Raw genomic sequence first — 144,179 nt, forward strand, 5'->3', positions numbered from 1 at the left:
ATCGTCCCTAAATTGGTAGAGGGGGAAAATCTGAAGTTTGGTGTTTTTTGTTGGCGCAAGTATCTATGTGTTGGCTAAAAGCTATTTTTCTGTTTTGGGGAATTTTTATCTGGGATCTGTGCAGGGCCATTCGTTTACGCAAACCATTTTTGTTTGGCCTATGTACTGCTCTTGACACCCGGAGCAGGTTAGTGAGTATATTAGGTCTCTGAAGCACATGTGAAGTTGCTTTTCACTGTAAACCGTTGTCCCTGTTTGAAGGAGAACTCAGAACCCTCGATTAGATAGTCGCATATCCCGCAATTGGGTCTTCCACATTTTTTTACTGTCGGCTTCTGTGTTGAAGAGTGAATTCGGGCTTGTGTAAGGAGACTTTTCATGGATCTAGGCTGTCTTTTGCTTTTTATGATCGTGTGTGTTTGGAGGATTGTGTTCATTCTGTGGTCTTTTTTTAGGAGGGGTATGTTGTGGAGGATGGTGTCGAAGGCTTCGTTATTGAGAGGGTTGTGTGTGGAGATGTATGGTAAGGCTTTTGGTTGTAAGTTTTTCTTTGATTGGGATGTCTCAGTTCCTTGATGTAAGTTGAAGGCACGTTGAATGCACTTGTCAATAAGTGAAGGTGGATAGTTCCTGGTGATTAGGGTATCTTTTAGTTCTTGTAGTCGTGTGTCTCTGGTGTTTGCGTTAGAGACTATAGTGCATATCCTTTTTGCTAGATTGAAGGGGATATTCATCCTGGTGTGTCTGGGGTGGCATGAATTGAATGGAAGATATTGCTTAGAGTCTGTAGGCTTATAGTATATGTCTGTTTCTATTATATTATTAGCTTTCTTGAAACAGACATATACTATAAGCCTACAGACTCTAAGCAATATCTTCCATTCAATTCATGCCACCCCAGACACACCAGGATGAATATCCCCTTCAATCTAGCAAAAAGGATATGCACTATAGTCTCTAACGCAAACACCAGAGACACACGACTACAAGAACTAAAAGATACCCTAATCACCAGGAACTATCCACCTTCACTTATTGACAAGTGCATTCAACGTGCCCTTCAACTTAACATCAAGGAACTGAGACATCCCAAATCAAAGAAAAACTTACAACCAAAAGCCTTACCATACATCTCCACACACAACCCTCTCAATAACGAAGCCTTCGACACCATCCTCCACAACATACCCCTCCTAAAAAAAGACCACAGAATGAACACAATCCTCCAAACACACACGATCATAAAAAGCAAAAGACAGCCTAGATCCATGAAAAGTCTCCTTACACAAGCCCGAATTCACTCTTCAACACAGAAGCCGACAGTAAAAAAATGTGGAAGACCCAATTGCGGGATATGCGACTATCTAATCGAGGGTTCTGAGTTCTCCTTCAAACAGGGACAACGGTTTACAGTGAAAAGCAACTTCACATGTGCTTCAGAGAACCTAATATACTCACTAACCTGCTCCGGGTGTCAAGAGCAGTACATAGGCCAAACAAAAAATGGTTTGCGTAAACGAATGGCCCTGCACAGATCCCAGATAAAAATTCCCCAAAACAGAAAAATAGCTTTTAGCCAACACATAGATACTTGCGCCAACAAAAAAAACACCAAACTTCAGAATTTTCCCCCTCTACCAATTTAGGGACGATACAACCTCGAGACAAAGAATAAGTAAGGAAAATCTCTTTATTACAAAATACAAGCCACTTCTTAACGGGTCTACGACAAACAATTAATATACCTCAACTTTAGAATAAAAGAAAAAATATATACACACACAAATACTACACTCCATAGAATCCATTACTAATCAGCCCCTTCATAGCTATATTTACACCCATTCATATTCTCCCTTCTCTGTTTTTTTCTTCTTCTTCTTCTTCATCATCATCGTTATCATCATCATCGGCGTCATCATCATCGCCACCATCATCACCACCATCTTCTCCTTCTCCTCCTTCTTCTTCTTCATCATCATCGTTATCATCATCATCGTCGTCATAATCATCACCACCATCACCATCATCTTCTCCTTCTTCTTCTTCTTCTTCTTCTTCTTCTTCTTCTTCTTCTTCTTCTTCTTCTTCTCCACCCCCTACCCCTTAAGTTTGTCACTAATGTTTTTTAGTATAACACCTACGCTAATTCTATAAACAAGCCTGTCAATATAAATATTCCCCTGAATTGAACTGAGACTGCCAGCCGCCACTGACCATTCAAAATGCGACCATCAGGGCACTCCCAGATTCTCCCACCCCCCTTTCCTCACCAGCCTTCCCTCTACTACCCTACCAAGAACTCACAACTACCTCCAACACACAAGTGCAAACAAGGGAGTCAGAGAAAGGCAGAATGCCACTTAAATCTGAACACTACTATAGAAATATTCTTTTAAGAAAACTTTTCTTCTAATTTTTCTAAATTTAATTATTTAATCGTTACAGTTGAAAAGGTCTCAAAATGACCGAAACCGGTACTGAAATGTTCACTATAAAATTATTTTAGCATTTTCTATTTTTTACTTGTTTTTTCATATATATATATATATATATAATTATTATTATTTGTGGGAATAATAATAATAATAATAATAATAATAATAATAATAATAATAATAATAATAATAATAAGACATGACAGAGTTGGCCAATATCTACACTGGCTAATAAGTCGGCATTACAATATCAAAACTGCCGACAAGTGGTATAATCACCACCCTGAAGCTGTAACTGAAGGAGAAAATGTAACAATTCTGTGGGACTTTCCAGTACATACAGATCGAACCATCAAAGCCAATAAACCAGATATTGTTGTGAAAGATCAAAACAATAAAGTTTGCTTATTGATCGACATTAGCATCCCCTGTGATCATAATATCTCGGCGAAAGAGTTTGACAAGCTCAGAAAGTATAAAGACCTGCTCATTGAAATTGAGAAAATGTGGCATCTCAAGGCGGTTACAATACCAGTGATCGTAGGAGCACTAGGAATGATCAAGAAGGGAACCGAAAATTATATGAGAATGATCCCTGGCTTACCATCCCTGCAAGAAGTGCAAAAGATTGTCTTAACTGGTACATCACACATATTGAGAAGAGCATTGTCGATGTGAGAACTATTACTACCCATGTATTTTAATTTAACTTTAAAAAAAAAAATTAACGAACTAGTGAGTTTAGTTTAATGGCCTACCAATGTATACTATGAGTTTCTTTGCCCTAGGAGTTGGGAAGACACTCGGCAAGAAATGGAAGCAAATTTGAAAGAAGAAGAAAAAAAAAGATAATAATAATAATAATAATAATTTGTTATTCTACAAATTATATACTGTTGTTAGTTTACAAATTTATATATATATATATATATATATGACAGGCTTCTTTCAGTTTCCATCTACCAAATTCACTTACAAGGCTTTGGTTGGCCCAAGGCTATAGTAGAAGACACTTGTCCAAAGTGTCACACAGTGGAACTGAACCCAGAACCATGTTGTTGGGAAGCAAACTTCTTACCATACAGCCATGCCGTAGTTCAAATTTACAGAAAACAAGACAAAAGCAGGTGAAGAACGAAAAGCAGGTGAAGAACGACAAGCAGGTGTGTTAGTTTAATGCTGAGGAAGAATGGAAAAGTTTTTGACGTTTCAAGCCCATGCTCTTCAAGAGAGAGAACCGGGAGCGGGGAAATGGAGAGAGAAAAAATGTGTAGGGATTAACAATATATATGTATATATAACAAGAAGCTTTACGAAAATTAACAAAAGACGAAGGCAGGTGGAGTACAAACAAACAATTGTATTAGTATGGCGCTCAGGAATAGAAATAAAACAAGTCTTTTACGTTTCGAGCCTACGCTCTTCAACAGAAAGATATACACAAAAGAAACACGGAGAGAAACAAGGAGAGAAAAAATGCATGCAGGAGCTAACGATTCAACATGTATATATATATGTGTGTGTGTGTGTGTGCATGTATAACAATAGACAGGTGATAAGCATGTAGACAGAGATAAAGAAAGAAGTTTTGTTTTTTAATTATTTTCCTTTTTTTTGCTTTTTTTTTAAACTTTACTACGTTTATTGTGACTCCCCCCCCCCCGGTGATAACACTTGATGATGCTTTTAATCTAACAAATAATACTTGTTATGTACAACAGATGATATGAAAATAATAGTGACAACAGCAATATTAATACCAAAAAAGTAACCTTGATCTCCAACTTAACTACCGTGTTATTTACCTGGAAAATATCTCTCGTGAACTGACTCAATGACTTCAGATAAAGGTAACAGCTTGCAGCTGCAGTATTTCATTTCCATTGTCACCGGTTGAAAGTAATAACTCTGTAGATACAAACAATTAATCATGACAACCATTGACCGTAATAATAAACAATAAACACGTCACAATGAGAAAAAACAATTGATAAGAATTGTGTAAATTACAGGTGCTAAAGAAACATATGAAGAGAACAATAAAAAATGGAAAATGGACATTGACACATGCACGCACACATTCATGCATGCACACACACACACACACACACACACTACACACCAACATTTACTCATTGCAAGAAAATAAAAGTCCATGTAGTATTTAGATTCAACATGGATGATACCAGTGTTGCAAAGATCTGAAGCAGGAGTCCCAAAACCTTTCAGACCATTGACCCCTTCATGGAATCCTTGACCCCTCATCGACCCCACAGGCATGTACAAGAAAATAAATAAATAATAATAATAATTAATTAGATGTACATTTATAGACCCCTTGAATAGTCCCATCAACCCTCAGGGGTTGATATCAACCACTTTGGAGACCCCTGATTTAAAGGATGGTGGGGGCTTTATATGATTGTTAGCCCAGTTAGAAACAACAGTCAAATACCCTTCAAATTACATCCTTCAAAAAGGAAGGACATACTGGAAGTAGCAGCAAATAGGTTGTTAATGTACAGAAGGAAGAGTCTGAGAGACATTACAAAACCTTCATGTACACCCAAATTGCAAGAGGGTCTGATTATCACAGAAAACTTCCAGTTCAAGAGATGAGAGAGTGATTAAGAACATAGGTGAACAATTTAGGCAGGAGGTCTCTTGCTAAATAAGGCCAAAGGCATTTCTGATAGCAAGTGCTGTGATATTGCTTCCACTGAGTCCTTAAACCTGAGTAACAATTGGTAAGTAACATAAGAGAGCAAGTCTCTTGTAGATTTTGATCTACGGAAGCCAACCCTGAGAAAGGCTATAAATATTTCTCGCCCTTACCTTTTAACCCTTTTGTTATCATATTTCAGTTGAAATTAGCTTCAAAAATAATGAAGAATTTAGTAAAATAATTCTGTTGTTATTAATCTGGTGTTTGGAACATAAACTAGCAAGAAATTTTGATAGATGATTTTATTTTTGATCACTTTTAAAGGAAGTATATATCGTAGAACCAGAGACAGTCTCAGGCAGATTGGTATCAAAAGGGTTAGAAGATAACATTGTAATTAAGTTAATTAGAAAGAAGAAGAAAAAAAAAAGGAAAGAAATTAGTAAAAATTCAAAGTAAGCATAAAAATTGATTTGTAGTTGTGTAGTGGGTTTTGAAACCAGGTATAATCAAATGTTTGTCATGAGAAAAACCAAAATTGAAAGAGAAGAATTTTTGAAATTGTAAAGCCAGAGTAAATTTCTGCTAATCTGAGTTATTTGAAATAATTTTGGTAAAGGAATGCATGGAATCAAATGATTCTACTTCGTTATGGTTGGGAGAGCTCATTACTATATCTATTGTGGAATATTACTCTAACATTGCAGAAATAAAATTTTCCTTTCAACCAAGATTAGAATACACAGAAAAGAAAAGGGAAAAATTGGTAGGAATATTCCTGTCTTACCCTAAAACAACGTATCATAAAACAGGAAACATTAACATCTCGACATTCCATTTCCATAAAGACTCAATGAAATTTTATGAAAGAAAATAAAAGAAATTATAAAAATATTTCATGGGAACATCTTAGAGTAGAAATTGTGCTGGTGAGAACTTATTGACAGTTTCAATTTTCTTGTGGAGCCCTTTACACCTTTGTTGTTTTCACCATTGTCTTGAGAGGAGCAAAAACATCACAGCTTGCACATTCTGTTACATGAAAGCCTTAGCCTTTCAGACTATATATGAAGGTATGATGGGCACTCAAGGTTTTCCTGGTGTTTGCTGTTGCTTTTGATGCATAGTACTAGACAGTCCCGAGGAATGTGAACAGTCAGTCAAATAGCTTGGTTTGATTTTTAGATCCAGTGCACCATATATACCATGCCTTTACTTTGTTTAGAGGTACACTGTACAAATAGAGTACAATTGACAGTCTAAGACATGTTGCATTTGAATAAGGCCTCAATATGCAAAGAATCTCTTACTACTTATATCTTTACTTGGATAAACTCTTTACTGTGGGACAACATTATTGAACTTAAAACAAGCACCTTAATGGATTATTATAGTCAGGATTAGAATGTCTTTGATCATAAGTCTGCTTCGTCATGGCTAAATAACAATAACAACAACTGTATTGCATTACATCCACCCTGGTATAAGCAACATCTGCTAAAACTCTCTAAATCATTACAAGTTCTTGCATTCACAAACTCTGACTAACTCTGAGGTCAGCTTCACACGCATATCACTACCCAAACTGAATTCCAAACTGCAGTTTTCCTATCTAGCAAAAGAAAATACTTCAGTCTAATCCATAATTAATGCTTAAGTAAGCTGAGGTGTGACTGATATTGGAGTATTTCCCATGTAACTGCATCAGAGTTGTTATTTGACAAAAACACCTGACACAGCAAATAAAAAGGGTAAGATTTTCTCACCAACAGCTTAGACTTAAACTTGATTACTTGAAGTAGATCCTTTAAAATTTATCTGAATTACAAGCAAAATGGACTAGGAAAATAGTTATCTCCTCAACAGCTTATGATATCTCCTCAACAGCTTATGATATCTCCTCAACAGCTTATGATATCTCCTCAACAGCTTATGATATCTCCTCAACAGCTTATGATATCTCCTCAACAGCTTATGATATCTCCTCAACAGCTTATGATATCTCCTCAACAGCTTATGATATCTCCTCAACAGCTTATGATATCTCCTCAGCAGCTTATCATGCTGAAGTTACATAATAATAACATAATGGATGCAGTTATTAGTCTGTACTGAGTTTATCCAAGTAAAGTTGTAAATAATAAGAAATTGTTTGTATATTGAAGCCATAGTCAAATCTGTATTGAATAAGTTTAACCTATGATGTATGAGTGTGTGTGTCCCCAAAACCATAAAAGAGGATTTTAAGATTAACAGTCAGAACTCCTGCAAGATGATAACCGAGATTTAAAAGTTGAATCTGCTGAAAATTTAGAGAAGTTCTGGAAGTGGAGACAGCCAATTATTGAGACTTCTCAAAGTAAATCAAACAGAAAAAGGTTTTAGCAAGCATGAAGATCAAAGTTTATTGCCATCTGGAATGCAACCATGAGCAATATGTGGAAAAGGAGTTGGTAGAAATTCAATGTAGACTATGAGCACATAAAAGGTGTAATAAAATTACCAGTTGGTCAGATTGACAATGAAGTAATACTTTGTTTGTGGCAGAAGTAGTAAACAATAAGAGCATTAAGATATTTCAAATGATTGGAAGGTTCTACAAAGGTAGTAAGTTCTCTTATTTGGACAACTGAATTAGCATTGGAAGTGGATGTTCCAAATGCGTATGTTATCAGAGTAAGAATGCAATTGAAAAAAGTGTTTATGGGATTATGATTTTTGCTGGAGACAAAGAAATTTTCTCTTTCAGTGAAGAGTAGCCTCTTGACATTTTGCATACTTGTGTATGAGATCTTATGTTGAACAGTAGTGAAACATGCATTATATGTTCAAGAAATGAGGCAAGCATGCTCAGTTGATTATGTTTATGTGAGTGCACATAAGCAACAGAACTCAACTGAGCTGAAACAAAACTGAGTATAAGACAAGTCAGATGATATATTAAGAAAGGAAAGTGTGTTGGAACAAACATGTAAATTCTATAGAAGATGATACTTGGGTAAAGAGATGGAGGGATGGGCACATACTATCAATTCCAAGTAGATGTGTGCATCTTACCTATTGTACCTTGTTCAATTTTTTAGTGCCTACTTTAATGGCCAGTTTCAGTTTTTCTGAAAATTTAAATTTATTTATTCAGCTTCCTTGGGCTTCCTGCCAAAGAGGAAGATCAAGTCGCCAAAAGGGTATGCTCCTACTTTCAGTGTTTACAAATTCGAATTAAGGAATTTTGGGCTGACGAAAGAAATGTCGAATTGTATTTGGCTGATCTAGAAACGTACGTTCTCAAATAACCTTTGCACTTGTGATTTTTTTAATGTTTTTACCCCCATACCTTCGTGGGCTATTTTGAGTAAGCACTATCTGAGACAAATTTTCTTTAAGTATTAGAATTTGGCTAAAAAAATTTTTTTTGGCTGCTATTTCTAATGAGTTCAGTATGTGGCAAAGTAATTTATTTTACTAAGCCCTTTATAAAATGTAATATTTTGAATTATATATATATATATATATATATATATATGTAAAAGTAAAAAAATATACAAACTGGGACAAGAACGTGAAACATTTAGAAGACGACACAAAAAACAAGGACGGGACATTCAAAGCCCTCACATATATATATATATATATATATATAAATGTGACCGCGTGTGTACCGTTGGCGATTTTTTTTCCTCTGTCTTCCCTTCTCTGGATCTTTCCTTCTCCTATGTTTCCGACGAAGAGCTCCGCTCGAAATGTTAAACCCTCCTTCTTTCCTTCTTTCCTGAGCATCCAATAATACTATATTTGTTCCACGTCCTCGCGTTGTTGTGTTTTTTTGTGCTTTTTGTGCTTTTTAAATGTTTGCTGATTATAACAATCAACAAAACGTCTTTAAAATCTTTAAGCAAATAACTTTCTTAATTATCGCAAATATTTACTTTGCTTTATTTTATATATATCTACCAGGGTAAGTACATAAATTCAAAAAATAGTACTCGAATACCAGAGATAGGGTAATATGCTTTATTAAAAAGCAGCAAAAATATCACAAAAACTGTTGCTCAGAGTTTCATGTTCCCATTTGGACAGTTTTGTTAAGGATGGAGCAAGATAAAGTTATGTACAGAAATACAATTACTTTGAAAGATATACACTTGAAAATGGTTTTGTTTCATTGGTCCTTTCAACTAACAGTCTTTTCAATAACTGGTTGCATAAAATAACAAATAGCTGTTTAAAAAACATTTCTGACAAAGGTCTTACTAAGTAATGCTGAGATGTCTTCAGCCTCCTTGATAATCTTAGAGATGTGGTTTGTCCAATGCAGATTGTTGTTGACAATAATACCCAAGTCACATTTACTAACAGACTTCTCAAGATTGATGTTGTAGATGATGATGATGATACACACACACACACACACACATTGGGCACAAGCACATTAAAGCACTAACATTTGGCAACTGATTTGGTAGTCACTCACAAGATTACCCACCATCTTTCCAACAACAACCTTAAGCACCTTTTTGAATTCCATACACCTAACACTCATGAACATGCTTACAAAATTGAAAAACGACACAGCGCTCATGACCTTCGAAAAAATCTTTTCATGCTCAGAATTGCCGAAGCATGGAATAAACTGTCTGCATCAGCTGTTAGCCGTCAAAATATTTTTAGGAGTGATCAAAAATAGTTGTTGACCTTTGTGAATCTTTTGATTTAAGGTCATTTTATTCATTTTTCACAGTTGGTATGGTGTGCCCTTATGTGACTAAATAACACGAGACACGTTCTCAATATTTTTTTTTCTCCCTCTCCACACCAAATTCCTTTTTCCTTTTTTTCAAATGTTTTTCCTTAGTAATCCGTGAAGAAAAACTAGAGAATACAAATCTTTAAGAATTTTACTTATCACTTCACCACTTTTAAAAAACTATACAGTCCCAATGTTTCACTTTTAGCTTTTTAGAAAGCAGAGTAGTTTCTTCAGAAATAATGTTGTTTACCAGTTGTTTCTAGCATGTCAGGTTTTCTGGTGGTGTTCTGGTATTAACACTCATGAACATGCTTACAAAATCGAAAAACGACACAGCACTCATGTCCTTCGGAAAAATCTTTTCATGCTCAGAATTGCTGAAGCATGGAATAAACTGTCTACATCAGTAGAATTCTACGCATGCATGAAACATCAGACAAAAGTGACAGATTGGGAGATTTTAGCTTTTTGAAAGCAGATAAGTGATGGGTGGGTGAAGTGGAGGAGGGGCATTGAGTGTAATCAGTGAATAGACTTCACTGAATATAGATATATACAATTACGAAGTCGAGACAAATATCACCAGCTGACCGGTGTCTGCTACTCTAGGCCGATGAAGGACAACGATCCTGAAACACGTGTCCCTAGATGCAGCTTCGGCAGCCGGGGGTGTTTGTCTCCCCTTCGTAAATGTATATAAGGACACAGGGAAAAATGTGTCAAAGCCATCAGGAGGCGTTCGATGCTTCCTAGGGCTATACAGCGGTGGTGTACCCCCTACTGTCACGTTCTTGTTAGATTGACAGTATACAACCATTCTATCGCCCCACCACCGTACATGTCTCTACGAGAGATTTAGAAATTCAATATTTCTTATATAAAGAAAAAATTAAACTATAAAAAAAGTATATATATGTCCCAGATTCGTAATCTCTGTAGTTTTCTAATTGAGTAAGTACCTGATTTTCGAAGAAGAAGAATTATTGGAGTCGCTTTCTTCAATTAAACCCTCCAAGAGGGTGGCTCAGCATAGCTGGTTAAACAAGTAAAACATATATCATCATTTAATGTCCGTGGTCCATGCTGGCATGGATTGGATGGTTTGATCAGGACTGGCAAGTGGAGGAGCTACACCAGACTCCAGTCTGATTTAACTTGATTTCTATGGCTAGATGCTTTATTGTATTATATATATATATATATGTTCAGCAACATTTAGATTCAGATGAATATGGTACTTAAGTTAAAGGCACCAGAATTTGATATGGTATTATCCATATAAATCAAATGGGGTGATTATAATCAAAATAAGCACAAGAATATCCAAGGTAGTGTAGTACAATCGTTTCAAGCTACTTCATTTTATTAAACACTGTAAGTATTACATCAGTTTTAAAATGTAGACCAATCTTCAGCCACATACAGAATTTTTTAATTAAATAGACAATGTACATTTTTATACTTATTTCATTTGCCAACATTACAAAGAGGGTAGATATATAGACAGAGAGGTTAATTTCATCATTAAAGAACATGGTAGTAGAAGGTCCTTTTCTCCATCTGTAAAATGAAGTAGCATGAAACGATTGTACTACACTACCTTGGATATCCTTGTTGCCTATTTTGATTATATATATATATATATATATATATATATATATATATATATATATATATATATAACCAAAAACCTGAACAAGAATGTAATGAAGGACGATACAAAGACGGACAGGAAAACAAAGATTGAACATTTGTGGCTTTCTATTCTTCAGTCAAGCTTTCAATCATCATTACATTTTCGGCCTTTTACACTTGAGACTGTTCAAAATTGGTAGACCCCAAAAATCTAAGCTAAGGGCATTAAATTCTTGGAAGAAAGCGAGCGAATATGTGCAACAACACAGACAAATAAAATGAGAAAACGGAGAAAATGTTTCACGATTACGAACAGCAAGAATAACAAAAGGTGTCTTTCGACTAAAAGTACAAGTTAAGATAAGCTGGCGTGTGAAGTGGAGGCCTTACGGCAACAAACATAAATGAAAATCAGGAGACAGGAAAATAAGGCGTTGCGCGAGCGGCGGTCAGGCCAAGAAAGAAAGATCACGCTTGACTGAGCACTTTTCTTGAAATAATCCACACTTTGTATCAACTTTCCTCCTTTTTGACAAAGATATTTTGGATGAGGTAAAACAGAGTGAAATGTTGACCTAAAAAAAAAGAAAACACGTTGTTAGTCATTGTATTGATTTAAAAAATATATATTTATTGCAATACAATATTTTAAACAAATCAACAAATAACTTTAATGAGTTTTTCTATTAGGAATTGAATCCTTGACACTATCATTAATCATGTTCAAACAATCAACATTCATCAGTGATAGAATTTCAATCACCAGACTGGCTTCAAGATGTAACATATGTCGTAGATATTACAGAGCACTTGAATAATCTGAACAAAATGCTGCAAGGCCGTAAATAAACTGTCACACAGTATTTTGAAAGCTTACGCGCATTCAAGTTGAAGCTAACTTTGTGTGAGACATAGTTATCAGGTGGTGACCCTGCTCATTTTCTTTGTCTAAAAGATGTTGTTGCAACCGCAGATGTGGAAGCACTCCGTTGGTTACGACGATGAGGGTTCCGGTTGATCCGACAAACGGAACAGCCTGCTCGTGAAATTAACGTGTAAGTGGCTGAGCACTCCACAGACACGTGCACCCTTAACGTAGTTCTCGGGGATATTCAGCGTGACACAGAGTGACAAGGCCGGCCCTTTGAAATACAGGTACAACAGAAACAGGAAGAAAGAGTGAGAGAAAGTTGTGGTGATAGAGTACAGCAGGGATCACCACCATCCCTGCCGGAGCCTCGTGGAGCTTTAGGTGTTTTCGCTCAATAAACACTCACAACGCCCGGTCTGGGAATCGAAACCGCGATCCTACGACCGCGAGTCCGCTGCCCTAACCACTGGGCCATCGCGCAGATAATGTTGACATGAATCGGTACAAAGACAATATCACAGGACTGCTGTGAGAGTTTGAGTAACGGTTTCAGATTTTTTTATGAACTTGAGACAGATTTCACAGTTTTTCACTCACCATTTACAGTCAACACCTCTGATCCACTCATCAACATCCAACTTGAAATAATTTAGATTTGAAGAATAAATTTACCTCGGTGGGCTTGGACGCATATTATCAGTATCTCTTGACAAAGTACCCCAAATTAACTGTCCTTGCTGTAAAACTTTTGCGCCTATTCGGGAAATAAAACTGCGCTCAAGGCTCACACACAAGCACCTAAATGACATCCTGAAATTGGCTGCTACTCAGGATTTGACAGCTAATATTGATGCGCTTGTGTTAGAGAAAAGGTGCCAAGTTTCAGGAGCATATCTTTATATATAAAAGTGAAGTTGTGTGTCTGTCTCCTACGATTTAGATTCCTAACTACTCCCACATTTTGCGGTGCAGTGTAACCAAAAGTGGGTATCTTATAGTCGTGATTCATATCGAGCCCTTCTGGGTACTAGCACGCATCTACGATGAGTCTACGATTAAAAATAAAAAATTTACCATCAATTTTTCCTATTTTTAATGCATTTTTTTGCTATTATATAAGGGAAGTAACTCTCTAAAAATGTATTATTAAATCTCAGAACGTAAAAAGCTACAGTAACACCCTCCCTCTTTTGTGGTTAGCCATATTGAGATGGCTATTATACTTTACATCTCTAAAAATGCTCATATATCGCCGGGCGATACTGCTAGTTAAAAATAAATGATAAAAAGTAATTAAAAAATGTTTTTTAATGTTTTCAAAGTGTTTTCTTAATATTTATAAATTGTATATATTTACAAGGCAGTGTGATAACTTCGTCTTCTTTAACGGTTCCCACAGTCACTTGTTCAATGTTTTGCAAAATAAAATTGCTCTTTAAACACGAACATCTTCAGAATGTACTTTTTTTTACGCTAAAACAATGGGAAAATTTTGAAATTGCTATTCACAGGTTCTAATACCATGATCTCACTTCAGATCAAATTGGGTTGATATGTGGCCAGTGAACTAAAATGAGTTTGACATCCCTGTGTTAGACGGTTCGACTGGAGAGCTGCACCAGGTTCCAGTCTGATTTGGCATGGTTTCTACAGCTGGATGCCCTTCCTAACACCAACCACAACACCAGGAGTGTAATAGGTGCTTTTATGTGCCACTGACATACACTGTATGTATGTATTATATATATACATATAATACGTCAAGAAATAACTATTATTTCTTTCAAAAGAGACAAAGAGTTAATAGGACTGTAAAAAAGAAGTGCTCAAATAAATGAGGCAAGGATAATTAAACATTGGTCATAGAACAAACATTAAAATGAGTTAACGACTTTATATACGGTATCAAACCTCCAAAATACATCATATATAAATAAATACCATGGCTTTCATAATATATAAATCAAAATATAAAATATATAAGAATACAAATACAGAAAAACCACTAAAGGTAAAAAAAAATATACATATATGTGAAAAAAAACACGTATAGGAACGTCCCATCAAAAAATGACTAAAAATTATAATTAATGCTAAAAATATGTCATGCTGAAAAAGTTGAGAAAGCGGTTAAACAAATAAAGAATTAAAAAGGTATTATAACCTCACTCACACCAAAAGGTAATAATCCATGAGTAAAACCCATGTAAGGCCAAACATCATTTTTTACCACATCTATTTTTATTTCTATATACGAGGGGCGTTCAATAAGTAATGCCCCTGACCCACTTCCCATAGCAGTAGAGCAACGAAACTTGGAACAGTTATTAGTCTTTTTCTACATAGGAACCACCCAGAGTTACGCATTTCTCCCATTGTTTGATGCAGCTCTGAAGACCGTTTTTGTAGAAGACCCCAGCTTGGTCCTCCAACCACGACGTGACTTCAGAAATCAAGGCTGCATCATCTGGGAAACGCTTCCCTTTCAAAAACAACTTCATGGCTGGGAAGAGGTGAAAATCAGAGGGTGCAAGGTCAGGAGAGTAGGGGGGATGGGGGATGAGTTCATAGCCATACGCCTGTGCTTCTGATCTGGCGACACGCGAGTTGTGGATCGGAGCGTTGTCCTGCAGGAGGAGGATGCCTTTGCTGATCTTGCCCCGTCTCTTGATTTTGATAGCTTCTCTTAATTTCCTCAAAAGTGAAGCATAATAGACTCCTGTAATTGTGGCACTCTTTGCCAGGAAATCTGTCTTCACTACTCTGTCCTGGTCCCAGAAGACTGTAAGCATGACCTTGCCAGCGGAGGGCTGCACCCTTGCCTTCTTTGGAGGAGGTGAGTCACGGTGCTTCCACTGCATTGACTGGGCTTTGGTCTCTGGATCATAGTGATGGACCCAGGTTTTATCCTATGCAATCAGTCTTTTGAAAAATTTTGACTCATCTTTTTGGCACATCTCCAAATTCATCCTCGAGCAATCGACGCGTTCTTGCTTCTGGAAAGGTGTGAGCAACCTGGGAATCCATCTGGCAGACACCTTTTGCATATGCAAATGGTAATGAATGATAGTTTCCACAGACCCGGTACTAATCTTGACCTCATGGGCTATTTGGCGAATAGTTATGCGTCGATCTTCCAAAATGGCAGCCTCAACCTGACGGACAGACAGATGCCTTATCAATGGCAGAAGGGGGCGACCAGATCTGGGAGCTGTTTCCACAGAGTTCCGACCATGTTTGAATTCATGATGCCAGCGTTTTACAAGGTCATATGATGGGGCATCATCACCATAAGTTACTTTCATTTCATCAAAAGTCTCCCGTGGTGTGCGTCCTTTCAAATACAAAAACCGGATCACTGCTCGACACTCAACATGCTCCATTTCACACTTGACTCAGTTCAAACACCTGTAAATCGGACACCACAATTAGTTCGGAGCTGTAATTTGCCACTTAATCTATAGAGATATAAATAATTGCACATGCAAAATTTCAGCTAGATCAAACAACTGCAAGTGGGTCAGGGGCATTACTTATTGAACGCCCCACGTACCCTCAAAAAAGTGGAAGAGAAATTGTGATTGCAAAAGGGGATCTCTTCAGCAAATTTATTTAATGTTTTGGGCCTGAAAGACCTAAGGATAGCAAAGGATTCCCTCACACATAGCTTACATTTATTAATATTAACTCTAAAGATTGGGGCCCTCGAAATAATGGACCATTCCAAGGAGTGTCTTTTATTATTCCTCTTTAGAAGGTGTATGCACCAACTGCAAATGAAGTCTCTGTTATTTTACCCAATACAAAGCAAGATGCATCCCTCTTGTATATCGTCTTAAAGGAAAGAGGAGTCGAACTAACCATAAATTCGGAAACTCATCGTTCGTATGACCCATTGCAGTACGTTCTCTTTTTTCCTGAAGGTAACAATGGGTGGAACATCCACTTGAATATGACAAACAATAAGCGATTGACAATCAAGAAATATTATGCCAACGATATTTGGTCGATCAAGCTGCAAAAATCGAATCTAATAACCTCTTTTTTTTTATATATAGCATCAAGTTTATTTAAGAAGTACAACATACAAGGAACTAACGGATGCCATGAATGACAATGATGATTTTAATGACGTTGAAAAAAAGATCTTACTTCCCTCAAAATTTACTGGGGGTCAAAGATACATAGCTGAATAGCAGGGGGTTGCCATGGAAATTTTGAGGAGACACGGAATACCATCGTTGTTCAATACACTCACTTGTAATTCCGAGTGGCCAGAAATTACTCAAAATCTTTTTCCTGGATAGGTGGCATCTGACAGGCCAGATTTGATTGCAAGAGTTTTCCATCTGAAGAAACACGTGTTTATGGACTTGATTGTCAAAAGAAAACTCTGGGGTAAAGTCAAAGCACATACTCATACCGCTGAATATAAAAAAAACCTGGGTTGCTACACTTGCATGCCCTTTTTTGGTTGCTAAACAATATAAGGTCAAATGAGATTGATGACTATGTACGAGCAGAAATCCCAGATCCAGCAACAGATAAGGAACTACATTATTTAGACGTTATTGATATGATTCACGGTCCATATTGCAATGCAGATTTTCCATGCTGGAAGAATGGATCATGCTCCAAGAGATTTCTCCAAAAATACTTGCAAAGTACTGTCCGCGGAGAAGATTTTTTATCCTCTTAATTGTTTTTTCTTAAAAGGAAAATTACTATACTTTCTCTTTTCCTCCCTTAATCTGCATTTGCATTGCGGAAATTTTGGACTGTGTTTCTTCCCTGTACTGTCGAATGGCTTCTATAGGTATAACATGGAGTTTGAAATTTACGGAAGGGAATTTCTGTCTATTTTTCTACCCTTTCATTGAAATGATAAAGATTACAGTTTCAAACAAAATAGTGTTTTTTTTCCCTTTGCCGCCGCGCATTCACATAGTCAACTTGGAGTGGTACATCTAGTGACCGCGTGTGTACCTTTGGCGATTTTTCCCCCTCCGTCTTCCCTTCTTTGGATGTTTCCTTTTCCTGTGTTTCTGACAAAGAGCTCCGCTCGAAACGTTAAACCCTCCTTCTTTCCTGAGCGTCCAATAATACTATACTTGTTCCACGTCCTCGCGTTGTGTTTTCTCTTTGTGTTTTCATGTTTGGATTAACTTTATATATATATATATATATATATATATATATATATATATATATATATATATATATATTGATGCAAATGGTTTTGTTATACGGCGCCATGATTTATATAAGCTTAAAGCTGATGGTAATCACCATGCACTGACTAAGGAAAATAGTTTAATAAAGGGGCATATAAACCCTCGACAGAAAAAAGAAGGCTTTCCTATCCGCGTGGGACTCGAACCCACATTCCTTATATATATATATATATATATATATATATATATATATATATATATGTGTGTGTGGTGTGTGTGTGTGTGTGTGCATAAGAAATGTATTACCTTGATGCTCAGTGAAAGAGAGTTTGACGTTTCAAGCATAGCTCTTTGTCGGAAAAAAGTAAGGGAAAAGTTTGAAGATGGAGAAGAAATCACCAACGGTATACGTGTAGTTATCTACTACATATGTCGGTGTGTGTTTGTTTGTGGTGTTGTTAGCTAACTCCTCCTACGTTGTTTTATTGATTTTGAGGAAACTTGACAGGTGAGTAAAACTCATGTCTAGAAACCCTGTGACATAGTTAGATAGTTGGAAAAAATCGATAATACAGCCCCTGGAAGGGACCTTTATATCTATCTCATATAACTATTTTTAAACACCCAAGGGAAATAACCCATAGCATCTGCACAATATTTTTTCTAAACAAACAAAGAAAATAATCCATTTCATTGTTTATGTTCGATTACTTTGAATATTGATTTTTTGTGTCCTATTTCTAATTTTTGCAGAAAAATATCATTTTATTTGACACGTGGGTAGAACTCATGTCTGGAAACCTTGTGACGTACTTAGATTGTTGAAAACTTGATAATAGGATCCTTCCATCTACTACACATTACTACATATTACTAATATTTTATTTAAACAACCCAAGGGAACTAACCCACACCACCTGCAGTTTTTAGCGAAGTGTTCAATATTTGATTCTCACGATCAGCCGACCTAATTCTTCATTTCAATACTCACAGTTTTGAACTGCTAAACATTATTATTGCAATTCCTTAATTTGAATCTTAAACTTTAAAGACTTCATTCATACATTTCTATGCATACATACTTTTTTGAATGCCCATTACTCCGATAATTCTGCATTTTTACAGTTGCACTTTTTCCATGACAGTAGATAATTTTTTTTATTTCACAACGTATTTGTAGTGGTTTTATGCAGGCATAGCGTGGATTCGTTCCTCGATTGCCAAATTTCACTTAACACTTCAACAGCTCTTTTCTCACGGTAAAACAATAGTTTTTCTGTGAATGACAGCAGTTATACATTTCCCTTTGCTAAGCAAAATAATGTCTTTGCCGCTTGACCCTTCTAACCTCTTCTAGGCCACCACTGGCTGGAATGGAGATAACAGACCTCGAACGAAATCATGTGTTCTCAACAATATGTCTGTCCTGGTTGCTTTTCGTTAGTTATAAAAACAAGAACTCCGTAAGCTAAAGGCAGTTACTGAGAGCGACCATCAGTGAGTGTGAATGTTATTATTGCACTTTCTTCAAACACTTCATTCATATATTTATATAACCTCTCTCACCAACCTCCGACAATCTTTCTCGCTAACCTCCGAAAACCTCTCTCTCCAACCTCAACAATCTCTCCCTCCTCCAGCTGACAGTTTTTTGTACTTTTTCGCAACGGAAAATACACCTTTTGTGGCAGTTTTTATAAGAAAACGAAATTGCTTTCTTATATCAGAGTAATAAGGCGTTTCAATAGAACATCTTTACCCCCGTGAATTACTGGGTACACCAGCTCTCTCTCTCTCCCCGTCTGTCTTGATATACAATGGGTCGCGCCAAGGGTGGGGCCTACTTTGATGATGAGCAGCGTCTGCTGTGACTGAACAGTCCAATTCTAGAGTGGCAGTCCCTGGTGCAGTTGCTGCACACGAACATCGATGGGTACGTGTGGGGTGTTGCTGCAGTTGTCCTCCTCCTGTCCCGCCTGTCCGACCACAACTGTGCTCTCCTTTCCTCAGCCATGGAAACGCCAGCTAGTATACACACACACACACACACACACACACACACACACACACACACACACACACACACACACACACACACACATATATATATATATTATATATATATATATATATATATATATATTAGATGGTGTACCCGCTGATTCCCGGGGGTAAATATGTTCTATTGAAACGCTTTATTACTCTGATATAAGAAAACAATTTGGCCCTTGAGTGTGGTCTTGGTACACGCACCCACCTCATGTGTAACAATCTTTTTAACCTGATCATTATTTTCAGGAGTCCGTATAGCTCTGGTCCACCCATTCCATCTCTCTTTGGCGGGTCTTCATGGCTATAGAAGTTATAATGGTGGGGTGTCTGCCTCTTATCGATCCAGTGGGGCCGAAACAACTAAGGTCATGTTTATCTAAATACTCATTGTCGCATGTCAGTCTCAGGAGGAGGCCTAGTTCTTCAGTGTCAGCACCACGGAACTCCACATTACTCTCGCTGATCACCTCCACACATTTCTCCACAGCAAAATCAAAATCAATACTGCCTATCAGGTCGTGGGCATGGTTGCACTCATTGATTCTACTGAAGAGGTCCTCTGTGCTGTCACACACATCTGGGGACATTTTTTATCAGGGGGCGTATGATCACTGAAAGTATGTTGCTCCACCTCCAAAACACAGCCTCTATCTCTGATTCCCAGCACGGCTTCGTGCCGAAGAGATCATGCTTTACCAACTTACTGGTAATGGAAGAATTGGTGACGCGTATCCTGGATGATGGTGATGCTGTTGACATCGTTTTATTGGACTTTGCCAAAGCTTTTGACTCGGTTAACCACCGCCTATTACTTGTCAAGCTTCAAGCATATAGTTTCCATCCGGATATTGTACGATGGGTTGGTGCCTTCCTCTCAGATCGTTCCTTCCAAGTCCAAGTTAATGTCCAACGTCTCCAGTGCGAGCAGTGGCGTGCCTCAAGGTTCAGTGCTTGGGCCCTCATTGTTCTTAGTCTTCATAAATGACTTGCCCGACGACCTCACGCATCACACCCCTCTATTTGCCGATGATGTCAAACTGGTCGCTCCTCGCAGTGATTTAGATGATCTTCGTCGATGCCTCCACCAAGTTTGGAGATGGTCTAACGAATGGGACCTGTGTCTGAACGTGTCAAAGTGCTGTCATCTGCCCGTTGGCTCTTCTCCTGCAACTCAACTTGATTTCGAGCAGGGTCGTCTGCTGCTGGAGAGGACCGACCAGGTAAAGGACCTGGGTATCTTGGTAGATTCTTCCTTTTCGCCTTCGGCCCAATGCGTCCATGCTGCCAACAAAGCACGCGGAGTTCTGTTTTTGATTCGACGGTCATTCGGAATGCTCACAGCAGCCATATTCCCACCGCTCTATGACACGCTGTTGAGACCCATATTGGAGTACGGGATTCAAGCCTCTTCTCCTTATCTCCTCAAAGACATACATCATCTCGAAAGAGTCCAGAAGCTGGCTACCCGCATGGTTCTTGGTCTCAAGCATTTGTCTTATGAAGAAAGGCTGAAGACGCTCGACCTTTATTCTCTAGAAAAACGACGACGCCGTGGTGATTTCATTCTTGCTCACAACATCATAAGCGGAAAGTGTAACCTCTCGAAAGAACTGTTCTCCACTCTTGCTCCAGAACGTCTCAATTGAAGGGGCTTTCTCTGCCCAGGTTGCAGATCCGTGGAATAAGTTGCCGGACGAGATGGGAAGATGCCGACGACCGCTCGGTTCAAAGTCTCTCTTGACCAGAAATGGCCTGAACTCTTTACATGAACACCACCCTGTACATAACTCCATGTCCCCTTACATGGCCTTGCTTTTTGGTTTTTTGCTTTTTTTAACTAACTTAACTAAGTAGGAGATCCGGTAGTTGTATATATATATATATATATATATATATATATATATAATATATATATATATATATATTTGTGTGTGTGTGTGTGTGTGTGTGTGTGTGTGTGTTGTGTGTGTGTGTGTGTGTGTGTGTGCGCGCGTGTGCGTGTGTGTGTGTGTGTGTGTGTGTGTATTCAATTTATCACTTTCATTATTTAAATTTTAAATAATTATGTTCTCTAACCGGCAACATTAACTGCAGTGAATTATTCTGGGATTTAGCGCACCGAAATTGTGACATTTGAAAGTAACCCCAATGTAACCGCAGAACTGTACATACGTCTAATTTAATGAGGACAATTCGTATATAATTCTACAATTTATATTGAATTAGAACGATCGTACTGAAGAGTCCACGGACGATGTTACGTAAGTAAAGTCGTTAATGACGAAATCAGTCTACGATTAATTCTTTATATCGTATATTTTCATCTGTCTTACTCGCTTATGTTCTGGTGTTTGCTGAATTTCTCTAGAGAAATTATTTTCTTTGTGGTTAGATCGTAGGTGATCTTCTTCTAGCATATTGGGTGTCCACTTAGTGGTCATCCATATTATACGCATGTAATACAATTTTTCTGAGGTTTCAGATTTTTCTATACGCTAGGCTACTGGTTTTAAATTGATGTTAATTAAATTAATATTCAATTTATCACCCTCATTACTTAAATTATGTATATATGTAACGGTAGAAGTTAATTAGTGTAACGGTTGAGTCACCAATTTGTAACGGTTGAAATTAATTTTTAAAAACAATAGTATGGAACGTCGGAGTCGTATTCAGTTTGTAAGAATTGTTCTTCGTTGATTGCCATTATGTAAAGATAAAAGAACAGCGATTGAAGTTGTGAAGAAAATATTTATTTACCGTTACAATGTAAAATATCTTGCCTCGACGGGCAGATGATAAAATCGGAAAGCATGCGAAGTAAAGATAGATGTCGTAGATTTTCCTTGAATAGTTTGTGTTTGTGTTCTCGTCATTGTGCAGTAGCAATTACAGATAGAGATAGAGTGATGTTGTAAGAGAAAAATAAAGCGAGCTAGTGAGAGAGTGTGGGACGAAACAACTGCTTCGCTGGTGAGTTACCATAGTTGTCCTTTTGTGCCCTTTTCTTTTGTGACGGCGTTTGTTCAGCCGGTCAGCCAGACTCCGTTCTCACTAACTCGCTGATTTTGCTTGGGGGTTCTTGTTTTTATAACTATCCAGAAGGAAAGACATATTGTTGAGAACAATAGATTTCGTTGGTGGTACTTGTTATCTTAATTCTAGCTTTTGGTGCCCTGTAAGAGGTCAGAAGGATCAAGTGGCGAAGACATTATTTTGCTTAGCTAAGGCATCTGGCAAATGTAAACTGCTGTCAAAGAAAAACTATTGTTTTACCGTGAGAAAAGTGATGTTGAAGTGTTAATTTAAATTTGGTTATCTAGGATCGAATCTACATCATGCCTGCAAAATACACTACATATATAATCTTAACGAATTCCGTTTTATGAACTTGATGCTAATTTAGAATCTTCACTCTCTCACCAATCTGTAGTTCTTACTTGTATTCACCTGATGAAAACGGTCTTTTTTGCATGATGTAACATTATTAATATAGTTCTATATTTAAGAGATGAGGAATTATGTACATTATTTACATTTGACGGATATTTGTCCTCATCTTGTTTGTTGTTGACACAACATTTCGGCTGATGGGGAAATTTGGAACCTGGGTTCTCATTCCTAAGGTATTTTTTCGATGTTACTGGTGTTGTTCATGTCACTGCCTAGAATCGAACTCAGAATCTTAGTGTTAGTAGCCGCGCTCTTAACGCACTACGGCATATGCTCGTGGGCAATTATGGAGTTAATTTTAGGGCTTATACATCTAACATTCTCCTATCCTTCCTTAATACCAGTTCCCATATGCTACTCATATCTAGAACTAAGTTAAAGAATGTGTGATCTTTCAGCTATGTATAGCTTGCATCTCTTTGATCCATTTACATAAAGTGTAGATTTCTCCATGATGATCCACTTGGTTGTTTGTGGTGTCCAGTTGGTCTTCAGATTTCATGTATATAGAGCCAACTATGTGTCAGAAAGAAGACATCCTGTAGATTGTGGTAAAACAGTCTCTTAGCTTCTAGCTCATACATGGCTTGTATAGATAAATCGGGTGGGGGTGTAATAAATACATCTGAATGAGATCTGTCACCAAGGTAAGATGCCTTGGTGATATTAAAACTGTTCAAAGAATCCCTCCTGTCCAGAGCTTCCAACTGAACTTAACAATACTGCGTCAAACTGTGAAAATAATATCTATCTCCTTTCTTGTTAGATCAAAGTTTCCCATTGGATTTATTTCACAAGATAGAAGAAACACTAGATTAATAATTATCTATAACTACTTGAATGAATTATCCTTATGTCTTAAAACTCTAAACCAATTAACATCAGTGGACCATAGTGGACCACAGGTCAAGTGTAAGATTAACACTAAGGTTAAGTTAAATACGGTCTAAAACTAATTCACTAATCTATCCACTATAGCTACCATCCTACATACAACATCATAGAGGGGATGAGGAACAAATCTGGTTTTGATTGAATTCTAATCAATTTGTATCATCCGATAGATTCCGATGTCGTTACTTGGAGACAGTCCTCAGTCATCTGGACTTTGTCCTATTTTCAGAGGCTACATGGCTTCAAAGACTAGCAACGTCTTTTCAGTTGTAAGACTAAACGGCAACCTATTGAAATTGTTTTGAATTAGATGATTGGTTCGTCATGGGTATTGCATTTTATACATACCGACTTCTAGTCACTATATATAAGTAGAGGTGTTGGGAGGCATTCTGTTTGAAGTGAGATGCAGGAGTATTATATCAATATATGCGGGGGATGTCTCCATTATAGTGCTATACACAAAAGTCAAGGTGGAAGGCACTGTTCTACAGGAATATGAGGCAGTGACAGGAGCAAATAATTAATCAAATAAATACTTATAGTGTGGTACTTGGAGAAACAAGTCCGTGGTACCTGTCAGTGACATAAAGCGCTGAACTAATGAATCAAGTTGCTTGAGTTCTGGTTTGAATTGGGTCACTAATCTCACAAAGAAACGGGCTGAAAAGAAGCTGTTTTTGAAAAGTCGGTCAGAGGTAGTGAACACGTACCGTATTTTGTCAAAAATTAGGTTAAAAAATATGGGAGTTTCTTATACATGGCTAGTATTATAATCCCTTACAAAACCTGTTTTTCCAAATTTAAGCATCCAAAATTAGGGGTTTCTTTATACACGTTAAAATGCGGTACATCCCCTCTCTTATATACTTCTGCCCGATTGTCATGCTTTGCTCCAATGTTCATCTGACTAGATTGGAGCATCTGTTCTGTTGGATTTTGTGGAAGAGACTGATTTCATTGGACAAGCAGTTCATCTGCTACTGAAATATTGTCAGGTGGGTGATCACATTCTCCTACCAGTTGGGTAATATACTGGTGAAACTCACACGTTTGTAATCTATAGAAGACTAGTGGTGGGAAAGGGAGATGGCCTCCTCAACAACTCTGGATGTCAACAAAAATCTAGGTGATTTGGGTTCAGAGATTATGAATATCATCTAGAAATCCTCGATCTACCAGTTCTACTGAGGGAGAGGAGGCATTGGTTTGAAATAAATTTATAACACTTATAAGTTGTTATATATTGACATGTCACGCTCCAGCTGAGGCATAGAAGTATTGAAGATCAATCGTCAGGTGTTACCAAGTGTGTAATGGATTTGTTGAGAAGTCCATGACAGAAGAAAATAATAGTTGAAATGGCCTTTATTTTACTGTTACATTATAAAATACAACTGCTTCAAGTTGATGTTGTATTAAAAAAATTGAATTTCTGTAATCCATTTCAGAGGTAGATGTGTTCATTTATGTAACTGCTAGAAGATGAGTGGAAGAAGGAGAGAAAAAAGGTAATAGAATTTACCTTTCTGGGTTCAAGAGTTGAGAGGTTGAAAGTTGTATAGAATTTCATTGACATGTAAGAAGTGCTTCTGTCAGACGCTAGGCAAAAGCGTGATATGTTCTGTAGGCAAAGCACTGAGTGAAAAGAAAGAACTGAATTTGGGTTCTGTATTTATATTTCCCTACTTAAATTAGATCATGCGAAACAAAAAATTTTTTTGTCTGTTATCTGCTCTGAAGTGTATTTAATCTACAATAGGAAACAATAGAACCTTTCTAAATATAAATGTTGACTCTCATAAATATCTTAGTGTAAATGTCGGGAACAATAGAAAGGGACTCATAGAAAATCTAGACTGGATTTCGAATTTTGGCTCAGAATGCAGGAAGTGATTTGCTTCCAAATCTACAAGTGTGGAAATACCTTATTTCTTTACTACCCACAAGGGGCTAAACACAGAGAGGATAAACAAGGACAGACAAACGGATTAAGTCGATTATATCGACCCCTGTGCGTAACTGGTACTTATTTAATCGACCCCGAAAGGATGAAAGGCAAAGTCGACCTCGGCGGAATTTGAACTCAGAACGTAGCGGCAGACGAAATACCTATTTCTTTACTACCCACAAGGGGCTAAACACAGAAGGGACAAACAAGGACAGACAAACGGATTAAGTCGATTATATCGACCCCTGTGCGTAACTGGTACTTATTTAATCGACGCCGAAAGGATGAAAGGCAAAGTCGACCTCGGCGGAATTTGAACTCAGAACGTAGCGGCAGACGAAATACTGCAAAGCATTTCGCCCGGCGTGCTAACGTTTCTGCCAGCTCGCCGCCTTCAAGTGTGGAAATACCATCAGCTGGGTCTTGTCAAAGATGCGTGTAGAACAATGTATCCTTTCTGCATGCAGTCGTTCAGTGTCAGCATTGCTGACATGTAGAGTTTTGTTGCTTATAGGAGGAATCTCACTATTAGAGTACTTCGTTGTAAAGTTTGTCCTGTCATCTTCCCTTGACTAATAAGACAGATTGTTTCGCACTGGTGGAAGCAAATGAAAAGAATGACAAACGCTTTCCTCTTCAGCTAAACCCTGGTAGGAACAGAGTTCAAGTGGGAATTGAACCTGTACCAATTTCAGTGAAAGAGAAGATTTTTCTGATTGTCTAAGAGAGCACCTACACCATTCTGTACCATAACCAATCAATAACGTTTCATCGTGTGATTTATTTTTTTTAGCACTTCTGGCCAGGGTGTGGTTAGTCATGATTCTTCCCATCATTTGTTTTATGCTTTACTGGTGTAAGAAATATGAACGCACGTGGTCGCATTGTGTAGGGAATACGATCGCACGTGGTCATATTCTTAACGAATTATTATAAGCCATAAATACAATGCAGTACCCAAAAGAACATAGGTGAATTGACGACAAAGCCGTTCCACTGTTTGAGAGATAGATAAGATTTTATTTACAATATTGCTTCACTGGCAAAGATGTCGTTTATGTGTGTTTCCCGCCTTTCTCCAGAGAATTCGAAAAAAAATATTGTCAATTGGATCTTTTGACAGCTAACTTCGTAAATTCTTTCTCCCATCCAAGCCAAATGTCATTGCTCACCATATACCACATGCTTACACATACTTGTCGAACTTTGTATTTGGAAATGTTTTATGAACAAGACAGGTGTCTTCGTGCACAATACATTACGTTTTTACATAATTGATGAACATTGTATTTCAACAGTGTCAATACGAAGCCAGGTGTTTTCGCATACCATACGTCGTATGCTTTCACATTGTTATTGAACAGTAAAGAAGAAAAAGGCGAGGGAAAGAAAAATTGAATCACTACTTTTTCAGTAAAAGAAATAAACGTTGTCACGATGATTCTCGTGTCTTCCACACTATTCCTTCTTTATCTTTTTCTATGGGAATATTTTCAAAAGAAAAAAAATAACAGTCCGTTATTCATCTTTCTTGTTTAACAATTTTGATTAAAAAAACTAAAGTAAAAAAAAAGGCGGGGGTTCAGTCTATAGCTGACAGAGATAATAGCTAACTATGTAACTTCTGTCACTGGACTGTTTGGATTACATGCATCGTAATATTATTGAGCAGAGATCTTTGTGGTTTTCGTCACTGTTTACAATTTTGTTCCAATTGTTTTCAAATTTGGTATATGGATTAAGTTTTGTATACTAATTATCAAAATGAAATTCAATTTTACTATAAAAGTTATTAGCCTATAAAATTTGCAAAATTTGGGTATTTTAGCCAATAAGAAGCGAGTATTTTAGACATCACCGTGGCGAAGAAGTCTGTTTCTATAATAACCAAAGCAAAGAAGCACCATATGTTCCATAGCTGATTGCAAAGAAGTTTGTTTCCATAGTAACCAAAGACGCTGCACATGCGTACAAGGGGTGTAACCACCACTTGTTCTATACTTGTTTGTTTTCATAACAGGTGGAATTCACACTCAACAAATTGAAAGTACCTGGGCATGGTTGACTCATACTTGTGAATCTATGTGGAGAAGGAGATACGAGAAAGATAATTTACTTTATAAAATCCTTTATTGCAAGCTTTCGTTCTTGAAAGCGCAGGAGTAGCTGTGTGGTAAGTAGCTGGCTTACCAACCACAAGATTCTGGGTTCAGTCCCACTGCGTGGCACCTTGCTCAAGTGTCTTCTACTATAGCCTCGGGTCAACCAAAGCCTTGTGAGTAGATTTGGTAGGCGGAAACGAAAGAAGCCCGTCGTATACATATGTATGTATGTGCGTGTGTGTGTGTGTGTTTGTGTGTGTGTGTGTGTGTGTGTGTATGTATGTATGTATGTATGTATGTATGTATGTGTATATGTTTGTGTGTCTGTGTTTGTCTTCCCCAGCATCGCTTGACAACCGATACTGGTGTGTTTACGTGACCGTAACTTAATGGTTCGGCAAAAGAGACCGATAGAATAAGTACTAGGCTTATGCAGCAAGACACCTTTCAGACAAGTTTTTCGCGAATCTATGAACACCCTCCAGTGTCTGGGTTCATATTCGCGGCTAAGTGCTTCCATCAGACCATTAATATTATTGCAGGTCACTAAATCGCCTTCCATTACGAAGAAATTGTTGAACTGCTGCTGTCGGGTACGAAATTTTGAAATTTTCACATCAGCTGCTAGGAGATTCCACTGTTGAAGACGAGTGCCTAGGAGCTCTGCCCTATTCTCAAGTAGTTGTAGATCCTTAACAAGGTCATGGAGTTCTCCTTGTGTTGTGAGATGTGGTCTGGAGGAGTGTGTTTCATCAAAATTTGGGTTACTCTGTGTTACACATTCATATGTATGTGTTTGCGTATGCCAAACTACATCTCCACTCTTGGCACTATTTGTTAGTGAACAGTACAAACTGTGTGTAAAGTATATAATGTATTACTACGCTGAATGTCGTCGTCCGTGTAACATGTAAAGCAATAAACACGTAAACATAACAATGGTTTTCAATTGGTTGTCTTTCCCATTAGAACCCAAACTACACATAACACTCTGTAATCCAGCACTGCCATCCTTCTCAGCTTCCTCTTCACTACTTTCTACATCTAACTCGAAGGATACTGAAGTTGGTGCGTCAGGAACAGGAAGAACATCTCCATGTAGAACTGGGCGAATAGCTGATGGAATGCTTGGATATTCAATGGGCTCTTTGTTTCCTTCTTTGACAAGCCCTTTTGTACTGGGGTTACCATGCAGAAATATCAATTGTTGGTATAGTCTGTTGGCTCCGGCCACGTTATTGGCACAGCAAAAGGCATTCCTTTCCTCTTCCTGTTCAACCATTTGCAAAGGTTAGTAGCACAAGTGTTGCAGCATATGTGAAGAGCCCAGTTCTTATCCTGGTCACCAATCTTGCATCCAAAATATAGGTGATATGCCTTTCTAACCATAGCAGTTATACGGCGCTTCTGTGATGCAAAGGTTACCTTACCACAAATGAGCAGAAGTTTTCTGCCTTATTCACACAAGTATGAGGCAACTGAAAAAAAACCAAAAAACAACAACACACAATTAGAAGATAAACAGGAAATTTATTCTAAAAATGTATCATTATCATACAGAGCATGACTGAAGGGCATTGAGACTGTAATTGTGATAAGAAACACACAGCCAGTAGCATGTTGGAACCTGTTATGATACGTAGGTGTATCTTGAAAAGCGGAGCAAACAAACAAATTTAACCATGATATTCATTATCAGCGACCTAAAATTAGTTGGAAATTTCTACTTTAGTCTCGGAAGTATTTTTGTTGTTGATTAGTGTTATCTATAGATCTACATATATTTTCATATTTTATATATTGACACATTAATAATCTGATTTAATTTTTACTTTATCTTTTATGTTTATTTTCGATTTAAATTCATCTGAACGATCTGCATCGGTTCAATTTGGTAGCTCACCTGTAGTGGAATCTTCCATCAAATATGGTTTGTTTTAGCATAGTCTCTCGTCCGGTCCTCTATTTAAACGTCTTGGCTTCATAGCATAAGCAGCGCCTGATGAGCGTGAAGCGGGCTGGATGTGATGTGCCATATCAATTCGATATGATGTAGTCTACCACTGAATGTAGCGTATAGACGTAACGCTTCAAGGTTCTCGCATCGGAGTACCAGTAAATATCGAAGAATCAACACCAAGAAGGAAGAAATATTATTTACATATGTTTATTCGTTTGCCCGACAGGTAGCAAAAGAGTCAGTAGCAATTCTAGTGACAGTGGCAACAAGGATGGCTCGCTGGTTGGTAGAAAAAAAGTGGTCTGTCAGTAGATAGTGAAAGAGTAAAGAATGCACGGTGGTGACTAGAAGGAAGAAAGGATAAAGGTAGCATTGTCTTTCTTGCGGCTGAAAGCTTCTGTTCGTACGTCGAGTTAAGGGCGAAAAGAAGTGTTGCTCTTGGTCATGGCTGATGCAGAAGAGCGTGTTGCTCTTGGTCTCACTGACACAAAAGAGGAAGAAATAAGAAATTCTGTTGTATAGACTATGGTCAGTAATGTAGGTCAAAGCATAAACAAAGGACTGACCTTTCCTTGATCAGCACAAGTCCTAGGGGGTCGAATGTTTCCTCATCGTTCATCTGGTGTGAGAGGAATTCCCGCACGTTTTGAGAAGCAACAAGCCGGTGGATTTGGTTTCAAATCTCAGACAGGGTCAAGATAGATCCCTACAAACGTACTGGTCATGTATGTGAAACTTTTAGCAGCACGTGTAATACATGCGGAGGGAAATGCATACATTAATGTGTGTGTGTGTGTGTGTGTGTGTGTGTGTGTGTGTGTAGTGAGCTTCTTGCAGGCATAGCGTGGATTCGATCCGCGATAGCCAAATTTCACTTTACAGTTCAACAGCACTTTTCTCACGGTGAAACAATAGTTTTTCTGTGAGTGACAGCAGTTACATTTGCCAGATGCCTTCGCTACGCAGAATTGTTTTAGCCACTTGACCCTTCTAACCTCTTCTATTTCACCAAAAGCTAGAATAGAGATAACAGACCGCCAACGAAATTCATTGTTCCAACTATATGTCTATCCTTCTGGCTGGTTTTGGATAGTTATAAAAACAAGAACTCCGAAAGCCAAAGTCAGTTAGTGAGAATCAAGTCTGGCTGAGTGACTGAACAAAACACCGTCTCGAAAGGAAAAGGCACAAAGGGACAACTTTGGTAACTTACCAACGAAGCAGTTGTTTCGTCCCACCACTCACACTTTCACCAATTCACTTTCTTTTCTCTGTAACATTACCATATCTCTCTATATATACTACTATGAGATCGTGTATACACATACCGGCCGAAATTAACTCTTTTTACTTCGCATGCTTTTCCATTTACTAGTTATACATACCAACCCGCCAAGGTTTTAGATATATACGAAGTAACGGTAAATAAATATCTCTTTGCAACTTCAATCACTGTTCTTCCATCTTGCATCGAGTGTCCGGAAGAGGTAGTGCTGCCCTGAGTCAAAAGGGTGGCTGCTGGAAGACCCTATTCCTGGCAACAGGACTCCGACCATGCCACACAAGCAGGAGAACTCAGTCATGGCCGTCAGACAATTTCTGCGACCACATCCCCCCCTTAAGATCTGGTCACTTAACTCCTCGGACTGCACCCCACTTGATTATTATGTGTGGGGCGCAGTTGAGCGAGAGATTAACAAAACTCCTAGTAATACCAAAAATGAACTGAAGGCAAGGATTATGGGAGGAGACGGTCTGGAAGAGTTGCAGGAGATTCCAAAGTCGTCTGGAGGCCGTGGTGGAAGCCAATGGCGATTTTATTGAATAAATTTACTCTCTTTACTCTTTTACTCTTTTACTTGTTTCAGGCATTTGACTACGGCCATGCTGGAGCACCGCCTTTAGTCGAGCAAATCGACACCGGGACTTATTCTTTGTAAGCCCAGTACTTATTCTATCGGCCTCTTTTGCCGAACCGCTAAGTGACGGGGACGTAAACACACCAGCATCGGTTGTCAAGCAATGCTAGGGGGAGAAACACACACACACACACATATATACATATATATACATATATATACATATATACAACAGGCTTCTTTCAGTTTCCGTCTACCAAATCCACTCACAAGGCATTGGTCGGCCCGGGGCTCTAGCAGAAGACACTTGCCCAAGATGCCACACAGTGGGACTGAACCCGGAACCATGTGGTTGGTAAGCAAGCTACTTACCACACAGCCACTCCTGCGCCTTAGTATTTCAGCCACTCCTACTCTTTAGTATTTCAAGATATTTTTATGTAATTTTGGTAAATATATCCGTTAAAATGAGAAGTCAATATGTATGTATGTGTACGTGTGCGTGTGTGTGTGTGTGTGTAGGTCATAACACCCGTTGCCCGGGTATTATGACTTACAGCCACATTGTATTATTTGTTCTTTTCTTATGGACATATCGGCACGGTGGAGTATAAAGCAAACAACTCTTCTGTACAAACGTGTTTTTCGGTCATTTTCTGATGAACAGCGCTGCAGTTTCCGTCTACCAAATTCGGTTACAAGCGCTATAGTAGAAAATACTTGCCCAAGGTACCATGCAGCGGGACTGAACGTGGAACCATGTGGTTGGGAAGCAAACTTCTCAACAACACAGTCATTGTTGCACCTAATATGTGTGTGTGTGTGTGTGTGTGTGTGTGTTTACATTTGTTGTTAAATCGAGTATTGATAAAGATTGTTCAGGCGGAGTTGCCTCCCTTAGCTAAAGACCTCAAAATTGTGTGACTCGACCTTGTTTTCAAAGTTATTTTTGTAGTAATTGTTGGGATTGCCATTTGGCTGTTTTTCCTTCGCCCAAATTTAATGAAGAGCCAAAAGTTTCAGCAGCCGGTTACCTAACCCAGTAACATTTGTATTTGAACCTAGTGCGAAGCTACAAAGTAGTAATGTAATATATATTTACTATTTACTATAGGCGTAGGAGTGGCTGTGTGGTAAGTAGCTTGCTTACCAACCACATGATTCCGGCAAGTGTCTTCTACTATAGCCTCGGGCCGACCAAAACCTTGTAAGTGGATTTGGTAGACGGAACGTGAAAGTAGCCTGTCGTATATATGTATACATATATATATATATATATATTTATTTATTATATAGAAGGAGCTTCTACAGGACTAGAACTGTTTCATTCAAGAGAAATCTTCAGGAAGCTAGTTAACAAGAATTGTATTGGCATTAACATTTAGGCAGGTTTAAAGGGGTGTTGGTGGGGGACTTTTTGGGGGGTAGGCTAGCGCAAAAAAATCAACTTGGGGGAGTGGTCAAGGAGTCAGTGTTAAATTAGATAGGAGAATAAAAAAATAAAAAATTAAAAATAAAAAATAAAAAATAAAAATAAAAAATAAAAATAAAAATAAAAAATAAAAAATAAAAAATAAAAAATTAAAAAAAATATAAAAAAAAAAAAATAATAAAACATATATATATATGTATATATATATAAAAAAAGGGGGGAATAGAGTTTTAGGTAAATAAGGAGATTCTCACTTATACCTTACACATACATATATACACTCACACATACATATACATATCTACACATACCACATATATATGTATACATACACACACTCACTGCATACACGTATACACACATGTATATATTACACCACACGACCACACATACATAACACACAGAAAAGAAAAATAGATATATACACATACACACAATATACTCACATACACGCATACAACCAAATCCATACACACACATGCACACACAGCACACTAGTCCCTAATATATAATATATATATATATATCTATATATATATTATATATATATATATATAATATATATATATATATATATATATATATATATATGTATATATATATATATGTAGTGTGTGTTGTATATATGTTTGTGTGTCTGTGTTTGTCCCCCAACATCGCTTGACAACCGATGCTGGTGTGTTTACGTCCCCGTAACTTAGCGGTTCGGCAGAAGAGACCGATAGAATAAGTACTAGGCTTACAAAGAATAAGTCCTGGGGTCGATTTGGTCGACAAAAGGCGGTGCTCCAGCATGGCCTCAGTCAAATGACTGAAACAAGTAAAAGAGTATGAAATCTTTTGTATAATCTGGCAGCCATCCAGTCTTTTCACCTTGCACTTAAAACTTTTAAAACTGATTAGTTCTATTTTCACCTTCAATAAGATCTACAATCCTAAAAGTCAGCAATTCTTAATTAATGACGATTACTAATTATACGTTTTTAGGTAAAGTATATTGTAATTTAGCAAAAGAAAACTATTTTTACCTGTAAAGAAAAAAATAACAAACAGCGATCAAACTTCGTCGTTTAGGCGCTTAAATGTTGAGTGTCTCCAATTTGTGACTGGAGTTTTGAATTCGAACGTAAGAGAAAACAGTTTGGTGACATTCATATTTGTGTCTAGTTAACCATTATTAAAAACTAGTATACCTGAGTCGTTAAGAATGCCGACAGTTTTATTAAGGTTAGAAGATGGCCCATCAAAACAATAGGAAAAATCATTAATAAATGTCAGCAATCGAGTAAATAAATGTACATAAATAGAACTGAAGCACTTGAATGATCAGACACAACAGGAACGTTTCGGTTGACAATATCGCCCACATAATGTATGTATGTGCATGTACACACAAACGCACACACACGTACTTATAAATACATACATACATACATACATACATACACATACATACATACATACATACATACATACATACATACATACATACATACATACATACGGCAGTCTTCTTTCAGTCTATTCAAGACTTTGCTCAGGCAGACGATATAGTAGATTGTTCGTGTGCGTGTGTGACTGTGTACATACATATATACATACATACATACACACACATGTATATATATATACACATACATACTTATATACATACATACATCATACATACAATATATATATATATATATATATATATATATATATAATATATATATATATTATATATATATATATATATATATATTATATATATATATATATATGTATGTATGTATATTTGTGGTGTGTATGAGCACAGGCGTGGCTGTGTGGTAAGACGCTTGCTTCTCAATCACATGGTTCCGAGTTCAGTCCTACTGCGTGGCATATTGGGCAGGTGTCTTCTACTAAAATATCAGGCCGACCAAAGCCTTGTGAGTGGATTTGGTAGATGGAAACTGAAAGAAGCCCATTGTACATATATAATGATTGCTTCATCATGACATATGATAGCCGTCCCATCAACATACACATCCCATCCCATCACACAGTACAATCCATCTGTTGATGAACCTTAAAGATGACTTTTAAGACCAGCTGCTGACTGACAGGTAACAGATATTATTCAAATTTCTCCTACATCTTTGCCCTTTGGAATCTGATGCTGAAGGAATGTTTTTGTGGACTAGCATATGTCTTTTAAGTCCAGATATTGTCTTACAAGTTTTGTGACATATGACACAAATTGTAAGAGGCGGTTGGGATTCAAGATTATTACCCACCTGGGCATTTCGATTTCCAAGTGACTTCATATGCTTCACGCATCCTGCTTTTGACGACTGAATAGGATCACACACAATGTATATCCGATATTCCCTGTTGATTTCTGTTCCAATTGTTTCTTTCCGACAGACCCTTTTTAGCTCAGAGCTCTGAATCATCTTTTCTTCCCAGGCGTTGCAACCAGTCCTAGCAGCATCTCTCGACTTGTTCCGATCCAGAGCATTAGTTTCCCAATCACTTTTGTTCATATCTAGTTTCTTCAAGTTTTCCTTCACACAGTCTTTGTACATTTTCCTCGGTTTATGTTGTGGTCACTTACCAGAGGTGAGCTCACCTATAAAAGACGCTTTAGCAATCGCTCATCTTTCATTCTAATAACATGTCCAGCCGTCTCATTTGAGCCAAGATGACATTTTGTTCAATTGAGTTACAACGTGCCATTCGCAAAACTTCTGTATCTGGTATGAAACATTCCAACTTGACTCCCAAGATACGTCTGAAGCACTTTTGATGAAATTTCTCCGGCATTTCCATATGGCACCTATAAGTGGTCTATGTTTCACTTGAATAAAAAAAAAGTGCAGTCAATACACACGTTTTATACATACTGACTTTTGTCTGCAAGAAAAAGACCTCTATCCACCCATACTCGCTTTTCAAGTTTTCTACATGCAACAATTCCCTTCCTTATTCGATAGTATATCTCTACATCAAGACCACCATCTCTTGACAGTGTACTTTCAAGGTAAACAAAAGTATCAATGACTTCTAACCTTGTTCCATTCATAAAAATGTTTGGTTCAGAATATGTTTGTCCTGGCGCGGAAGTAAACATTACTTTGGTTTTCCTAAGAATAACTGTGAGTCCAAAATGATTCCGATTCCTCTGTTGCAATCCTTAAAAACGTAGCAAAGCAATGCAGCAATGTAAATAGAAAAAAGTGTAGGGACAGGATATCTCCCTGTTTGACACCGTTGTCCACCGAAAATTCGTGAGACAGCTCACTATTAAAAACTACCCGAGCTTTCATGTTTGAGTATAGTTCCTTAAAGATGCTCACAAAGTGTATTGGGCAACCAAGTTTACACAAAACAATCCACAGCGCCTCCCTGTTTACCGTGTCAAATGCCTTAGTTAAATCTATGAAGACCTGGTATAAGTAGCATTTGTTCCTCCTCTAAGCATTTCTCCTGAACCTGCCTCACAGAAAATATCATGCCTATTGTTCCTCGCCCGGGTCTCAAAGCACACTGTTTTTCAGGAATCACATATGGACACACATTTTCAACGAGACTATCTAACCCGTTCCTTAAAAGTATCTTACCGGTATGTGCCAGGAGAGTTATCCGTCTAGAATTACCACGCACTGATTTTGGATTCTTACCCTTATATACTTATCTATTCCTGTGGCACTGAAGATTTGTTCCAAATACGAGTTATCCGGCTATGAATTTCAAATGAAATATGATCTCCACCTGTTTTCAGAATTTCGACAAGAATACTGTCCAATCCAGGGGCTTTACTCGATTGCAGTTGATATAATGCCAGATTTACTTCTTCAATGGAAAGTGTATCGATCATGTGTTGCACTATCTCCTCCTAAGATGAAAAAGTTGAAAAGACTGAAACCGGTACTAAAATGTTCATGATAAAATTATTTTAGCATTTTCTACTTTGTCTTATTTTCCGGCTTTATATGCGCGAGAGTGGCTGTGTGGTAAGTAGTTTGCTTACCAGCCACATGGTTCCGGGTTCAGTCCCAGTGCGTGGCACCTGGGGCAAGTGTCTTTTACAATAGCTTCGGGCCGACCAAAGCCCTGTGAGTGGATTTGGTAGACGAAAACTGAAAGATGCCTGTCGTGTATATATATATATATATATATATATATATATATATATGTGTGTGTGTGTGTGTGTGTGTGTGTGTGTGTGTGTGTGTGTGTGTGTATTTTTGTGTGTCTGTGTTTGTCTTCCCCAACATTGCTTGACAACCGATGCTGGTGTGTTTACGTCCCCGTAAACTAGCGGTTCGGTAAAAGAGACCGATAAAATAAATACTAGGGTCGGTCTGTTCGACTAAAGGCGGTGCTCCAGCATGGCTGCAGTCAAATAACTGAACCAAATAAAAGTATATATATATATATATATATATATATATATATACATGCGTATAATAGGGATGACCACTAAGTGGACATCCAATATGCTAGAAGAAGATCACCTACGATCTAACCACAAAGAAAAGAATGTTCTCTAAAGAAATTCAGCGAACACCAGAACATAAGCGATTAAGACAGATGAAAATATACAAAATAAAGAATTAATCGTAGACCGATTTCACCATCAACGCATTTATTTATGTAATCTTCGTCCGTGGACTCTTCAGTACGATCGTTCCAATTCAATATAATTTGTAGAACTATACACTAGTTGTCCTTATAAAATTAGATGTGTGTATAGTTCTACCGATTACATTGGGGTTACTTTCAAATGTCTAAATTCTGACGCGCTAAATCCCGGAAGTTTTGTTACCTTCGCTTCACATAAAACTGGGTTTGGTAAAAACGTTTCTGAAGGCCTTAGATCATGGTGGTGAACCCTTCCAAGAAATTCGTTTAGTCTTTCCAAAGCTAATTGCAGCAAAGGTTAAGGGTTAAATTTAGTAGACCGCAAATAAGGACAATGTCAGAGAAATTTGAAAATGCAATGAGTGATGTCGATACAAGGCATTATGTGCATATCGTGGCATAGTTCATGGTTTCCTTGATAATAACAAAGATCCCAACTACAAGCATTGGTGGCAAAGCTTATTGAGAGTTTTAAGAATCTAGGAAGTCGAATGTCCTTAAAGATGTACTTTCTGCATTCACATTTAGACGTCTTTACTGAAAACTTAGGTCATGTCAGTAAGGAGCATGGTGAGCGATCCCATCAGGACAATACTGCAATGGGGAAGAGATACCAAGAAAGATGGGACACTGCCATGATGGGAGATATTGTATAGTCGCTTACCCGTAAAGATAAAAGAGCTCACAGTAGGAAAACATGATCTTTACTGTATATCTGGTGTAATCTTATCATACGCCTTCTTATATTTTCTGTTTTGCTTAAAGTGAAATGCAATAAAAGATTACAAAAATACTACTTGATTGATATTGTCGCACAATATAAAGCACTACCGCAACAAAGTATTTTTTTCTGCAATATGAAACCATGATTATTTCTTAAATTACACTGGTCAACACGATTTTAGGTGCCAAGAAACAAAACGTTTTTTTAGCTAATTTGATGGTGCTGATTCCGAAAATGGCCTTAGTTTTTCATGGTTAGCTACCGTTTTTGCTGTATTGAAATTGCACATTTTTGGTAAAAAGGACCAATTTATGATCTTGGCTGATCGCAAAATTTAGTTTAAAAAGGTAGTAGAAACCCATGACTTTTCAGGTAGGCCGAGCAATTTGTATCAGCCACTGTGAAGAAAGCTATTTTTATAAGAAAAAAAGTGTTTTTGAGTCAAAACTTTTAAAATAGAAGTACCGAATTTTACCAATTTATTGCCAAAATTCAGATTAACTGATAAACTTTATCAGTAACACACTTTAGTAAACCTGATAATTAAGGTGACATCAAAAAAATGAAACCCTAAAATCTTCTGTTTAATATGCATAAATTTATCCCATCATTTTTATCCCTTCAATACGAAAGGAAACCAAGCACATTAAGAGCTTTTATTTTCACAGTTGGAAAAAAACTCCAACTAAAGACATCCCAATTAAATGCACCTATTCCATTGTACATGATGAACATTATGAAAATGGTTTCACCATAACATCTGCCCTCTACCCGGGATTACGAAGATACGAAGTAGAACCAGCGTAACGACTCTTTTCGTCTTTTGTTATTGACATTTTTACAAGACTTTCCGTAGGACATTAGGAAAGATCAAATTACCTAAAGGTGAACACGCAAAGTGTAATGTAAATACTCAACCAACTTAGGTTCTTTTTTAATCCCAGAGATAGATATCGAATGACATGGCTTCAACGGGTGGATGCAAAAATGATCCCAACTTATTTTGCTATACATGCGGCGAGTTCACACTGAAAGCCAACAGGAAACCGGAATCTGACTTTTACAAGAAAGCTTATCGTACTTACTCTCACGTCGAGCTTGGTGATCAGGACAAATCATGGGACCCTCACATTGTTTGCAAGACGTTTGGAACACATGAGACGATGGACTTCAGATACCCGAAAATCGCTGAGATTCGCTATTCCTATGATCTGGCGTGAGCCAAAGAACCACTCTGACGAATGTGACTTCTGCTCAGACAGTGTTGCGAGAATAAACCAAAAGAAACGCAGATCTATCGACTATCCCAGTCTTCATTCCGCTATTCGACCAGTGCCGTATCCAGATGATTTGCCAATCCTAGTTTTGCAAGAAAATTTGTTGAAACTTGTTGAAAGTGATGAGTCTGATATTGATGTAAATGAGAGACACAGTGAAAACGATCCTGACTATGTTCCCAAAACCGTACCAAAGCCGTTTAACCAAAATGAGCTGAATGATTTGGTTCGAGATTTAAATCTAAGCAAAGAATCAGCAGATCTTTCGGCCTCTAGACTCAACGAAAAACACCTGTTAGCAAAAGGTACAATGGTAACATTCTATCGAAATAGGGATGCCGAATTTGTACCATTCTTTAACGAGAACACGGATCTTTTTCACTGCAATGACGTTGAGGGCGTTCTTCTTCGACTAGACGTCTACAAATACGACCCTGATGGATGGAGATTGTTCAAAACGTAGTTTCAAATGTGTTTTGCTCCATAATACCAACATGTATGTGCCAATACCATTAGGTCATTCAACAACAGTGTAAGAAAAACATGATGCCCTCAAACAGGTTATGGAACAGATTGACTACACCAAACATAAATAGGTGTTATGGGTCGAATTGAAAATGGTAAATTTCCTGCTTGGTCAACAAAGTGGCTACACGAAATTCTCATATTTTTTGTGTGTGGGACAGTAAAACATAAGAGGAGCATTGGAAAAAGAAAGATTGGCCACTCTGAGAGTTGAAGGTCAGTGAAAAGAACGTTATTAGTGCAGTGCTAGTTCCGAAAAAAAAAAAATCATCTTCCCTTCCTTGCATATCAAATTGGTATTAGTGAAACAGTATGTAAAATCACTCGACAAAGAAAGTAAATGTTTTGAGTATATATATATATAAATCGATGCGGAGTTTAAAAGTGTTTAGTTACAAAAAATTATTTTTTAAATCTGCCGGTCAAAGTGAAAAGATCTGTTAATTTAATGAATGACTAAGAATTATGCGCTTGGACCATAGTTTGTTGACGTGGTGAAAAACTTCTTAGGCAATTGCCGGGCCGAAAATTACAAAGAGTTAGTGGAAAAGGTGTTGAAAAGTCTACAGGATATAAGCGCTAATATGAGTATTAACTCTTTTACTTGTTTCAGTCATTTGACTGCGGCCATGCTGGAGCACCGCCTTTAGTCGAGCATATCGACCCCGGGACTTATTCTTTGTAAGCCCAGTACTTATTCTATCGGTCTCTTTTGCCAAACCGCTAAGTGACGGGGACATAAACACACCAGCATCGGTTGTCAAGCAATGCTAGGGGGACAAACACAGACACACAAACACATACATACATATATATATATATATATATATATATATATATATATATATATATATATATATATATATATATATATATATATATATATACATATATACGACAGGCTTCTTTCAGTTTCCGTCTACCAAATCCACTCACAAGGCATTGGTCGGCCCGGGGCTATAGCAGAAGACACTTGCCCAAGATGCCACGCAGTGGGACTGAACTCGGAAACATGTGGCTGGTTAGCAAGCTACTTACCACACTGCATAACCATCTAGATAAATTTCCGGATAATTGTGGCGATGTGAGTGATGAGCAAGGAGAACGATTCCATCAGGATAAAAAAACAACAACAACAGAGGAGCGCTACCAGGGACGGTGGGACAAACGAATGATGGCTAAGAAAGAAAATGTTTTTTACCATAGTTTTTATGTTCACGAAGGTTTTATTTCTGCTGTTAGTTTATTTAATGATTTGATGAAAATACTTGTTGGTCTTGGCATATACAATCGTGTTATTTTTAAAGACTTAGGGTCTGATTGTTATTGCAAAAATAGTATTTCTCAATAACCAGACCAATATTTGGGTAATCTTTCAGAATAACACCCGCACGATTTTCACTAAGAAAAAAAAAAAAATCGGATTTTTTTTTGCGTGGAATCAAGTATCCTGACCTCCTAATATGCTGCAAATCCCTTATTTTGGTTCGGAAAGTGTGTGTGCGTGCGGGGGGGGGGGGCGAAGGGCGAATCCCCATCCAGTCCCGGATTCATTGGAATTTTTTTTTTCGTTGAATGAATTCCTATGACATCCTAATATGCTACAAAATCCTTTTGGGGGTCTGAAAAACGGAGTGCGGTGAGGTGTAAGCCTCGGAAATTTCATTCACCCATACTCCACTGATCTTTTCACCAGCACGATTTTTACCCAGGAAAAAAAAAATTCCAATGAATCCGGAACGGATTTCCCTAACCCTAACCCTGAAAAGATCAATGGGGTGGGGTAGGTGAAATTCCCGAGGCTTCACCTCACTCCACTCCGTTTTTCGGACCCCAAAAAGGGTTTTGTAGCATATTAGGATGTCACAGGAATTCATTCAACGAAAAAAAAAAAAAAATTCCAATGAATCCGCAACCTTGAAGTGTTTGACCCGAGCAAAAAAAAATTCGGCAATCTTTCGTCTCTAGTAGACCTTTCCGTCGATTTCCGTAAAAAATTTTTTTTTTTACATATGGGCTTGCGGGAACTTTTGAAGTAATGAGAGCGAAAGAGACTAAGAGAAAGCGATTTTATGACGAGGGAAGTTCTTTTGAAGTTACCGTGCTTGGGAGCATTGATGGACATGTGTGTGTGTGCGTGTGTGTTTGATGGGGGGTGTGGGAGACAGACAGGGGGTTGTGTAAGTGAAGTGCTTCTGTTAGTGTGTGTGAAGAGACAGAGTAATGTGTGAAAGAAAGAGATAACTGAAATTTTTTTACTCGGTGTATGTGTATATGTATGTATATTACTTCAAAAGTTCCCGCAAGCCCATATGTAAAAAAAAATATTTTTTTACGGAAATCGACGGAAAGGTCTACTAGAGACGAAAGATCGCCAAAAATTCTTTTAAATTGTGTAATAGGTGTTCAACATATAGTAAACGAATACAAAAAATATAAAAACGAATATAAAAAAACCAAAATGTACTAAACGAATATGAAAATAAAAAAATTTCGCCGACGAACGGGGAAGTGGTGAGAAGTCTCAGAACATTCCCGATGTGAATTTTCCGAGTCCTCTCCTCCGTTCGCCAGCGCGCAATTTTTTTTTCATATTCGTTTACTACATGTTGTTGTACACCTATTGCACTATGTCTTTTTTTGCTCGGGTCAAACACTTTGGTTTGACCGAATCGAGTGTAGATTTCTCATAAGTGTTGAAATCATTTCGTAGGAGTGGCTGTGTGGTAAGTAGCTTGCTTACCAACCACATGGTTCCGGGTTCAGTCCCACTGCGTGGTACATAGGGCAAGTGTCTTCTACTATAGCCTCGGGCCGACCAAAGCCTAGTGAGTGGATTTGGTAGACGGAAACTGAAAGAAGCCCGTCGTATATATATAAATATATATATATAAATATATATATGTTCGTCCCTTCGTGTATTTCACGTTATTTATTTATGTAAAGGTTTATTATATATATGTAGGTATGTGTATGTTTGTGAGTCTGTGTTTGTCCCTCCAACATCGCTTGACAACTGATGCTGGTGTGTTTGCGTCCCCGTAACTTAGCGGTTCGGCAAAAGAGATCGATAGAATAAGTACTAGGCTTACAAAGAATAAGTCCTGGGGTCGATTTGCTCGACTAAAGGCGGTGCTCCAGCATGGCCACAGTCAAATGACTGAAACAAGTAAAAGAGTTCTCTTACCAAAGACTTGTGAAGTAGACATTTGACGGATCTTTGACTCAAAAATAATATGCACCATAGTCAGATGATCTCTAGATTTAAAAACCCTAGGCTTTTGCCTGCCAAGCCTATAGGTAAATCCGGTACCGGTTGTGATTATGTAAAAAATATATTGATACTAACATCATCTGATTAAAGAAAATGAAAATGCGAAAGAGAAAACCCGCGGGAAGGATATATATATAACTCATCACCTTTTGTTTTATTTCAATCGGTTGTTTACGGGGTGTATTTATTTTGTCGAATACAGCTCATGACTTTAACTTGTACATATTTTTGAGCTCTTTTTAACCATTTTTTCCTCGTATATGACGGTAAATCCCGTGCTGCAGTATCCTGCGTCACATCTTGTGTGGACGTTTCCGAGTTATCTACTGAGCCTTCGTCGCACGATATTTCATCGTCGTCGTCGGAACTGTTACTTCGTTCACAAGAACAATCGGACTGTTTCTCTGATACATGATCAACATAATCAGGATCAATGTCTAATGCACTATGAGATGAATCAGATGAGGTACTCTTCTCTGCGCTAATGTCGGAGGTGTCGTCTCGGAACTGAGTCTTCTTGCGAAGTTCGCCATTTTCTTTTAAGTTGTTGCCCATCTGAGTTAACGTTTCACACGTCTGTGTTTCTGAGTATTCGTCGCAAGAATAATAATTTTCGGCTGTATTGACGGCCTGGACGTGTTTATCGTTCGAATTATTATTCATAAATGAAGAAATACCTTGCGAAGTTCGATGATGTGAAGTCCTTTTCGAACCAGAGTGCTCAGTACGAGTGTTTCTATTCCTATTTTTACGTGAATTAAAATCTTTACTAAAAGCCGAATAATTTTGTGAATCGCGCGGAACTAAGTTAACATCGTAGCTTTTCTCGAAATCTCTGTTTTTCAGGGTAATTTTGATGCGAGAAGAAATGTTTTCCGGTGTCATCAAGAAAGTCGTCTTCAAATTATACATGTTAGACATTTTTGGACGAGACAGATTAAATGCCTTCGTGCTCCTAGCTTTATTCAAATAGGTTGGTTTGTTCCTATGGCTATAGTTTCCTTTACTTGATAAGGGGTGTTCGGCCTGTGATAAACAACGTCTAAGAACTTTCATACAGTCAGAATGTTTGTAATCTTTAGCCAAATCCATTGGGGTATTTCCATCATCGTCTCGATTCGCTACGTTAGCTCCGTTTTCTAGTAACAATTTAACAATGTTTAATTGACCCCAGGAAGCCGCTATATGTAAAGGCGTAAGCCCATCAATAGTTTTTGTGTTCGGGTCTGCTCCATGATCGAGCAACAAACGAGTAATGGATTCATGTAGTCCTGCACTGTAATGAATAGGTGGGAACTTTTCTCCAGGCATGTTTGCGTTTGGATCAACTCCATTTGCTAATATATTCATTATAGCAACTTCATCCTTTTCTTCAATTGCAATTCTAAAATTTTTCTTCATGTTCGACATTAAATACAAAATTTTAATGTTGATCAAGGCATTAGATTTGTTTTTTTTTTAATAAAAATTTGGAAAATATATCACTCTTCAGTGGTATTCCTCTGCTCAGTCATTGCGCTGTGGGAGACACAAAAACCGTAAAGCTATGCTTCTAATTCCTTTAAACAACCATCATTTATAAAAAGAATGTCATGTAAGAAAATAAACGAGCAAAATTCTCTGATAAGTTAGCGTTTCTTTGAATAACGTTTAATGAGATTTCGACGCTGTATATAATTAAAACATTAGCGCATAAGTATATCACGTCTATTTCCACCGACGTAGACAGCTAAATAAGACATAAAATTTCATTTGTTCAGCAAAGAAAGCATCAATCGTTATATATAAGATATAAAAATTTCAGATATAGTGAACTGAAAAACAAACAAGCTAACAGCGGGCTTGTGGCGCAATGGATAACGCGTCTGACTACGGATCAGAAGATTCCAGGTTCGAATCCTGGCAAGCTCGAGATTTTTTTTTTATAGGCGCAGGAGTAGCTTTGTGGTAAGTAGCTTGCTTACCAACTACATACGTGGCACCTTGGGCAAGTTGTCTTCTACTATAGCCTCAGGCCGACCAAAACCTTGTAAGTAGATTTGGTAGATTGAAACTGAAAGAAGCCTGTCGTATATGTATATATATGTATGTGTGTGTGTGTATATGTTTGTGTTTGTCCCCCCAAAATCGCTTGACAACGATGCTGGTGTGTTTATGTCCCCGTAACTTAGCAGTTCAGCAAAAGAGACCGATAGAATAAGTACTAGGCTTACAAAGAATAAGTCCTGGGGTTGATTTGCTCGACTAAAGGCGGTGCTACAGCATGGGCCACAGTCAAATGACTGAAACAAGTAAAAGAGTAAACTAACAAAAAACTGGTTCCTAGTATTTGAACATGGCCAGGTCATACTGAAAGGATACAATGTCATCGTTTAAATCGACTGTACGACTTCTATTTTATTATATATCGAAGGGGTGAACAGTAGAACTGATCACGGCAGAATTTGAATTCCAAATCGAAAGGGTCTTATCTCGATACTGCAAGTCTTCTAAAATTAACTCAGCAAATTGAAACATTGGTGGAGTTTCGGATCAGGACAATCACATAAGTTGGACTTCTTCGTTTTGATGGGGATTTTTCCAATTTTTTTCACAAGAGCTTTGGAAATGATGGAGACGAGGGAGGGGGGCTTTTTAGCTTGAAAATTTATGATTTTATTTAAATAGCATACCCTTTTGTTAATAATATGTTTTTGGGGTTAATTTAAATTACAATTTTTTTTTGTTGTGTTAATCATCATTGGGAATTTTAATGGAGACTTTCGGCAACACCATGATAGTTTCTCTAGAATACTAACTATATAGCGGCTATCAAAATGATGCATGGATTAAGGATAGATCAAAGCTCATATGATACAATGCATATGCCCTGACCAGTATAGGTAACAATATCTTTAAGAAACTGGTCAACCATCTGATTGCCTACCAAATATTGCATGATCAATACAAACAATAGATACACAAGGTGTCATGGAATCAAAAACAGGGCTCGCATGTAGCAGATACACCAGAACAACCATGAATTGTTGTTGTTGATGGTGATGATGATTCACTTTAGAATATATGCAAAGAAAAATTCCCTGTCCCAGTTGAAACAATTTCACATGACACTAATGCCTATGGGATATCTAAGGTTGGCTTAGTTAAATTGTGTATTACTAAGAAGTTGGAGATATAGCAAATAGTTATTCATACTCTTTTATGACTATTGCTAAAGGATATGAAATACATTGAATTATTCACATGCCAGGACAGATACTCCATATGATTTTATAATTTACTAGCCATATCACCCGGTGTTGCTCAGGTTTGTTTCGACTCTTTAGAATTGGAATTTTTGAAAAGTAAAAATTTTGCATTATGTAGCTTGTTATTCTCTTTAAGCGAACATTTATCTGGCTGAAATACACCGAAAAATGGTGACACAGCAGTAAAAAAATCGTAAAAAATAGGGATTTTCATAGAAAAAAAGCACCTTTTTTATGTTAATAATTTTTGGTGTTAACATGGTCTGATTTGAATTTTTTCTTCTACGGAAGGAAGAGCAAGCCTTCTTCTATAATACTCTCAATTTTGTTGGTCAACTTGCGGTGCAGGGTCTCGGAGGAGATAGTGTTAGTTGAAGGCTTACCAAACCTGCCATACACAGACAACTTCAGCTCTATATATATAGAGATGTGTCTATATGCCTTAGCAGAAACGCCTCAACTTAAAGCTCAATCAAGAATATTTGGGAGCTTTCCACACATTTGTAAATAAATAAATTCATATTAAATACAGTAACATTAATGTCAGTAAGAACTTTTAAGTCACATGCTGTTTCAGCTATCATCTACAAGCAAAATTTATACTGGTTTAAACAGTGATAGGTTTCTTAGGTTAGAAAATATTACACAGATTTGCAAAGGCATAGACATAGTTTTAACTTAATCTTTCATTTCAATCACTTGACTGTGGCCATGCCTTGAAGTGTTTACTTGCAAGATCGATCTGAGTACTTATTTCTATGGTACTTAATCTACTAATTTCTTGTACCAAACTACCAAGTTATGGGGATTTAAACACACCAACACTGGTTGTCAAGAAATAAGGGAGGCAAACACACACACAAGCTTATACAGGGCTTCTGACTACTAAGTTCTCTCTCAAGACATTGACCTGTCCCAGGACTTTTGTAGAAGACACTTACTCAAAGCATGTTGTTATAAAACAGGTTTCTTAACCACACATGTATGCCTCTCAAACAAACTGTCATGATGTCCCAGTTAATCAATGCACATTGACAATTTTGTGTTGTAATGTAAACAAGTCATATCCCAGCTTGATTTGGTTTACATTTTTCATAGTATCACAACATTCTGTAAACAACTAGAAGGAAGCAAGTAGTTTTTGATAAGGCCTAAACAAAAGCTAAAAATTTAAGTGAACTGACTCCTTCCTTCCGAATTGTTCAGAGCTGAATAATTTAAACATGGTATTTATTTTAAGTGAAGCTAAAAATAAAGTTATATGCTTTAAAACTCTGTTTACACACAGTCGTGTTTGTGTGTGTGTGCATGTATACACTATATTTATTCAAGTGCTGTACTCTTTATTTATTTTTTCATAAAAATCTATAATCATATGATTTCCACAATACTGAGTTTACAGTAAATGTTTTTTTATGATCAACACCGGTAAAGTTTGAAAGCAGTGCCCCAATATAGCCTCAGTTTAATGGCTGAAACAAGTAAAAGGTTTATTCTAAACAAAACAAAAAGCAATTTTCCCTTCAATTTTCAGTTGTCAAGGTGCACAAAAATCTAATATTGTGTAATTGTTTTTTTAATTTTTTTTACCTGTGATAAAAGAATGAGCACAACAAATGTATAATAGTTATTCACATATACACAGCTTTAAGAGAATTATGCTCAAGAGATTTCATTTTTCTGATATTACCACCATTTTTGACAACAAATATTCTGATCTAGATTTAATGACTAACAAGGGTGTGTGTGTTATTTCCAGGTCTACTTTGACTCAGAGAAGTAGCACTTGTTAGGGTCCCAGCTATGTGAACCAACGTGAGTGAAAGACCTCTATTTCTCATTAAAACTTATTTCTAGAAGATAAACTCATATAAAAAAAGACTGAAGCGTCATTGGTTTCTAGTCATCTCTTCCACTGTTGTTGCAGCTGATTGCACTGAAAAGTGGGTTCAGTGGTGTGTAACTCTTTATCCATTCAAAACAAATCTATGCACAAAAACGTTTTGAACTCTTGGAACATTTGCACGGACTTACTGAGTTTAGGAAGTGATCTTACTTCATCACAAATTGACTTCCACAATGTGTGTGTGGCGTGCATAGTTAAGTTGGTAGATGTGAAAGCACGTGGCTTTGTGGTTAGGGTACTCAGCTCATGATCGTATGGTTGTTTTATTCCTGGCAGCCCACTGTGTCTTTGAACAAGACACTTTATTTCATATTGTTCCACTTCTCTCAGCTGTAATTCAAATGGCCAGCCTTGTTACATTATGTATCTCCCTGAGAATTACGTTAATGGCGCACATGTTTGTGGGGTGCTCAGTCACTTGCACATTAATTTCACAAGTAGGCTGTTCCATTGATTGGATCAACTGAAACACTCATAACCAACAGTGTCAATTAAGTAGGTATTTATCACTTCAGCCACTTCACTCCACTCCTATCAGGCAACGACATTTACAATAAATCAAAATATACTAAGATAAGCACCAAATTTCTGTTTTCTTGTCTAATTGTACCACATTCATTCCCTGCTTTACATTCTAATGTGTTAAAACTGCCTTTTTTTAACTCCTCTTTAATATGTTCTTGTTCTCTTTTTTGATGAAAGTTTGGAGCTCTTTTTGTCATGATGCACCCACCCAATTCTGCCTTTACCAATTATACTTTCCTCTCCAGATAAGTAAAAAGCCTAAACCCTGCTCCTCATCCTCTGTGACAGTGTGTCCATATATGAAATACTGCCACCCTATCTTCCTTCTCCTATATCAGTACCCTGTTGTCAACAGTAATAAGTCATAGCAAAATCCCATAAAACTGGTGATGTTAATGAAATTAGGAATACTTATTATTTTTTTTATAATAAACATACCACCTTTTTGTGGCAGAAGTTACAAAGGCAACTGAAGTGCCTTAGAGAGAAGAAATTATGGAGGAATCAAGCTAATTGTATGAGGTTATAAAGGTCACAAAGAATTACAACACAATTGTTCCATGAGTAGACCAAGATGAGATGCAGTTTAGTAACTGCAGGAGAAGTACTTGGTTAAAAGTAAACCACTATTCCTGGCATTCATTGACTTGGAAAAGGCATTTGGCAGAGTACCACATTCAGTAATTTGACGGTCACTAAGAAAACTAAGTGGAGATGAATGACTTGTAAGTGTTGAGCAAGCTATGTGCAAAGACACATTAAGTAAAGTGAGTCAACAATAATTTCAGTGATGAACTTAGTGTGAGGGTAGGAGTCCAAGGTGTAGTCCTCAATTCTCTCTTAGTCATCATAGTCCTAGAGGCCATCACAGAGAAGTTTAAGACTGGCTGCTCTTATATGCTAATGACTTCAGTTCTCAACTGAATCTATTGGGGTATTAGAGTGGAAATTCCAGGCATGGAAGGTAAACCTAGAATCAAGTGGTGGTAAAGTCAGCAAAACACCTACCCAATCATACATCCTCTCACTCTCTCAACATTCTACTGTACCAGTAATACTATACTGTTGCTCATCACTCCTATACATCATTGGTCATCTTTTATGTCTTATTCACTACATCTACTCTTTAACACCTGTTCTTCATTCATTATATTCACCCACTCAACCATTTCCTGTCTCATTCTCTCATACACTCTTGCAACATCTACCCAACCACACTCCCAGTTCTGCAGTCTTCACTCACTTCTACTTACCTTATATATTGTGGTTCCACCCTAAGACCTCATTGTCACAATTTTTATCTCTTCACGGCTCCAACCCGATCATCCACCTCTCTCTTCTAAAATGGGAATAGTCATGTCACACCTCTACAGTAAGAAACCTCTTTTCCCCTGGCTCCTTCTCTCATCTTTTTTACCCCTCATCTCCAAGCATAATGCCTCCACTTTTGGGTGTCTTAGTCTTGCAAGATGCATGGAAGCCTCTCTAGTGCTGGTGGCATTAAAATTGCACCCAGTACACTGCAAAGTGGTCGGTATAATGAAGGGCATCCAGCTATATAGACCATGTCAAAGTAGACAATGGAGTGTGATGCAGTTGTTGGACCTACAAGATCTTGTTAAACCATCTAATCCATGCTAGCATAGAAAATGGACATCAACTTATGATGAGAATGATGTATATACGTATGTATTATGCATTTGTATGTTAATATTAGGTTGTCCAGGAAGTTTGTGCCGATTTATAAAGGAAAGAAAAAGGTCAATAAATACTTGCCATTACATTTTTAATCAACCAAATATGAACCATTTTGTTGCACAATGCATCTCCATCTTTCCTTTAACTTGAAAATACCCTCTTCCCTGAATTGAGGTGGTTTCATGGCAAAGAATTCATCAAGGTAACTTTTTATGTCATCCAAGGAAATAAAATTTTTATCATTAAGACTATTCTGTAGAGACCTGAATAAGTGGAAATCCGAAGGAGTAACATCTGGTGAATATAGAGGGTGGAGTAACACATCCCAGCCAAGCTGCAGCAATTTTTGTCTGGTTCCCAAAGCATCAATTGCCGAAAATGAACTTTCTTATCTTCCATTTTAAAGTGTTACAGAATTAACACAGGTTATAGGGACATAAACCTTCTTCCACGAAAAGATTGCTTAAACTGTGCTCTGAATGGAGGTGTAGTCAAATCCTATTTTATGGACTCAAACATGTTCTAAAATAAGTTGAAAGGTAAGCTACTATAAATCGGCGGGAACTTTCCAGACAACCCAATACAATTTGAAGGTGAAATTGCAGCAGCTTCCCTAGGCTATTGAACCAATACCTGTCACCTAGGAAAGCAGGTCAACCATTAAGACATGTCTTTACTTATTAAAAGCTTAGTTCATTGTAGATAATATAACTTCATTTTATATTGTTTAGGCTCAAGTTAAAGTATGACTGAAGGCGTTCTAGCTACAACCATCTGTCTTTTTCAGGGCATCTAGGTCTACACTATACACAGTGATCTTCATTGTGTCAGGTAGGTTTGGTTACTATTTTTAGCAAAAATATATTTAGTAATAGATTTCTGGACATTAGATCTTATTTACTGCAAAGTAAAATATCTCATTCTAATTCAGCACATCAATGATAATGCATTTGAATCTTGAATTAATATATTCACTTGTCGTAAATATGAATTAAATAATATATCTTAATAAAGTTGAAATGTTGCTTTAAGTAAATCAAATTAATATTGATTCGTAATGTTTGGTTATATTTACTGATACCCCAATTCATAGAACGTCAACTCCAACTTCAGCTAAGTGTGCAGAGAAATCAGGGGACACAACTACGAATTCCAAAACATTGCTTGGTGCTTTATCGATTCTGGTTATCTCTGATCTCAAATCAGATGAATATTGATACATGAAATGATAGAGCTAGAAGACTTTACACATTCACTGTCTTAATTTTCTTTTATCATCTCTTCCTGTATTTTCTTTGGTTTTAATTTGATTTCAATTACTTTAATCTAAATTTGGTGACAACATTTAGTAGGGGGAACAACTGGGTAGATGTTTTTTTTCATTAGCCTGCCTTAACATTTTAGTAATAAAACCGCAAAATCAAACCTTTCACGTTTTTCCTTTTTTGAGAGAGAGAGAGAGAGGAGGAAGGAGGGAGGGAAATGGAAAGAGCTCAAGGAAATAAGACAATAAAATAAAGGAAAGCAAGAAGAAAATATGAATAAAACAAAAGGTGATAAGAGAGGAATGGAAGACAAGAAGGAATGGAAAAAATAGAAAAAGAACAGAAATTAAAGTTAAAGAGAACAGTTGTTTTTGGAAAGAAAACTGGATTGGAATTCCATCACTGTCTTGCATTTCCTCAAGGTTAATAAAACAACAAAACAAAACAAAAAAAGCAACAAGTTCCAATGAATTCAGGTGTTTTTGTAGCAAACTTTTTTTTGGGTTGAAAATTCACTTCATTTTTGAAAATTTTGAACATCACAACTTTTCATTTGTTCGGCAAAGGATCTGAAATGAAACTCCTTGCATAGAAAACGAAACATTTAGGGACACATCGAATATATATTACCATCTAAATTATAAATACACTGCTATATTCACTTTTATTTATATCACTTCTTCACGAGTTTCAGTTATTACGCCAAGGTCATGCTTGTGCACAACCTTGATTGCATCAAATCCTGGTACTTATTTTATTGATCTCTACATATACATATTGACAAGTTTCAGCACAATTTCCATCTATCACAGTGTTGGTCAACCCAAGACAATTGTAGAAGTGTTGGTCAACCCAAGACAATTGTGAAGTGAACTTCATTACCACCTAATTGTGAAGATCCAATTTTCTTAATAGCAGAGTAATTTATTCACCCTCAAAGTTGCTTCCCATACATCTTCACCTGTGTGGCTGACACTACTGCCACAATTTCCATCAGCGTTGCTGCCATTATTTTGATTCTAAAATAAATAAAATATAAGATAAATTATACATATATAAATACTTTCCTTTAAGAGACTATTGTAATTTGATTTTGGATTATATACGTTTTCTATAAGACATTTCTGGTAAAAATTTGATATCCTTGAGAGAAATTTGGTAGTAAAGAGACTCAGGGGTAATACCCTAGATGAAGCAATTGATAGGAAGTATTTGGCAAAGAAGATAGAAGAAAACAGCTGTTTTGTATTTGTTGAACTAGAAAAGGTTTTTAACACAATCCTACACTCTGTGCCTGTTGACTGCTTGTAAATTTTATTAGGAGTTCAACGCCTGAAGAGTGATGTTCAGATTGGAAAGCAAAAACAACTAAAACCACTCCTTCTCTGAAAATAATGAATTTTGAGACTTCCAACCAAAGTCTCTGTTCTCTGGATATGTTTCTATACGAGAAAATGCACAATTTCAAATGCAACCACGAGTCTTGTTTTTCCTTTTATATTTGTGTGTGTGTATGTGTGTGTGTGAGTGTGTGTGTGTGTGTGTGTGTGTGTGTGTGTGAGTGTGTGTGTGTACCCTTGTCTTTGCTTCATGTCACAAATAATGTTGTTTGTTTCCAATCTTCTGTGAAAATCATGTCTGGCTAAGGGGAAATATTATTTTACTTGGAAACAGGTAAGGGTTGACAACAGGAAGGACATCTCCCTTAATGAATTCTGTCTCTCCATGCGTGCATGGAAAAGTGGGCATTAAAATAATGATAATGGTGATAATGATGAATTATAAACAGAATAAGCAGATAATTATGTGAAAAGATATTTACATGTATGTAGATATGTATGTAAGTTGGCATTATAGCAAAAGATTGGTTACTCTTTGTCAAACATGCTATACAAGGTATGTTATGCAAGAACAAGTAGAAAAAAAATGAGACAACAAAGGTACAAAATTCCATGCACCATCTAAAATGGCTCTGTTTGAAGGTTCAATACTCTAACGTTTTTAAACCCGGGTCAAAACTTCTAAAATACTTTGGAAATACAATTTGATGAGAATTTAGATAACTTTGGGTCAAAACTTCTAAAATACCTTGGAAATACAATTTGACAAGAATTTAGATAACTTTGGGTCAAAACTTCTAAAATACTTTGGAAATACGATTTGATGAGAATTTAGATAACTTGGGTCAAAACTTCTAAAATACCTTGGAAATACAATTTGACAAGATTTAGATAACTTTGGGTCAAAACTTCTAAAATACTTTGGAAATACAATTTGATGAGAATTTAGATAACTTTGGGTCAAAACTTCTAAAATACTTTGGAAATACAATTTGATGAGAATTTAGATAACTTTGGGTCAAAACTTCTAAAATATCTTGGAAATACAATTTGACAAGAATTTAGATAACTTTGGGTCAAAACTTCTAAAATACTTTGGAAATACAATTTGACAAGAATTTAGATAACTTTGGGTCAAAACTTCTAAAATACTTTGGAAATACAATTTGATGAGAATTTAGATAACTTTGGGTCAAAACTTCTAAAATACCTTGGAATACAATTTGACAAGAATTTAGATAACTTTGGGTCAAAACTTCTAAAATACTTTGGAAATACAATTTGATGAAATTTAGATAACTTTGGGTCAAAACTTCTAAAATACCTTGGAAATACAATTTGACAAGAATTTAGATAACTTTGGGTCAAAACTTCTAAAATACTTTGGAAATACAATTGATGAGAATTTAGATAACTTTGGGTCAAAACTTCTAAAATACCTGGAAATACATTTGACAAGAATTTAGATAACTTTGGGTCAAAACTTCTAAAATACTTTGGAAATACAATTTGATGAGAATTTAGATAACTTTGGGTCAAAACTTCTAAAATACCTTGGAAATACAATTTGACAAGAATTTAGATAACTTTGGGTCAAAACTTCTAAAATACTTTGGAAATACAATTTGATGAGAATTTAGATAACTTTGGGTCAAAACTTCTAAAATACCTTGGAAATACAATTTGACAAGAATTTAGATAACTTTGGGTCAAAACTTCTAAAATACTTTGGAAATACAATTTGATGAGAATTTAGATAACTTTGGGTCAAAACTTCTAAAATACTTTGGAAATACAATTTGATGAGAATTTAGATAACTTTGGGTCAAAACTTCTAAAATACCCTGGAAATACAATTTGACAAGAATTTAGATAACTTTGGGTCAAAACTTCTAAAATACTTTGGAAATACAATTTGATGAGAATTTAGATAACTTTGGGTCAAAACTTCTAAAATACTTTGGAAATACAATTTGACAAGAATTTAGATAACTTTGGGTCAAAACTTCTAAAATACTTTGGAAATACAATTTGATGAGAATTTAGATAACTTTTTTTTAATGTTGCTACATGCCAACCAATACTACTTGGTCAATAAAAGTTTACATGATGTTCATGCTTTTTATGGCAATATGATTAAGTTCACAGAGTTGGTCATGTCTATTATGGAAACATAAATAGGCTTTGGTTCTATACTGGGAATCTAAATGAGGTAATATAATAATAATAATAATAATAATAATAATAATAATAATGAAATTACTGCATATAGTGCACAGGTGAACTACAACAGTAATTTCAATCTAGAGAAACACCTGCTACAAGCTATTAACTTCTTGAGTTTTATGAAATACCTGTAATACTTCTTGAGTATTTAGAAATACCTGTAAATTAAACAGAATCAAATATCCCTGTTGGCATTGTACTATGTCAGGTACCAAGCATACTTAGTTCCATTTAAGTCAGCAGCTTAGCAGTTAAGGCAAATGTGAGAATCGTTAATGATGGTTAAATCAAAGAGAGTTCCAAGATATTATTTTCTCTCAAGCAATAATGGAAAAGTTTAGAAATGTTAAATATTAGTTCTTAACAAGAGAGAACGTTTCCAGTTAAATATACACTGTGCTTTTATGTTAAAAATATATTTCTTTACTACCCACAAGGGGCTACACACAGAGGGGACAAACAAGGACAGACAAAAGGATTAAGTCGATTACATCGACCCCAGTGCGTAACTGGTACTTAATTTATCGACCCCGAAAGGATGAAAGGCAAAGTCGACCTCGGTGGAATTTGAACCCATAACGTAACGACAGACGAAATACGGCTACGCATTTCGCCCGGCGTGCTAACGTCTCTGCCAGCTCACCGCCATTATGTTAAAAATAAAGAGTGGACAAAAATGTAAATCGTTTTCAAGGAGAATAACCACAAAAAAATTATAAAAAATCAATTGAATTAATATTCTATTTGATTTTGATGTTCTGCAAACGATATGTATGTGTATATGTTTTCTGAATGTCCAAGTGAAAGTTCCAATGAAAATTTGTTTCGTTAGTATATCGAAAGAAAGACTTGTTCAGAAAATGGAAGCACATATTGGTAAGTTACTTCCCTTGAAAGAGTTTGCAGTGGCAAACGTTTTATTTCATTACCGAAGGAGCCGAGTCGTCACTTATTAGAGAGTTATTATTGAAAAAGTTACCAAGTGAAAGATGATTAGAGGATGAAGAAGTACATCAAAATTCCAAAATAACAGAAACATAAGAAAATGATACTTACCATTCCCAAAATACAATACAGGGATGACTCACAGTAGAAGTTTATGAAGAACATTTCTTGTGTAGACAACGGAAGGCACCAGCACACCATCGCCTGCTGCATTTTTTTATCTGTAATTTCAAAGTGTTCCTAACCCTAACCCTAACCCATATCTGGTCATTTCATGGTATAGACTATAGATACTGTGGCAGACCACACACTAAGGTAGCACTGAAATTTCTTTGCTGCAGTACTGGGTGAATCACTTGAATTTCATCATCATCATTTAACGTCCTTTGTCCCTGCTGGTATGGGTTGGACGGTTTGACCAAGGATGGCAAGCTGGAGGGCTGCACCAGACTCCAGTCTGATTTGGTATGGTTTCTATGGCTTGATGTCCTTCCTAGCGCCAACCACTCCGAGAGTGAAATGGGTGCTTTTATGTGCTGCCGGCTCAGGTGCCATTTGCATGATACCAGTATCTGCCATGGTTGCGATTTTACTTGGCTTGATGGGTCTTCTCAAGCACGACATAGTGCCAATGGCCTCAGTCATTGCCTCCATGAGGCCCAACACTCGAAAAGTGCTTCTTACGTACCACCATCATCAGTACCAGTTACATGACACCAGCATCAGCTGGACTATGATTTCACTTGGCTTGACAGGTTTTCTCAAGCACAGCATATTGCCAAAGGTCTTGGTCATTAGTCATTGTCTTTGTGAGACCCAAAGTTTGAAGATCATACTTCACCATCTCATCCCATATCTTCCTGGGTCTACCACTACCACAGGTTCCCTATACAGTTAGAGATCGGCACTTCTTTACACAACTGTCCTTGTCCATATGCATCACATGACCATACCAGGACAGTCATCTCTTGCACACCACATCTGATGCTTCTTATGCCCAACTTTTCTCTCAAGATGCTTACACTCTATTGAACATACACACTGACATTGCACATCCAGTGAAGCATGCTGCCTTCATTTCTTTCAAGCCTATGCATGTCCTCAGCTGTCACAACCCATGTTTCACTGCTGTGTAGCATAGCTGTTTGCACACAGGCGTCATACAATCTGCCTTTCACTCTGAGGGAGATGTCCTTTGTTGCCAGAAGAGATAGAAACTTTGCCCAGCCTAATCTTATTCTCACTGCTACACTCTCAGAGCATCCACCTCTGCAACTAACTTGGTCACCTAGATAATGCAAGCTATCTACTACCTCTAGCTTATCCCACCTGATAGTTGATGGAGTCTATTTTCTGTACATTTTCGGTGTTTCTTGTATCTGTGCATCTTCCAAACACAAACGCTATTTTTCCTGTTAACCTTCCTTTGATATTGCTGCACCTCTTATGCATCCATAGCTTACACCATGTACATCTTATGGAGTTTCTACCTACGCCTTTTCTACAGATCAAGCAGGGCCATCTACCTGAAGGAACTTGTGATTTGTCTGCCTTCCTACTTACTAAGACTTTGGTTTTTGCTTAGTTAACTCTAAGGCCCTTCGATTCTAGACTTTGCTTCCATACCTGAAATTTTTCTCTAGTTCTGGTAGTGATTCAGCTATAAGAACAAGATCATCAGCATAGAGGAGCAGCTCATCTTAAATTCTTCAGTTATTACCTGGAGAACTATGATGAACAAAAGGGAGCTGAAGACTGATTCTTGGTGGACTCCTAACTGTATCCTGAATTCTTCAAGTCTTTGGTACTCGCATTGCTGAACATAGACAAATTTCTTCTTTTCTGCTTCTCTCCTTGGCTAGATATACCTATCTCTTTGCTTCCCTTCTGCCTGTCTGGTACAGTTCCCTGTTACTCCAACTCTTCCAGGCCTGTATCTTGCTCTAATTGCCTTGTCTACCGCATCTTTCCGCTACACAACACCCTAGGTCTAGATGGGACTTTGCACCATTTGCCGATTTGGTCTGTGACACTCAGCAAGCTGTCCCACAGGAATTCCCAGTTGCCCTCTGTGTCACAAGTCTGTAGCGCCTCCTCATCGAATTTCTCAATAAGGATGACCCCAAATCTCTGATCATATGAAGGGTCCTTAAGCTTCCAAATCCTTCTTTTTTAGATTGGTCTGCTTCTTGGTATCCTTCTGGCCCACAGTCTAAAATGACTGATGACAAGTCTATACTGTATGTGTGTGTGTGGGGGGGCATTCTTCACCAGGGATGGTCTTTGTATTTAGGAGCAACCATGCATCCCACTGTCTGGTGAGAATGTAATTGATCTGATTAGCATAGTCACCCAATTGGTAAGTTATCAGGTGGTTGGCTGGTTTCCTGAATTTGATGCTGCAGATCAATATGTTATTTGCATCACAGAATTCCAGTAGCCTTGTTCCCTCTTCATTTCTTGAACCAATTCCTTGGCCCCTATGTACACTATGGAAGATACTGGGCTACTATCTGACATGCCCATTGAAATCCCCAGTCACAAATACGAGATCAGTCATTTGTCTTTAAGGTAGCCTGCAGAAGAATATCATAAAAGTGGATTTTTGTTTATTTGGTAGGCTTGCTTGTTGTGCATAGGCAGGGATAATTGTTGCTATACTATTCTGTAAGACTAGCTTGAGCTTAAGTACTCTATCGCACATTCTGACTACATCTATGACCTTATCCACCCATTTCTCGGTAAGAAGTATGCCTACTCCAACGCTGTTACCTTCCCAGAAGATTTTATACCTATGTTTCTTGCCTGTGAGGAACCTGGCTGAAGCTCCTCTCCACCTTACCTTTTGAATGCAACATACACCAACACGCCTCCGTTCAAGCACCTCAACAATCTCGCTAGACCTACCTTTCAATGTGTCTACATTGACAGTGCCAACTCTGAAAACTGGGACTTTCAGAGGGAACATGGGAAGGAGAGGTGGTATTCAGCACCTGAAAAGAAAGTTTCAATGATCATCTGATAACAGACATGTCACATCAGCTGTTCTCACTTTAACTTACCATCATTCAAACATGTTAGAATTGTTGCTTCTATTGGGAATGAATGTAATGTAGGCATTGTAAATATAAGTGTTATTACTGCAAACATAAATGTTTAAATTAAGTAAATGAACTGCTATTGGTCAGACCATTATAGATAGAAAGAGGTAGGTGGTTTGTTCATTTACTAAGTAACACATCTTTTGGCACATGCAGAAGTGCAGATGATGGGTAGGGAGCCTTGCAAGTCTTCTAGTATAGAAGCAAGGCAGAGCCCTGTAGGGCAGTGCTGCTTAAAGTGGTGGTCTGTGGACCGGTGCCATTCTGCGAGCCATCAGCTGCCAATACGTGACAAGTTTCCAGAAAAGAAAGAAACATTATAAAATACTTATAAAATGCTTATGTAATATTGTATTATTTATTTACAAAATAAGTATAAGATAAAAAAAAATTATCAACTTTTATTATATTCATTATATATATTGTTTCTGATATAAATTAATATTACTAAGAAATATTACCGGTCCCTGGCACATTGGTAAAAAACTGCTGGTGCACCACATCAGATAGTTTGAGAAGCACTGCTGTAGGGGTTTCCAGTATAAGAGATTTCCAATATAGGTGGTGGGAGCAGGAATGGGTGGGTTCATCACAGACAAGCAATGGCCAGCTTCACCTCAGGAAATAGCAGTAAGAAGATACTAGTAAGGCAGAGAGAGAGGGGAGGGGCTTGGAGACTTTATTCTGGAGGAAATCATTACAAGTATGAGAAAGACACAAGTTATAAAACAAGACGAAAACGTTTACGAATTTTAGAGAGAGTGAAAGAGATCACTGAGGAAATCAAGGCAAAGTATGGCAACACATGGGTTATGAAATAGGGAGAAAAATAGAGCAGAGATTTAAAGAGTTATGAGTTTTGAAAGTTATTTCAAATCAAAGTACAGCATGTTAGTATTACGAGTTAGATGACTGAATGATGAGTGATTAAAACTAGAGAAATTTCTTAGTTTAACTGGTCTTTTCGCATGGTATAAGGGTTATTCGCAGTGGAATAAGCAATGTGAAAGTTTGGAAAAAACCTTGTAATCTATAGCTGGAACTAGTCAAATAAAAGCAATGGCCAGCTTTAACTTATGAAATAGCAGTAGTAGTAGTAGTAGTAGTAGTAGTAGTAGTAGTAGTAGTAGTAGTAGTAGTAATAATAATAATAATAATAATAATAATAAGAAGAAGAAGAAGAAGAAGAAGAAGAAGAAGAAGAAGAAGAAGAAGAAAGAAGAAGAAGAAGAAGAGAGAAGAAGAAGAAGAAGAAGAAGAGAAGAAGAAGAAGAAGAAGAGAAGAAGAAGAAGAGAGAGAGAGAGAGAGAGAGAGAGAGAGAGAGAGAGAGAGAGAGAGAGAGAGAGAGAGAGAGAGAGAGAGAGAGAGTTGAAAGAACATTAAAATATTATGAGAAAATAAAGACAGCAGGATAAACTTCTGAATACAAAAACTAAACAGAATAAATCCAGCAAGTTAGTGATGACCTTGTTTGAAAATTTAGAGAGAAAGATTTTTATTAGTCTTAGCACAAAAGAAAATCAAGTCAAATTCAGGTGTCATTGTTCAATAGTATGGCAGCAACTTACCTCAAAAGAACTGTTTGGGTTACAATAATAATAAAGAAATTTCTTATAAATGTTGTGATGCACAGCAAATCGTCAACATTTAAGAATATTAAAACATTAGTTAAGCAATCAGAAAGAAGAATGTACTTTCAAATACAAAAGACAAACCGAACAACTAATTAGAGATGCTGTCGCAGTAAGAAAGTAGAAACACTATTGGTTAATATAGACAGCTTTCGTGTGCAGCAGATGCACATGGGCAATAACACCACAGATGCTCAGAAAACAGATTCCATCACACTCCAGGGTGAGAAACTAGAAGTAGTTGATAGCTTCTGCTGCCTAGTTGATTAAGTTAGTAGTGGGGGGGGGTTCTCAGAGAGTCTTACCACTAGAATAAGAATAGCCTGGGCAAAGTTTAGAAAGCTTCTACTCCCTACTGGTGACAAAGGGCCTCTCGCTCAGAGTGAAAGGTAGATTGTATGATGCATGTGTGTGAACTACCATGCTTCACGGCAGTGAAACATGGGCTGTGACTGCTGAAGACATGCGTAGGCTCGAAAGAAATGAAGCTAGCTTATCCGTTGGATGTGTAAGAATGTAAGTGCCCTGAGAGACTTATGTTGGGCATAAGAAGCATTGGATGTAGCATGCAAGAGAGATGTTTGCATCGGTATGGTCATCTACTACAGATGGATGAGGAGAGCTGTGTGAAGTACCATTCCCAAACAGTGGAAGGAATCCGGAGTAGAGGGAGACCCAGGAACACATGGGATGAGGTGGTCAAGCATGACCTTTGAATGTTGGGCCTCACAGAGGCAATGACAAAAGACTGAGACCTCTGCAGATATGCTGTGACTGAGAAGATCTGGCAAATAAAGTGAGTTCACAGCTGTAACCTACACTAGTATTGCATAACCAACCCACTCAGAAGTACCTTGGATCATAGGGTGACATGCCGTGCTTGAGGAGACCTATTGAGTCAAGTACATCAACATCAAATCAAATGGAAATTGTAGTTGTGTCCCTGTATCAGTGACACATAAAAAGCACCATCTGAACGTGACTGATGCCAGCACCGCCTTGACTGGCATCCATGCCAGTGGCACATAAAAGGCACCATCTGATCGTGGTCAATGCCAGCCCCCTCTGGTCCCTGTGTCAGTGACATGTAAAAAGACACCCACTACACTCTTGAAGTGGTTGGCATTAGGAAGGGCATCCAGACCCCAGTTGAACTGTCCAACCCATGCCAGCATGGAAAATTGATGTTAAACGGTGATGATGGTAATGATGCTGGACTTCTTTCAGTTTCCGTCAGCCAAATCCATTCATAAGGCTTTGATCGGCCCAGGGCTATAGTAAAAGACACTTGCCCAAGGTGCCACACAGTGGGACTGAACCTGGAACTAAGTGAATGGGAAGCTTCTTACCACATAGCTATGTATGCTCAATAAGTCTAACTTAAGCATTTTCCAAAATGAATTACTAAAACAAAATACAAGATATGGATCTTCCAGAGAACCCAACCTTGTCCACTCCTTTCATCAGATATGGGGAAAAAATTAGGAAATATAAAAAGTATTTTAAAATCTCACCAAATATACATTGACCTGAAGGGATTATTGTATTACCAATGTCTTCAACTACTCATACCAATATTGCCAAGTCTCCAGAATTTGAAACTGGGAAAAATTTAAATAATTTAAAACCTAACAAACACTCAACCGAAACAGCTCACATAAACTCACCAACCACCTATGAATAACCTAAAAAGTTAAGAAAGACTAGACATCCTTGACATCACAAACCTAAGTATTATTCTTTTCAGAAATGTGCAGGCTTGTAATATCAAGGATGTGTCTTTGCAGAAGGATACAATCTAATGGAGTCTACCATATCTCAGCTGTGTCACTTATCCAATACTGATGTAGAGTGCACAAACTGGATCTTTTGCAGTCCTCAGCTCTCTACTTTAAACTGTTTCATTCCCTACATGCACCCTTGACTGACACATGTAGTCTAAACACCTTCTATCTCTTTCTCATCTACAAACCTAACCTCTACCAGACCATAACTGTCCCTGCTACAATTGAATTGTCCAGCTGTTGTCCTATAGTGATTACCCAACATGCATTCACCATCATCACAACTACCACCACTATCATCACCATTGCTACCATTACCACTATCACCACTCCTCACTATACCTGTGGCATTTCAAGTCAGAGTTCTGCTATTTTTTTTTTTTTTTGCTATCTCAGGTAGCATATGTGCATCACCTCTAACTCATCGGAAACGACAAGGCAGATAACTAAAGCCATTCTTTCAGGGTGGCACGTAAAAAGCACCCACTACACTCACGGAGTGGTTGGCGTTAGGAAGGGCATCCAGCCGTAGAAACACTGCCAGATCTGACTGGGCCTGATGCAGCCTTCTGACTTCACAGACCCCAGTTGAACCGTCCAACCCATGCTAGCATGGAAAGTGGACACTAAATGATGATGATGATGATGATGATGATTTCCCCACAAATCCTTTACACAACAAAACCTCATCACCCTGAGTCCCCAAGTAGTACTATTTTGCTATGCTGCAGCAGCTCAGTGACAAGAGTTGAACAGTATTGGAGGTTGGCAATGGAGAAGGTAGGGGTGGCATTGTCATTTGTGTCCTGAAACTCCTTGATGCTGCTATTCGATGTTCAAGTTTTGGATCTCAGATGTACAAGACTGAAGAGTCCACCATCCAGGCAATAGTGGATGTCAACACCAAGAGAATCATGTGGGATCTCGTTGAGCATCATCACCAGGTAGATGGAGAACAGGGTTGGAGCCATGATACAGCTTTGTTTCAGACCTCTGGAGATGGGGCATGGCTCAGAATGCATTCTGCATGCAAATGTGTCCTACCATACCGTTATGGAGTGTGATGATGAGGTCGATGAAGTGGTTGGGCAACCAAAGCAAGTGTCTTTTACTATAGCCCTGGGCCGACCAAAGCCTTATGGATTTGGCTGACGGAAACTGAAAGAAGTCCAGCATCATTATCATCATCACCGTTTAACGTCAATTTTCCATGCTGGCATGGGTTGGACAGTTCAACTGGGGTCTGGAAGCCAGGCTCTAGACCACATCACTGGTTGGGAAACCTTGTTAAAGGCTTTGTGAAGGTCCCAGAATATTACGAAGAGTGGCTGCTGCTGTTCACAAGCCTGTTTAGAAGGAGTTGCTTTACACAGGAGATCATGTCAATCACTCCTTGTGACTGCCAAAAACTACGTTGAGATTCTGGGAGGACTTCTTCCACAACAACCAACTGATGATCCAGGAAAATTCTGATGAAAATCTTATTGGTAATGCTGAGCAGGGAGGCACTGCTGTAGTTGTTGTATGTTGACAGGTCTCCTTTCTTGAAGATGGTAACAATGTTTGTATTTTTGAAGTCATCTGGAGTGGTCTTGGTGTTCCATAGTATGAAAGGTCACTGCCGAGTGTTTTTCTAGAGGTCTTCTGTGGTTTGAGAATGGCTGTTCAGGAGAAGATGGAAATGTTTTCTTTTATGATGCATGATCCCTTTTGTGGTAAGGGTTTGGCTGGCAGCAGTTTTCAAGGCACTAGTAGAGACGTGATGGGGCCTAAACTCTCTTGGTCCCTGCAGTAGTCATTGCTTGCTACCAGGAGTCTGGATTTCTCTGAGATTCCTTTGGCACATCTGCATTTTTTGTTGCTTCTCACTGGGTTGTTTTCAAAAGCAATATACTCTTTTACTCTTTTACTTGTTTCAGTCATTTGACTGCGGCCATGCTGGAGCACCGCCTTTAATCGAGCAACTCGACCCCGGGTCTTATTCTTTTGTAAGCCCAGTACTTATTCTATCGGTCTCTTTTGCCGAACCGCTAAGTAACAGGGATATAAACACATCAGCATCGGTTGTCAAGCAATGCTAGGGGACAAACACACACGCGCATATATATATATATATATATATATATCAACAATCAAGGAACGGCCATAATAGGCCATTCACCCACTAGAAATAACAGCCAAAGCTTCAACCGCAAATAAAGATCAATTCCGTAAACAGAGAAAATTTAAAAAAACATTTACGGATTGATCTTTATTTGCGTTGAAGCTTTGGCTGTTATTTCTAGTGGGTGAATGGCCTATTATGGCCGTTCCTTGATTGTTGATGTTGAACTTAAAAATGGTCTATGACTATTTAATTTTTTTCCCCTAGGCCGCTGGTGGCAAAAAGAATTCTACAAAATTTTTTTCACCACCTATATTGATTAATATATATATATATATATATATATATACACATATATACGATGGGCTTCTTTCAGTTTCCGTCTACCAAATCCACTCACAAGGCTTTGGTCGGCCCGAGGCTATAGTAGAAGACACTTGCCCAAGGTGCCACGCAGTGGGACTGAACCCGGAACCATGTGGTTGGTAGACAAGCTACTTACCACACAACCACTCTGCTACTCTTTTTCTTATTGGTCAGATGTTTGATATCTTCATTGTTTTCAGCAAACCAGTCATGGTTCTGATGCTTTGAGTAGCTGATGACCTTGTCTGCAGATGTTATAGCATCACACAGCATGTTCCAATCATTTAGTGAAGGATTCCCATTCTGCCTGTCCCTCAGATGTTGGTTAACTGCTTCTTGAAAGGCTTGTGATATTACAGGATCCTTCAATTTGCAACAGTCATACCTCAGTGTGCACTTTTGAGTGTTCAGATACTGAGTGGGTGGACGGATGGAAAAGTTGGGATGAGAGATCACAAGCCAGTGATTAGTCCAGCAATCATCAGTGCCTGGCAAGGATCTGGTGATCACCATGTCCTTCTTTTCTTGGATCCTTGTCAACACAAAATCCAAAATATGCCAGTGTTTTGACCTCAAATGGTACCAGGTTGTTTTATGGTGTGGTGGAAGATGGAAGAGGATGTTTTCTGCACAGAATCCAAGATAGAAGAATCTATTTGCATTACAGTTTCCAATCCCATGTTTACCGAGGATGTCTTGCCAGACATGGTGAGCTTGACCAACTTGGATGTTGAATCAAATGTTAACGTTGGGAGTCGTAGAAAGCATTTTTAATTTTGTCATCCGAGTCTAAAGTTGGAGTTTAGACTGAGCGCAGTATAAGGTAGGTCTTGTTGAGATTCAGATGGACATCAGACGTTTACTTGTTGATGTTGGGGTCAGGTTGTTTCTTAGCCAGCCCAAGGCCATAGAAGCAAGGTTCATTAGCATCCTTTCCTTTCCAAAATGTGTAGCTGACTTCATTCATGCTGCTGTTCCCAGACAAATGAGTTTTACTCAGAGCAGCTTCAATACTGAAGTGGGTGCGATCTTGGGAGACAAGCGCAGCACGCCTTTCAGGTTGGTATGTAGTTTGTATGTCCATCAAAGTTCTCACATCCCATGCTCCCCAAATCAGAGAATGGGACCAAATTTTTCTACCTCTAAGATGGGTGTCCGCCGGTTGTGGTAAACTAACCAGATGAAGAGAGCAGTGACCAATGTTTACCCCACCTTTTCTAGGGGCTTCCTTGTGCAGGACAGTGGTGCACCAAAATAGACCAGCTATGCACACAGCAGCTGAAATTCTATCACCACTACTTCAAGGAGAAAATGTTCATCATTTGCACATCACCAATGAGTGTTCACAAGCTAGAAGTTTCCAGTGTACCAAGCCTGCTCCTATTCCCGATGGGGACATCACCATTGGACATGAAGAAAGGACAGAGAGTATCATGCAGGGCCAGATGGGTCATTCATGTGATATTTATAAGTGTAGATGACAGTTTGCAAAACCAATTCCTACACATTTCACTCCAAGGTCTGCTCATGTGGTTGAGATGGGCCGTCTTGGAACAATGGGGCTGCATTGAGCTGCCAAAACTTGATTCTTTTAGGGATCATACCAACCTGAATGGTGGTACCATAACTCCTTCAACCTACCGCTTGAAGGTTCTTAACAGGGCTTCACAGGTACTGTAGCGGCTCTGGGTCACTGAAGACCCAACCGTACTTCACCCTACAAAGCAATCCCCTACTTTGACGCTTTCCAGGGTCCACGACTAGGGCACACATATATTTATATACATACATGACGAGCTTCTTTTGGTTCTCGTCTACGAAAACCCCTCTCAAGGCTTTGGTCGGCCTGGAACTATGGAAGACACTTGTCTAAAGTATCATGCAGTGGGACTGAACCCGAAATCTAAAAGCATTTACAAAAATGATGATTTCTGCCGACTTCACAAGTTTCGCTCTCTGGAACATCATTTTCATCTATTGGTTACCCTTAAACGTATTAACTTTTGTTACGATAGAATTGCAAGATAACTTATTCATGTAAAACAAATTTAAATTACGCAACAATTTTATCATTATCATTGCAAAATGAAGGAAACATGCAATTCAGAGCATAAAATAATTCACGCATTTTCAAAACTGCGCGTCTTAACACATAAACACAATTTCATGGAAAGTGCATTTAACAATTCCTAAGTAAAAATAAATAAAATTTCTTCGCCTAATTTAGTTGAATCTAACAATTATCTGATATATCTCTCTCAAAAAATGAAAACGGTAGCTTAACACCAAAGAAATCATATCTCTATATTATAAATCTGAAATGCGAAAAGTTTGTTTGTCTGGTTTTGGCATTGAGAATGGGTTAAAGGCCACTAGATCCCGTCGGATTGACTCCAAAATTTACAGGGACATGTAAAATGAGGTGAGGATGCCAGTGGGCTACATTAGAAATCTTAAAAGGTGTCGTTGCTTGGGCCAAAAACGCACTTTGACAAGTCTACTCTCATTCTTTTATGTATCTGTCTTCCTCCGTCACTCACTCTCTTTCCTCCCTTCCCATCACTTTCTATATATAACGTCGTTTAACAGCGTCTAACTTCCCTTCACTTTCTCTTTATAACGTCGTCAAAGAGCATTCTGTATCTCCCCCTCTCCGCCTTCGACAGCGCATTCACACTCTCTCTCTCTCTACGTCTGTCTGCATTCATGGACAGAATTATCATCGCCAACACCACCACACAATCATGAGAACAAATATTATGAATCAGATATTTATTGGGTTAATTTATATATATGTGTGTGTATGTTCTATATATAAATATGTATATTAAACTTTTTAAAACTTTTTGATAGTTATATATATTTAAAAAAAAAATTATAAATATAAATTAATAATTCTAATTTTAAATTAAAATAATTAAAATTTTATATATTTTGTATATTATATTTTTATTTTTATGTTTTCGTTTATGTTTTTCACTGTTTGATTTGCCAAATAGTAGTTTTATCTCTAATTTAATTTATATATATATACTAGCAGTATCGCCCGGCGTTGCTCGGGTTTGTAAGGGAAATAACTATATAAGCATTTTTAGAGAGTTACTTCCTTTATAGATGCCAATTCGGGCTTTCTTAGCCATTTCTGTTTTGGTGTCTTCAAGCCATGAAGTCGTTGTTCTAAAAGAACGCTGGTCTCCTTGACAACGCATTACGACGTTGATTTCCTTAAACTCCCTTCCCCACAGCTTCACGAGGGAGGGAAGAAGGGGGAGAAGCAAACACAGGTGCAGGTGTTTGAGCGTGGACGCCAACTCCGCCGCCATCAACACACGAAAAATTATGCATTAAAATGGAATAAAAAATGATGTTAAATTATTTTTAAAATCGTAGACTCATCGTAGACGCGCGCTAATAGCCAGACGGGCTCGATATTAATCACGACTATAAGATACCCGAATTTGGTTAAACTGCACCGCAAAATGTGGGAGGAGTTAGGAATCTAAATCGTAGGAGACAGACACTCACACAACTACAGTTTTATATATATAGATATGTATACATTTGTATATATAATGCGTACACACACACAGACATATATATATATAATGCGTATATATATATATATATATATATATATATATATATATATATATATATAATGTGTGCATTATGTGGTCGGTTGTGCTGAAAATATGCACACCTATGTTAAAAGTGCTGGCGAGTTTGCATGGCAACTATTTTTTTCCTCAAATGAAAGGCGTGACCTCTAGGACAAAATTCCTCATCTTATAAAATGTGACCCGAATGAAATTGGGTTATATTAACCAAAATGTGAAAAGAGGTCTAAATGGGGCTTGAAGGGGATTAAAATTTTACAGGAGCAGGTGTTTAGGAATTCTGTTACATGAAGCTAAAAAATTTGCGCCAGCCTTTAAATCGTCAATGTGTTGCCGTCCATGATGAAGAAGTTTTGAATGCTTGCCATGGTGAGTCTACTGTCGTGAGAAAGTATCACTTCAAAGCTTGGTGTTTAGGAATTTTCTTTCACATCAAGTTCAAAATTTTACGCCAGCCGTTAAACTGCCACTATGTTACTGTCCGTCGTTAAGAAATGCCAGCCATAGTGACTCTACTCTCCTCAGATTCTATCCTTTCAAACTTTGGTTTCCAATATTTTTTAATTTTTATTCAGCTCGCAAGTTCGTCTGTCCCTTTTAAATGTTAGTGTTTTGCTTTCTGCCTTGAAGCAGACCTTTCCGTTGTCACTGCCCAATATTTATGATTGATCTTTCAAACTACTTTCTTTCTTAACTTACTCAAGATCTTTTGTTGTTTATAAATGGGAGATAGATAGATAGAGAAAGATAGAGTAAGAGAAAGCGAGGGAGTCCGAAAGAAAGGAAGAGTAAGAGAGTGGGAAAGGAAGAGAGAAACGAACAGGGAGAATCATCATCGTTTCACGTCCGTTTTCCGTGCTAGCACGGGTTGGACTGGGATCTGGGAAGCCAGGAGGCTGCACCATGCTCCAGTCTGATCTGGCACTGTTTCTACAGCTGGATGCCCTTCCTAACGCCAACCACTCTGTGATTGTAGTGGGTGCTCTTTTCGTGCCACGAGGGGAGAGGCACTGGCGGCAGCCAATTTCGGTTGGTGCTTTTTACGTGCCACTGCCACAGAAGCCAGTCAAGGCGGCGCTGCCATCGGCCACGTTCGGATGGTGCTTTTTACGTGCCGAAAGGATGCAACAGAAAATAACAACCACACTCTTACCGGCGCGTAGAGCGGGTCACCTTAAGCTAGTCTGATGAATTACACCAGCTGTGTCAACATGTATCAATAGAAATATTTCTTCTGAAGAAACAGTAACAATCGTTCACTTATTAAATTAGGACTTTTTAAAACAACAGATCCTGAATATTTCCGATTTTAAATAAATCTTCATATATAACTGCTGTTAGCGAAAATAAAAATGTTGCCTTGTTGAATGTAAAAGAACGAAAATTATTGAATAAAATGTTGTTGGGGATGTTATAGCTATCCCTTCGTGAAATAATAAAACAATGAAGGAGGATACCGCGAAATATAAGTCATATTACAAAATGCGCGCTAACACGATTGAAATGAATAAACGGCAGATGAGAGGAAACGCGAAATTGAGAGTAAATAAATTCGGCAGCTAAATTATTACCGATTGAAATGCATCAGATAAGACAATTATAAAAATAATATTATCTTTTAATATTTTTATGATCGAAAACTTCCTTGAATTAAATTAATTAATATTAAAAAAAAATACCTTTGCGCGAAGAGTGTGGCGCCAGTTATCACGAACCTCACACACAGGCTCAGGAAGTGGACACATTCAAATATGGACAAATATCATGCAAGGGAAGCATAACTTTCTGGATCTGTAAATCAACCGGGAATTTAAATAATTGATATTATCAATATTTTGATGAATACCCTGCCCCATATTAATTTTCAAGTGATCTCCAGAATAAATGATTCGTCTCTCTATTTATTAGGTAGGTTTCTCTATATGTTCATAAGTGTTGTCACTACATGACTATATCTCTAATGTTTATTAAACTTATTAAGTCTTTTCAACTTTCAACAGTAACTTTATTTGATAAACTTCCTTCAATGATGCGGTTAATAGATTGTGTATGTGTGTGAGTTTCCTGCATGCTGAACGTGTATTTTTCCGGTTTACATGCAATCAAACTGCCTTCTTGTTTATAATTAAGTCGATAATGTCCTTTAGATTTCTAATGATACATTTTAGTACCATTGAATAAAAATTAGATATTTAAAAGCGAAGATACTTAAACTATTTTAAGTCTGATAAATAAACAGGGCATTGTTAGTAAAAAATTTATTTTACTTAAAAAGACATGTTTTGATTTGCAAACCTCAAATATGTTCTACTAAAATCTTTGTTAGTTTGCAAAAGAGAAAAGAACAGAAGTTGAATGTACATTTGTTACTACATCAAGTTCCCGCTCATCTAGTTGCCAGCAACGTTGTATATCCGCTGAGGAACGAGGACAACAACATTTCATTTTACGTCGTTTTCGAACAACATAATAAAAGCTATCGTAAATATGTATTTATATTTATGTATCCTGAAAGAATTATACTCATTGTGTATATGGCTTAAGTTGTAGTGCGTTAAACATTGAAAGCTTTGTAAAGCTTGATATAAAAAACAAACTATTATTCATATTAGGAGATAATTAGAACAGTTTGAAATTGAATGTTATGATAGAATTGCAAGATAACTTATTCATGTAAAACAAATTTTTAAATTACGCAACAATTTTATCATTATCATTGCAAAATGAAAGATAACATGCAATTCAGGGCATAAAATAATTCACGCATTTTCAAAACTGCGCGTCTTAACACATGAACACAATTTCATGGAAAATGCATTTAACAATTCCTAAGTAAAAATAAATAAAATTTCTACGCCTAATTTAGTTGAATCTAACAATTATTTGATATATCTCTCTCAAAAAAAGGAAAACGGTAGCTTAACACCAAAGAAATCATATCTGATAATTTATACCAGCTGTGTCAACATGTATCAATAGAAACATTTCTTCTGAAGAAACAGTAACAATCGTTCACTTATTAAATTAGGACTTTTTAAAACAACAGATCCTGAATATTTCCGATTTTGAATAAATCTTCATATATAACTGCTGTTAGCGAAAGCTAAAAATGTTGCCTTGTTGAATGTAAAAGAAGGAAAATTATTATAGATATGAATACAGAAACTTTTACGATTATAAAACGTAAAACTTGTTGAATAAAATGTTGATGTGGATGTTATAGCTGTCCCTTCGCGAAATAATAAAACAATGAAGGAGTATCGTATGGTACCGCGAAATATAAGTCATATTACAAAATGCGCGCTAACACGATTGAAATGAATAAACGGCAGACGAGAGGAAACGCGAAATTGAGAGTAAATAAATTCGGCAGCTAAATTATTACCGATTGAAATGCATCAGATAAGACAATTATAAAAATAATATATCTTTTAATATTTTTATGATGGAAAACTTCCTTGAATTAAATTAATTAATTAATTTTAAAAAAAAAGTACTTACCTTTGCGCGAAGAGTGTGGCGCCAGTTATCACGAACCTCACACACAGGCTCAGGAAGTGGACACATTCAAATATGGACGAAGATCAATGCAAGGGAAGCATAACTTTCTGGATCTGTAAATCACCGGGAATTTAAATAATTGATATTATCAATATTTTGATGAATACTCTGCCCCATATTAATTTTCAAGCGATCTCCAGAATAAATGATTCGTCTCTCTATTTATTAGGTAGGTTTTTCTGTATGTTCATAAGTGTTGTCATTACATTACTATAATCTCTAATGTTTATTAAACTTATTAAGTCTTTTCAACTTTTAACAGTAACTTTGCTATTTGATAAACTTCCTTCAATGATGCGGTTAATAGATTGTGTATTGTGTGTGAGTTTCCTGCATGCTGAACGTGTATTTTTCCGGTTTACATGCAATCAAACTGCCTTCAACGTTTACGTCTTCAATAATCTTTTTGTTTATAATTAAGTCGATAATGTCCTTTAGATTTCTAATGATACATTTTAGTATCATTGAGTGAAAATTAGATGTTAAAAGCGAAGATACTTAAACTATTTTAAGTCTGGTAAATAAACAGGGCGTTGTTAGCAAAAAAAATTATTTTATTTAAAAAGACATGTTTTGATTTGCAAACCTCAAATATGTTCTACTAAAATCGTTGTTTAGTTTGCAAAAGCAAAAAGAATAGAAGTTGAATGTACATTTGTTACAATAACATTTCATTTTACGTCGTTTTCGAACAACATAATAAAGCTAACGTAAATATGTATTTATATTTATGTTGCCTGAAAGAATTATACTCATTGTGTATATTGGCTTAAGTTGTAGTGCGTTAAACATTGAAAGCTTGATATTAAAAAAAACCAACTATTATTCATATTAGGAGATAATTAGAACAGTCTGAAATTGAATGAAAAATATTGATTACTTTCAGTTAAGTTTTAATTATGGAATCAGTAACCGTTGCATTTATTTTTAATATAAACATTGTGCTGTCGATTCACATCCTCAATTTTCTAATGATGGCAACCAGCCTATAAACTATGATTAATAACTCATTAGAGTTAATATTCAGTGCTTGGAATCTAGCTTTTGGAGTCGTGGTTTGTGTGAGAGGTTCGTAGTAGTCGGTCTTGTTTTTCTCATTAACTCATTAAGAGTATTTTCGGTCTAGCAGTTTTTCCGTTTTCACTAGGATTTGCTACATTTATTTCTTAGAAAAATGTTATTTTTGCAGTTTATGTTTGTAATTCTTTATTATATATATATATATTATATATATATATATATATATATATATATATATATATAAAGATGAGAACGTGTGTCTGTGTGAATCCCTAACACTCGAGAACTACTCAACCATTTTCATTCAAATTTTACACATGCCTTACTTAGGGTCCATGAAGTGTCATGGGCTAAAAATATTTTCAACTTCAAGCCTAATACGAGCCCTGAGCAATCCTTTATCTTTTCCATTATTTTAGTGTTACGTGTCAAAAGTGAAACGATAACATCTCTCTATTGTAATGTCAGATACTTTCACTATTAATACAGAAGTAAAGGGAAACTATCATCTCACAAACACACACACACATATATATTATATATATATAATGTAGTATATGTATAGATCTACATGTATATGTATAGGTATATATATATAGAGAGAGAGAGATGTATATGTAATATGTACACACGAGGCGCAATGACCCAGTGGTTGGGGCAGCGAACTCGCGGTCATAGGATCGCGAGCGAAAAACACCTAAAGCTCCACGGGCTCGGGCAGGGGATGGTGGCGAACCCTACTGTACTCTTTCGCCACAACTTTCTCTCACTCTTACTTCTTGTTTCTGTTGTGCCTGTAATTCAAAGGGCCAGCCTTGTCACACTCTGTGTCACGCTGAATCTCCCCGAGAACTACGTTAAGTGTACACGTGTCTGTGGAGTGCTCAGCCACTTGCACGGTAATTTCACGAGCAGTCTGTTCCGATGATCTGGTCAACTGGAACCCTCGTCTTCGTAAGCGTCGGAGTGCCAACAATATGTACACATATACATGCATATATATATATATATATATATATATATATATATATATATATATCCCACCTCTCACCTAGTCACCTACCGTTCTGGCAGACACACCAGCCAGATTGACTACATCCTTGCCAGAAAAAGGGAAAGAGGGCTGATTATAAATGCCAAAACCTTCCCAGGCGAAGAATGTACTCCCCAACATAGATTAGTAGTTAGCGACTTCAGGATCAGAGCTAAATGGTTGCCCAGAAGAAGACCAGCTTGGAGGAGAAGGGTCTGGAAGCTTAAAGATCCTGCAAATGGACAGAGATTTAGAGACATACTACTCGAAGCCTCTGACGAAATAGAAGGGGATATAGCTTCACTTAATGTGGAAGACAACTGGAGATTCCTACGGGACAATCTGCTGACAGCCACTGACCAGATCTGTGGATGGAGCAAAGTACCATCTCGACCCAGAGTAACATGGTGGTGGAACACTGTGGTTGACAGGGCTATTAGACAAAAGAGACAGGCTTGGAAGGACTGGAAGAACGGTGGTGGTAGCAGGGAATTGTATCAGACAGCCAAAAGGGAAGCTAGGAGACAGGTTTATTTAGCCAGAGGGGAAGCGGATAAGAAAAGATTTGCCAATGTTCTGAGCCGTGAGGATGAAAGACTTGAGGTATTTCGTGTTGCAAGACAGTGTGTGAGAGAGAATCGTGATGTGGTAGGAGAGAAGTGTGTTCGCATGGATGATGGTTCACTTGCGCTAAATGAGGATGCAAAGAGAGAGGTTTGGAGATGCCACTATGAAAGGTTGCTGAATAAAGAAAATGAATGGGATAAAGAGAGTCTGCCGAATGTTGACCCAACAGAGGGACCAGCTATCCGAGTTGATAGTTCCGTGGTAGCTAAGGCAATTAGAAGCATGAAGACAGGGAAAGCCCCAGGCCCATCAGGAATTACTGCAGAGATGCTCAAAATATCTGGCAGTGTCGGCTATAACCTAGTCACCCGTATAGTCAATCAGGTGATACACGAAGGAGTCATACCCAATGACTGGTGTAGCAGCATACTAGTCAACTGCTACAAAGGTAAAGGTGATGCCCTGGATACAAATAATTACAGAGGTATCAAGCTGTTGGATCAGGTAATGAAGGTTACGGAGAGGGTCATAGCCCAACTAATTAGAGAGAGAGTTAGTTTAGATGAGATGCAGTTTGGGTTTGTCCCAGGGAAAAGCACCACTGATGCTATATTCCTGGTAAGGCAGCTGCAGGAGAAATACCTAGCCAAAGATAAGCCCCTGTACCTGGCTTTCGTTGACATGGAGAAAGCCTTTGATAGGGTCCCCCGATCCCTCATCTGGTGGTCAATGAGGAAACTAGGGATAGATGAATGGCTGGTGAGGGCTGTGCAAGCCATGTACAGAGATGCCGTAAGTAAGGTTAGAGTTGGCAGCATGTACACAGAAGAATTCAAGGTAGAGGTTGGGGTCCACCAGGGTTCAGTACTCAGCCCCCTCCTATTTATCATAGCCCTCCAGGCAATTGTGGAGGAATTCAAGACAGGTTGCCCCTGGGAGCTCCTCTAAGCTGACGACCTCGCTCTAATCGCTGAGTCACTATCAGAACTGGAGGAGAAGTTCCAGGTGTGGAAGGAGGGTTTAGAATCGAGGGGCCTTAGAGTCAACCTAGCTAAAACCAAAGTACTAATAAGTAGAAAGTTAGAAAATCCACAAATATCCTCAGGAAGATGGCCCTGCTCGATCTGTAGAAAAGGTGTAGGTAGAAACTCTATAAGATGTACCCAGTGTAAGCTATGGACACATAAGAGGTGCAGCAATGTCAAAGGTAGGCTAACTGGGAAGATAGTTTTTGTATGTGGCAGATGCTCTGGAGCATTGACCTCCGAAAATCTGCAGAAAACAACTTCCGTCACTTTCCGGGGGGAAAAACTAGAAGTAGTTGATAGCTTCCGCTATCTAGGTGACCAAGTCAGTAGTGGGGGCGGGTGCGCTGAAAGTGTAACTGCTAGAATAAGAATAGCCTGGGCAAAGTTTAGGGAGCTCTTACCTCTGCTGGTGACTAAAGGCCTCTCGCTCAGAGTAAAAGGCAGACTGTATGATGCATGTGTACGAACAGCTATGCTACATGGCAGTGAAACATGGGCCGTGACTGCTGAGGACATGCGTAAGCTTGTGAGGAACGAAGCCAGTATGCTCCGATGGATGTGTAATGTCAGTGTACTTACTCGACAGAGCGTTAGTACCTTGAGAGAAATGTTGTACCTAAGAAGCATCAGTTGTTGTGTGCAAGAGAGACGATTGCGCTGGTATGGTCATGTGGCGAGAATGGATGAAGATAGGTGTGTGAGAAAGTGCCAATCCCTAGCAGTTGAGGGAACCCGTGGAAGAGGTAGACCCAGGAAAACCTGGGACGAAGTGGTGAAGCACGACCTTCGGACGTTAGGTCTCACCATGGAAATGACTAGAGACTGAGACCTATGGAAGTATGCTGTGCGTGAGAAGACCCGGCAAGACTAGTGAAGCCATAATCCGTGGCCCCTACCTGGGACGTAGTCAGTCCACCTGTGCATACCTTCCTTCTTGTGACACTTGTGAAGACCTGTTGAGGCAAGTGAGAATTGAATCAAATCAAATCAAATCGAACCAAATCAAAATAGATGAACATCAATGGAATTTGTATCCTTGTGGTACCAGTGCCGGTGGCACATAAGAAAACCATCCGAACGTGATCGTAGCCAGTACCGCAACGACTGGCCTCCGTGCTGAGGGCACATAACAAACACCATCCGAGCGTGGCCGTCCGCCAGCCCCGTCTGGCACCTGTGTCGGTGACACATAAGAAAACACCATCCGAGCGTGGCCGTCAGCCAGCCTCGTCTGGCACCTGTGTCGGTGGCACATAAAAAACACCATCCGAGCGTGGCCGTCTGCCAGCCTCATCTGGCACCTGTGTCGGTGGCACATAAAATCACCCACTACACTCTCGGAGTGGTTGGTGTTAGGAAGGGCATCCAGCTGTAGAAACACTGCCAGATCTGACTGGCCTGGTGCAGCCTTCGGGCTTGCCAGACCCCAGTTGAACCGTCCAACCCATGCTAGCATGGAAAGCGGACGTTAAACGATGATGATGATGATGATGATGATATGCATGTATATAGGTTTTGGTTAGTCTGCGGCTATAGCAGAAGACACTTGCCAAGTTACCACACAGTGGGACTATATATATAGGTGCAGGTATAGTTGTGTGGTAAGAAACTTGGTTCCAAAACACATGGTCCTGGGTTCAATCCCACTGTGTGGTAACATGGCAAGTGTCTTCTGCTATAACCTCAGACCAACCAAAGCCTTGTGAGTAGATTTTGTATACAGAAGCTGAAAGAAGTCAATCTTATATATACGTATATATCTAAGTGTATGTGTCTGTGTTTCTCCCTCATCACTGCTTGACAACTGCTGTTGGTTTATTTATATCCCCATAACTTACTGGTTTGACAAGAAGAGACTGATAGAATAAGTATCAAGCTTATCCAAAATAATAAACAAAAGCACTGTAGTTGATTTATTCGACAAAAAATTCTTCAAGGCAGTGATTCATATTTTTGTTTGCCCACTCAATTGTATCTATCAATCTATCTTTCTGTGTGTGTATGTATGTATATATATATATATAATACACACACATATACATGTATGTATATGTGCATATTTATATCTGTTTCTTTATTGCCCACAAGGGGACAAACGGATTAAGTCGATTACATTGACCCCAGTGCGTAACTGGTACTTAATTTATCGACCCCGAAAGGATGAAAGGCAAAGTCGACCTCGGCGGAATTTGAACTCAGAACGCAACGACAGACGCAATACCGCTAAGCATTTCGCCCTGTGTGCTGACGTTTCTGCCAGCTCACCGCCTTATTTATATCTATTATATGCATATTTATATCTATTATATAAAAGTTAATGTCTTTATGTGTGTCCGTGTATTGCTTATAGATTCAAAAACTACTGCACCGATCCTAATGAAATTTGAACATAAAATCCAAGCCTAGGGAGAAGGACAATGGTGTATGTTTCATACAATTTCATGGACCAAAATTACTGAATGGATCCTTGTGATATTTGGAACTTAGATTCAATGCATAAGGGTGGGTATAATGCAGTATGTTTGGTTTGAATTTGAGGTGGCTTAAAGAGGGCGAAACCCCCCCTGAAAATTCATAAATTTCTTATGTTGATGAAATTTCAACCATAGGTAATTGACACACATCAAGAAATATTCCCAAAGTTTCCACTTCTCATGAGGATTCTAAGACACCCCTAATGGGGGCCTTAACTCCCAAATTTTAGTAATTTTTTTATGATCCAAAACTAGGTCAAAAGTACTGATTGGATCTTTATGAAATTTGGAAATTATATTCTATGCATGAGGACAGATGTAATGCAGAATATGTTTGAAAGTGAGGGGGGTATAACTGAGGCCATAACCCCCATGAAAATTTATATATTTTTGCTGTTGATGAAATTTTTAACCATTGATATTAGACACAAATGAAGTAATATTTCTAAAATTTCAACTTCTTAGGAGTTACCAATGGTAACATTGATTTCAAGGCCTTCCAAGATAAGTGACTGGTCATTCAAAGGGATTTATAGATTGCAAATTTGTTCTGTTCAATTACCTATCGGCATAGTGATCATTAGCAAACTCCAGAGGTGACACTTTCATTTCTTCTTAGCCCTCACGTCTCACAGTTGTCAATGTTTATTTGAGTTGAGTAACAACTTTCCAATTACTATAGATCCATAATGCATCTTACGGCTGTGCTCGTCACTTGTATGGTGAGGAATCCTACATCGGGGAGTGGTAATGACTAAGGTAGGGTAGCTGACTGCTTATTGTGATCATTCGTCTTGTGGTTTCCTGTAGCTTTGCTCTCTTTTACAAACCTAGTGAACATTCATATATTTGCAATTTCAAAGAAATTTGAACAATAGATATAAGACCCAAGTTAAAAAAGATTCCCAACAATTCAACTTCTCTGGTTGACTTTAAGAACCCCCTCCACCACCACCAATAACTCCCACATTTTAGAGCTCCATTTGCTCCATATTTCAAGAGCAAAAACTTTTGAATAGGTTTCATTAGATTTGGATTTTGGAATCTGGGCATAAAGATGAGTAGTATGGGATAAATTCTTAATCTGCAATTTTGATGAAATTCGAATCATAGGCATTCCAGTTCATTAGAGAAAATGTAAAAGAAAAGTCTAATTCTTCAATTCCATGTGACATGGGCAACGATGGATATCTCTGCTAGTAATCTCTAAATTCGTGTCTATAGAATGAAGCTAAACACCAAGTCTATTTCATAGACAATCTGTGGTGAACCCTAGCTAATCTGTCGTTAATCTTATTCAATTCATGAGAAAAGGTCATGGAATTAGACGGCAAAAATTGAAAAACTTGAATTTTTGGAGGGAAAAGAAATATTTCAGAATCATAATTTCCCTTTGTATAAAACTCAGGAATACTTTAACGTGAAGGGGAAAAGAACCACTCTTTTCCTTTCTCATGATGTATCGGACTTCATGAAATAACTATAACAGAACTCCGTCCAAGGAGTGGATAGTATCAGCCTCAGGACTTTGATTGGGACATATTTTATTAATCAACAAATAGAGCGAAGGGACATAACATCTGCAGAACCTGTGTTATTTTCTTCAGGACAGATGTTTTCAATCTTAAATCCCTCTCTCTCTTTCAGAGAGGCACTGAGCAGCTATATGCACACATACACATACGGCAGTAACTTCTGCCTACCGAATTCAATCACGAAGCTCCGGTCGGCTCGGGGCTATAGTAGAAGACACCTACCTAAAGTGCCACGCAGTGGGACTGAACCCGAAACCATGTAGCTAGGAAGCAAGCTCCCTAACCACACAGCCATGCCCGCGCCTACAATGTATATATATGTGTGTGTGTGTGAAATAGACTTGCAAACTTAATGCTGTATTCCCCTGATTGTTTCAGTGGAAACTTAAGTCTCAAGATGTTCCAATTATTGGTAAATGCTCCAGTTTTTAACTCAACAAAATTTATGTTGTTTTGGCTAATCCATGCTATCATGTAACATTAAAATCCATATTGTGGAGAGGCCTTAGGTGCATGACAATGTAAACAACTGCCTTTTTTCCATCTTTCCCTTCAGCCAGTGAGCCCCAAATGGTCTGGCTTATCATGCTACATTTCAATTGTTATAATCTGCTGGCACTTTTCTCTTCTCCAGGTATCATTGGTTAATCCTGCTAGACCCCCACATAGCTACCTTACGCAGTAAACTAAGTAGGGTTGGCCAGTTTAGTTGCAGACAGTCTTGCCACAGCTGCAATTTGGAAGAGAGAATTCCTTGTTTGGAATTCTCTTTGATGTCATCATTAAGCAGGCATTCAATTTTTTCGTTTGTTTGGCATTACCGTTCTGTCATAATTGAGAGAATTGAAACTGAGTCCACAGCCAATGAAAGCAACACTTGTAATTGTAAATTTTCCTCCTACTGTCACATATGTACCATAGGGGTAGATGGATGAAGAGTCACGTTTTTCTGTAGTGTTTTTTAAGCATTAATATGCTTAGTTTTATTAATCAAATATTTTTAATAAATAGAAGCAGCGGCTGTGTGGTAAGTAGCTTGCTTACCAACCACATGGTTCCGGGTTCATCCCCACTGCGTGGCACCTTGGGCTAGTGTCTTCTGCTATAGCCTCGGGCCGACCAAAGCCTTGTGAGTGGGTTTGGTAAACGGAAACTGAAAGAAGCCTGTCGTATATATGTATGTGTGTGTGTTTGTGTTTATCCCCCCAACATCGCTTGACAACCGATGGTGGTGTGTTTACGTCCCCGTAACTTAGCGGTTCGGCAAAAGAGACCGATAGAATAAGTACTAGGCTTACAAAGAATAAGTCCTGGGGTCGATTTGCTCGACTAAAGGCGGTGCTCCAGCATGGCCACAGTCAAATGACTGAAACAAGTAAAAGAGAATTATTGTTACTGATACACTTAGTAAAAATGTAAATTTTTTTTTTGTCTGCAATTGATCTCTTGCAAAGAACATAAGAACAATTATTATGAAGGTATAATCTTTGATTTAGATGAAAGTGTTGTATCCATGCCCACTGAGAATGATAAGGTCAATGTGATTAAAGCTTTTCTTAAACATCTGCAAGATGTTGACTGCAGGAAAAACTTGGGCAGGGGAAGAATTCTTGGGGGGTCGGTATTTTGTGAAGGAATAGTAGTAAGTGTGAGGCGTGGAGTGTTAGAGACTGTAAGAATGATGAAAGGAAGAGAAGAGAGACAAATGACTCATGGGTGCCTGAATGGATTAGGCATTAGACTGGACATTACTGAGGAGCAGAGGTCAGTGTAGTAGTAGTGGAAGCTAGAGGTAAAACTGTACAAATGTGGACTATGGCGTGAGGTTTTAATTGTGGTCATGAAATAAAGTAACATTTATCTGAAGACCACTGAGATTTGTTTCCAAGATCAAATTTAGAACATTTCTGACAATATTTAAAGTAATTAACTTATATATAGTTTATATTTTATTTGTGTACATATTTTAATTTTTACTTTTTCAGATTAATTTTGTTTGTAATGACTATAAAGAATGTCAGAAGTGGTTTTTAAGAAGGTAAAAAAAAATTTTTTATTCATCATAATCCTCTTTCTCTTGTTTTTTTGCTTTTCTTTATGTTGTGGCATTCCTAAAGCATATGACCTAGTGGTTAGAATGTTGGGACTTAAAATTATAAAGCTGTGAGTTTGATTCCTGGACTGAGCAGCATGTTGTGTCCTTGAACAAAGCTCATTATTTCACGTTGCTTCAGTCTACTCAGTTGAAAATGAGTTCCTATTTCTTTACTACCCACAAGGGGCTACACACAGAGGGGACAAACAAGGACAGACAAACGGATTAAGTCGATTATATTGACCCAAGTGCGTAACTGGTACTTAATTTATCGACCCCGTAAAGATGAAAGGCAAAGTCGACCTCGGCAGAATTTGAACTCAGAACGTAACGGTAGACGAAATACGGCTACGCATTTCGCCCGGCGTGCTAACGATTCTGCCAGCTCTCCAGTCGACTGCTGGTGCTGCCATCTCTCCCTTCAGCTGTCTTATTCTCAGTGTTTTGCTGAGTCAAGGGCGGGAGGGTAGGAGAGAGTGTTTATGTCTACTCACAACTACATGGGCGCCAAAAACAATTTCTGAAATCCTGATACAAGTAACCCAGGCATATTTACTTGCAAGTGCCGACCAAAATTTGAAAACTGTTTTGATTGATTGGCGTTAGGAAGAGCATCCGGCCGTAGAAACACTGCCAGATCAGACTGGGCCTGGTGCAGCCTTCTGGCTTCCCAACCCCAGTTGAACCGTCCAACCCATGCTAGCATGGAAAGCGGATGCTAAAAAATGATGATGATAATACTGAAGTTGGTACAAACATGGTTGTATAGTTAAGAAGTTCACTTTGGACCCACATGTTTAAGGGTTCAGTCCTACAGTATGGACACTACTGGTTAGTGTCCTTTACTGTAGCTGCAGATTGACCAATAGCTTGTGAATGAAATTTGTTGGCAGAAACTGAAGAGGCCCATCATATATGTGTGTGTGTGAGAGTTTATATTTCCCATCATCTTCACATGTGTGCACTAATCATAAACAATGTCTCACCATTCATCCAGATTGTACCATTTGCTTGCAGTCCATGACAAAAGCATGTCTGGGCTGTTTGTTGTTTGATAGACTGATGGATTATTGACTTTGCTTGGAAATGGGTGAAAAATTGACACCAGGAAGGGCATCCAGCCATAGAAAACTACGCCTAAGCATAGTCTCATCTGGCGCTAGCAAGCATGGAAAATTTGATGTTAAAACAATGATCATGATGAAAACTATTTTCTGACAACAGAACAACAAATTATGTACCAAATGCCATGTGATAAAGTTTGGCATATGTTAATAGAATTTCCTGTAAATATATATAGTCTCTTGATTAACTGTTGTTCACAACATTTGATATGAGCTTTCCAAGCTCTTAATATGTAGACTTATTTGTTACTGTGTCTACTTTAATGACAGAATTGTGAAACACATTAATGTAACTTGTAATAACTTCAAGAAAACATGCAAAATTAATGAAATTTTGTTTTAGTATTTGTTGGCCCTTCTTTAGCAAATCTCATGGCTTTCATCTGATTTATTAAATCCTATCCAAGAGATAATAATCTCTGGTCAATGCTTCTTTCAGCTTTGTAATTGATGTCATTTTTGGCAAGCTTGCAGGCAGCCTTCTCTCTTGATGTTTCCATATGGGTTCTGTTGGATTAACCCTTTAGCATTCAGATTATTCTGTCAAATGTAAAGCTTATGTGTTCACACCATGTAAAATTAATCTTGCATCATTTCATGGCTTTGAGATTTCAATGATGTTATTGTTTATTTTCAAAATGACACATATAAGGTAGCTATGAATGACCATATCTGACTAGTTTGAACATAAAATAGGTAGAATATTTTGGCCGGATATGGCCGGTTTAAACACTAATGGGTTAAGATTGGTCCTTGAGCAACCCATTTCAGACATTTGTTTCCTTGAGTTCATTCTTTTCCAAGTTTGTGATATCTTGTATGGCATGGGGCTCCATCTTCTCAAAAAGATCAGTCTTCTTATCAATTCCTACATTGGAATAAAGTGTTTGACAGTATTTTGGGCTATTAAAATGATTTTCAGAAAAATGAGCTCTGATCTGTCAGTGCCTCCCTGCTCCCACAATAACTTCAAACTTTCTCATGTTAAACTATTCCTTGCTAACTGTCCCTCATATTTCAGTTTTGATGCACTTCACATTTATCTTGAATTGAAAAATTGGTAGGATTCACTTTTGTTGGCAATATTATTGACAACCAAAATGCATCTTCCTTGTTGCAGATTTCTTTAGCCCTGTTCTACCTATTGGTCTTACTAGCTTTTGAAATTATGGATTTCTTTCTTATAATTCTTCATTTATATCCCAAAGTCTTTCAGTGACATATCCATAGATCTTGCAACTTCTCTAAGAGTTCTAAGTTGCTTTTTAATAATTCTTAAAACCCTCTTTGTCTTCTCAGAAACTTTTTGTAGCCTCTCAGATTTCTTCTTCATTCAGCAATGCTTTTCAGTCCATCTCTTGGCTATGATATTCCCTGTTTGATGATTAATAACAAAAATTAAGGCTTCCTCTTGAATGGATTTTCTGTATTAATAAAAACCTTGTCTGTTTGTAAATTCATTGGTGTATTTTTTCCCCAATATCACTTACTCTTTTACTTGTTTCAGTCATTTGACTGCGGCCATGCTGGAGCACCGCCTTTAGTCGAGCAAATCGACCCCGGGACTTATTCTTTGTAAGCCCAGTACTTATTCTATTGGTCTCTATTGCCGAACCGCTAAGTGACGGGGACGCAAACACACCAGCATCGGTTGTCAAGCAATGCTAGGGGGACAAACACAGACACACAAACACACATATATATATATATATATACATATATACAACAGGCTTCTTTCAGTTTCCGTCTACCAAATCCACTCATAAGGCATTGGTCGGCCCGGGGCTATAGCAGAAGACACTTGCCCAAGATGCCACGCAGTGGGACTGAACCCAGAACCGTGTGGTTGGTTAGCAAGCTACTTACCACACAGTCACTCCTGCGCCTATATTATGTTTTTTTCAAATAAAAGCTACAATTAATCTGAAAACACAAATTTATGTGTCTCTAAAGAAGAGAAAACATATCCAATTAGAAATAAAGAAATAAAAAAATTGAAATAATCAACAGGTATTAGAAACTTTTGGTAGGTCACGGTAATAGTTCTTCAAAACAGTGTTTAAACCCTTTAGTATTCACATTACTCTGTCAAATGCTTACTTATTCACATTGTTTTGATTTAATCATGCACTATCTCATAGTCTCCAGATTTTGATGGTGTAAGAGGTGAGATCTGGCCAGTTTGAACATAAATATTTTGGACCAGATAAGCTGGTTTCAATCCTTATGGGTTAATCCCATGTTATGTACATTAGATGAAATTAGTTGTTTTAATTGTTATCTGTTAAAACGGCACATTCTTAATGTAATTTTTTGTCTGTCTATTAAGATAGTATTTCTTTTTTGCTTATTCTTTTGTAATCTTTAGGTGCCATATTTTATATATGCAAACTCACACATGTATTTATAACTGAATTTTTTTTTATTTATGTTCTTGTGGAATTCATGTTACAAATTTATTTCATAATTCATACAACAATTACTCCAAAAAAGTTTTCTTCAAAATAGCAAAAATATAAGAAAATAAAAGAGTAAAATTCAAAAGGAAATTATGTATATTAATAGAAACCACCCCAGATATACAGCAGTACTGTGAACAAGTGTGAGGTTGAGATGCTGGAGGAGCAGTGCACCCTCATGAATTTTACCTAGCTTTCGGTCAAAGTAGAGACCCAGAAGTCAAGAATTTTATGGTTAACAGCCCAGTTCCTCTAAATTTTCAAATACTTCTGTGCCTTTTTCTGCTGAGCCACAGAATAAGTATATCCCTATCTCTACCACAACATTTAGATCATGTAAGGGAGTGAGAGTATCAATATCTGTAATGTCCCACATCTACCTCTTTGACAAGGGATTGAATTCAGAAACTTTACTTTTGATACAGGGCATCACACTTATCTACATATCAACAGTCTTCTAGAACAGAGGTTCTTGAATTGACAAATAATCTCCCCATCCCAGTATTGAAATTTTTGCTCTTGTCCTATCTCTGTTAATGAGAAGACAATAAAATTCGCATCCATACACTTCTTTGCAATAACGTTGGACAAGTTTTTAAAGTTAAAAACAATCTCAATTTTATTTAAAATGGCAGTAAGTCTGCCTTCTGTTCAATCCTTACAGGGCTTCTCTTATGAGGAACATAATTCTAGAACCCTGTTTTAGAAATAAAGGCTATGGGTTCAATTGTAGATAAAGCAGGGGTTGAAAATATAAAATGGTGAAACAGTGAAGAGAAACATTGATTCAAGTAATGAGGATGTGAAAAACTTATTTATTTTGTTATAATTTAATCTTAAATAGACATGTAATATATAAATGTTGAATTATCATTGAAATATTATTTTACTTCTTTTAGTTCTTGGACTTTCTAGAAGATCATCTTGAAGAAAACAAAGAATTGATATCATTTGTGAAAAAGCGATATGATGAATGCAGTGACTCCTTCCGTTTTTCCAAGGACTTCTTGGAGTTGACAGCAGATATACAGTCGAAAATTGAGGCTGAGAAACATCGAATATTTGTACATCTTAAAAACTTCTTAGCAGAATTGAAATCCTACCGAGTTACTACTGCTCCAAATAATAAACGGAAACTAGTGGACGATGTCTGTGAGGGGACTAATAAAAAACAATGTGTTTACAATTCATGTTCAGATCTCAGTTCTGACTCTGACTTTTTTAAGAGAAATAACACAAAGCAGGTCAATGTAGATAGCAGTAAAAAGAGTGAAAAGATTGGAAGAGAAGAAAAAAATGAAGACAGTTGTGGTAAAGAAGAATCAATATCCTGTGAGAAAGATGATCAAGTATCTCCCATTGTGGAAGAATCACTCTCAAATGATTCTATCCAATCAGATTTTAAGTCATCTGATTCTTCAGACTTTCCTACCTATTTTTCTGGTGAGCAGAATCGTAAACAAAAATCTCCATCTGTTGATCTGATATCATTGGATTCCAAGAGTCCTTGTCCAGCATCATCCAGTAATCACGAAAGTGCTTCTGGTGTTAACAAACATACTTCATCTAACACTGTGTTATTGGACTGCAAGGAGTCATCAAGTCTTGATGTAGCTTCTGACTGTGCACTAGATTCTAAGGCTGAAGATGTGGACAGTGATAGGGAAAAGGAGGCAGAGGAAAGCAAACAGAATTGTTTAGATCTGGTATCACCTTCCCCGAACACTCTTGAGGAAAGTGCAAGTAACTTAAGTGAAACAAAAGAAAAGAAAAAGAAGAAAGGATCTGAAAGGCAAATAAAACGATTAGAAAAACTTCTTGATGTAAGTATTTCTGAATAACTCTTGTGTAAATATATGCTGTGCTTCAATGGTGTTGTACAATTTTATTTATATATATATATATATATATATATATATATATACATACACACACACACACAGAGTTGGGTGTAAGTCTGTTAATCGTTAATTAACGAAGTTAATATTTTCATTTACTATTTGACTTTAACCCTTTACTGTTCAGATTACTCTGTTAAATATAATACTTTTTCACTCAAATTGTTTTGAATTAATCATGCATTATCTTATAGCTTTGAGGTTTCAATGATGTGATTGTTTATTTTTAGAATGTCAGTGTAGGTTAGGTGTGAGAGGCTAAATATCGCCAGTTTGAATATAAAACATATAGAATATTTGGGCCAGATATGGCCGGTTTAAACACTAAAGGGTTAAAGCTAATTTTGAAAGTCATTATCAGACTAATTAACTTGTTACATTTAGTTTCTGTTAATTCAAGTCCATTAACCCAAAAATTTCATAAAAACTGGTAAACGTTTAAAAGTTTCTATTGTTTTCAGATTGTCTTAGCTTATTTAATATTGTACATGTCATTCTTTCAACGCTGATATAACGCCACTTATTATTATAAATAACTTGTAGGGTCTCGTTTGGCCTTGCCTGGATTTGAAACCAAATCCACCTGCTTGTTGCTTGCAAAGACAGCAGGAAATTTCTTTGTCCTGTCAAGAGGGAGCAGTGATTGATATGTTTCCACTTGATCCGTGACCTTGCTGAGGTGGATGTCAACAGAGAAAATCTTGACTTCCATAAAGTGGAAAAATAAATGGAAGGAAAAAAGTTGGTAAATATTTCGGTGTGAACGCAAATAGCTGTTACATGGTAGCAGGGCATGCTAGAAATAGTAGCCAAATCTTCCCTTTTCTAGAAAAAGAAGTTGTTTACATGTGATTTCGATGTCACATTAGTTGAAAGTACTTGGAGAAAAATATACCCGTGAAACAAAACTCCCTTAGTGGGAAACTTCAAGGTTACCACCACCCCTCCCACCTTTCTTTTCTAGAAAAAAGTGGCTTGCGGTGGGTTTGGAGATCAGATATGTTGAATGCACTTGAAAAAACTGGAAAAAATTATTCCACACCTAGGTACGAAATATTTACTGAAAAAATAAAATCTTGTACTGATTATACCTGTATTGGATTATACCTGTACTGATTATACCTGATATTGGAAAGTGGCAAAATTTTTGTTGGTTGCCATCTGAGATAATTTAAGTAACAAATCAAACAGGTAAGATGCATTAAAAATTTCAATTTTAGTGTTTATCGATAATGTTATTACTTTTACACCTGTTAATTAAATTTACCTGCCCATGTCAAATTTACTCAGCAAAATCAGCTAAATAACTAGTGGTATATAAAGCACCCACTGACAAAATTTCAAGTCTATGTTTTTTAACCCTTTTGTTACCAACCTGGCTGAAATTGGCTCTGAGTACAAATGTTTTGTTTCCATAAGTTTTGAATTAGAATCTTCCACCAAATCTTAGTCACAATTTATGTTCCCAACACTAGCTGAATGATAACTAAGTTATTTTACTAAATTCTTTGTTATATTTAACCCTTTAGTGTTCAGATTAATCTGTTAAATGTAATACTTTTTTCACTCAAATTGTTTTGAATTAATCACACATTATCTTACAGCTTTGAAGTTTCAATGGTGTGATAGTTTATTCTTAGAATGTCAATGTAGGTTAGGTGTGAGAGGCTAGATATGGCCAGTTTGAATGTAAAACATGTAGGATATTTGGGCCGGATATGACTGGCTTAACCCTTTAGTGTTCACATTATTCTGCCAAAATTAATGCTTTTTTTATCCACATTGTTTTGAACTAATAATGCATTAATCTTGTAGCTATGAGATTTTGATGAGGTAGCTGTTAATTTTTTAAACGATATTGTAGGGCTGGTGTGAGAGACCAGATAGGGCTAGTTTGAACATAAAACAGGTAGAATATTTTTGGCCGGATATGGCCGGTTTAAATGCTAAAGGGTTAAACACCAAAGGATTAAAGCAATAAACACAGAGCATTCAAAATAAATACAGTAATGAAAGTGTTAAACGGAAAATGTTTCTCTCACAGGTTTTAAATGCATAGTGAAAAGAAATGGCCAAAATCATTTCGGACTGGGTTTGTGAGGAGATGGCAGGAGTAAAAAAAATCAATTTTCAAAATTTTTTTTCTTTTTCTCATGAAAAGATGCCTCCCATCATTCTGAAGACTTTGGTGGAAAAGACTGGGAAAAATCCCTGTCAAAATGGAGAAATTCCAACTTATGTGGGCTGTCTGATCTGAAGCTTTATTTTCCAGAAACTCCTCCCCACTTCCCCCTTCCAAAAATTTTTGCATAAAATTTCATTAGAAAATACCTATTTCCAAGAAAGTTATGAGGAGGGAAACGTCAGGTCCTGTGAATTTTCCGAAACTCCTCTCCCCAACCCATCGGAAATTTTTTTTCTGACAAATCTTTACATACACTCAATCTACAGGATATAAGTAATTATTTGGTGAAAGTTTCATTAAAGAGTATCCATTTTTTCTGGAAGTTATAATAATTGTAATAATTATATATATATATATATATATATACTCTTTTACTTGTTTCAGTCATTTGACTGTGACCATGCTGGAGCACCGCCTTTAGTCGAGCAACTCGACCCCGGGACTTATTCTTTGTAAGCCCAGTACTTATTCTATCGGTCTCTTTTGCCGAACCGCTAAGTGACGGGGACATAAACACACCAGCATCGGTTGTCAAGCAATGCTAGGGGGACACAGACACACAAACACACACGCACACACATATATATATATATATATATATATATATATACATATATACGACAGGCTTTTTTCAGTTTCCGTCTACCAAATCCACTCACAAGGCTTTGGTCTGCCCGAGGCTATAGTAGAAGACACTTGCCCAAGGTGCCACGCAGTGGGACTGAACCCGGAACCATGTGGTTGGTAAGCAAGCTACTTACCACACAGCCACTCCTGATATTAATTATTACAAGACAGACTTTATGGCTTGGTTTGTATAGTGTCTTGGGTATTCTATAATTGTCTGATATGCTTATAACAATTACTAACAATGTAATTGACATGAAATCATAAGAATCTCTTGCTCATGCCTATTGACTTGTAATGGGAGCAGTTCATTAATTATTATGTTAGCTGACTGACATATGTAATACCTATGGTTTGATTTTTCCCAAGCATGAGACAATATCATTATGTATGTTTAAAAACGACAGTTTGTAGGTGATATTTAAATAAGTTAGGGGAAAACTTGGGATCTCAAAACGAAATATTTTTTCCCTTGTGTTCTGTTATTCATTTAATGTTTTTTTTGTGTGTGTGTTTTTAACCAAAAAATTATGGTAAATGAAGATAGGTGCACCAACATAAGCTAATACTAAAACTGAATCTTCACCTGCATGGCAGAGCTAATAATAAAAATAATATATCAGAGAGAAATATACTTGCATAGTTGATAACTGTCAAAGCAAGAATACTCATCTGTATTCTTGCTAACATTTTTAACCTAGCTTACATATTGAGCTGACATAACTATGGAAGGAATCTTGTTTCTACACACATAGATACACACCTGTCTATCTATGTCAGCCTGTCTGCAGTGTTTTAAAATCCACTTGTCTAACTCATGTCTGCATGCAGTAGTATTCTATAGCCAGATACCCTTCCTGTTGACAACCTCTATTTTTCAAGTAAAATATTTTTATTGTACTAGTCTTCACAGTTAACCTACAGGATGTATTTCTTACGGGAAACATCTCATCACCATCACTCAGATATGGTATCATGCAAAAACATGCAGAAGGTAGGCATTCATTCATGCATACACAACATACATACAAACACATGAGTGGCTTCAGGAGAGTTTCTATCTAATATATTTCTTTATTACCCAGAAGGGGCTAAACATAGAGGAGACAAACAAGGACAGACAAAGGGATTAAGTTGATTACATTGACCCCAGTGCGTAACTGGTACTTAACTTATCGACCCTGAAAGGATGAAACGCAAAATCAACCTCGGCGGAATTTGAACGTAACGGCAGACGAAATATGGCTACACATTTCACCCGGCGTGCTAATGTTTCTGCCAGCTCGCCGCCTTATATCTAATAATTTCACCAAGACTAGTCATCATCATCATTTGATGTCTGTTTACCATGCTTGCAAAGGTTGGGCAGTTTGACAGGAACTGGTAAGCTGGATAGTACACCAGGCTCCAAAATAGTCTGTTTTGACGTGGTTTCTGGATGCCCTTCCTAACATCAACCACTTTACAGTGTACTGGGTGCTTTCTACATGACACCAGCACAGTTGGTTTTACGTGGCACTGACACAGGTTCTTTTTATGTGGCACCAGCACCTGCTGGGTCATCAAGTAACTTGTAAGACGAAGACCTCTTAGTTGAGAGAGCGAATAGAACTGAGGGGAGTGGTTGTGTTCCAAGTGAGAAGTTAGAGTATAATGGAGGGACAGAGATAGTTGTTTTACTAAAGAGGAGATATTTGGCTATTCCAGCAGGGCAAGGAGAAGAAAGGTGGGAGAGTGAGAGACTGATAGGGAAACAGTCAGGGTAGGAGTGGGGGGGGGGAATAGATGGTGTTGGAGATGTATTGGGGCATATCCACAGGGAACAGTGAGGGTGGTAGTATAAGTAGTACAGAGAGGATAGAGGGGGATGTTCCATGAGAGTATGAGGGGATATGTTTAGAGATGGAGAAGATATGACTGTAGCAAGTGATGGTGAGGAAAATTGGAGTGGCTGGAAGGGAGGTAAGGGAGATATGTGAGGGCATGGAGAGTGTGAAGATAGGCACATGGGAGAGAGTGAGTGGGGTGCAAGGGGGTGAGTGGAGGAGAGGAGTGTTGGGAAGATGGGGAAGTTTTGACAGAGGTTAGACCCATGGCTTTATGGGTCTGCCCCTTCCACGGGTTCCCTCTACAACTAGAGACATAGGATGAAGTGTTGAAGACTGATCTCGAGACACTAAGCCTTATGAAGGAGATGACGAGAGAGTCATCAGTCATCTGTACATTCCGAGAGTGTAGTGGGTGCTTTTACGTGCCACCGGCACGAGGGCCAGTCAGGCAGTTCTGGCAACAATCACGCTCAAAAGGTGTTTTTACGTGCTACCTGTCACAGGAGCCAGTCTGTCGGCACTGGCAACAACCACTGGCATTTGTACTTAATTGTATTTGTTAAAAGACTTCGTAATTCAAAGCCCACCATGTGTACGTCAGAAATTGTAGACGGAAATATATGCAAGGCATTTGATGGAATTTAATGAGCTGGCAGAACCGTTAGCACGCTGGGCGAAATGCTTAGCGGTATTTTGTCTGCTACTACATTCTGAGTTCAAATTCCGCCAAGGTCGACTTTGCCTTTCATCCTTTCGGGGTCGATAAATTAAGTACCAGTTACGCACTGGGGTCGATGTAATCGACTTAATACCTATGTCTGTCCTTGTTTGTCCCCTCTGTGTTTAGCCCGTTGTGGGTAGTAAAGAAATAGGTATTTTGTCTGCTGTTACGTTGTGAGTTCAAATTCCGCCGAGGTCGACTTTGCCTTTCATCCTTTTGGGGTCGATAAATTAAGTACCAGTTACGCTCTGGGGTCGATGTAATCGACTTAATACCTATGCCTGTCCTTGTTTGTCCCCTCTGTGTTTAGCCTCTTGTGGGTAATAAAGAAATAGGTATTTTGTCTGCCGTTACGTTGTGAGTTCAAATTCCGCCGAGGTCGACTTTGCCTTTCATCCTTTCGGGGTCGATAAATTAAGTACCAGTTACGTACTGGAGTCGATGTAATCGACTTAATCTGTTTGTCTGTCCTCTCTGTCTTTAGCCCCTTGTGGGTAATAAAGAAATAGGGATTTAATTGAAGATCAGTAAAGGTGTCAAAATCATTAATTAAATGGAAAACAATCAACTATTCTATTGAGAGTAATTATATTTGATGTAACAAATTTTAAAATGAAAACTAAATAACTAATACACTATATTTAACCCTTTAGTATTTAAACCGGCCATATCAGGCCAAAATTGTCTTCTAGTTTTATGCTCAAACCAGCCAGCTCTGACCTCTCACACCTATCCTACAAAGTCATTCTAAAAATAAACAGGGACATCATCAAAACCTCAGAGTTACAAGATGCTGTACAACTAATTTAAAACAATGTGATTGAAGAGGCTTTACATTTGGCAGAGTAATCTGAATGCTAAAGGGTTAACCTTTTAATTTTTAAACTGGTCATATCTAGCTAAAATATTCTTCCTGTTTTTTGTTCAAATTGACCAGATCTGGACTCTCGCACATATCCAATAGTGTCATTCTAATGATAAACATTATAAACTACCCGATTACTCTTTTACTTGTTTCAGTCATTTGACTGCGGCCATGCTGGAGCACCGCCTTTTTAGTCGAGCAAATCGACCCCGGGACTTATTCTTTTGTAAGCCCAGTACTTATTCTATCGGTCTCTTTTGCCGAACCGCTAAGTGACGGGGACATAAACACACCAGCATCGGTTGTCAAGCAATGCTAGGGGGACAAACACAGACACACAAACACACGCACACATACATATATATACGACGGGCTTCTTTCAGTTTCCGTCTACCAAATCCACTTACAAGGCATTGGTCGGCCCGAGGCTATAGCAGAATACACTTGCCCAAGATGCCATGCAGTGGGACTGAACCCGGAACCATGTGGCTGGTTAGCAAGCTACTTACCACACAGCCACTCCTGCGCCTGATTATGTATGAATAATTTAAAACAATGTGAATATTTGGCATTACATTTGCCAGAGTAATATAGATATTCTTTCTGTTCCTGGCACAAGGCCTGAAATTTTGTGGGGGGGGGCAGTTGATTAGATCAACCCCAGTGTGCAACTGGTACTTAATTTATTGACCCTGAAAGGATGAAAGGCAAAGTCCACCTCAGTGGAATTTGAACTCAGAATGTAAAGACAGATGAAATACTGCTTAGCATTTCGCCCGAGAGTAATCTAAATATTAAAGGGTTAACCCTTTAGTGTTCAGATTACTCTGTTAAATGTAATATTTTTTTACTCAAATTGTTTTTAATTAATCCTGCATTATCTTATAGCTTTTGAGGTTTCAGTGATGTGATTGTTTATTTTTAGAATGTCAATGTAGGTTAGGTGTGAGAGGCCAGATATCGCCGGTTTGAATATAAAACATGTAGAATATTTGGGCTGGATATGGCCGGTTTAAACACTAAAGGGTTAATATGTTAATAATAACATGTTCAGGGTTTTTTTTTTTTTGAGTAATTGTTTTTAAATTTTATCATGTTAAGTTTGTTATTTCTTTCTTTTTTTTCTTTTTAATCATCTACCTCTATTTTATTAATAAAGGAAATCGATAAAGAAATTAAGGCAGCAAATGAAAAAGAACTTGATCTTGAAGAAATGGAAACGGATGATTCGGCATATCTTTATGAAGATCGACTGCAGAAAAAGTTTGTGAAAGTTTGGGAAAAGTTATGTGAACTTAAAAATCAAGATACTAAAACTGGGCGGCCAATTGAAAGAAAATTTCATTATAATGGTATGTTAATCTTTTTAACCCTTTCATCATCATCATCATCATCGTTTAACGTCCGTTTTCCGCGCTAGCACGGGTTGGACGGTTTCGACCGGGGTCTGGGGAGCCAGGGGCTGCTCCAGGCTCCAGTCTGATCTGGCAGTGTTTCTACAGCTGGATGCCCTTCCTAACGCCAACCACTCCACGAGTGTAGTGGGTGCTTTTTACGTGCCACCTGCACAGGTGCCAGAGGGGTCTGGCATCGGCCACAATCGGTTGGTGCTTTTTATGTGCCACCGGCTTTGATTTGCTCTGTGTTACTTTCAATCTCTATATATATAAATGGCAAAATGTCTGTGTGTGTGTCCTTTATACAAATCCACAATTTTTCAGTTAGAGGGCTCGCACCTTCTATGGTCATTTAAAACCATCCCAGGGTGGTCGTGCACATCTTTACATTTCCCCAGTCACCCCACAAAGCCATTAAAAAACCAATAGAAGTGACTTTTTTGTGAATTTTCTATCCAAAACCCAATCAAAATGCCCGAAACTTGATACGCCAATTGAATGCCAGCTAGCTGTATGTGATTGGTGGGCGATTTGGACAGTACTCGCATGTATGTGCACACGCATGCAGCTGTATATGCATGCACTAGCACTATGACCTGGCGTTGCCGGGTCATCGTGCTAGTTATCTTTAAATATAACGAAGAATTTAGTGAAATAACTTAGTTATCATTCAGCTAGTATCATGAACATAACTTGTAACTAAGGCTTGGAAGGTTTTAATTCAAAACTTATGAAAACAAAACATTTGCACTCAGAGCCAGAGCAGCTTTCAGCCGGGTTGGTAATGAAACGCTTAATATTTTTCAGTTTATAAATATATCATCGTTTAGCGTCCGCTTTCCATGCTAGCATGGGTTGGATGGTTCAACTGGGGTCTGGGAAGCCAGAAGGCTGCACCAGGCCCAGTCTGATCTGGCAATGTTTCTACGGCTGGATGCCCTTCCTAACGCCAACCACTCCGTGAGTGTAGTGGGTGCTTTTTACGTGCCACCGGCACAGGTGCCAGACGAGTCTGGCAAACGGCCACAATCGGATGGTGCTTTTTATGTGCCACTGGCACGGGGGCCAGGCGAGGCTGTCAACGGCCACGAACGGATGGTGCTTTTTACATGCCACCGGCACGAGGCCAGTCGGGACCGCACTGGCAACGGCCATGTTCGGATGGTTCTCTTACGTGCCACCGGCACTGGTATCTCAGCTGCAATTTCCATTGATCGATTTCGATTATCACTTGCCTCAACAGGTCTTCACAAGTAGAGTTTTGTGTCCCAAGAAGGAAAGGTATGCATAAGTGGACTGGCTACATCCCGTGTAGAGGCCACAGGTTATGGTCTCACTTGTCCTGCCGGGTCTTCTCACGCACAGCATACTTCCAGAGGTCTTGGTCTCTAGTCATTTCCTCAGTGAGACCTAAAGTTCGAAGGTCGTGCTTCACCACCTCGTCCCAGGTTTTCCTGGGTCTGCCTCTTTCCCTCAATCACTAGGGTGTGGCACTTTTTCACACAACTATCTTCATCCATTCTCGCCACATGACCATACCATGGTGATGGCATGATGGGGATAGTCATAACTACTTACTCTTAGTGTAGACTTTTTTCTAATATTTGCTTTTACAGTGAAATCTCGTTAAAATTCTTTGTATTTTGTTTTATAGGTACTCGTTATACTGAAGTCAATAAAAAAATTGAAAAGTTTATCAACAAGAAAAAAATTTTCCCAGATTATAATGATATCAAAAATATTATTAATCATGTGAACACAGAGCATAAGTTATATTTAGGGTAAGTTGTTATTTGTTAAAGCATCATCAGGGAAAAGGAGTCTGTTTTCATATATACTTGTTTGTTTTTATGCTCTATATTTTGTCCTAATCTTCTGACATGAATTGCCATTTACTTTAGAAAAACAAATGTCGAAGACTTAGCCAGAGAAGCATTTACTGATGTTGGGAATCAACTCCAAGAAAGGCGTCATCGTGATTTTATCCTGACATTTGGAAATAGTCAAACTGAAGCATACAGGTATTTAAATGGTTTTCTTACCTTTGAATTGGTGTACTGAGATTGACAATATGTAATTTGAATTATTCCTGTTCATATCTCAGTGTAATCTCATTGAGTGTAATCTTAACTCTACCATTCACATTATTCCGTCAAATGTAATGTTTATTTATTCGCATTACTTTGAATTAACCATGCATTATCTCATAACATCAATATTTTGTTAGAGGTTGCATCTGTCTGGTCTGAACATAAACAAGTAGACTATTTGAACCAGATATGGTCAGTTTACATGCTAAAGGATATGTGGGGATATGTTGCAGTTATGGCAGGCAGATATTATCCTACAATTTGTATTTCATTTAGTATAATTTTATTGAAAACAAAAGCCAAAAATATATCCCTAATTGATAAAAGAACTCTCTTGTTCATATCAGTTGCAATCATCATCATCATCATTTAGCGTCTGCTTTCCATGCTAGCATGGGTTGGACGGTTCAACTGGGGTCTGGGAAGCCCGGAGGCTGCACCAGGCCAGTCAGATCTGGCGGTGTTTCTACAGCTGGATGCCCTTCCTAACGCCAACCACTCCGTGTGTGTAGTTATGTCATACATATTATTTGAAGCACGTATGGATGGTGCTTTTTATGTGCCACTGGCACAGGTGCCAGGGGAGGCTGTCAACGGCCACGATCGGCTGGTGCTTTTTACGTGCCACCGGCACTGGCATCGGCCATGTACGGATGGTGCTTTCTAGGTGCCACCGGCCAGGTGCCAGGGGAGGCTGGCAAAGTGCATGATCGGTTGGTGCTTTTTATGTGCCACCGGCACGGAAGCCAGTCAAGGCGGCACTGGTATCGGCCACGTACAGATGGTGCTTTTTGTGTGCCACCAGCACAGGTGCCAGGGGAAACTGGCAATGGCCACGATCGGTTGGTGCTTTTTACGTGCCAAATAAATATTCACCGAGAGAAAATATATTAGTGAATAACTAATATAACATTCAAATTTTTAGGAAGGATGGGAGACAAATCTGGACGTGTTTTAGTTTTATTTTGATTTTATCAGTAATGCATAATCCAGACACCATTCAATAGGAAAACCAATAGGTAAGCTAGTGTTAACATCTTCAATACATAGATTCTTGAAAAGCTAACAGTAAATAAATGTGGAAGCACTCCGTCGGTTACGACGATGAGGGTTCTGGTTGATCCGAATCAATGGAACAGCCTGCTCGTGAAATTAACGTGTAAGTGGCTGAGCACTCCACAGACACGTGCACCCTTAACGTAGTTCTCGGGGATATTCAGCGTGACACAGAGAGTGACAAGGCTGGCCCCTTGAAATACAGGTACAACAGAGACAGGAAGTAAGAGTGAGAGAAAGTTGTGGTGAAAGAGTACAGCAGGGATCACCACCATCCCCTGCCGGAGCCTCGTGGAGCTTTTAGGTGTGTTCGCTCAATAAACACTCACGACGCCCGGTCTGGGAATCGAAACCGCGATCCTATGACTGTGAGTCCGCTGCCCTAACCACTGGGCCATTGCGCCTCCACAGTAAATAAATATGCATTGAAACAAAAAAATCATTATTAGTCAGCTAATATTTTCATGTTTTTGAATGAGGATTTGAAGAAATTTTGGATATAGTCTGACATCATCATTATGTGACGTTCACTTTTCCATGCTTGCGTGGGTTGGATGGAATTTGTTGAGGTGGTCTTTCTCCAGCCCTTCCTGTCACCAATCCTCACCTTTTTCCAAGGTAGGTAATGTTTCTGCATAGCCAGACATGTTTTCATGGAAGATTGGATATGAAGGGCACAGCTTGCATGTCGGTGACATTCGTTTATAATTATCACATAAAGTCAAAGCTAGGAGACAGTAACATAAACACACACAGATAGAGGATAGGCTTCTTTCAGTTTCCATCAACCAACTCAGCTCGCTAGGCTTGATCTCTTAATTAGTTGACTTCCTAATTGTGTTTTGGAAGGCGGCGAGCTGGAAGAATTGTTAACTCGCCGGGCGAAATGCTTAACGGTGTTTCGTTTATCTTTAAGGAGGCGCAATGGCCCAGTGGTTAGGGCAGCGGACTTGTGGTCGTAGGATCGCGGTTTCGATTCCCAGATTGGGCGTTGTGAGTGTTTATTGAGCGAAAACACCTAAAGCTCCACAAGGCTCCGGCAGGGATGGTGGTGATCCCTGCTGTACTCTTTCACCACAACTTTCTCTCTCACTCTTACTTCCTGTTTCTGTTGTACCTGTATTTCAAAGGGCCGGCCTTGTCACTCTCTGTGTCACGCTGAATATCCCCGAGAACTACGTTAAGGGTACACGTGTCTGTGGAGTGCTCAGCCACTTACACGTTAATTTCACGAGCAGGCTGTTCCGTTGATTCGGATCAACCGGAACCCTCGTCGTCGTAACCGACGGAATGCTTCCACCATCCAATTGTGTTTTGGAATGAAAAATTTTAATTGAAGATCTCGCTTTTGCTTAAAGTATTAACCTTTATTTCATTTCTTTTTTCATCAGAGTTACTACTGATCCTGCTACTTATGACAAAAACTTGAAGAAGAAGTTAGACGAAAATCGTAAACTTGCAAAATCAAAGCTGGATGATGTAAATCACCTTTTATCTACACATTTTTATTCTTATAAATTGTAACCAACATTAACCCTTTAGCATTAAGATTACTCTCTCATATGTAATGCTTATTTATTCACACTGTTTTGAATTAATCATGCATTATCTTGTAGCTTCAAGATTTCGATGATGTGATTGTTTATTTTTAGAATGACATTGTAGGATCAGTGTGAGAAACTGGATCTGGCCAGTTTGAACATAAAACAGAATATTTGGGCCGGATATGGCCGGTTTAAATGCTAAAGGGTTAAGTACTAACAATTTTCTTCGGGTAATTCCTTTCTTTTCTAATCTGTGGCTCTTCTCGGTGTAAGATGATTGTTGATCTACAGTTAACCTGAATGCTCATTGTGATTCCTAATTCCAGAACTTTTTGCATGAGCGTATTAGCCATTATTTAAAATAAATAAATCCACTCTATTGGAAGTATTTTTATGCTTCGAATATAATCTTATTTGGGAATGTACCTTAGTTTCTCAGTAACACGTTAAAGTAAGAAAACAGCACAGCTCCCATGACTTCAGGAAACATTTTTTCACGCTGAGAGTTGCTGAAACATGGAACAAACTGCCGGCATCAGTTGTTAGTTGTCGGAGCACTGCATCCTTCAAAACTTCCATGCTTCCTGAGATTCGCCAACACTACACTTGATTTTCTCCCCTCCATACACACACAAGCATGTATCTGACTCATACATTGTTCGCTTTCCAGACATTTCTACATTACTGCATGTACTTTATATGCACTTTCTGACAAGTTGTGGTGCACCTGAGCACTGTATACAATAATTTCATTATTTTAAATATCAAGCTTACTCTAGTTTTAGACATTTTATGACTGATCCCTTTGCAGCCAGTATAAGCCATTAAGCTTTCTACCTCATTTGTAATCCAAGCAGATTTTGAGACATTGGCAATCATGGAAAAACAGACATAAAATGGGGGATGATGGTCATGATGACAATGACATAGAATGGTTTCAACCCATAAACTATGGGATAGCTTTTTAGCAACCTATCTATTTGCATTCATACTGAGTTAACTTGTTTCATTCAAATTTGATATATGATGGTGGTGGCGCAATGGCCCAGTGGTTAGGGCAGCGGACTCGCGGTCATAGGATTGCGGTTTCGATTCCCAGAACGGGCGTTGTGAGTGTTTATTGAGCGAAAACACCTAAAGCTCCACGAGGCTCCGGCAGGGGATGGTGGTGATCCCTGCTGTACTCTTTCAGCACAACTTTCTCTCACTCTTACTTCCTGTTTCTGTTGTACCTGTATTTCAAAGGGCTGGCCTTGTCACTCTCTGTGTCACGCTGAATATCCCTGAGAACTACGTTAAGGGTACACGTGTCTGTGGAGTGCTCAGCCACTTACACGCTAATTTCATGAGCGGGCTGTTCCATTGATCGGATCAACCAGAACCCTCGTCGTCATAACCGACGGAGTGCTTCCATTGATATATGATGTCTTTCCTGTTCCGTCCATTCTAAACCAAGTGAGATCGTAGTAATGGCTGATGCCAGTGTTGCATAACTGGCCCTTTCAAAGCACTTTTCAATCGTTGGGTGATATGCTGTGCCTGTTAAAACCTGTTGAAATGAGTGAAATCATAGTTGTGGCTGATGCCAGTGCCGTCTGATTGGCACCCGTGCCGGTAGCATGTAAAAAGCACCATTCGAGCATTGAGCCTCTTGGAGGCAGTGGCAGGTGGTCAAAACCCTTGACAATATACTGTGCTTATGTTGACCTGTTAAGCCAAGCGAGACTGCAGTCATGACCGATGCCGGTCTCGGATCAGTGGCACACAAAGAACACCCACTACACTCTTGGAGTGGCTGGGATTAGGAAGGGCATCCAGCCATAGAAACTTTGCCAAATCAAATTGGAACCTGGTGCAGACCCTGGCTTACCAGTTTTCTGTCAAACCGTCCAACCCATGCCAGCATGGAAAGAAGACATTAAATGATGATGATGTTAATCACAAGCAATGAAATACTAATCATCATAATCCTCATTTTCCATATATTGGACATGTTTTTTTCCAACATAGCATTTCAACACTTGTTGCTGTGTCTTGTCTTCTTGATAAGGTTTGGCCTATGGAGATCATCCTTCACTTCTTCATCTTTCTTGGTCTTCCTTCTTCCAGGTTCCCTATTTGGATCACTTGGCACTTGCATGTAGCCATCTATGTTGATATATATGAGATAAGCTTAATACAGTTTCCATCTACCATATTCATTTACAAGACATTGGTTAGCCTGGAGCAATAGTAGAAGACTCATGCCTAAGGTACTGTGTAGCAGGACTGAACCTGAAACCACATGGTTGTGAAGCAAACTTCTTAACCACACTGCCCTGCCTTCTTTCCTTTCTCAGTTCTAAATTTCCCTTTCATGTTTCAAATTCCTTCTGTAATTGTATACAAGGTCTTTGCATACAAGAGTACCTGTGAATTGCCTAATGTAAACACCTGTTATGGTCTGGGGATCTGTAATAAACAAAGCAGGCTGAGAACTGAGCCAAGATGAGTACTTGTCTGCATGCTAGTATATTTACTGAACTTGTTGCTAGCTCTCAGTTTTTTGACAATATCTAACAAACCATTCATCTACACCCTAGGTTTTTTTTTTCTTTTTTGCTACAGAGTGTGGTATTCTATCAGATGTTTTCTCCAGGTAGACATATATCAGGTATAGTGGCTTGTTCTTAGCTTAGAATGTCCTGTAGTGTATCTTTGATATGTAGAAAAAATTAAAGTCAGTTTAACAGCCACTTTTCTATCTTTCTATGTACTTAGCTGTTATGTACAACTTGAAATGTTTAGCTTATTACTCTTTTACTCTTTTACTTGTTTCAGTCATTTGACTGTGGCCATGCTGGAGCACCACCTTTAATCGAGCAACTCGACCCCGGGACTTGTTCTTTTGTAAGCCCAGTACTTATTCTATCGGTCTCTTTTGCCGAACCGCTAAGTAACGGGGACATAAACACACCAGCATCGGTTGTCAAGCAATGCTAGGGGGACAAACACAGACACAAATATACACACACAAACACATATATATATATATATACATATATACGACGAGCTTCTTTCAGTTTCCGTCTACCAAATCCACTCACAAGGCTTTGGTCTGTCCAAGGCTATAGTAGAAGACACTTGCCCAAGGTGCCACGCAGTGGGACTGAACCCGGAACCATGTGGTTGGTAAACAAGCTACTTACCACACAGCCACTCTTGCACCTTATTGCTAGCTTTTTTGTTTTTTCAGTGTATATGCAGGGAATTAGCTGTTAATATATATATCTTTTTGTTTTAGATTATATCAAAATATGCTCAGAAACAATATGATACCAATGCTCAGCCTGAAGAAGTTGATGAAAATGTTTTAGAAAGTTCATCTGAAGAAGAGGATGAGGAGGATGAAATTCCAGAATTGGATGAAGGTGCATATCAGTAATTTAAGTTAAAATAATACCATATATCATCATCGTCATCATTTATCATTTCACATCCATTTTCCATGCTGGCATTGGTTGGACGGTTTAACAGGAGCTGATGGGCTGTCCAGGCTTCAATTGTTTGCTTTGGCATGATTTCTACAGCTAGATGCCTGTCCTAATGCTAACCACGTTACAGAGTGCATTGGGTGCTTTTTACATGACACCAGCACCTACAAGCCTGTGAGATTAACCCTTTCATTACCAACCTGGCTGAAACTGGCTCTGGCTTTGAATGCAAATGTCTTGTTTTCATAAGTTTTGAATTAAAATCTTCCACCAATCTTAGTCTCAATTTATGTTCCTAACACTAGCTGAATGATAACAAAGTTATTTTACTAAATTCTTTGTTATATTTAACCCTTTAGTGTTCACATTATTCTGCCAAAATTAATGCTTCTTCATCTACATTGCTTTGAATTAATCATTCATTAATCTTGTAGCTATGAGATTTTGATGAGGTAGCTGTTAATTTTTAAGATGATAGTGTAGGGTTGGTCTGAGAGACCAGATCTGGCCAGTTTGAACATAAAACAGGCAGAATACTTTGGGCCGGATATGGCCGGTTTAAATGCTAAAGGGTTAAAGTAATAGGAAGATACACAGAGCATCTCAACAGAAATACAGTAACAAAAGGGTTAAGGATGCTCAGCGGAGGAGGTTTGAAAGGACATCCACACTTTTACTTAGCTTGATGTGCCTTTTCAAGCACAACAAACCACCAGGTGTCTTGGGTCCCTAATCATCCTCTCTGTGAGTCCCAACATCTGTAGATCCTTTTTCACCACTTCATCCCATGTCTTCCTGGGTTTTCCCCGTCCACATATTCCCTCTACAATTAGAGATTGGCACTACGTCTTTGATTTTTTTAATTGTCCTATACATTTATCCGTACCAAATTTTCAGATATATTTTTGAACTGACACAGTACATATTTTTATAGAACATCTAATTACCATAAAAATCCATGTAATTTATGCACTTTTTTCACAAAAATAAAGATAAACTTTAGTGGGTGCTTAAATTAAATGAATAGATTGTTTCCAGAATTTTTTTAGAAATTTTTTTTTTTTTTTTGTGGAAGTTGACTCATTTAATGTACTTAAATATAATGAAGTTGACTTTTAATTATGCTGGACAGTATAAGGCATACCTTTTTGTATAAATTTACTAAAACCATTAAATGGTTAACTACTTTTGAAGTCTAACGTACATGCTGGTAATCACGGTCCAGGCCATATTTTACATATTTTACTTGGTTGAGTAATGTGTCATCCAAGCTGATGTTTATTGGTAATTAAACTTAATTTTCAACACCTCTGCATATTTATCAGCTTTGTTTTTATTGATAGTTCTTATCAACAACTTTTCTTGTGATCATGGTTTGAGACGACATACAGCTGTATGCTAAAGATCTGACATAATCTCTTGTGGACAAGTAATGTAAAGTTTACTATAAACAAGATTATCCACTATCTTTCCAACAACAGCCTTGGGCACCTTTTAGAATTCCCTGTGACAAACACTTGCTTATATGCTTGTAAAATCAAAAACCAACACAGCCCCCCATGAATTTTGGAAACACATTTTCACACTCAGACTTGCTGAAGCATGGAATAAACTACCTGCATCAGTTATTAGCTGTTGAGATACTACATCCTTCAAAATTTCCATGCTTCCTGAAATCTGCCAACAGTACACCTGGTGGCTTATGTTTTTTTGTTTTTTTTAGTTGTAGTGCACCTGAGCACTGTATACAGTAATGTCCTTCATTATATCATATATACATGCTTACAATTTGTAAAATAATACTTCAGTTGTTTCCGGTTATGTGGAGACACACAAATGCAGAGTGTCATACAGGTACGTGTGTGTGTGTGCATACAGTCTCATACATTTGCATACACATACAGACACACACAATCACATACAGTTGCACGTACACACAGTCTCATACAGTTACACCCATGCAAACACACACATACAATCAGCGTCATACTTTTCATTTATTTATTTTTATTGGAACGCTAATATCAAGAGAGGGGGAAGGTATACCGAGTAGCTAAAGCAGACTGACATTGTCAGTCTCATAAGGGAGGAGAAGGAGGGTATACCGAACAAGTGAAACACACAGATATGTGTCAGTCCCACAAGACCGATTTTATTTATATAGACAACGCAAATACTTTAATAGATTTTAATGTAATACCTGTTAAACAGAAATTATTTTTATTTAATGAAAATTTGATAAAATCTAATCATAAGTAAGTGAAATTCTACTAAATACAACTAAATTCAAAACCTTTTCCCCCTGGCCATATTGGCAATTCTGAAAACTTTTGGGTGCGAATTTTACGAGTAGAAGCTTTTTTTTAATGATTTTTATCCTGAAAATTACCTGTGTAAATTACATAGGTGCACAGTTTACATGGGTTTTTATGGTAGTCTCCTAATAGCTCTTCCCTCTCCCTGTATCCACTGATGGCATTCCCTCTACCCTCTATCTCCCACACCCCCTTTGCAATTATTCACCTACTCCAATCCCTGGTCCACTTCACTGTGTAAACCTCCCTGTAACTTTGGGGATATGGTTGCCATTAAGGAAGAACAAGCAACCATAGAAACCATGCCAAAGCGCACAGCAGAGCTTGGTGCAGTCTTCTGATTCGGAAAACAAACATTAAATGATGATAACGATGATGATGTTATAATTATTTAAATGTGTAGCGTTTGATGGTAGAGCTGAAATAACTGACAAAAAATTGAAATGAAATTGTGGAGCTATTTTGTCTATTTACTTTTCTAACACTACAGAAAATGTGTAAGATATGTGTGGGTCTATGAGATTACTAGTATAACCATTGCTAATGTGGAAAATTAACGTGAAACTTATTTAAAAAAAATTTTCCTTGTTATTTAATTATTATTTTAAATTACCTGACGTGTCATTGTGTAGTTAGTAGTTTAGCCATCATTCTCCTACATATTAACCTTGAGTTTTAGAGCAAAATGTGCAATTTTTGTATGAAAACTGAATAGACTCCTTGGTTGTTGGACAGACTGTTTTTCCTTGCTGACTTTCCATCATCATTACTTTACTATATCTGTACGGATATATAACACTGGTACTAACATTCATATTCATTCTCATGTTATTTGTGAAGTCTGACATTCTCTGGTTTAACTTTTCCAGTTGTCTGCAAGTGTTTCATAACCTGCCTGCGGCAAAAAATACCTTCCACCTTCAGTTTAATGGTGCACTTCAATTGTTTACACTAAGCACTTCTCAGTGCATCTGCATCTACTGCACATACTGATTGATGTATTTTATGCCCAGTCATTGTCTCTGCTCACTTCTACAATTTTAATCAATCTTGTGCTCACAATATCCATGCCCCCCAGCCACATGTTATCATTCTTCCTGCTTCATATAGTTCATCTTTTAAATGGTATAAGAAACCCTTATGTTACAATTCCCAGAAATTCTTATACTGCCATTCATTGAAATTATATCTGCATTATATCCATCTACAGTACTGTCATAGCCGGGAGTGGTAGCGGGAATAAGCTCCCACTGCCTACAAAGTGCTCCCACGGCATGCGTCTCAAATAGCCTCTGACAGTCAAGTCCTACTCCTGGCCTTCCTGTGGCGAAACCGTTCCTACTGACAGGAGAAGGGGCAAAGGCGAGTCACTGGCGCCTTAAAACCAGTTGCTTTGGGTAGTTGAGACTCGATAGCCTTGACTGGCAGCCCAACTAGGAGAGGGAAACTCCGATTTCAAACCTCCGCTGCCTTGCGGCAAGACCCCCGACAGAAAATCCGGAGCTGGAATCCCTAAGGCAGCCTGACACAACACGTCATCACCGGCAATTCCTGCGACGCATCTGGTGCCAAGCTGTATCGACCCGTCGTTCCCTTGGAGCTACCAGCTGCGTGGAGAGGAGGGGGGATCAAACTGCATGGGCAACAGCTGATCCCTCATACAAACCTGCCCAGGCCTTGTAGCTCAACAGGAAGGGTCTGCACAGCCACACCAGGAAGTGCAGACAAACCCACCACCTTTTCCGAGCTACACCATCGTCTCTCGAGGCGGACGGATGCCACCGCCGCCGACGGCCGACAGTACTCTCCTCTAAGGTAGCAAAAATTATCTAAGACTTCTACTAAACCATGTATAGATGCCTCAGCTGTTTATTACTCAAGTGCATCTCTTGCATCTGAGGTTTGTTTCCTTGTGAGTACTTACAAGGATTTCTAAAGGACGCCCAGACTTGCTCATGTATTTTTACCTCAAAGATTCTAATAATGAGAGACTGAAGAATAGCCTTAGTGAACATCAACCTGTACACAAAATTCCTTTCTAAATTTACTGACAATCCTCCTTTTGCTTATATGTACCCTAGTATAGGGTCCAGATTGCTCTCCAACACCATTCATCTATACCTAGCTTTCTCAACAGCCTTTAGAGCCCGTTTTGTGAGATCCTGTTAATGCAGAGCTTTGTGAATGGTGTTCTGTCTGATGTAGTTATTAATTATAACTGAAGATCCACGTGTGGTTAGCTTAATAAGCCAGTTGCTTATATAAGAATTTTCTAATGATATTGTATAGGTCACTTGTAATAATAATGCTTTTTTGGTTTGTTTTCTGCAGTAATGGCATTGGATGATGACGATGAAGATGATGACATTACTGAAATCAAAACAGCTAAACCTTCAGGGAGCGTCTCATTACAAATACCCCCCACAAAAGACTTGAAAGTACAATTAGAGAAGTTGGTAATACCTACCAAAGTTCAAAATGATATAAATAATATTTCTGACAGTTCTGCATCCAACAGTTATTCTAAGACAAGGAGCAGACAAGATCGTGGTTGCAAAATGTCAGCCCAATCACAAAAAGGTAAAAGCTCTTCACAGGTGCTACCTTTGTTACCTTTACACCGAGTGGTTAAAAGCGATGAAAAGAGCAAAGATGCGAGTGAAAAGATAGTTATTGATCTCGATTCTTCTGAATCTGAAGAAAATGGTGTAAGCTGCAGCATTCCAATCGACAAAGTAGACACTCCTACATCAACATGTAAAGAGCAATCTCTTATACCACTAAGGCCTCGATGTGCAGTTGGTGCTAGAAATTCCAATACTTCATTATCATCATCTACAACCACATCATCATCATCATCATCAGGAAGAATGTTTGTCTCTTCTCAAAGCAATATGCAGCTTAGTATGGAAGTGAAAACTCAGGTTCAGCAACAGCAAGATTTTGATGGTGTCTCATTTAAAATTGCTTCTGTTGCTTCTTTAGCATATAGCATGAACAATCGGACTAGTAACTCTAAATATTTTACTGCACAACAGACTAATTATCAAAGTCAGAATTATCAAGTGACTTCGGGTAGTAGTTACGGTGTTAGAAGCGGTCAAAAGTGGCCTGCTACTACTCAGTCTAAAGAAGTTATTGTTTTGTCTGATTCTGATTGAAGTGTTTGTGTGTACGAAAATATATACATAAACAGCAAATCTACATAGTAACTTGTATAAATATGGAATTTATAAAAATAAAAGTTATTATAAATAAAATCTCAAAATAATCTAAAACCAGTCACACCTGCTTGTTTAATAAAATTATTACTGGTATGTGTAAAATATCCATTTAAAAAGCAATTCACTGTTTTATTTCATTCTCACATTGTTAACTCTTTTCAAAGTTAAGCTACTTAAAACCAAACTATCAGTAACATATTTAGAGGACTTTTTCTCTCCTCTGTATTTTGTGTAGGGTAAACTTGTATGTATAAAGTTAAACTATACTGAAAAAACCATTATTTTTAGCAGGAAGCTAAATTCCTCCAAGAACTTTTCATCATGCATTTTATTAGCCAGGGTTTTTTGGGGTCAGTTGTATTTAATTTTTTTTTGCCACTTAAGTCAGCTTTTATATGTATGGTTTTTAAAATACCACAAGAAACCCCACAGAAATGTTTTTAAAAGAGAAAGAATCATATTAGACTTTTACAATTAGTGCATATAAAGTTTTTTTGGAGGGGCTGATGGGGTTAGAAACTCAGGTTTGATCCATCTAATAATCATTAATGCATCTTGCATCAAAGAATTTTTATAATACTTTCATCAGTCAGTCTGAAATATAAGACCTGGTTTGATACTCTAGACAGTTTTGAAGTATTGTTCAAAGGGGTTAACTCTTCTCTGCAGGAAGCTATATCCTTTCAGAGTTTTTCTACATGCATTCTCATTAGTCAAATATCGGAGGATTTTAAGCCAGTTGTATGGTTTTCAAACTCCCCTTTTCTGTTGTCACTCTTATTGTCTAATGGTGATTTATTAGCACTATTTATCAGTTATGTTTTAAAATATTTATTGGCAAATGTTTGCATTTCTCAGTTATATTAAAAGTTTGAATGATTAAGATACTACTAAATGTATTTTAATAACTTTCACAAATTGCGTGGTTAACTTGAGGTAGAACTAAATAAATACATGTTTAGTTTAATACTATGGAAATAAATAAACCAGCTGAACATTGAATAAATGAATTAACAAGTTTTATTCTATCTCTTAATCATGTTAGGATTTACTTTCATTTCATCATCATCATCATTTAACGTCCGCTTTCCATGCTGGCATGGGTTGGACGGTTCAACTGGGGTCTGGGAAGCCAGAAGGCTGCACCAAGCCCAGTCTGATCTGGCAGTGTTTCTACAGCTGGATGCCCTTCCTAGCGCCAACCACTCCGTGAGTGTAGTGGGTGCTTTTTACGTGCCAGACGAGGCTGACCAACAGCCACGATCGGATGGTGCTTTTTACGTGCCACCAGCACGGAGGCCAGTCGGGCGGCGCTGGCTACGGCCACGTTCGGATGGTTCTCTTACGTGCCACCGGCACTGGTATCACAGCTACATATTCCATTGATGTTGATAGATTACGATTTTGATTTTCACTTGCCTCAACAGGTCTTCACAAGTGGAGTTTTGTGTCCCAAGAAGGAAAGGAATGCATAAGTGGGCTGGCTACATACCAGGTGTAGGCCACGGGATTATGGCCTCACTTGTCCTGCCGGGTCTTCGGTGCTGATTAATATTAGTAAACTAAGAATCTCTATAGGATCGGCAAAATAAGTACCAGTAATATACTATTCATCTTTTCAGACAACTATATCACTTCCTTGCTTCGTTTGGCATGTACTAAAAAATATATATAGCAGGTTTAAAATACAGCTCTTAAGAATTTTTTTCCCATTATCAAGTTGACTGACAACTTTGATGATTTTTAGCCATCATTTTTTAACAAGTAAACAATGACAATCTTTTATAAGTTTTACTTATCATACAAAACTGTTCCATGGTTATTAAAAAAAAAAACACCTACAAAATCATTGAGAAATGCAGTTTTCTACTTAAATTGTTGCTTTGTCTACAGCTCGATCTCATGTCACCAAACATGTTTCTCTAGGAAACATTCAGCTTACAAAAGTTTCTATTTTCCATCAAAAATCTATTTGTATTTATCATAAAATATATTTATGCATTGCTCTTGTACAAAATAAATTTTCATTCCTTCATTTTATGAGATTTTTTTTTTCCTGTTTACATTTTTTAATGATTCCTATTATTAAATTATTAAGATGTCATTGAAACTTATAAGTTTTATTTCTAATGTGTTCTTGTAGGTTAATAAGTTTTAATCCATTGTTGTTGATGTAAAATTAAACGAAAGTGTATTATGTGAAAGAGATTGTCTCTTGCTAAGATACTATTTTTGGCTATCCTGAATTATGCAGGAAACTCCTTACATCTTTCTAATCATTGAAATTTAATAAAAGGAAAGAACTGTATATTGGTTTTCTTTTAGGAACTATGTTAATTCATAAAATGTCAACAACATATTTTTCTCTACTTTTTCAAGTCTATACGTATCAAAAAAAAAAAAGTCTATTATCAATGATCTCCCTTTAAAAGGGTTATATATTTAATTCTGTTCAAAAACTTGAGTACACCTGTTTCATAATGAAAAGGCACTTCAACACTGAACCTCCTGTAAGAGACACAAGTGTGATGTTTATACATTTAAAATCTCTTGTTGTTAGATGAGAGTAACCAGGAATCAAAACTATTTTTCAGATTTGGCTGGCTTGGATCATACTGCTATTTGTGTTTGCTAATGAATTCCTGATCACTGACCCTCCTTCCTCTCAGTAAATATAAGTATTAGAAGTGGAGGCGCAATGGCTCAGTGGTTAGGGCAGCGGACTCGCGGTCGTAGGATCGTGGTTTCGATTCCCAGACCGGGCGTTGTGAGTGTTTATTGAGCGAAAACACCTAAAGCTCCACGAGGCTCCGGCAGGGATGGTGGTGATCCCTGCTGTACTCTTTCACCACAACTTTCTCTCACTCTTACTTCCTGTTTCTGTTGTACCTGTATTTCAAAGAGCCGGCCTTGTCACTCTTTGTGTCACGCTGAATATCCCCGAGAACTACGTTAAGGGTGCACGTGTCTGTGGAGTGTTCAGCCACTTACACTTTAATTTCACGAGCAGGCTGTTCCGTTGATTCGGATGAACTGGAACCCTCGTCGTAACCGACGGAGTGCTTCCATAAGTATTAGTTTGTTATGTAGGTACAAAGACATTTTGTTTTTCAGAGAATACAATATAGTTGGCTGAATTGATCTCAGTATACTGGTACTTTTATTTATTGACCACAACAAGATTACCTCCCTGCTACTTTTGCCCTCTTGCCATCATTCCTTTAGACATGGTTTAAAAGTGTCATATTGGTAAAAAAAACTTTTACTGACTGTCCAGATTTGCTTTTTTTATTTATCCCAGTTCTAGTTACTGTCAATGGATTTCAGTACGTGATTACTACAATATATATATATGTGTTCATTTGTTTTGAATTCAATATTTCTTTTTAATCATGCACTTTACATTTTCCTTCAGTTAACTAAAGCAAGTAACATGAGATTATAGAATGTCAGGATAGTTGAGTCAGAAGTGATGCATGGCTATAATTCAATCACTGAAACTCTTTTCAAACGTTATAATCATCTTAAAATTTGTTTTGTTAGATATCCTAGATAGTTTTAAAGGTGTTAATTTGGGCTGTGGATTTGGTCTTCCTCCAAAAATAATTGAACACATTTTTAAGCATAGCTGTTGTTCAACAAGTTAAACTCATACAAAACCAATGAAATAAAATCTTATACATTTATTAATGTTAGTGACAAAAAAAATGATTTTTAAAAATCCTAATCTATTTTTCAAGTAAGGAATTTCTTTATTCCTGAGGTTTTCAAGAGAACAAAGCAACTGTTCATGTCAACATTTGCACAGCTTCACTGTCACAAGATGGAATATCAACTTTCACCCTCCATCTTGCATATATAAAATGTGCTTCCTGTAGTTTCCATCTACCATATTCTGTCACATGGTATTAGTCAGCCCTAGGCTATAGAAAACACCCAGGGTTCCACACTGGGACCGAACTTGAAACCATGTGACTGAAAAGCAACCTTGTTAATCACATGGGGTACTGGTCAAGCTGTGCTTAAGGTAGGAGACATCTAAGGTATCAGACACTGGGTTTAAATCTGCAACCTTGTGGTTGGAAGTAAATTCCATGCTTGAACTTACAATGGATTTGATGAGTTAGAATTTAATATGTACACACAATCATCAGTTAAGCACTAAAATTTCTTTTTAGCTGAGTAACAATTTGCTCTTTCCATCTTTTTCTCTTTAATCCTTTTGATACTGACCAGCTTTTGACTGCCTATAATTCTGTGATATAAACAGTCATATTTATATTGGAAATTATCACAGAAGTTTTGTTAAGTGATGTTCCAAACACCGGCATAATAATAGATGTCTGTTACTGTATTAAACCTACCAAAATTTCTGATTAATTTAAAAATCAAAATACATTGACAACATGTTTTATTTGAAAAAATGGTCACAAAATGATTAATTTGTTTCTTCGTTATGATCTCAATATTCTGTATGCATACATGGAGGTTTTCAAAATTCCTGTCTGTACCACTTGAAGGCCACCATGTGCTAATACTTTTCTAAACATTTTGTTTAGTTAATATTAAAAATACATAATATATTTCTGCCTTAAGATATTTTTCATTTGTTGTTTTTGTATGAATTTAACTTATTCTATAATTTATTTCATAAATAAAAGGCAAAATAATGCAATTGCATAAATAATCTATATAGATTAGGCGCAGGAGTGGCTGTGTGGTAAGTAGCTTGCTAACCAACCACATGGTTGTGGGTTCAGTCCCACTGTGTGGCATCTTCGGCAAGTGTCTTCTGCTATAGCCCCGGGCCGACCAATGCCTTGTGAGTGGATTTGGTAGACGGAAACTGAAAGAAGCCTGTCGTATATATGTATATATATATGTGTGTCTGTGTTTGTCCCCCTAGCATTGCTTGATAACCGATGCTGGTGTGTTTACGTCCCCGTCACTTAGCGGTTCAGCAAAAGAGACCGATAGAATAAGTACTGGGCTTACAAAGAATAAGTCCTGGGGTCGATTTGCTCGACTAAAGGCGGTGCTCCAGCATGGCTGCAGTCAAATGGCGGAAACAAGTAAAAGAGATGAAAATACCTATTGACTTTGAAGGAGGGTAAAAAGAATAAGCTGTGATGGTCATGTCTCTTTCAAAAACATTGCAATGTAAAATGAAATAGTTACAACTAGGAATCAACCAAATAGAGGAATTGAATTGCTAGGGGCCCTTTTCTCTGCTGTGAACTTCTGTTACACTGCTTAATGTCCTAGGGAAAGACATGGTCACTACTTACTGTACTTGTATTTCTGGATGTTCAATTTACATACAATTGAAACACTGACAGGGCATCAAAGTATTAAGTAGCCAAGTTCCACAAATGTAGTACAGCTGGTAATGACCAATGTGTGACAAATATAGTTAGTTTATTATCCATCTTGTACTGTACACTGTTCGCTTAAACTTATATTTTTTCTTCACCAATAATTTGAAAGAACACTGCCATTTTAAAATTAAAAATAATGAATTATGTAAATGCTTTTATCAGATTAACAAGGTATATTTGAATAAGAAATAAATACATTACTTAAAACATGGAAAATCTGCCTGTTATTTTCTATAGTCTTTCTGCCATGGGTTGTATTTAAACCCATGTCAGTTCTTACCTAGCCGACCTATGATTAACCTTTTAGTATTCGGGTTACTCTGTCAAATGAAATATTTATTTATTCACATCTGTTTTCAATTAATCATGCATTGTCTTGTACCTTTGAGATTTCACTGATATGACTGTGGCATTGTAGGATAGGTGTGAGAGGATGGTTTGAACATGAAGCAGAATATTTTAAGAAGTTTGCTTCCCAGCCATATGGATCTGGGTTCAGTTTCACTGCCTGGCATGTAGGGCAAAGATTCGTTAGTGGAGACAGAAGCTGAAAGAAACCCATCGTGGCTGCACCTGGCCAGTCAGATCTGGCAGTGTTTCTACAGCTGGATGCCCTTCCTAATGCCAACTACACTCTCGGAGTGGTTGGCGTTAGGAAGGGCATCCAGCTGTAGAAACACTGCCAGATCTGACTGGCCTGGTGCAGCCTTCGGGCTTGCCAGACCCCAGTTGAACCGTCCAACCCATGCTAGCATGGAAAGCGAACGTTAAACGATGATGATGATGATATATATATATATATATATCTGAGACCCCCTTTGGTCACGACACTGATCATGAGATTGCACCTAGAAAGTTACCCTCCCAGGCACAAGTCTGGGCAAGATTGTTTATGGAAGGCCAGCAGTCGCCTATGCATACTGGCCTCCGCTCTCCACCCCACCAGTGTTATCCAAGGGAAAGGCAACGGCAGATACAGTTTGGCGCCTGTGACATCACAACTCATTTCTACAGCTGAGTGAACTGGAACAACGTGAAATAAAGTGTCTTGCTCAAGAACACAACACGCAGCCCGGTCCGGGGTTCGAGCTCACAACCTCATGATCATAAGCTCGACGCTCTAACCACTGAGCCATGTGCCTTCACACACATATATATATATATATATATATATATATATATATATATATACATGTGTCTGTGCACTGCTTGACAACTGGTGTTGGTTTGTTTACATTCCAATAACTTAGCAGTTTGGCAAGAAGAAATTAATAGAATAAGTATCAGGCTTAGAAAAAAAAAATACTGGGGTTGATTTGACTAAACCCTGCAAGTTAGTGCCCCAGTATGGCTGCAAGCTAATGACTGAAACAAATTTAAAAAATAGTTGGTCTAAATGTTAAACTATCTAACCATCAGATTTCTTTTCAAGGCAGTGTGTCAAAAAACTACATTATTGAATATGTCCTTTTAACCCTTTTGTTACTGTATTTATTTTGAGATGCTCTGTGTTTCTTTCAATTATTTTAAATATAAAAAAAGAATTTAGTAAAATAACCTACTTATCATTAAGCTAGTGTTAGGAACATAAATTGTGACTAAGGTTTGGTGGAAGATTTTAATGAAAAACTTATGAAAACAAGACATTAATACAGAGCCAAAGCCGGTTTTGGCTGGGTTGGTAACGAAAGGGTTAAGACAGTCAATGCTTGGAGGAGATTTGGTCACTATATCTAGCAAGTCAAGTGGCCATATAGAGGAACACTTGTTAATTTGAATTATTGTGTGTAGAGAGGTTTACTGGATTATTTCCCAGTTTTCACAATGCTTGACATGTCCAGAAACAGACAAATATGTCTCCTGCAAGCAAAGACTTAATTGTAGTATTATAAGAAAGCTAACCTAACATTCACCTTACAGTCTCAGATACATAAGGAATGGGGAATGATCTTAATAGAAAGGTAAACCATTGCAACAGGTAATTCTAAGAATGTTTTGGAACTAATTACCAACCTTTTCAATAGTTTTGACTCAAAAACTATTGAAAAGGTTGTAAGATGCAACGAAAATTTTAGGGCAATAAAAATAAGAAAAAAGTGAAAATTTTACTGGTGAGTGTGTTATATTATAAGGCACAAAAAGAAAATGACTCTCCCCAGACACAACAGAATAGCAGATTAAACAGTTCAAAATTATGCTTTACTAAAAAATTAAAAAACTGTAACAACTTGATCTTCAATTAGTATTAAAACTTATTTCATGAGTTTGTATTTTACTGATGATATTTTATTTCAAGATCACTTAATTCTCATTACATTTAACTGGTAATTAGTTCCAAAACATTCTTAGAATTACCTGTTGCAATAGTTTACCTTTCTATTAATAAGATCATTCCCCACTCCTTATGTATCTGAGACTGTAAGGTGAATGTTAGGTTAGCTTGCTTATAATACTACAATTAAGTCTTATAAGGCACAAAAAGAAAATGACTCTCCCCAGACTCAACAGAATATGCTTCAACACACGAACTCATATAAAGAATCTTGCAAACCAAATCCAAAAACGAAATAATCTGCTATTCTTTTATTTGTTTCAATCATTTGACTGTAGCCATGCTGGAGCACCACTTTGAAGGGTTTTGGTTGAACAAATCAACCCCAAGACTTATTCTATCAGTTTCTTTTGCTGAACCACCAAGTTACAGGGACGTAAACACACCAACACCAATTGTCAAGCAGTGATGGGGGCACAAATACAAAGACACGCATATGTATATATACATACATACAAGTAGCATGCTTCTTTCAGTTTCCATCTACCAAATCCACTCACAAGGCTTTGGCTGGCCTGAGGCTATAGTCGAAGACAGTTGCCGAAGGTGCCACACAGTGGGACTGAAGTCCTATTGCATATCTACACATGTGCACATTGGAGTGAATTGATGCCGGGTTCCCAAGAAAAATAGTTCAAGTACTACATATCAATTGTTTTCCTTCAGTAATTTCTTCCAGTTCTAAAAGAGGAAGTTCACAGCATGAAAAATTTCTGTACTCAATACTGGTCAGTCTATTTTGGTCACCATACTAAAGCAATCAACCTTTTAAATCCAATACTGCATCAGGATAGATCATCATTAATATCATTTTTTTCTTTTTTTGCGATTCAAAAATATTTGGCTTTCTCAAAGTATATCTATTCAAACTAACGAATGTTAATTGCTAAAACAAACTTTTACAGCATGTAAAAGTTGGTTTGTGTATTCAATGCTAACCTAGGCTTATGTACATATAAATAACTCCCAATAAAAAATAAATCTTGAAATATTGGAGATGGGAACCTAGAAAAATAATCAACAAATCTTGAGATTGTTTATTAGTACCATGAGTTAGTAGCCTTATCCATACCCATTTAGTTATTTCACTTTGTAACAATGCCGCCTTACTGGCTCCCATGCCGGTGGCATATAAAAAACACCATTCAAACATGGTCAATGCCTGTGCTGTTAGCACATAAAAAGCACCCACTACACTCTCGGAGTGGTTGGCGTTAGGAAGGGCATCTGGCCATAGAAACTTCGTCAGATCGGAATGGAACCTGGTGCAGCCTTCTGGCTTGCCAGCCCTCGGGTCAAACCGTCCAACCCATGCCAGCATGGAAAGCGGATGTTAAATGACAATGATGATGATATGTAAGGTGCAAACATGAGTGTGTGATTAAGAAGTTCGCTTTTCAACCATGTAGTTTCAGGTTCAGTCCCATTGCATGGCACCTTGGGCAAGTGACTTCTACTATAGTCCTGGGCTTACAAATTCTTTGTGAGTAAAGTTGATAGATGGAAACCAAGGAAGCCTATCATATCATCATCATCATCATCATTTAGCGTCCGCTTTCCATGCTAGCATGGGTTGGACGGTTCAACTGGGGTCTGTGAAGCCAGAAGGCTGCATCAGGCCCAGTCTGATCTGGCAGTGTTTCTACGGCTGGATGCCCTTCCTAACGCCAACCACAACGTGAGTGTAGTGGGTGCTTTTTACGTGCCACCCGCACAGGTGCCAGACGGAGCTGGCAAACGGCCACGGACAGATGGTGCTTTTTACGTGCCACCGGCACGGGGGCCAGGCGAGGCTGGCAACGGCCACGAACGGATGGTGCTGTGTCTGTATCTTTGTTTTTCACCACTACTTGGCAATTAGTGTTGAGACAGAATAAGTACCAAACTTCTAAAAACAATGCTGGGGTCGATTTCTTTTGGCTAAACCCATCAAGACAGTACCTCATCATGGCTGTAGTCCAGTGACTGAAACAAGTAAAAGAAAGAACAAATCTCCACTCTCTTATACATTAGCAAAAACCAAATAGTATCCAATCAGTTGAAAAGTTTGGATGCAAGAGTTTTTAGCTTTGTTCCTCACGAACGTACAATAAACATAAGAGTGGTCATGTGATGGATTATAGATTTAATGTGATACTGAAGTAATAAGAGATCATAACAATGGGTTTAATACTGGAAGTGAATGGCATTGCATGTATGGTAGTGACAATTATTTTACAACTCTCATGAAATACAAAGACAAGGAGACAAACATACACACACACACATATATATATTTCTTTACTACCCACAAGGGGCTAAACAAGGACAAAGGGATTAAGTCGATTACATCGACCCCAGTGCGTAACTGGTACTTTATTTATCGACCCCGAAAAGATGAAAGGCAAAGTCGACCTTGGCGGAATTTGAACTCAGAATGTAGTAGCAGACAAAATACCGCTAAGCATTTCGCCTGGCGTGCTAACGATTCTGCCAGCTCACCGCCTTATTTATTTTATTTTATATATATATATATATATATATATTATTGGTGAATTGAAGAAATGGAGCTGAACGCAGATTGAACAGAAATCGTTTTATTTCATTCTACACGTGTTTCGAAAGGCACAAATTACCAAAATCCGATTGAATAATGGGACCATATTGTGTCTTTCTCTTCAGGAAGAAAAAAGGAAATCCGTTAGAGAAACAAAAACAGAACAGAGGCGGAGCAAAAACCAAATCGAACTATGCTCCTAAGAGCCCATGGCGAAACTGTTTATCAGTGTATGCTGAGAACCGGTGGCTGAAGAATTCTACAGGTCAGGCATCGGTCAATCATGTGGGTGAGGGTGTATAGATGTTCTTAGTGACCGAGAATAAAGTTCTGACTATTTAAGGAATATTGGATGTTTTATAAGGGGCGAGAAAAAATCTACTTAGAGACGTGTGTGTGTGTATACTGTTCTATATATGTTCTATATTTGTTTACTGCTGTGATTTTTGCTACTAAGGTATCGGTTAACTTTTGATTAATCTACAACAAGATTATTCATCTTTCTATTTCACATAATATATATATATATATTATATATATATATATATTATTGGTGAATTGAAGAAATGGAGCTGAACGCAGATTGAACAGAAATCGTTTTATTTCATTCTACACGTGTTTCGAAAGGCACAAATTACCAAAATCCGATTGAATAATGGGACCATATTGTGTCTTTCTCTTCAGGAAGAAAAAAGGAAATCCGTTAGAGAAACAAAAACAGAACAGAGGCGGAGCAAAAACCAAATCGAACTATGCTCCTAAGAGCCCATGGCGAAACTGTTTATCAGTGTATGCTGAGAACCGGTGGCTGAAGAATTCTACAGGTCAGGCATCGGTCAATCATGTGGGTGAGGGTGTATAGATGTTCTTAGTGACCGAGAATAAAGTTCTGACTATTTAAGGAATATTGGATGTTTTATAAGGGGCGAGAAAAAATCTACTTAGAGACGTGTGTGTGTGTATACTGTTCTATATATGTTCTATATTTGTTTACTGCTGTGATTTTTGCTACTAAGGTATCGGTTAACTTTTGATTAATCTACAACAAGATTATTCATCTTTCTATTTCACATAATATATATATATATATATATATATATATATACATACATACACACACACACATGATGGGCTTTTAGTTTGTCTACCAAATCCACTCACAAAGCTTTGGTTGGCCTCGTCCAAGTGCCAGATGATGGGTCTGAACCTGGAATCATGTTGCTCGGTAAATTTCTCAACGCACAGCCACGACTGCACCTGGATGTTGAATTCAAATTCCATACTTTTAAAAGAACAGCCTCTCTCTCTCTCTCATCATCAGCGTTTAACGTCCGTTTTCCATGCTAGCATGGGTTGGACGGTTCGACCGGGGTCAGGGAAGCCAGGAGGCTGCACCAGGCTCCAGTCTGATCTGGTTGTTTCTACAGCTGGATGCCCTTCCTAACACCAACCACTCCGTGAGTGTAGTGGGTGCTTTTTACGTTCCAGAGGAGGCTGGCAACAGCCACGTCTGGCGGCGCGTGCATGGTTTCTCTCTCTCTCTCTATATATACATATATATATACACACACACACACACACAGTTCAACAATACCATGCTGATGATTATTACATAGTTTGTGTTCTGTCACCAAACTTCTTGCATCAGTAGAAAAGATTTAAATCACACAATATAATTAACTTACCACTGTAAATAATAGTACAAACATTTATAGATGGTCTGTTAGCTTTCTTCTAAATTCAGCTTCATCCATGGAAATAGTTTAGATCAAGTGACTTATTCTAAAAATACTATATGAAGATTTCCTATCAAACCTAAATAAAAGTTAGCATAATTAATGAAATATGAATAAAATTGATAAATAATGAAGCTTTTTATGATACAACTAGCACTATGACCCGGCAATGCATGCATATACAGCTGTGTGCGTGCACACATATATGCGAGTACTGTCCAAATCTCCGACCAATCACATACAGCTAGTTGGCATTCAATTGGTGTACCAAGTTTCAGGCATTTTACCAAGTTTCAGGGTTTTGGATAGAAAATTCACAAAAAAGTCACTTCTATTGATTTTTTAATGGCCTTGTGGGGTGACTGGGGAAATGTAAAGATATTGCACAACCACCCTTGGACGGTTTTGAATGACCATAGAAAGTGCGAGCCCTCTAACTGAAAAATTTTGGATTTGTATAAAGGACACACACACACAGACAGACATTTTGCCAATTATATATATAGAGATACACATAACACTAATTAGAAATGTCTATCAGTTTTGAATAGATTTCAGAACAGCTGTTTTATAACAAACAGTTCAAGATCAGACAGAAAGTCAAATGGCCTGGGCCAATACTAGCTGAAACCTATCAAAGTAAGGCATGGACTTAACTCACATTATTATTATTAACAACAATGGTTCCTAATTCAGGCATAAAGTCACCAATTTTAAGTGATGAGTGTTAATTCAGTACTTGTTTGGTAACCATATTTTATTAGTCCTGAAAAGTGAAAGGCAAAGTTGACTCTGGTGGAATTTGAACTTGGAATGTAGAGATGAACAAATGGCACAAGGCATTTGTCTCATGTGCTAATGATTCTGTCAAACCAAATAATAATCATTGTTATAATTAGGTACAAGGCCAGCAATTTCAAGGGGAAAGGTACCATTGACTCCAGTACTTGACAGGTACTTTATTTTATTGATCCCGAAAGGATTAAAAAGTGAAGTTGATCTCAGAGGGGTTTGAAATAAGAATGTAAGACCTAGAACAAATACTGTAAGGCATTTTGTCTGGTGTACCGACAAGTCCACCAATTCAAATAATAATAAAACACAAACACAAAAGAGGGGGCGGAAAAGTGACGTTTGAGATCTATACTATCACGGTGCTTAGTTAACCCTTTAGCATTCAGATTATTCTGTTAAATGTGAGGCTTATTTATTCACATTTCTCTGAATTAGTTAGTTAGTTAGTTAATTTGGCTCAAAAGCAAATAGCAAGGCCATGTAGGGGGACATGGAGTTAAGTACAGGGTGGTGTTCATGTAAAGAGTTCAGGCCACTTGAGGTCCAGGGAGGCTTTGAACAAAGCGGTCGTCGGCATTTTCACCATCTCGTCTCATGTTTTATTTCATAGATTTGGAATTACCATACGATTGTTTATTTTTAGAATGACATTGTAGGGCAGGTGTGATAGGTTGGATCTATCCAGTTTGAACATAAAACAGAAACAATATTTTGGCCGGATACAGCTGGTTTAAATACAAAAGAGTTAAATGAGAAAATCTCATTAAAAGAATAAATCTGAAATAAAACAAAAAGCAAGCAAAAAAAAAACATGAAAGAAAACTCAAGACATAACTTTGTAGAAAGGATTCATATATTACAAAGCAAATACAGAGACGTTGGCCTGGAATGAAATAGAAATTCTAAAATAATTTGTTCCTATCTTCTGTTTTGTCGACCTGTTATTCTTACTGTGGCTAGGCCAGGATTTGCGTTTGCATTCATCTTATTTTGAACTGGCGGTAAAGTATTTCGAGGTAGTGGCAGGCGGCTTGGGCTTGTGGTTCCCGGAGGAGGGGGTGCTGAATACCCAGCGGGGGGAGGGTAATGTGGTGGTGGTGGCTGCTGGTACAAGTTAGCTGAAGGCTTTCCTGGAGTTATTTGTGGCTTATAAGCAGCTGGTGAATCAGCGTAAGGTTGGGTCGGCGGGGGTGGGTAGTTGGGTTGATAGTTGGTCTGTAAGGGAGGAGGGTAGTTAGGGGTTTGGTAATTGCCACCGAGATTGGGCGGCGGTGGTGGAGGTGGTGGGCCACTTGTGGGAGGCACTGCTGTAGCACCCTGTGGAGGATATGTACCAGGTGGAGCAGGGGGAGGGTATTGATACAAATTAGCATTTTGCGGAGGCAAGGTTCCTGGTGGTGGATAGGGTCTGGTTGTGGGAGTAAAGGCAGCTGCTGGTTGCGGAGGGAATGGTGGAACTTGGTAAGTTCCAGCTGGTGGGGGTGGAGGTGGATACTGTGATGCTGGAGGGTTAACCGAACCAGACTGAATATCAGCTACTTGCGATGGCCGGCTTTGGCTGATTAAGGACTGAATAGACTGTGCTCCCTCGTGTGACATGAAAGAGGAAGAATACATTTGTGATGTCATATATGGGTTGTACTGGGAAAAGTTTTCACTGTTGACATTTTGGTTATCATTCACAGGGATCAGTGAACCTGAAGGCTGGTTCACAATATTTTGACCTGTAATGGCTCCAATTGGTTGACCGATATTTTGTCCAGGTAACTGTTGTGATAGGTTTGGATTTTGCTGTTGAGAGGGTTGTGGCTGTAGTGGCAGGTTCTGTGATGTAGACTGAACTGTTATTGATGCTACAGATTTGGAAAATCCAGATGAAGGTGTATTAGAAGACACGGGGGAGGTCTTGGAGCTTGAACAAGAAGTAGATTGCTGCTGCTGTTGTTGTTGTTGTAGCTGTGATTGCTGAGCTGAGCTACGTTTGTTGTTGTTGTCGTCGTTGACTGGCATCTCAGAGGAGGATGATGATGAAGAAGAAGCATCATTTCTTAAACTCCTGCTTTGTTTTGCAGGGGGTTCTGATGGAGATGGAGGTGTCTGGCAGGAAATAAAATAAAACAACAAAATTACTTTCCTATAAAGAATAACATAAAACAAATTTATGTAATTCATACAATTCTATCTTAAAAAGAACAACAATATCACAATTGAATAAAGCAATATTTTATTTTAGATCAAATATATCCGACATATACATTGGATAAAACTGGCTTGATCATGACTTTGTGCATCTTATCAATTACAATAACGTTGTAAACAAGAGATTACATACTTCTGATCGAAATTGTAATAGCAGTTTCACTGAAAATATCGCTAAAATATGGTATAAATTATTCTTCAGTATGGAAACATCACAAGCTGAGCTGTGAAGATTTTCATATAATCCATTTCACTTATAACCTAGTCCTGGAAAAATGTGGTCAAAATCAGCAACCTGGGGAATACTGAGTTCCACCAAGTTGACACATCCTTAGCACGCTACATGAAAATAAAGAGCCTTTATTTAACCAATAATGGATACTGGGCATATTTTCTTTTTTATCTTTTACTTGTTTTAGTCACTGGATTGTGGCCATGCTGAGGCACCGATTTGAAGGGTTTATCATCAACATCATCGTCTAACGTCCGTTTTTCATGCTAGCATGGGTTGGACGGTTTGACGGGGGTCTGTGAAGCCAGAAGGCCGCACCAGGCTCCAGTCTGATCTGGCAATGTTTCTACAGCTGGATGCCCTTCCTAACGCCAACCACTCTGAGTGTAGTGGGTGCTTTTTATGTGCCAGGTGAGGCTGGCAACAGCCACAATGGGTTGGTGCTTTTTACGTGCTACCAGCACAGAAGCCAGTCAAGGTGGCGTTGGCATCGGCCACGTTCGGATGGTGCTTTTTACGTGCCACCGGCACAGGTACCACAGCTACAATTTTCACTTGATTTTTTGATGTTGATGTACTTGACTCAATAGGTCTCCTCAAAAAATCAATCCCAGTACTTGTTTTTTGTTAAACCTCTTCTTACCAAACCACTAAGTTACAGGGATGTAAACAAACCAATATTGGTTAAGTGGTGGTATGGGGACAAACACACACACAACAAGCTTCTTTCAGTTTCTGCCTATCAAAACCACTAACAAAGCTTTGGTCAGGCCAAAGCTATTGTAGAAGACACTTGCCCAAAGTATCATGCAGTCAGACTGAACCTGGAACCATGTGGTTGAGAATTTAAAAATACTTTATAATCTTTAAAATATGCAATACATTTTTATGATAAATTGAAGCTTCAACCAAGAACATTTTTTTCACACATGGAAGAGAAAAATACACATATTTACTGCCTTGGATCTTTTAATAGCAGACATCTGTGGAGATTTACTAGACGATATGTTATTGCTTTGACGTGGAGCATTCATGGGTGGAGATTCTTCTCGTTTCTGAGAGTTTGTGGAGTATAAATCAAGAACTTGATGGCATATATCTGTGAAATAAGAGGAAAATATAAATCAATCAAAACACACAAAACCGGTAGAAAATTAATTTTTGTTTGTTCCACATTCAATCCCACCTAATTTTAATACATTTCAAAAACTGAATAAATTTTTTGTCATTTTTAAGTTTACAGTTTCTCTTTGTACTTGAAATAATCATAAGTCAACAAATGAAAGGAACAGATTTCAATTCAAAAATGTAATAGAGCAAAACTAACTTAAGAGTGCACAGAAAATTAACCTTTCCAGTTTGTTCAGATCTGTTTCAGATAATTTTTACTTGAAGAATTTTCAAGATAAGAAGAATGTCTACTATCCATTGTATTCAAAAATTATTGATCTGAATGAGAAAATACTTGATTTAGAAAACTGCTAACAAACATGCTCTTTCTTAACAAACAAGTTTTTTAAAAACATAAGCCAACATTTTTAGGAAGTGGGATAGTCAATTAAATTGATCTAAGTACTTGGATGGTATTTGTTTTATCTTCTGATAGGTATAAAATCTTCTGGCAAGATAACATGGATGGAGTAGGGGTTGTAGGCATACTCCTTGTGGAGAAATAGGTGGATAAGGTCATAGAGGTTGTCAGGTATGTGATAGAGTGCTTAAGCTCAGGCTAGTCCTGCAGAACAGCACAGCTACAATTATCTCTGCCTATGCCCCACAAGTGGGCCTACCAAATGATCAGAAGGACCATTTTTATGATACCCTTCAACAGGCTACCTCAAAGACATGTGGCAATGACCTCATCTTTGCAGCTGTGAATTTTAATGGGCATGTTGGGCAGCATTCCGGTATCTTCACTGGTGTATATGGGGACCATGGTATTGGTTCTCGAAATGATGAGGGAACTAGGTTACTGGAGTTCTGTAAGGCATGTAACCTTTTAATCTGCAACACTAACTTCAGGAAGTCAGACAGCCATCTGATAACCTATCAATCAGGTGACTCTGCTAGTCAGATTGATTTCATCCTCATCAGACAGCGAGACGCAGGGTTGCTCTTAAATACAAAGACCCTCCCAGGTGAAGAATGTAACCCCCAGCATAGACTAGTCATTAGTGACTTTAGACTAGAGGCCAGAAGGATGCCAAGAAGCAGACCAATCCAGAAAAGAAGGATTTAGAAGCTAAAGAACCCTTCACATGGTCAGAGATTTAGGGACATCCTCATCAAGAAATTTGATGAGAGGGAGGAGGAGCTACAGATCTTGGACATAGAAAGTAGTTGGAAATTCCTACGGGACAGCTGAGTGCCACAGACCAAGTCTGCTGATGATACAAAGTCCCTTCCAGACCAAGAGTAACATGGTGGTGGAATAATACGGTAGGCAAAGCCATTATAGCAAAGAAACAGGCCTGGAAAACTTGGAAGGGTGGGGGTAGCAGGGAACTGTACCAGATAGCCAAAAAAGAGGCTGAGAGACAGGTATATATGGCCAAGGGTGAAGTAGAAAAGAAGAAGTTTGCCAATGTCCAGTGACGTGAGGACTAAAGAACTGAAGTATTTTGGATTGCAAGACAGTGTGTGAGAAAAATTTGTGATGTTACAGGAGAGAAATGTGTCTGCATGAATGATGGTGCACTTGCTTTTAATGATTCTGCAAAGAAAGAGGCTTGGAGAAGCCATTATGAAAGACTGCTGAACGTGGAGAATGATTGGGAGGAGGAGAGCCTGCCAAATGGTGGGCAATGCAGAAACTGAGGATTGACGAATGATTAATAAGGGCTGTACAGGCCCTATACAGAGAGCAATGAATATAGTGAAGAATTCTGGTAGAAGTAGGCCCTCAGCCCCCTCTTATTCATCATAGTCCTCCAGGCAATAACAGTGGAATTCAAGACAGGTTGCCTCCGGATGCTCCTCTATGCTGATGACTTTGCCCTCATAGCAGAATTACTACCAGAACTAGAGAAGAAATTTCAGGAGTGGAAGCAAGGTTTAGAATCAAAGGGCCTTAGAGTCAATGTCGCAAAGACCAAAGTTCTAGTAAGTAGGAAGGCAAACGAACCACACACCCCTTCAGGTAGGTGACCATGCTTGATCTGTAGAAAACGTGTAGGTAGAAACTCCATAAGATGTACCCAGTGTAAGCTATGGACACATAAGAGGTGCAGCAACATGAAAGGGAGAATACCTGGGAAGAGTTTTGTGTGTGTGTCTGTGTCAGTCCCCCCACCAACATCGTTTGACAACCGATGCTGGTGTGTTTATGTCCCCATAACTTAGCGGTTCGGCAAAAGAGACCGATAGAATAAGTACTAGGCTTACAAAGAATAAGTCCTAGGAGCGATCTGCTCGACTACAGGCGGTGCTCCAGCATGGCCGCAGTCAAACGACTGAAACAAGTTAAAGAGTAAATATTATTTCAAACTTGTAAAAAAAGAAAATATCTGAAAATATTACAAACCTTCCATAAGTTCCATGGTAATACCTTCTACAAACCATTCCCACCATTTCATTCGACTACCAGGTGGTTTACCATCCCATTCTTGGATATCAAACTTTGATAGTCGACTGGCTAGATACATGAGTGACACAGCGATAATTTCTGCTTCCCATTGCAGACACAGTGTTGTACATAAACTGAAATGATAGCAGGACATTATTTACATAATGAATTAAGGAAACAGAGTACAAGCAACTTTTACTGGTTTCAATATTTTTTATCTTTGTATTAGTTTCCACTGGATTAGTCAACGTTCCTTGATACATGTTGATCCCGTACCTCTAATGAATCTTGTTCATTATTTACAAATCTAACATATTTCTTCCCATGTTTTTAATGGTGGAATTTGATCCATGTAGCCTCTACCTATTTCTTTACTACCCACAAGGGGCTAAACACAGAGAGGACAAACAATGACAGACAGACGGATTAAGTCGATTACATCGACTCCAGTGCATAACTGGTACTTAATTTATCGACCCCGAAAGGATGAAAGGCAAAGTCGATCTCGGTGGAATTTGAACTCAGAACGTAATGGCAGACGAAATATGGCTACGCATTTCGCCCGGTGTGCTAATGTTTCTGCCAGCTCGCCACCTTATCCATGTAGCCTATACCATCAACTCATCAAACCTTTATATCCAACATATTTTGTTCACACAAGAACAACCGTCTCTCATGCAATTAACAGTTTTCCTTATGCCATCTATTTACCACACAGTAGACTGTTTAACTTTGTATACAGATGAAGTTAGACAGTTTAGAGAAGGAACGGGCAATGTATTTATCTTAACCTATTTAAGAGAAGACTTATTATGTGGCTATAAAACAAACTGTAAATGTCTGGCTTTGTAAACGTGTTCAACTTACGTAAGTCTGGAACAAAATAGAAGAGATGAAAACAAAATGTAAATAATGTCCTAATGTCTTGCAAATATAGTAAATCAATAACTGATAGAAACTGAAATACAAGACATGTATTTTCATTTCTCATGTGTAGAGTCCAAATATATTTTAAATTATCCTTTTTGTTTTTATCTTACTGTAATCGAATCTTTTCGGTTTGAACGGCAGTTTTTAACATAATTTCTAGGTAACTAAAAAATTTTAAACTTCGTATACTGGTAGAATGTGTTTATAAAACATCTTATTCTCTTGGCTTTATTGAGAAAATTCTATAGTTTGTAAGATATTTGTTGTTTTTTTCCTTCAATTTCTGCAATTTCAACCAATCACTGACGTCTATTGAGGTAAAAAAAACATTCTATGCCGTATGAATATGTCCCTCGTTTAAGAAACAGATTGGGTTTATTTACATTTGTGAAGAAAAAAAAGATACCCTTCCCCCACCCTAACCCTAAAATAGATTGAAATGCAATAGATCGATACTAGGGTCATAATTATGGGTGAAAATTTCATATGATACCGCTAGAAAAAACTGCCATTCAAACCGAAAAGATCCCTGTAATCTTCTTTAATGTAAGCCAGAAAAAAGAACAAAACACTTACTGGTCATTGATAAAAGTCCAAGCCATTTGTACCATACTCTGGATTTTAGCTTTGTCTCCTAAAAAATAAAAGATGAATATCTTTTTGTATTAAGATAGAGCTGGCAATGAAAACAATTTCTGCACTGAAGTCCTTAATAAGGGTCTTTAGACAAAGAAAATAAGTTATGATAATTCCAATAACTTTCATCATGTGGGAGTGGGGCTTCTTCCAGAAACATATGCTGTGTATGTGGCAAGAGGCTTGCTTCCCAACCATGTGGTACCTGGAACAAGTTTCACCAACTATAGCCTGGGCTGACCAGAGCCTTCTGAGTGGATTGGGTAGAGAGAAACTAAAAGAAGTCTGTGATATTATATATATAAATATATACAGTCTAACCTGTCAATAACGAACTTTTTGTTTCATGAAATTTTTGAAAGTTTGTTATTGAGCCAGTTTTTAATATATATATCTGTCAATAACAAACCTTTTTTTGAGAAAAAAGTTATGAATTTAAGTCGTTTTCAGGTATTTAATTTACCTTGTGATATTATAACATTTTTAAAGAAAAGTTGGTTATTTTGACATTATGAAAAAAAAAAAGAAAAACAATTGTAAAAACAATTGACATAAAAGTTTAAATTTAAGATGGAAATTGTAGCTGTGATACCAGTGCCGGTGGCATGTAAGAGAACCATCCAAACGTGGCTGTTGCCAGCGCCGCCCCGACTGGCCTCCATGCCGGTGGCACGTAAAAAAAAAGCTCCATCTGATTGTAGCCATTGCCAGCCACCCCTGGCACCTGTGCCGGTGGCACGTAAAAAGCACCCACTACACTCTCAGAGTGGTTGGCGTTAGGAAGGGCATCCAGCTGTAGAAACACTGCCAGATCAGACTGGGCCTGGTGCAGCCTTCTGGCTTCCCAGACCCCAGTTGAACCGTCCAACCCATGCTAGCATGGAAAACGGACGTTAAACAATGATGATGATGATTTAATTGTGTTCTTATCTCTGATGCTCAATTCTTCTTTGCAAGTGTCATAAATTCAAAAGTCTTTTCTGCTGAAAATTTGCTTTAAACTCACAGGGTAAAGCACTGAACTGAGAATTTTAAGTTCATTGATTAATTCAAAGTATTTTTTTAAATCCAGCTTTATTAACTTGTTCTTCGTCAGTTGTCTCCTCTTCCATATCATTATTTAGATTTGGAATTTACCATCTGACTTGTAAAATTTTTTGCTGCTTCTGGATTTCATAACTTTTTAGTTCAGTTAAAGTAACAGTATCATATTTTAATTCCTTGAGTTCCTGGAGTGCATATTGCAACTCATATTCCCCATTTTCTAAACTCAATCCAACTGATGTTTTTCCAAGCAAATCTTCATTCACTGAATTCTGTATTTGGAGACCAGAATTTTTCCAGCAATTTACATTTGTCTCTTTTACAACCAAATCCCATGCCTGGACTGACCAAAAAATACCATCCAATAATAATGTTCCTTTTGAATTGACACTTTCACATTTTTATTAACTAAATTGTAAATAAAAATCGTATTGTAGTTGCACTTGAATGACCAAATTTTTCCTTGGTCCAAAGGTTGTAAATTTGCAGTTGTGTTCAAGGGTAGAAAAAAATGTTCTATATTTGAAAAGCTTTGTTGTTTGTGGCATGATGCATTATCAAGGAACAATACTTTTTTTCTGTTGTTTAAAAAAGTTAACATGTTAAATTCACTGTCATACAACTGGTGCTGTTAGGTTCCATCTTCCATGATAAACATGTTTTGCCAGGGGGAAATATTAACTTGCATGGAAGCAGATAAGGATTGACAATAGAAAGGGCATCCAATCATAGAAAGTCTGCCTCATGGAGTCTCTTCTAGCCCACGCAAATATAGAAAAGTAGAAGTTAAAATGATGATGATATATGTGTGTGGCAGACTTCCATACTGTTTCTGTCAATCAATTTTTACCCACAAAACATTGGTTAACTTGAGACTAAGTTACAAGACATACACGCAAGGTGCTGCACAATGGGATCAAACTCAGAACAAATGTAGTTGCAGAGTGAAGTACACAGCCATAAGCAGATGTGTAATACGGATCCTGAGAAATAGATGTAAATGAAATGACAACTGGCTTAAATAGGCAGGGAAATATTAAACCAATTATGATGTTATTAATTAAGTAAACTGAAACATAAGTTTGACACAGGAAAATAGTGGATGACTTAAATACTCATTTAATATAAAATGAGCCGAGAAGAAAAGTAATCACTGTAACTCACATTCCTGTATAATATTGTGACATGCTACCCTCGAAAAGGAAGTTTTCATACTATACATAATCTATAAATTACCCTAATTCATAGTATAAGTTACCAAACTGCATTTGGACAAAATACTTTCAAGTTACATAAAACAATTTTGTTATCATAAATGACATCTTTCAATGACTGTTAAGAGCAATAAGGAACTTACCTTTTAAAATTTTGGCAAATTTTAAAAGAAAACTATATGGATGCTCCAAACGCAAGTCAAATTTGATTGTCTGTAACAAAATTCTTTCAAGAGTCATCACTTCTTCCTGCAAAGAATAAAAGTGTAAACAAAAGCTTTGACAGAGATGTAGATGTGTGTAAGAGAGAGAGAGAGACAGAAAGAGACTTTTAGCACAGATTACTGCTCAAAAACAAAATGTAAACCTGGGTATGAAATACAGGGGTTGGACAAAATAATGGAAACTCCTTAAAATTTCAAACAAATTTATTTTAATATGGGGTAGGACCACCTTTGGCAGTAATTACAGCTTGAATTCTATGAGGTATGGACTTGTACAAAGATTGAATTGCTTCCAAAGGAATTTTTGTCCATTCTTTGGATAAAACTGTCTCCAGTTCTTGTAGTGATGATGTTGGAGGATATCAACTCCTTACTTGTTTTTCTAAAATGCACCATAAATGTTCAATAATATTGAGATCTGGGGACTGTGGTGGCCAGATAAGATGTTCAACTTTACTAGAATGTTCCTCGTGTCATTCAGTAACAACTTTAGCTATGTGAATTAGTGCATTATCATCCTGAAAGATTGCGTTTCCCTCCGGAAACAGTTCCACAACCATAGGATGAATTTGATCAGATAAAATGCTTAAATAGTCTTGACTATTAATTCTGCCATGAAGGGAAACCATTGGGCTGACGGATTTCCAAGATATAGCCCCCCCCCCATTCATCACAGATCCTCCTTCATGTTTAACAGTTGGAAGAAGGCAGTGTGGGTCAAATGCTTCTTTTGGCTGTATACTTGGCTGATGGTTAGAAATAGAGTAAAGGATGACTTGTCCAAGAAAATAACATTCTTCCACCACTCTAAGGACCAATTCTGTAGGTTTTTACTCTACTCTAAACACTTTGCAACGTTTGTTTTTGAAAGTAGTGGTTTTCTGATTGCAGCCCTCCCATGAAATCTGGCTTTGTGCAGCTCCCAGCAAACAGTTTTTGTAGAGAATTGCTGTATTAGATCACTGAATTACTTCACCAGGTAATCTTATGAATTTCCATGACCATGGAAAAAAATCAATGGCAACAATATTTAGCTGTCACCTTTGACTTTCCATCAAGTGTTTTCCATTTTGTACATACAATAATCTGTAAATGTAGAGGTTGAAAAAGATATTTTCTAAATGCCTTTACTTACTTTAGGATCATCTCCAAAAACAGCAAACTGCTGAGGTGTCAGTAAACTTTGACACATTTTAATGATATCTTTACATTTCTTTGGTGTTTCTTCAACCTTCCCAGCAAGGAATAAGCAACAAGCTCCAGTTACCTAATAACAAACACCAGAAAAATTGCTGAAATTTTATAAATATAATATTCATATTTTGTTTAATAACTGCTAAATATAACTCGTTCTATTACAAAAATTTTCAAAAATAGCAAATGTATTCTATGAGAAAAATAAAAAGACTGAAGCGTACCGTAAATCCTCGAGTATATTATGCAGGTGATTTTTAGGAAGGCTGTACCTCTGAAAAACCTAAACTTTGTGTATAATATGCACCCCTTCTCTAACTTGAGCTGTGTGTAATTAAGCCAGCAGAACCTGGTCGAACAAACACTTCCGCACATGCGTAATACAATAATAGTGATGTTCTTAACTGTTATATGGGAATGTAAATATGTTTGCAAATTGTTTTTGTTACATGTTATTCTGTGTTCTGAATACTTTTATTTTAATAAATGTTGCTAACTGCAAATTATGGATGATTCTTTTATGACTTCATTGCTTTCAGACTTAGCTCCTGAATAAACATTGCCAGACAGCAAATAGCAACTCGGACAACGCTTAGAAAATATTTTTCATTTTTAACCTTGTATATAGTACACACTAGAGATTTTGACCGTTAAATTTTTGGGGAAAAAATGCGGATTATACTCGAGGATTTACAGTATTTAAATACTAACTCTGCATGAAGACTCTTTGAATGTATGAACAAGTTCATAAGAAATGCATAAAATGTGTGTATACAGTTAAAGGTGAAATTAAGCTATATGAAACCAATATGATTTCTAAGACCATAAAAATGATTTTAGTGAAGCTTTATTTTAATTTATTTCCCAATGATTAAATACCAAATATCTTAGAGATGTTTTAACAATTTTCACATTACTAACCTCAACTTTAAAGTGTATATTTACACTATCCATATCTACATTATGTTCCTGTCAAATTTCCATTTGAGGTTCCAAAATATATTTTGTACAAGCTGATGTCTCTAATCAAAACTTGACTTCAATTATGCAATTGGTCCCCTGATTGGTTCCATATGATAACTACATCTTCATAAACAAAAATTTTGCCTTTAGAAGAATACTGAATCTACATCCATCTTTCATGCAAGCTGATATAGGATGATTCTCGTAAATTTAGATATATATGCAAATAGTATACATATGTATACTATTGTAATAGATTCTACAACTGATGCCCTTCCAACTGATTGCTCAACCATTATGTAGTAAAATTTGCTGTCAACATGAGTGAATGAATAAGCTGGTTGTACCTCATCATAGTATACAAGACAAAGGCTGTGGTTAAATTTCTGCTTATATGTATGGGATGCTGCTGCAACACAACATCTTAAAATCTCACCCAAAAGAAGTTCATTCAACTGTTAGTCAATGATACCAACATTCTGCAATCACAAGTTTTGAGAGACATAATTTCAGCATTTTGCTTCTTTTATTATTATTATTATTATTACGACAGCCTTGACTCTTCTGAATTAGCAAGTTGGATATCATCACCACCCAAGCCTACTTATCATTTGTATTAAATACTTCATCTAATTGTTCCTTCCCATGACTGCAACCCTATGGAATTTCCTCCCTGTGTACACTTTTCCTGCAGACAGTGACCTACAAAATGAATCTCAACCAGTCTGGGAGGGTTTATAAAAAGCAGAAGAACTGCCTCTCATCCTCTCTAACAGAAAACCCGAGCCCAACAACAATTATATTTTAATAAGTATTTTTATTTTTTACTTACATAACGATGGAACTCTCGGAATGAATGCAACATATAAAATCTGTGGAAATATACCACACCTGTACCACATGTATCAAATCTTCTGTGACAATGTTAAGGAAAATATGTTACATTAATCTAGCAAAAACAAAATGATTCTTTTCCTTATCACTTTCCTAAAATAAGAGAAAATATATTATGAAAAACAAATACATAGATAAAAAGGTGATAAAATTTCTTAATCATTAAATGAGATGATTCTAGTTCAATCTCAAAATTATGGGGTGTGAGGAACAATGGGATCATGTACCAAAGTGTTAGTCCATTTTATGCCCACTTTTCTTGCTGGAAAGGGTTGGATGGATTGTCTAAATCAGATTCTATTTAGAGTTACTACCCTCCTAGGTAGGTTAGAGGATCACATCTCACTTTTTTTTATTCTGGCTTGGTTTCAATAGCAGACAATGTGACTAGAAGGTGAGTTGATGAGAGAGAGCAATGACCGATGGATAAGCATAAGTGGCTGAAGGGAGCAAAGGTATGATGGTAGACACAGAGAGCAATTGTGTGGAAGGGAATGACGGTTAGCAGTAGACAATGGCAAGAGAGAGTGATGGATATCAAGAGAAGAAGGAATGCTGATTAGCAGTAAAGAAATGGTAATGGTAAAGTGTATCAAGTATAAGAACACAAATGCAATTTCTTATACATAGGCCAAGTTATGAGAGAGTAATGAATTCTTTATTGCATTGAACACAGCGAGAGGATCATGGCAGCTAATACTCATAGAACTGCTTCAAAAATCCTTCCCTCTCAGCAACAACTGTCTTGCATTCTCACCCATTCATGTTTTCCATGCAGCTATTTTAATCTCATTAATTTCAGAGAATTTGCAAAGATCATTAAACCACAGAAAAAATATATACCTAAGCTCATTATGAACAGACCCCACACCTGACATATAGATCTCATACTGTAGATAGTAAGGTATTCAAATCTAGCAGACTCCATGCCAAAATAAAGGCCAAGAAAACATCAGTACACAGATAATGCCATCGTGCAACTTCCACAGACAATTAATGACATATAGACACATATGAGAATATTGCTCTACAGGCAACACAAAGTTTTGCATTAACAGGTACTCAACAGGTAGGAACCCTGTTTAGTCATTCATATATATGGATAGATGGAAGAAAATGTAAAGCACTTCCAATGCCTGGGTAGTTATTTATTACAGAATGCAGATATCAATGAGATCCAATACAAGAAAAAAAACAAAAAAAAAACATACTGATGCACCTTTAATCCTCTGGGGAGCTGGCAGTATATTTATTGTCGTCAAGACCTGTTGAGGCAAGCGAAGTCGAAATCGAACCTCATCCGACGACAGGCACCCATGCCAACCTCCCTTCATTGGACACTAAATTCTGCTTGCAAAGACCTGTTGGGGCAAGTGAAATCGGAATTGAAATTGAACCAATCCTATGACTGGCACCTGGCAGTTGCCAGGACCGCTGGACTGACTCCTGTGCAGGTGGCAAGTAAAGAAACACCATTTCGACCCTGTGCTTGAAGAGATCCATTGAGTCAAGTACACTGACATCAAAAATCAATGGAAATTGTAGTTGTGATCCCTGTGCTGGTGGCACGTAAAAAGCACCATCCGAACGTGGCCGATGCCAGCGCCGCCTAGACTGGCTTCTGCGCCGGTGGAACGTAAAAAGCACCAATCCGATCGTGGCCGTTGCCAGCCTCACCTGGCACATAAAAAGCACCCACTACACTCACGGCGTTAGGAAGGGCATCCAGCTGTAGAAACACTGCCAGATCAGACTGGAGCCTGGTGCAGCCTTCTGGCTTCCCAGATCCCCGGTAGAACCATCCAACCCATGCTAGTATGGAGAATGGACGTTAAACGATGATGATGATAGTTTTAACATCCAAATTTTAATGCTAGCATACTGGTTTTCAAGAATACCAAAACAAGTACACACCCACCCACACACAATAGATTTTTTTTGCAGTTTTTTACTTCAAAGTTCACTCACAAGACTTTGGTTGAACCAAAGGTATAATAGAATGTACTTGCCCAAAGTGCCATGAAGTGCAACAGAAACCAAAACCATGTAGCTGGGAAAGCAAATTTCTTAATCACACAGACAATATTGCATTCGTAAATACCTTGTTTGTTTTTTTTATTTACTATCTTTTCAAACAGATATATAAGTAACATTTTCTAAATCAAATCAAAATCCATTTGATGACTGGCATCTGTGCTAGCGGGGTGCAAAGAGCACCATACGAGTGTGATCGTTGACAGAGCGGATATTCGAGTATGATCGTTACCAGTGTCGCCTTACTGGCACTTGTGCCTGTGCTAGTAGGGTGCCAAGAGCACTATCCGAGTGTGATCGTTGCCAGAGCAGCCAATTGGCTTCTGTACCAGTGGCATGTATAAGGGCACCATTCGAGCGTGATCGTTACTAACGTCGCTTCACTGGCACCTGTAAAAAGATTTGAGCGAGGTCATTGGGAGTACCGCCTGATTGTCCCCCCCCCCGTGCCAGCGGCACGTAAAAAGCACCCACTACACTCTCGGAGTGGTTGGCGGTATGGAAGGGCATCCAGCTGTAGAAACTCTGCCAGATCAAGATTGGAGCCTGGTACAGCCATCTGACTTGCCAGCCCTCAGTCAAAATCGTCCAACCCATGCTAGCATGAAAAGCGGATGTTAGACGATGATGATGATGATATGATGAATGCTATTGCATTATTCAAGACTGGATTTGAATATGCCACATTACAAGACAGATGCATCCCATTCATTTTCCCCAAGCCAATCTAATTGCAGCTTGAGTTTGTAGAATATAAAGTATTTTTGGGGTTTGTTTATCCTGCAAATAAGAAAAAAGTATGAAGACATTATGAGCAATAGGCGCAGGAGTGGTTGTGTGGTAAGTAGCTTGCTTACTAACCACATGGTTCTGATTTCAGTCCCACTGCGTGGCACCGTGGGCAAGTGTCTCCTACTATAGCCTCGGGCTGACCAAAGCCTTGTAAGTGGATTTGGTAGATAGAAACTGAAAGAAGCCCGTCATGTATATATATATGTGTGTGTGTGTGCATGTGTATGCCTATGTTTGTCTCCCCAACATCGCTTGACAACCAATTCTAATGTGTTTACATCCCTGTAACTTAGCGGTTCGGCAAAAGAGACTGATACAATAAGTACTAGGCATACAAAGAATAAGTCCTAGGATCGATTTGTTCAACTAAAGGCAGTGCTCCAGTATGGCCACAGTCAAATGACTGAAACAAGTAAAAGAGAATTTAAAGAACTAACCCTCTTTTATCATACACAGTCAATAATTATGCTATATTTAGGATGTCATGTCAACAACTTGTGGGTCTATGATATTCTTGTCAAAGAGAAATAATGAGGCTAATGTTTATTAAGATAAATAGGAAATAAACATCATCTCAGCACTATCAGTTGTGTTAATGCCTAAAAGGTCAATTGATTTCACTGATAATATATGAATGAACAAGTAATAACTGACCAATCAGTTACTCTTGGAGTTCTAAAATGGTTCTTCTTCTTTCAAAAATTTCCACTTTAGAGTAGGTGACATATAAGTAGGCGAAATTTGAATAATTATAATAATGAATGTTGTCTTACTAAGGGAATTTACAATATATATATGTATAACTAAAACAATTCAGTCGCTGCAAACACAATTATATACATTTTTTTACAAGTTTTGTTTTACTAACAAAAAAAAAAAGTGAAAAGGATACAGTCCCATTTTTGAACCAGCATCTAAAATAAAACGAGCACCTTCTCGGCGATATCGTGCCTCAACTTCTGGTGAGATACCATCTTGATACGATGCAGTGTTTCTTAAGTCTTTCTTTTCAAAAAACCAACAAGGCATTTTTCTGCAGAAGAAAAATAAAAAAACAAAACAATCTGTGTATTAGTTTAATGACAGTTATTCTTGAATTAGTCATTATATTATATTTACGATACATAAGTAGTAGTAATTTCTTACATTGATACACATCACTAGAGGAGTGGCGTAGTCAATTGAATAGACCCACGTACATGACTGGTACTTATTTTATCGACTATGAAAGAGGGAAACGCGAAATCAATCCCAGACGGATTTGATTCAGAACAGAAAAACGAAACTAAATACTGTTAGGCAATTAATTAATCCAGCATTCTATTTTCTCTGCTGATTCTTTCTCTATTTAGAACGAAACCGATTTTTGACGTGGATTGAATCGACCGTTTGCTCCCGGTATAATAAAATTACTGAATAAATCTATAACAACCCGGCGTTACAAAAACTGTAGCTAAGAATGTTTAGTAATAAATTTCTTACAAAGATTTCAGTCGATAAAACTACAAGGGAAGGATATCTGATTGTAAACTATTTATATCTTTCACAACTAATACGATTCGAGACAGGATATCGGATTCTTTTCGTTAAGGCATTTTACTTCTCATCATTACACGGCGTTCGCCACATGAACAACAATTAAGCGAAAAACGACAGCAATATAATAATGAGAATTAATAAACTAATAGGACCTCAGTGAACTTTGTAACTTTAATATAAATTTTTTCTTCGAAAGGACTCAACATTAAAAAAGTCATATTAAAATCATGAAGTTTATACAGGAATAACAACGGACACGAAAAAAGGAATGGCTTTACGGTAAAAGATTATAGTTTCACGGCATTACATGCATCACGGTTCCACCACGAACAATATATAGGCTTACCCTGAGGAGAGTTATGGTAATCCGTCGGTTACTTTGGTTTGTATTGAAACTGGAATGTATCATGAGTATCAGAATAGGCTTTTAGTTGCAGAATTGCTTGAAAAGTAAGGATTACAGAAACAAGAAAAGTTACGAAACGTGAACACTGAAATGATTACAAAATTAACGAAACACAGAGCTAAGGAGTGGATAAAGCTAGCGGACTAATCATAATATTAGTCACGCATTTCTATCATTTAGTATTATCTATAACGAAAACAATAGTTTTGATCAAGGTATACTAATATTTAATTTTAAATAGCATTTATCAATTTTAAAGTTATCTAAATTATAACATTATAAAGACGATAGCTCAAATAGTTTTCTGAAAATCTCAATGCAGACTTAACACACAATTTCATATAAAGCTAGAAATCTCAGTTTCGAACTCTTCATGGTTGTTTGAATTTTGCTAAATGTCTCTACCTTGAAAGTTATCTTTTACTGTTTTTCCCCTTGTTCAGATGTAAGATTCGCTGAAATCTTTTGCTTTAGGAACTTGATGAAATTTCGGATTGATTTATTCGCGGAATTTATAGAAAAATAAGTAACTTCGATGCCCTCGTGCCGCGATTATTTTATATTTTGAAAGATATTTTCCCGTAATTTAAAGTCTAACAAACAGTTGTAAGGTTTGATAATCCTCTCTATTTCACATGTAAAATTGTAAAGTGCTTTCCCAAGTTTTCTGTAAACTTTTAATAAGCCTATATATTACGATATATAATGAAACCAGCTGAGGATTTATTTCTCTGTAGTGACACATTCAAGAAAGTTTTGCAACGCAGAATCCTCAAGTTATGGCGTCCAGCAAAAAACTTTCAACTGTTTCACTGGTTTCCTGTTTAGTTTCTCTTTCGATTGATGCTGGTTGTTCTTTATTCATTATGATTCTTATAAGTAATTTTCTTATCTACATATAAACTTTATAATGTCCTTGAATTTACTTTATGATTTTTTTTATAAGGAGTTGGTTGTTTTAAATTATCTTCCAAAAATATACAATTAGCTTTTTTCTGTAATCCGTTTTCAACCATATAATAATATTTATTACTTTTGTTTGGATAAAACGATCGGATAAAATTACATGCATTTCACAATTTCTCCCGTTTTATCTTCTACAATGTTAAGTTAAGTTAATCTTTTGGCTCAAAAAGCAAAAAGCAAGGCCATGTAGGGGGACATGGAGTTATGTACAGGGAGGGTGTTCATGCAAAGAGCTCAGGCCATTTCTGGTCAAAGTAAATGAGACTAGTTTCTTAATTATCATCCAGTTACTTTATAATCTTCAATCAAAGCAATTAGTTTAACGACTTCCCTCTAGTTGGTAGTGGAAAGAAATCAACAACTATCAACCCCCTCTTCTGTTTTAAAATAATTTAAACGATTTGTCTTAATATTTTAGTAAAGATGTTTCTTGAACTCGGCACTTCTTCGTCTCCACGTTCTCTGAAAGTAAGTTTCTACTTCGTTTAAAAATATTTAAAATATGAAAGTGCTTTACAAAATGAAACAGTCAATAAACGAATGTAAAATATTGAACAGTAGTCCCTGCAGGATCAATTTCCCTTCAGACAGATGTTAGCGAGGGATTGAAAAGGGGGCGGGCAAATTATGTTCAATACAATTACGATTGTTTTAATTTTGCTCACCATCACCAACCACCATGGTGGAGAAAAAAAAATTAAGGATGCAAATTTATTTTGCTTCATTATCAGATGGGGTGAAGAGCAGAACTTGTGCTATCATTTCTTTATGTTTTTGGTGGAACGGTATTTAAGTGTGAGAATGACTGGGCTACATATAAAATATCCATTGTGAAGTTCTCATTAAATTGGACCCACCAAATTTTTTGTAATTACAAAACATGGTTATTAATTCCATAACAATATCGAACGTTAGCAAAATATGAAAACGATTAGCAGGAAATACATAAGGCACATTTACTTTTCTGCAAAACCGTGACCTTCTCCATCACCTTTGACTCAGTCTGGTTGTAGTAAAGATACGAAGCTCACTAAATATCCACATCGTTCATATTTAGAAGGTAAACTAAACGAGTTTATCACAAGAAATTTTCACTAACTTTAGTGTATCATAGAGGATTCTTATTTATTATTGGACGTATGACGTTGCGAACATGAAATAGCATTTGGGAGCCTATTTAAAGAAAACTGACTAACATGTGAATAGCATTCTATTCAAATTGGAATTGTCGGTGTCACTATTGTTTAAATTAATTACAAATAAAGTAAATAAATATAATTGGCGTTTCGCCCATGAAAATACTTTCACTTTTTGACTTAGACAAAAAAACATATTTCACTTTCACGATGCCCTTGAAAACGAAGAAGCGTCTGACACAGTGAATATTTTCACTTATTTGGGGTCCCTGAAGACAAAGAAGTACTAATACCTAACTACAATGTTACTTATTTTTCTGAAGTAGTTAACCTTAATATGATATTCAATTTTCCTTAGGTTCTGTCACATTGGCAGAAATGGTGGATCTTTTCGGTTTGAACGGCAGTTTTTAACATAATTTCTAGGTAACTAAAAAATTTTAAACTTTGTATACTGGTAGAATGTGTTTATAAAACATCTTTTTCTCTTGGCTTTATTGAGAAAATTCTATGGTTTGTAAGATATTTGTTGTTCTTTTCTGCAATTTCAACCAATCACTGACGTCTATTGAGGTAAAAAACATTCTGTGCCGTATGAATATGTCCTTCGTTTAAGAAACAGATTGGGTTTATTTACATTTGTGTAGAAAAAAAAGATACCCTTCCCCCACCCCTAATCCTAACTATAAAACAGATGATTGAAATGTAATAGATCGATACTAGGGTCATAATTATGGGTGACAATTTCATATGACACCGCAAGAAAAAAACTACTGTTCAAACCGAAAAGATCCGAAATGGTGATGCCCTTCCTTCCTTCCTTACGCACCCATTTGGTTATTAAACAGTGTAAGTCGAAGAAAACTTTACTTTGGCATTGGAACTAGTGAGAATTTATTGACTACATCGTCTATGGCTCAATAGTTGTAGTTATTGCATTTGGATAGAAATATACCCCTCTTCCTCACCCCCCCCCCCAAAAAAAAAAATCCCCCAGAAAATGGTAATCTTTCTTTGAAAGCTAAAGTTTTACTTTCTATAAGTACAAAAACAAATGCTGATTTTTTGAAATTAAGCTTTACTTTATTTTCATTAGAAATAGCTGATTAACTCCCCTTGCGATAGAGGATAGGCATTTTCTAGGAATTTCCAAACATTCGCCGAAAATGTGAACAGTATGAATCTAATCACTTTACATTTTTTCTACTTATCTTTAAAATATTTTGTCTAATAATAATAATAATCAACAAGTAATTCATTGTTTCAGTTTACACTAATTTCCTTTTCATTTAACAACATTGTGAGTCTACAGACTTCACTCGTTGACGTTACTTCACTTTGTACCATCAAACTTAAGTGGATTGATAGTTATTGTAGAATAAATCAAATGGTTGCCTAATGTATAGATTTTATTATTATTATTATTGTATTTCGTCTGTCTCTATGTTCTGATTTCAAATTTAGCCGAGGTCGACTTTGCCTTTCATCCTTTCGGGATTGGTAATATAAGTATCAGTGAAACATTTAGGACGATATTAATCAACTAGTTCCCTCCCCACATCACCACCAAAAATAATTCTGGCCTTGTGCCTTTGGTAGAAAAGATAATTATTGTTAAGACAGCAAGCTGATAGAATCGTTAGCACGCCAAGCAAAATACTTAGCGGCATTTCGTCCCTCTTTACGTTCTGAGTTCAAATTCCGCCGAGATCGACTTGGCCTTTCATCATTTCGGGGTCGATGAAATAAGTACCAGTCAAGCACTGGATTCCATGTACTCAACTTACCCCTCCCCAAAATGTCAGGCCTTGTACTTATATTAGAAAGGATTATATGATTATCTATTTTTATTTTATTTTTATTGTTCATTTATGGGAGAATCTCAAAGCTTGCACAGTTAACATGTTAGATTT

General features: G+C 37.6%; 3 protein-coding genes and 1 non-coding gene across 5 annotated transcripts; 2 read left to right on the top strand and 2 right to left on the bottom strand.

Moving 5' to 3' along the window:
- Window positions 1-43,773: 43,773 nt before the first annotated feature.
- On the bottom strand, window positions 43,774-45,447 carry LOC118762149 (serine/threonine-protein kinase TNNI3K-like). Its single transcript, XM_036500545.1, has one exon. The coding sequence runs from the start codon at window positions 45,052-45,054 to the stop codon at window positions 43,816-43,818; it is 1,239 nt and encodes a 412-aa protein (XP_036356438.1). The 5' UTR covers window positions 45,055-45,447; the 3' UTR covers window positions 43,774-43,815.
- A 35-nt stretch (window positions 45,448-45,482) lies between these two features.
- Window positions 45,483-45,555, top strand: Trnar-acg. Its single transcript has one exon. It is a non-coding gene; the product is annotated as a tRNA-Arg (tRNA).
- A 25,552-nt stretch (window positions 45,556-71,107) lies between these two features.
- LOC115230904 (death domain-associated protein 6) lies at window positions 71,108-109,637 on the top strand. Of its 2 annotated transcripts, none has more exons than XM_029801022.2 (9): window positions 71,108-71,309; window positions 82,605-82,657; window positions 87,197-88,120; window positions 95,582-95,774; window positions 97,474-97,600; window positions 97,721-97,840; window positions 100,357-100,444; window positions 103,793-103,919; window positions 108,629-109,637. In XM_029801022.2, exons 2-9 carry the CDS (start codon window positions 82,634-82,636, stop codon window positions 109,456-109,458), a joined length of 2,433 nt encoding a protein of 810 aa, XP_029656882.1. In that variant the 5' UTR covers window positions 71,108-71,309; window positions 82,605-82,633; the 3' UTR covers window positions 109,459-109,637. The 2 variants fall into 2 exon arrangements, with proteins under 2 accessions (XP_029656882.1, XP_029656874.1); XM_029801014.2 differs by lacking the exon at window positions 71,108-71,309 and adding an exon at window positions 72,272-73,131.
- Window positions 109,638-123,133: 13,496 nt separating this feature from the next.
- On the bottom strand, window positions 123,134-140,303 carry LOC115232371 (cyclin-K). Its single transcript, XM_029802223.2, has 9 exons — window positions 140,105-140,303; window positions 139,112-139,252; window positions 135,332-135,413; window positions 133,478-133,609; window positions 132,262-132,367; window positions 129,801-129,858; window positions 128,253-128,428; window positions 125,686-125,828; window positions 123,134-124,395 (listed from the first exon to the last, which is right to left on the bottom strand). The coding sequence occupies exons 2-9, from the start codon at window positions 139,246-139,248 to the stop codon at window positions 123,217-123,219; spliced, it is 2,013 nt and encodes a 670-aa protein (XP_029658083.1). The 5' UTR covers window positions 139,249-139,252; window positions 140,105-140,303; the 3' UTR covers window positions 123,134-123,216.
- Window positions 140,304-144,179: the final 3,876 nt, after the last annotated feature.

Source organism: Octopus sinensis, linkage group LG2, assembly GCF_006345805.1.
Source record: "Octopus sinensis linkage group LG2, ASM634580v1, whole genome shotgun sequence".
Lineage (NCBI taxonomy): Eukaryota > Metazoa > Mollusca > Cephalopoda > Octopoda > Octopodidae > Octopus > Octopus sinensis.

Bases quoted from the DNA above. Each gene is read 5' to 3' on its own strand.
- LOC115230904 (XM_029801022.2), top strand. From the start codon at position 82,634: ATGTCAGAAGTGGTTTTTAAGAAG. The intron at 88,121-95,581 runs GTAAGTATTTCT...TTATTAATAAAG, and splicing joins GATTAGAAAAACTTCTTGAT to GAAATCGATAAAGAAATTAA. The intron at 97,841-100,356 runs GTATTTAAATGG...TTTTTTCATCAG, and splicing joins AGTCAAACTGAAGCATACAG to AGTTACTACTGATCCTGCTA.
- LOC118762149 (XM_036500545.1), bottom strand. From the start codon at position 45,054: ATGTCGAACATGAAGAAAAATTTTAGAATTGCAATTGAAGAAAAGGAT.
- LOC115232371 (XM_029802223.2), bottom strand. From the start codon at position 139,248: ATGCCTTGTTGGTTTTTTGAAAAGAAAGACTTAAGAAACACTGCATCG. The intron at 135,414-139,111 runs GTATCCTTTTCA...ACATTGTCACAG, and splicing joins GCTGGTTCAAAAATGGGACT to AAGATTTGATACATGTGGTA. The intron at 129,859-132,261 runs GTAAGTTCCTTA...TTTATTTTTTAG, and splicing joins ATTTGCCAAAATTTTAAAAG to GAGACAAAGCTAAAATCCAG.